We start from the raw sequence: 132,778 nt of genomic DNA, 5'->3' as shown, positions 1-132,778 counted from the left end.
TAAAAATGATATATGCTCATAATAATCTCTAAAACTCGAATAAAAATGATAACATTATCTTTCATATTTCAAAATAAACTTCAAAATATAACGAAATTATTAATATATTGAACTTATATTGCCAAGTAAATTTTTATTTGATTTGACTAATGCCTTCTCAAAAAAAGATATTTTTATAACATATTTTAATTAAATAAACTTCAAAATATAACGTATTTATTGGTTGCCTATCACATGCTTTATACAAGATCCAAAAAATATTTAATGTGACTAGTAACCCGTAAGTCCGCAACAATAATATAAGAGTATGCACTAGGTAAATTATACTCATGTGTAATGGTTAATAAATTAAATATGAAAAATAAATTATACTAAAAAGACTTTGTGTGATGGACTCGACCAATAAAGTGTTGACACGATTTAGTCGTGACTTTCATATATGAAAGTCATACTCTACTCGATCAGTGTTTTTGAGATAAATGCAAAATATGTTGGATTAATGAATTGCAAAGTCTATTTCCCTTTGGGTATGTTAATGCAATTTTAGAAACTAAAGGGTAAAATTTTCAGAATTTTATTTACAAAGCGCCCCCCAAAAAAGTACGGAGTAATATAGAGTCCGGGAGATAGTGTTAAGCGGTTTGATTCGAGCTCTCGGAAAGTTGTTTGGAATGTTCGCACTCCCTGGCTTCCATGGATACAATCGTTCAAGCAGCTCTGGAAGAGATATGTTCACGTGGAGTTGCCGGCCTTCCTCTCCTTGAGCTCTGGTCGCAGCTCCAGCCTGCACTCTCAAGCCACGGTTTCACTCTGAGCCCTAAATTCAAGGAGCTATTATGGACCAACCTCCTTGACATTCCGGACCTCCAATTCAAATCGCATGGCGGCGCATACGGCCCGCGCGACGATTGCATTCGCTCGGTGGTAGATTCCGAACGGCTGAATTTGAGAATCGTTGCGCCCGAGCATCTCCGTGATAGCTTCGTCGGGATATATGATGTTGATGCCTCCGATGCAAAAGTCAGTGCTCAGCAGCGCCGTGTTCTCGAGCTTCTCGCCATTGCCAGGTTCCCCTCTTCTATTTCTTAGTCTCTCTGTAATTCGCCTGCTGTACTAGTTTTGTAGTAAAAGAGCGTAAATTGTATCTGGATCATTCCTTAGTCGGGTGTAAATACTGAAGCTGATTATCTGTCAATGTTTTAATTGACAAAACATGTGAATAGGCATTAATTTCTCTTGGATTTGTGTGTGTACATACTAGTTTGAATTATTTAAATTAACAAGTAAACAGCTAGATTTTTAAAAATTGGTAAGTAAATACAAAATAGTAACTGGAATTGCTAATTAGATACTTCAACTTGATGCATTTGCAGGGGAAACGGAATTACACAAAGTGTTCTTACCAAAGAACTTGGTGTTAGAGGGAATGACATTTTCTACATATTGAAGAAACTAGAAAGCCGTGGAATGATTACAAGGCAGTCGACAGTTGTTAGGACAAAAGAAGCATCCAATGATGGAGAGGAGTCAAAAAATGCTTCTGTTGTTAGCACCAATATGGTCCACTTGTATCGATATGCAAAGCATTTGGGTTGTCACCAAAGGCTTGAAATCACCAAGGGCGACAATACCAATGGAAATGCGGCAAGTGTTGACTGTTTTTCTGAAGAATCCACTAAAGAGGATGTGCACATAAGAGATTTTCTGCCGGCACTAAAAGCTATCTGTGATAAGCTTGAAAAAGCTGAGGGGAAGGTTTGTCGTATTGTTCATCAGCGATTCAGCGTCTTGTTTTATATCTACCACTGTGCTTATTATGGCCTTATGGTTTTTCTGCATTGAAGGTACTGGTTGTCTCAGACATTAAGCGGGATCTTGGTTACAAAGGATCTGCTGGGCATAAATCATGGAGAAATGTAACTTTTGCTCTTATCTTATTAGATTGTGATTTTTGTTTTCTGTTAATTACATGCTTTTCTCTTGGATGATAACTACGGTAACTACCATTTACATTTGGTGTTAGATCTGCCACAGGTTGAAAGAGGCCCGTGTAGTGGAGGAGTTTTTGGCTAAAGTAGATGGTAAAGTAAGTGAGAAGGTATTCATCTTAACAACTTTGGTATTTCTATAATCATTTTATATTTTTGCAAGGGTTTACATCTAAGCATGCCAACTTTAGCGTTTCATGCAAAATTGTAAGGAGTTAAAGGAATTAGATGTTTAGTGCCTTTTTTTTTTTTTTTTGGTGCAAGAGATGGAGAGAATTGTTGATTTCAGAGTAGATAAAATTTTATTTTTTGGGGTGCTTTGCTAACAAGAAAGATGTCTATTTGAAAGAGGTTGGACCATAATTACTAGATCAAGAATGTAGTTCTCATTCCTTGGCAATCTGCCCCATATTAATATCTCATTTTGACAAGTCAGGGGCAAATTTGTAATTTCATAGATATTAAAGAGAGATCTGTATACTTTTTCATAGTAAATATTTTGATTTTATGGGAATGAATTGTATGAAGTTTTGTCTCATGGATACTGTAAATTTTGTGATGAATTGAAAAAGAAAGAAGAAGGCTTAGATTTGGAGGGAATATGTTTTAGTATTTGTTATTGTTAGTTTTCTATATAAAAATTTGCATAGATATGCTTTAGCACTCAATTTATTGCTTACAGCTGGATAAATGTAGAGGCAGGCAGCAGACACTGATTATACAAGATCATTTATTCTTCAATTTCTCATCATGAACAGGAGGTCAATTGCTTGCGCCTGTTGAAGGAGTTTTCACCAAAGCATTTTGAGCCAAAATCTCGTGCACGTGAATGTGACGATTTCGACACAGAACAGCCAACAAAATTGGCAAGGAGAGGTCAAATTACAGACCAGCTTGTAGACCTCCCAATCGAGCATCAGATATATGATATGATTGATGCTGAGGGATCAAGAGGGTTGACAATCACTGAAGTATGTAAAATCTAACATTTGACTTTGATTTATCAGGGTTTATCCATGAAGTGTACTTCAGTTACAATCTATATCCAATGTCTTTCCTGTGGCATGAATTTTCAATGTCCATTACTCTTTTCTCAATACCTGTAATGTTGCAACAGGTATCCCGAAGGCTTGGAATAAACAATAAGCGGTACTATACAAGACTTCTTAATGGATTTTCCAGACTTGGAATGCATCTGCAGGCTGAACGTCCTAATAGAGGAGTGGTCTACCGTGTCTGGACATCTAGATTCTGCCTTAGTGAAGCATCAAATAAAACTCTGATGGATGCAGAAGAAGTCTTGAAGGGAAATGCTGATAGTAATTCACATGTAATGGGCCTGGAGGCTGAAGATCTAAACCCCTCAGTTTCCAATGGTTGTTTTAAAGATGCCAGTAAAATTGACATCACAGAAGTTGAACATGAAGGTCCTAATAATGTGATGCTGGATGGGGATGGTAGCACAACTTTGCTCTCTTTGAGTAAACCCCAAAACTCAGACCCCGATACTAGTTATACAGTTCCTGATGCAGAACTACAGATAGTGAGCACAAAACCACTCGATGTTGTTCCATATGAAACATTGCCTCTTGCTGGGTTGACACCTTCTGGACGCCGACCATGTCGTAAGTATCCTCGCCTTACATTGGTTGCGGGCATTGCGCAGAGGGAACAACGGATTCTTAAGATGTTGCAGGTCTCTTCCTTCATCCACTACTTCTTATATTCTCAATGCATTATGCTATCCATATGTTTACATGAGCACTTGAAAGTTTTTCGTCATTGGGCAGGAGGAGAAGTTCCTTATAAAGCCTGACCTACATAGGCGGCTTGAGAGTCTTCAGAGTGGCATGATGGACAGGAAAACCTTAGAGCGGTGTCTGAACAAGCTTCAGCAAGAAGGACATTGCAAATGCATTCATGTTAGTGTCCCTGTTGTCACAAACTGTGGCCGCAGCCGTACAACAGAGGTGGTCTTGCACCCATCAATTTATAGCATTTCTCCTGAAGTACTCGGTCAGATTCATGAAAAAATGAGATCTTTTGAAACACAAATCCGCAGTCAATCTCGATTGAAAAAGGGGCAATCAATTCCTAAACTTAATGATGTTCAGAGAATCCCAAAAGATGTAAAGTTGGACGGCCAAGCTGAGCAGTTTGAAGTGATGCGTGCTAATGGATATGTGATTGCAAAGATGGTTCGAACAAAGCTTCTTCACATTCACTTGTGGGGTTACATCAGTAGTTCACCTGGTTGTGATGATATTTTGTCATCTTGTAAGCATGGATATGACTTGAAAAATCCACACAGTACTTGTAAATTGATTGATATAAATGCAGCTATCAAGGCAATGCCACTTGAGTTGTTTCTACAAATTGTGGGATCCACTGAGAAATTTGAGGACATGATAGAGAAATGTAGGAATGGTTTGTGCCTGTTTGATCTTCCTCGGCCGGAGTACAGGCGCCTGATGGATATGCGAGCAACAGGACGGTTTTCTTGGCTAATTGACATTTTACGACGTTTAAAGGTATAAGGTCTACACATTCATTATTTGAATTATATACATGCTGCAGGCTATTTTCGAGAATTTCAGTCATGAACAAAGTCATAAAAATGCTGCAAGCTAATTTAAGAGAACCATGAACATAAGATAAAAATTTTATTTCTCTTGATCAAATATAAATCAATGCTATTTCTCGATTGTTCTCTGGACATGGCTTCTATTGCATATTATTGGAAAGTCTGCTTATCTGTTTAAATATTCTTTCTGGAGAACACAAAAACACTTGTGCAAGTGATTAACTTGAAATCCCTTCGACCTACTTATTTATCTTTATGGATATTGATATGTGGTGGCATGGTGCAATTTTGGACCATCCCACTACCTGCCAGTAATTAAAAGGAAAATGAAGAGATCATATTAATAGAGTGATGTATATTCATTTGTGTCCTTCTATCCTTTGAAGAGGAAAAATATCATGTGTAGATGAGGTGACAAAGGAAGCAACTTATGCTTATTAAAAAGGGGGGAGGAAAACAAATTGTTTTTAAAAAATTGTCATTATCCATAAATATTTGTTAGTTTCATGAAACTAGTTTCATGTTCCAATTTTTCATGCATGCCTAATGAGCTCTGAATTCTTTGACAGTTAATTCGCCTCGTTAGTGGTGAGAAAACAGATGTAACTGACACCTCTCAAACTACGCTTATTTATTCATTGGAGCTTAAACCTTACATTGAGGAACCAGTCTCCATCACCCCATCTTCTGGTTTCTTTTCGTATGATCTTCGCCCTCAAATTAGACATGACTTTGTCCTTTCAAGCAGAAGAGCTGTTGATGAATACTGGAAAACCTTAGAGTATTGTTATGCTGCTACCAATCCGAAAGCTGCTTTACATGCATTTCCTGGATCTGCAGTTCATGAGGTCAGTTGAATACCTTCTTTTTTTTTTTTTTTTTTTTTTTTTTTTTCTTCCATTCTATGTTTTTCAAAACCTAGCATTTCATTTGAGTTGCTGTTTTGGTTTCGTCCTGTAGTTGATATTTGCCATGCTTCAATATGATCTCTTTGCACATGCTTCCCCTTGAGATGTTAAAGGAACCTGGAAAAATGTGTATTTGAGACTTTTGTTCTACAGGTATAATGCCTTAGAGGTGTACAAATCTTGTTTTACCCTTCAGGTTTTTTTACCTCTTGTTCTGCTAAACAAACAAAACCTTGAAAATTTAATATGTTCTGAGCTGTTGACATGCACATGTCACCCTCTTTGCCAATCCATGGAACCCAAGAAAAAAGTGACATTGTCAAGATGTCTAGGAGGCTCCTGTCGATTCTCATCACTCTCCATGTTCAGGGGACTGATGTTTTGGCATGTTTTATTGTTCATGTAGTTGCACAAATCTTAACCCTTACCTCCCAACTAAATGCATCTTTTAAAAGGCAAACTACTGGGCCTAATGGCTGAAAGAAGATCATATGCCCAGAGCACACAAGGGAAGCCTCATGCGTACTTCTGAGTATCCTGACTCATTCCTTGGGGGTGGATGTATATTTTTACAACTAGAGAAAAGTGAGCTAGCTTTCTAGCTTGTTAATATTACTAGTTTTCAAAATTTTGTTCTGATATGATTGAAACTCAAAAGTAATTGCATTTAAATACATCTTGCTAAAAAGAAGATAGCTAGCAATTGTGCAATACTCCCTTGCCTGGTTGCAAACGGACCATCTGTTAATTTGGCTTAGATTACTTGACTTTAACTTTTCTATCCCTTACTAAAGGTAAACGGGTCTTAGTTTTCATATTGAAATCCACTGGACTAGATGGTTTATGACCATTTCTTGGCTATTTCTTTCTATTCTCTTGAATGCTTCTATCCTGTTTAAACCCTTTCTGTTTCTTCTGATTGGAAAATATTTTGTCATTCAGGTTTTCCATTCTAGATCATGGGCTTCAGTCAGGGTAATGACAGCTGACCAGCGTGCTAAGCTTCTTAAGCGTGTTTTCAGTGATTACTCAAATAGAAAACTCTCATACAAGGAGTGTGGAAAGATTGCTAAGGATCTGAATTTGACAATCGAGCAGGTTTTCATTCTCTTATTCCCAATTTTTTTTAGTTTCCACTAGTGTTGATCAATGAGCTCCAGATCACCTGATAATTGAATGTATTAGAATGCAGTCTTGTCAATTGATTGAATATATGTGGTTCTTAGGCTTTGCTGCTTATTTAGATTGTTACTGGTGTAGCATAAAGTTGCTCCATTGGATGAGGGTGGTTGTTATTAAGAAAGCTGTTCATCATTTGAATCTTTCATATAATACAAAAAAAAGTTTTGACTTCACTGTAGTTTTATATGATGTGTTGCTTGCTATTTGGCTTACCATAGTTCATACAAAATGGTTCATGGCATGTTAATTCAAATAAAAAATGTCTCAACAAATATATTTGATAATCTGAAGTTGACTAGAAGAGCCTTCCTGTTACTTTTCTTCTTTAATAACCTATTTCTTTCTCTAACAGTATTACACAAACTTGTTAACTCAAAGAAATGAAGGTTGTCTTGCCACATGAACATTTGACTGTCCATGGTTGTTTGGCACATACATGAGATGTAATTTATTAGTTTTTTTCTGCAGCACCTTTAACCCCTTGCTAATAGGTATCTTATGCAATTGACATGACCTGCTTCAGTTCCTGTACAAGTTCAAGGGTAGATTTAAAGTTCACTAAGAAAATCATTCTTTGACATAATTAGACAGAGGCTGACAGGTTATATTCGACAAGGAATCTAGTGTATATCTAGATAACTGAATTGTCAGATCAGCACTGAGTACTGGATGTCAAAATTTGACAGTATTTATATATGGCTTCTTAAAACGCGGCATATGACATGTTTTTTCCTGTAAAAAACCTGTGATATTCTTTACATGGTTTTCCATTTGAATCAACTGTGGCATGCAACTTGCAGGTGCTTCGCGTTTCTTATGAGAAAAGGAAGCGCCATCGTGATAGATCTCAGGGGTTTTTAGAGCAGGGAGAGAGTCAAGCCTTGAAGAGTACACAATCATCATCTTCAAGGAAAAGAAGAAGATCATCAGGAGCAAAATCCTCAAAGTATGGAATTGATGGTGCTGATTTTGGAGAGGATCAGAGACTACTTCCCGGAATGCTTGATCTTGACACAGACCAGTTAAATGACGCTCAAGATTCTTCCCTGGCATCAATGAATAACAGCTGCGATTTGTGGATGGATCAGAATGGTGATTGTATTGGAGCTACTGAAGAGCTAGAATCAAATGAACAGAATGACGATGATGATTCTTTCATTCACAAGTCTGCTTTATCAAAGCTGAAGGCAACAATCAAGAGGAAGTTTTCTTGGACTGAAAGTGCAGATAGGTAATTGTGACTGGGTTATAACTTCATGGATTTCAAGCCCTATCAATTTGCATTAATTTATTACTCCCTTTGACTAATTCTATTTGCCCAACTTTCCTTTTTAGTTCGTCCAAAATAATGTCCACTTTTCCAATTTAAACACTTCTTACTTTTCCCAATTAAACCTTTATGCCTCTTAACTTTTTAGAATGATTCGACAAGGTGAGTAACATTTGATTTATACTTGCAAACAAAAAAAATCACATCTTATTTGTTTTCTTAAAAACCATGCCAAACACAAATAGTTTTTTTTTTTTTTTGGAATGGAGGGAGTATCTCCCCAAGTTGGAACTTGGAAGCCATATGATTGTTGTGATTGTACTCAATTGCTTGATCAGGATAGCCTGATTATTTTTTTTTCCTCAAGTCACTCGACTAGTTGTTTGCATTGGCATACTGGATCCCTAGGCCTCTTATTGTCTAAGTTTCAATTTATGAAATGGTGTTGTGACTGTATTTAACTTGGAAATCCTTGTTTAGGCAATTGGTGATTGAATACGTCAAATGTAGAGCAGCTCTTGGAGCAAACTTTCACCGTGTAGGCTGGGGCTCCCTTCCAAATCTTCCAGCACCACCAGAGGCTTGCAAAAGGAGAATGGCATTATTAAAGAGCAATTCAGAATTTAGAAAAGCTGTAATGAGACTCTCTAATGTGCTTAGTGAGCGTTATGCGAAGTACCTTCAGAAATTTCAGGATCAATCATCAAATCACGCTGGTGGCAAGATGATGTTTCGTGATAGGTCCAAACATACCACAGAATTTGTCTTTGATGAGCAATGGGATAACTTTGATGATGACAGTGTAAAGACAGCTCTTGATGATGCTCTACAGCTCAAAAAGAAGGCTAAATTGGAAGCGTCAAAAGAAGTTGAACCTCTTGATGATAAGTGCACAGATGTGGATATCAATTCTGAAGAACTAGTAAATAACATTCACTTTGTCTATTTAATCCCAACTTTAGATAACATGTTTACCTTTAACTGCTATCCTAGTTTGCATTTATTTGCAGTTCAAGTAATTCATCCGAAAATCTGATCCTGTATAACTCATTTGGATCTTTGTGAACTCTCTCTCTCTCTCTCTCTCTCTCTCCCTTTGCAGCACCAGCATTACTTGATTTTGTTTATTGCATATGTTTCACCATTGACTACTGAATGCATCTAGGATATACTTAAATATTTATGTTTCTGGTTCCTTTTTCACTTGCTTGCAGTTTCCACATGGCCAAGATACTGAGAATCATGCTCGTATGAGTAAAAAAGCTGCTGGCCGGAAATCATGCTCCAATCGAATTGCTCAAAAGTTTGTTAAGCCTTTAAATGGCCGAATCACAGTCAGTAAACGGGTACATGAATCAGTTGCAATTGCTAATGCTCTAGAGCTCTTTAAGCTCATCTTCCTCAACAGTTCAAAATCACCAATGGTGCCAACTCTACTAGCTGAAACTTTAAGGCGTTACTCTGAGCATGATCTATTTTCAGCATTCAACTATCTCAGAGAGAAGAAAATTATGGTGAATATTGTCTCCTTTTGTTACTAACTTTCAACAGTATGCTCTTGGCTGCCAGTGTCTTGTTAAGTTTTCAGCTAAACATAAAGAAATGTTGAACTGAGATATGCAAACTTTGTTCTGAGAGTTCTGTGCCTGAGCTATTAATCTTTCTCAGTCCTTTTCCAGTTATATAATTTCTAAAAATTTACTTCTTCTTTTTGCAGATTGGTGGTAGTGCCAGTAGTCCTTTTGTACTTTCTCAAAACTTCTTGCATTGCATCTCTTCGTCTCCATTTCCAATCAACACTGGAAAAAGAGCTGCTAAATTTGTTAGCTTGCTCTGTGAAAGTAAAAAGGACCTGATGGCAGAGGGGCTCACTCTTCCAGCAGATTTGCAGTGTGGCGATGTTTTCCATATCTGTGCTTTGGTTGCTTCAGGAGAACTGTCAATTACTCCTTGCCTGCCAGATGAAGGTGTTGGAGAGGCCGAGGACTCTAGGGCTTCTAAAAGAAAATCCAATAGTAGTGAGCTTTTTGATGAGGAGAGGTCTAAGAAATTGAGAACTTTATTGGCTGGTGATAGTGAAATTATCTCCCGTAGACCAAAAGGTTTTCCAGGCATCAGCCTATGTTTGAGACAGGCAACAATATCAAAACTTGAAGCTTTGGAATCATTTAAAGAGGTTAATAGTGCTTTCACCCTATTCTCTGAAGAGCACCAAATTGGTATGGCTTCAGGTGTAAAAGTTGATGGTATCTCATCCAAATCTGATGAATGGAACCACAAAGAGGGATTTCTTGATTGCGAGACTCACCATTCTGCAGTTCTTTCCACCGAGTCACCGTGGGAGGCCATGAAAAGTTATGCAGAACATGTTTGGACCTCTGGTTCTGGATTGGTTGAAAATAATGTGTTCCATTCTGACTTGTTTAGGGCTGTTTACGCAGACATTCAGAAGGCTGGTGACCAAGGTTTGAGCATGAAAGAAATCTCCATGACTGCAAATTTGCAAGGTAGGTAATTCTAGCCTTATTTGTTTAACACTCTGTATCTGAATTGGGTGAAATATATGTGAAGTGAATGACATGATGTTGATTGCACTGTGGTCTTCCTTTTTAGGAGAAAAGATGACAGAAACTCTTGTTGGGGTGCTTGAGGCATTTGGAAGAGTTTTGAAGGTATGTCTTTCATGTATTTGTTTGGGGTACTTTAGTTTTGCATAGTTCTGGTAAAGGTTATGCCCCTCCCACCCTAAAAGGAAAAAAAAAAAAAAAAAGCAGATCACAGATTGGAGTAACAACTACTTCTCAGCTACTTTAAAAGTAAAGGTAGATCACCAGATTGTCCTTAAAAAGTTGAAAGTATGCATGTAAATGTACTCCAAAGTCCAAACCCAGCAGATTGTACCAAGCCACCTCGCTTTCTTTCCGCTTCTCATTTCCCACCAGCATGAACATAAAAGGACATTAAAATAGGCCTCACAGCAAAACATCTGTGACCAGGCTGGAATAAAGTCAATTACTTACTAAATAGTTTTATTCTTTCTGTGCTTAATTGCACATGGCGTGCGCATTTGGAGTGGTGGTTTCCATATTTTCTGGTCGAGTGTTGAAACAGAGTATACTAAAAGAAATGTTTGAAAAGGGAGTTTTGAGCTTTTATTTTGTAATTATCTTATTCAGTTTCTTTTTCTTTTTGGCCATTGATTCAGGTGAATGCTTATGATTCAATTCATGTGGTTGATTCTTTATATCGATCCAAGTATTTTCTAACCACACCCATGGCAACTATGCACACTTCTGGCAATTCCAAAGAGGCTATTGATGACAAGCTGTTCATAGATGACATGGACTATCATGAAAATGATGCTGCCTCACTAAAGGAAATGAGAGTAAATTATGAAGAGGTGCACAGAGTCACTATTCTAAATCGTCATGAAGAGGTTGCCGAACCTTTGAATGAAACGGAAACAGTTAATAATGCTGAAGGAGTTTTGCATTTAGAAGTTATTACCCCAACCAAAAATCACAGTGATAAAATATTGGAGGACCATTCTATTGGTTCTCAAACACATAGGATAATATTTCCTTGGATAAATGGTGATGGAACGATCAATGAACCTGTCTACAAGGGACTTGTACGCCGTGTTCTTGGTGTTCTGATGCAAAATCCAGGGATACTTGAGGTATGCTCTTTTACACTGAATGTGTGTATAGTATGATGTGCAGGAATACCTCCAATTTCCTTATCTATAGACAAAAAATAAGAATATAAAATTATGCAGTGCAAAATTTGGAATAAATGATTTGTGGGTTTCAAATATTTGTGTAAAATTGTATATTCAATCCAACTTCTCCTTGCGTAAATGATTTGTGGCAAAGCTGATTTTGAACAATCAATAGTGAGTTTCCGATCACATAAGAAAATCATGATATATATTAATTTTGATGTGGGATTCCTTCTGGTTTCTTTATCTCTGTATATTTGTTTCCAATTGCACTTTAATCTAGTTCTTTTTCATGTCACAGGACGACATTATAAGGCGGATGCATGTTTTGAATCCACAGGTAGGCAACTCTTTTTACAATGCTAAGGCATTAAACCTTCCACATGTTACCCAAGTACTAATGCACTTTCTTGCATTACAGAGCTGCAGAAGTCTGTTGAAGACGATGATTTTGGATAACCACATCATGGTGCGGAAGATGGCTCAGAAAACACCAGCACCCCCAGCCATTCTCAGTGGCCTTCTCGGGAGCCAGTTCAAGAAGTCGAAGCTAATTTTGCGCGAGCATTTCTTTGCAAACCCGACTACTATCACCACCCTCTTGTAAACACAGACAATATGTTATTATCGGTTGCTTGTATATGTTCTCTCGAGCGAGTCTAGTACTGTATGGTAGTCGGAGTTAGTCAGGAGGTTGATACTTATGGGAAGCGCATGTATTCTCTTATTATTTTGTATGTATATATGCCTACTTGGTTTCAATAGAACAATTGGTTTTCTTTGATTGTTACCCAATATCTATAGACAACAACAAAAAATGCATTTAATGGAGAGGATTACCTCTTGATGAATTAGGAGAATGATTTTAGTCCACGAGTAGTTAAGTTTGTTTTTGAGTGGGAGATTATGGATGAAAATACATGATTGAACTTTGATAGTCATAGTGTGACTATGTGAGAATTACACTTAATATGGTAGGTTGTGTGAGAATTACACTTAATATGGTGGGTTGATTTATCCCTCAATTATATTGTCAATTATCTTGTTGTGCATGAAACTTTGCTTTTTGTAAACAAGGAGAACGATTTTACATTTTAGACTCGTTATTAATAGGCAAGGGCATGTAAGTAGTATAACAGTCAATTTTTGGTTAATAATGTAATTGATTGATAATTAAACAAAAAAAATAGTTTAATAAAAATAATTAAACAAAAAATTGATTATTTTTTTTATTTAAAAAAAAAAAAAAATACTCCTAACTGATCATTGCACATTGTAAGGTTAAATACCAAATTTTATAAATAAACAAAAGTAATTGTGAAAAATGGAGATGGAAATGCATATAAAGGGAAGGGGGCATTTTGCGGGTTTACCGTTTGAATCAAGTGGCGGGAGGTGAAAGCAGCCATGAACGCCGTCGTTCCCAAATCCTTACAGGAGATCAAAGCGGCGCTCTTTCAAGGCTTCGAGTCCTTCAACCACCTCAAGCACATCCACGCTCGGCTTCTCCGCTCTGGCTTGCACCAGAACAACTATCTTCTCAACCAACTACTCAAACTTACTCTCAACAGTTTCCACAACCCAAGCTACGCGAAGCTCCTTTTCAGCCAAACCCAACACCCCAACATCTTTCTATGGAACACTGTGATTCGGGGTTTCGTAACCAACGATTGTTTCCATCAGGCTATTGGCGTTTTCAATTCGATGCGTGAAATGAGCTGCTTGCCCAACCAGTTTACTTTCCCCTTTCTTCTGAAATCTTGCGCCAGGCTTTCGGATTATGAACAAGGAGTCAAGTCCCACAGCCTTGTAGTGAAACTGGGGTTTGATTATGATGTGTTTGTGAATACCGGGTTGGTTTGTTTCTACGCGAAATGCGGACTTTTAGAGGACGCCCACAAAGTGTTCGATGATCTTTCTGATAGGAATGTGGTTTCCTGGACTGCGATAATGAGTGCGTATATTGAGCTTGGGAGGTTTAGGGAAGGAGTTGATTTGTTTCATAGGTCGTTGGAGATGGGTTTGGTGCCTGACAGTTTCATCCTTGTTCGGGTATTGTCTGCGTGTGGTCATTTGGGGGATATGGGTGCTGGTGAGTGGATACATAGGTATATGGCTGAAACTGGAGTAGGAAGGAATGTGTTTGTGAGTACATCTTTGGTAGACATGTACTCAAAATGTGGGAACATGGAGAAAGCTCGCCATGTGTTTGATGAGATGCCTGAGAAGGATATTGTTTCATGGAGTGCTATGATTCAGGGATACGCAGCAAATGGGCTTCCCAAGGAGGCATTGGATCTATTTTACAGAATGCAAAGAGATAACCTTTCTCCAGATTGTTATTCAATGGTTGGTGTACTTTCTGCATGTGGGAGATTGGGAGCTTTAAATGTGGGTGAGTGGGCTAGTAGCCTGTTGGACAGGAAAGAATTTCACTTCAATCCTGTTTTAGGCACTGCACTCATTGATATGTATGCAAAATGTGGGCAAATGGCTTTGGCTTGGGAGGCGTTTAAAGAAATGAAGGTGAAAGACCGTGTTGTTTGGAACTCCGTCATGTCCGGCCTCGCTATGCACGGTCACGTTAGATCTGCATTTGCGTGCTTTGGCCAATTAGAGAAACACGGGATTAATCCTGATAGGAACACCTTCATGGCTCTCCTTTGTGCTTGTACTCATGCTGGTCTTGTTAACGATGGGCGCCAATATTTTGACAGCATGACTCGCTTGTATTTCTTGAATCCGGAAATTCAGCATTATGGATGCATGGTTGATCTCCTTGGTCGCGTTGGCAGGTTAGAGGAAGCTCATTCGTTGATAAAAGGTATGGCGATGGAGCCTAATGCCATTATTTGGGGGGCTCTATTAGGTGGATGCCGTTTACATCGTGACACCAAGTTAGCTGAACATGTATTAAAGCAGTTGATTGAGTTAGAACCTTGGAATTCAGGAAACTATGTTCTTCTGTCAAATATTTACTCTGCTGATCATAAATGGGATGATTCAGAGAAGATCAGATCAGCTATGAATGAAAGAAAAATTCAGAAGATACCTGCATATAGTTGGATAGAAGTTGATGGAAAAGTTCATGAGTTTCTTGTGGGAGATAAATATCATCCAATGTCAGATAAGATACATGCTAAACTTGGTGAATTGAACAAAAAGTTAAGGGAAGCAGGGTATGTTCCAAAAACAGAATATGTGCTATTTGACATTGAAGAGGAGGAAAAGGAGCATTTTGTGGGCTGCCATAGTGAGAAGCTAGCAGTTGCATTTGGTTTAATCAGCACTAAACCGAATGATGTGATCCGAGTAATTAAAAATCTTCGCATTTGTGGTGATTGCCATACCGCCATCAAGCTCATCTCAAAGATCACGGGTAGGGAAATTATTGTGCGAGATACTAACCGTTTCCATTGTTTCATTGATGGATCATGTTCATGTAGAGATTATTGGTAAGAGTTCTACACATAACTTATTGAGTTTCAATCACATATTAGAAGAGGCTGGCATCAAAACTAGAACCAATTTTCTCCATATGTGCTCTTGATTAGCATGATGAGAGATCTGTTTTTGGTGCAAATATCTTGAAATGTATGAATGAAGCCGGAGCCATAGTATCAATGGGCTTACTATGGAGAGAATGGAATGATGAAAAAAATATATGGCTTGAATAGGTGAAGAGAGGATTGGTTTGTCTTTTGCAATTTTTTAAGAAGCAAAATTCAGACTTGATCATTATATGCTTTCTGCTCAGTATATTTAGTTTGATAATTATTCAAAGGAAGGCTCTGACTCAGATCTCTTTGACATGGCAAACCAATCAGTCTTTCGACCTTGCAGTTGACAAACAGATGCAATCGTAAGGTAAAAGTGAAGTTCCTTGTGGCATCCTTTATGACATCTCCCCATTACTTGACAACAATTAGCACAAAAAAGTCCGGCGGACTATTCGACCGATTACTTAAAGTCTTGTTCTAGCAACAATGTGGGACTTATGAAGATCCTTTGTGCACAAAGTATACATATAAGGGGGGACTGACGGGCTGACAAGAAACTGCTGAAGAAGAGACTATGCAGAGACAAAGACAATAGTTGTTGGCTGATAGCCAGCTAATTAGGTTAGTGAATTTGATTAGTTGATAGTATTAACTGATTGTAAAAAAATATTGGGTAAATTAGTTGATAGTTGATTATATGTAAAAGTTAATCGAAAAAATTGTTTTGAGTAGTTTTTTGAATTTTAGCCTTTTTAGAACAATAAGCTGTTACAAAAAGTTAATTAATCAAATACTTATGTTGGTTGTTTAACCAAATCAAACAACTAATAGTGATCAAATAAGTCAAAATCGATGGATTTTACCAAACAGGCTAATACCATTCAAAGACATGTTTTTTGGGATATATCTCTTTCATACAATGGAGGAAAAGAAAAGCTATTAATGGCATTTCTGTTTTGGTCATTTTTTTGTAGGATTTGCAGAAAGCAACCAACACCCAGAAAAAGTTCATTGCAGGTAAATTTTAGGTTTTAACATTTGCCAATCAACAAGAAGTTCAACTTTAGAAAGAAAAAAAAAAATCTGAAATTATGAGCCATCAGGTGAAGTACTTCACCATCTGAACTTCTTTCTTCTTGAATCCACATTTCTCATAGAAAGGGATATTGTCTTCAGAGCAGTCAAGAATCACCTTGTAACACCCCATGGAAGAAGCATGATTTGTGAGAAACTCAACGACCTTCTTCCCTAGTTGCGATCCACGAGCCATGGAATCAACCACCACATCCTCAACGTGCCCTACTTTCCCACAATTTCTGATAAATTTCCTCTCTATGAACACGCTTCCAGTTGCGACGATCTTCCCCGACCGGGAATCCTCGATCACGCATATCAGATGGTCGTCGCCCAATCTCGCGAGCTCCTGGAACCGGCCCTGGAAATCTTTGTCGCTCACGGAATCGCACACGGTTAATTGCTTCAACAGTTCGATGAAGCCCTTGTCTTTGTCGGAAAGCTCTAGTTTTCTGATCTGGTAAACTTCACCTCCACCTCCACCTCCGCCGCCGCCATTATTGAGATCTTGCATCTTTCTCCAACTGCAGAAGGTTTGGCTTTACACTCACCTTAAATAATTATGCAAAGAGACTTAGACAATGGCAGCTCCAAATCTACAGAATTCTTAGCTTAGAATAGATGACGACATTAAGAAGCAATTTTTGTGTGTATATATGCTTTGGTGGAGAAACTTTTTTATTTTTTAATAACTCAAATTTTTTAATTTCACCGGCAAATAATATTATGACCCTTATAAATCTATATATATTCCGAGTCCATGAGAAGATAAATCAAGCATCATTATACCATATACAATAATAATGTTAATGTGTTTATTATTACATTTCAGTACTTAAATTTGTCGATCACCTTTTCATTTTTAATATATTGTAAGTGGTTAATAGCATTAGCTGATTGTAAAAAATGTTTGGTAAATTAATTATAATTACTTTCTTAAAAGGTTATTTTGAACAGTATTTTTTTAATTTTTAACATTATAAAGCAATAAATTGTTTCAAAAAAATAATTAATCAAACACTCATGAAGTATTTAACCAAATCAAACAGCTAATAATGATCAAATAAATCAATCAATTAACTTACAAATAAACTAACTATATTACCAAACATGACCAGAGTCTATCTTTCTCGTCAATGTCTCCAGCTTTCTCTAGTTTAAATTTATGTTTATAATTTTCAGAAATTGAGTTTAAAATTCAGTGCACCTTTTCTTAATATAACATTCATAAACTAGTGTCTAAAAGATGTAAATGGTAAATTTTCATAGCCACTAGATCCTTGGTTACACTTGTTGATAAAGATGGTTGATTATAAGTAGGGATAGTGTAGTAAGTTTCAGAATCCTGATAGTGATAGAAGTCTTGCGAATGAAACAGCAAAGAGTAATATCCAATAAAAACCAGTATATAATTCATGTCTTATCTCCAAGTAAAATGTCAGTAAAAACCAAAGCAGTAAAATCCATGATATTGATAAAACAAAAATATTGCTGTTGGAACAAGGTAAGACTCCCATTCTTGGATCACCACCCTACAGAACAAGAGGGACTTAAAAGACGCGAACCGGCTTCCCCATGGTTGTCTTCAAGTACAAGCACCTCACCTGTTTGAGCAAGGACAGAGTATAAGGAAACAAATGAACTTGTAACGGATCTAACAGAACTCAAGTGTGGTGTGGGACTTACGTTTTGCCAGTTCTTTTTGAGGAGTGAAACGAGAAAATTGACGCTCATTTGGACGTTTTGAAAGATCTGCTTCTCCTCCATGGAGACGTTACCAACAGCAACGCCCATACAGAGCACCTTCTTGAGCTGAAATTTTACTGTAGCTTTTGTTTCGTTCACCTTTGTCTCTAAGGACTCCTGATGTGTAACCAATGTCGGAAACTTACCTGTGGTAATAGGGAAAAAGCATTAGCCTGGCCTTGAACATTCAAGAATCCATGGTTTCCATCAACTAAAGGGAACGTCAAAAATACTATGGAGTTTAGATTACCAAAAACTTATCTTTTTTATGCCAAAATTCAAATATATTCACATTCAATCTGACTAATTGTACCAAAGCTATGTAATGGAATGTTATAGGAGATTAAAAGATATACATGCCTGCCTTGTTAAGACCAGGACCCAAAAGACGAGGGATCTGTTTAATAACAGCTTCAGATGCTAAGAAGGCATGATACTTCTTAGCTAGCTTCTTCACAAGTTTCTTGTTTTTGTTGAGTTTCTTCAACCCTTCAACATCCATATATTCCATGCCGATTTTCTCAGCCTGCAGTATAGAAATTGACGGTGATACCAAGTCAGAGTACAGTTTTCCAAACATCTTTCACTCACCAAAGGCACCGATGATTTATAATTAGTCAATTGTCCACGTTACATTTTGTTTTTTAATGTATTCTGTTCTACATAAAAAGTATTGCACCAGATCAATTACATGTGGAAGAAATCTAGTCTAGGAAACAAGAAGCAAACATAATGGTTAGACAGCGTGTCATGTCTTTCAAGTTTATCCAACGTCAAACAAACGCAATTTACATACACAAGTACAGTAATCATCTCCGCTGAATCATAATCCATCTATAAATGTTTTCCAATTAAACTTAGTACAATTCATACAAACCAAAATATTTAGGCTAAAAGGAATGAATTTGTACCTCTTCCACATGCTGAGCATCACCAAGCATGCACACTTTCATCTTAGGGCGGGGAATGTGAGGCAGCTTAACAGAACCACTGAAACGCTTGTCCTTTTGAGGATCATAGTTCTTTAACCCAATTTGGAGCTCAATTGTCTCTGTGAATTTGCGATTCTTCTCAGCGGAATCCCCCTTTATTTGGGTGATTGCTTCCCTCAAGGCATCACTTTGTAACTTACTACACAAAAACAACCACCAACACCAGATCAGTTCAACCAAAGAGAACCCATATCTCTAAATTCTTCCATCAATCAAAATGGGTTGAAGATTAAAGAGTTGCTTAAATTAGTATCCCTCCAACAAAACTAGGTCAACACCTTCAAGAACAAGCACAAGGACTACAAAATCTAAATTCTTAATGCAAAAAATGTGTGCACTGCACACCATGTAAACAATGCCACCAATACCAAAGATCAATCCTTTAGCTTGAGAAGTATTAACAAATCACAAAATATTACGAAAGCAGCTTCCTTTTGAGTAATATCAAGCACAAAACACCTAAAATCTGCACTGTTCTCTCAGTTAATTAGAATGCAAATCCTCGCACTTTAACCAGAAACCTTATACAGACTACTCGAAACTACCTTTCCATTCAGCAAATCAACAGAAACGCAAATCGAAATACATATATCGGTAAAATATAACCAGGATAGTTTGCAGAAATTACCTCATGGCAGAAGATTCCTGTCTTCCTTGCCAATTATCTGTTTCAGCAATTAAAAAGAAAAACAACAGAAAATAAGTATTACAACCTTGTATCTGTGTGCATAAACAAATAGATTAGAAGAATACAATGTATGAAATTGATTGAGAGATTCCGAGAGTTAACCTGAGCTGCCAAGTACCGAAGAATGAGACTGACGGAGATGAAGAGTAGAGATAATAAAGCTAGGGTTTTGGGCTATGAAATGTCAATCTTGCCCCAGCTTTTTTAACTTTTTCTTTTTTCCTTTTCAATTGTTACCTTCAATATTTTATTATTGAGTTAATTCCACCGGAGGTCCTATGTCTTTGGTGACAATTTCAAATTTAATCTCAGACTATCATTTTTTAGACACTTTTAGTGCTTCTCGTAATTTTTTTTTATTTTTAGTAAGAACATTTTTGTCTCTTCATATTTTTATTTTTTTTCGGTTTCAACCAGTTTAATTGATTTAGGACTTTACTAAAAATTTGTTGAAAAATATGATTACTAAAAATCAGAGGTTACCTAAAGTTCTAAACCAATTAAACTGGTTTAAATCGAAAAAAAATAACAAAATAAAAATATGAAGAGACAAAAATGTCCTTATTAAAAATATAAAAAATCATGAGAATGACTAAAAGTGTCCAAAAAACAATAGTATGAGATGTAAAATGGCAAAAACGATAATCTGTAACTAAATTTGGAATTGCTACCAAAGACAAGGGGCCTCTAGTGGAATTAACTCTTTTATTATTTTACAATCAACTAGTGTATTGTGTGTGAAGAAAGAAACTCGCATACGAGTAAAACTCGCTTTTATATATAATATATATGTTGTAAATCATATGTGATATGTAAACCGCATTATAAAGATCTGTGTAATAAGATTAGTCAATAGTGTATTCAATAATCGGAATTTTGATATGATAAACATATTTCACTCCCTCGACTACCATACTCATTTCAATGCACAAAATTGTTAGTTTATGTGTATTTTATTTTTTAACACGACATACGATATTCTCACTACTATAAAACTAATTATGACTCAGTGCAACAAGGTTTTACTATAAACTATATATTTGATATATATATCTTATAAGTTAGCATGAATGCAATTTTTATTTAAGATTTATATATTTTATTAAAAAAATGTTATATTTTATTTATAGTTTAAAATAAGATATAAGCTATATCATTATACGTACATACTACCTCTCATTTAAATAATCATTTCAATCTCATTACTTCATTTTTTTTTTGTTAAAAAATGTTAACTACAAGAATACAATGGACTATCCATGAAAGTATGAAACCTCTAGGTCGAGGAACTAAATTCTTTAGCCACCTTTTTTTTTTTTTTTTTTCCCACACAATTTATGTAAATAATTTACTAAAAGAGTATTTGGAAAATGATTTATCAATCAAATTTCAATTTGTTTGATTAACTTTAGTTTATTTGACGATTGGTCAAACATCTAATATGAGTGTTTGGTAAATAATTTTTTGACTTAACTTATTGATGCCAATAAACTAAAAATGAAAAAAATATTTTGAATAGCTTATTGATACAAGTTTATTGCATTTTGTTTTAAGATTCTAATATACCCTTAATAGTTATTGGTTATTGAGGTGTTTATACTCAGTCAATTTATATTCAAATTTACATTTCTAATATCATTAAAATCGCCTAGAACGCAACATATGAATTAACTCCCTACCTAAAATACACACATATAATTGTGTTAACTGGTATGTTAAATTATTATTAACAACTTATGTTTATTATATTTTAATATTAAATTATTATTAATTACATACTCCGTATTATTTATTTATAATTATAACAATATTAATATTAAAATAAAAAATAAAAAATAATTAATAATAACACAATAATAATACTGATTAATAAATTATAAAACTATTTAAGAGTCAAATAAATAGCACAATATACTTATGTCTTATATAACATTTTATATATAATAAATTAAAAGCAAACAATTAATTTATTAAATACATTTCTATAACCAACTAACAGTATCAATTAGTCAAATTAAAACACAATCAACTATTAACTATCATCTAAATCAATTTATTGGCTATTCAATTATTATGTGCATATTTGGGAAGAATTATTATGTGCATACTTGATACTTGCATGAATTTTTATTTTATTTTTACGGTGTAATATAATTTTTGTCGGGAAATGTTTAAAAGTGGCGTGGCAGTATGTATGTGACCGAGTTTTTGCCGCGTCTTTGTTAATCAATAAAAAGCCGAGCAGCGAGTTTCTCACCATTAATTTTGCAGCCCGAAACTTTCCAGCTCCGATGAAGATACAGAGGCTTCTCCGTCGATTGGAAGCCAGCCGGCCACCGGAGACGGCGGCGTACCGACTACCGACCGTATTCGCATCCTGTAGCGGCGATGAAAAATTGAAAATCCGTATCGGGGAAGGAACGGACCGCATCCTCTTGCTGTTTCCAGTGCAAGGTTTTAACTTTTGGTAAATTTTGAATTTTTTGAGCTTATGTTATTGAATTGAGTCAATGCAGCTTAAAACAAGTGTGCGATCATTTCGATTTTGCTTTGAATTTTCAGTGGAGTTGTTCATGCAAGACGCTGATCGGTAGTGATTGCTTCAGGGTTTAGCAATTACATGCAATGCATATCGCAATGGTAATTCTGGTTTTAGAGAATGAATGTGCTGAAATTGGTATTGGATTGACATCAGTGATGATGTTTGGAGTTTAAAAGAAGGTGAAATCTGATAAAAATTGGAAATTTGAACCATACAGAGAGGATTAGATTAGATCAAGAATGACAGTTCACAATTTGAGATCAGAGATGTTGAAACTATAAATTCTAAGGTGTTCCCACTTATCCTTCTTTCAGTTCTTTGTCTCCCCTCTTTACTGTGAAATTAAAGGTTATAGTTTGGATTTCTAATTGGATATTGGGCTTGCATTAGGGTCATGAAAATGAAGTCAAAATTGCCTTTTGGAATGGATCTAGTTGGCTGCTTGCAATCTGTGGGCAAGATCTAACAGTTTGGGAATGGGAAGCTTTGCCAGGTAAAGTGTTTCAGTACTTGAAGAACACCATGATGTTGTGATGGTGAAATGGCATCCTTTCATGGATATTTTGTTTTCATGTAGCTGTGATGAATTATTGATGATACTGGCAAGGTATACGAAACTTTCAAATGTGCTTTTCTAATCCCGTTATGGTATTACCTATAACTACTTACTTGTTCTCATTGTCCATCTCCCTTACAAGTTACCAAATATTGTGCTTGATGTGCCAAACTTTAGGTCTGGGTATAGGATAGTAATAGTTATTGTGATAATTGACGTTATGCTCAAACCTAGACAAATTGCTCCCACCATGCCACACTTTTAATTTGTTCCATTCTGTAGAATACACGCATAATTCTTGAATTGCCTACCATCCTTTAATTTGTTTAGGAAGTATGGTGATTACACTTGCTCCATGTAAGCCTCAATCAAGTCATATGTTGTTTTGACCATGTGGTTTTGAATTGAACTATTGTTTGTCAAAAAGTTCAAGTATTCTTAATTCACGTGTGAAAGATGAGGAGACTCCACTTCTTGCAGTGGGCACACATAGACAGTGTGGGATCTCTCTTCTGATCCCAGCAGTGACAAGATGGATTACCTGTAGGTATGCAAATCTTTTATATCTTTCTTGATTTTGACACTAGAATATCTGTTGATGTTCATATAGATCTCTAACCGTTAGTTTTTTTGTGTTAATATTTAAACTGATTTTCCAGTGATGATATAACCCTAGGGGGCGTATGGTTCATGGAATGTTATATTACCTTAGGGAATGTTAGATTGCTGGGGTTGTTAGATTCCTGTGTTTGGTTTAAAACTGAGGTATGTAATATAAATCTGTTTGGTTGAAGAGTTATATGGTAAAATATAGAAGTAAATAATTTAAAATTAATTAACTAAGAGCTAGAACAATAATTAACTAAGGCAATGTATTAAAATGACAAAATTAGCAATAAGACAATGGAATGTGAGAATACTTAAGAAAGGGGAGGGTATCTCACATTCCCTTGCAATAGCTAAAAACCTTTTGTGGAGGTTATGTTACATTCCTTGGGGAAATTGCATAACTTGAACGAAACATGGGAGTCTTATATTCCCATGCAAATATAACCTTAGTTATCTTATATAACTTGAACCAAAGGCCCAAAGGTATTGATTCTGACATTACGAAAATGCTGTCTGGCGAATTGGGAATGGAAATACACCTCGGTGAGCACTGCTAATGACTTTTATTTTGTATTCTATAAATGCGCAATCCTAATATATGTGTTTGATTCTCATAACTTAATTTCATTGATAAGCTTTTAGCCCATAGTTAATACTTAATACAACTTGAATATCAAAGTTAATTTAAGAACATGTGTGTCTGGACTTTTCTGGATAATCAGATATTCAGCTGCTGATTGTTTATGATTGATCAGTATATTGCAATTAATTAGGCTAATCATTAATTGTTGTACTCCAGATCCAGGATTTGACAAGTGAATACGATCAGATCTTACATTGATCACTTAAGAGCTAGAGTGCATAAGCACATTTGTGGTTCAATTCACCGTACAAATAGCTTACATCCCAATATTCTGCTTATTTTATTTGTTTTTCACATTTCCGAGCAGTTTTGTTTTAATTCTCAAGGAAACATATTTGCGCTCTCTTTGGTTTAATCGTCAAGGGCTCAAGGTGGCAAGTTTTCTTTTATGTCCTAATCCACATTGATATGTGGCTCTTTAGGTTGGTGTCACTCATCATTTACCTATGGAATATGTTTAGGGAAGGGATATTTGCTAGTGGAGCAGCTGATGATGCCATACATTAGAAGATGATATCATGTTAAAGAATTCTAGGTTAAGCCTTCCCCCAAGTAAGAGTCAAACCGACCCGACTTGGGTTGAATCTGGATTAGTCTCACAATGATAGAGATATTGGATGTTATATGCAAAAAATAAATAAATGAAGATGATGTTGTAGTTACGTACAACAAACCCCTTTCCCCCTTGGTGCCATGATTTTTTGCTCATTGGCTAATACACCCACTCTTTTATAACTATTTAGCCTTTGTCAAATGTTTTATAGCTAGCTAAGTTCACCCTCCTGTTCCAAATTAAAACATGAATGAGTTAAAAATTATGATGTAGAGTATCATTTCTTCTCAGAAACTTACTAACCTCGGCTAAACATTGAAAGATGGGTGCTTATGTTAAATGATGAGTTTAAGCTATAATCTAGTGAGTTTGAGTACAGTAGCAGTGTAGTACAGAAGTCTATAAATTTTACTCGATTGGCATCTTTGGAGTAATTAAGAGTTGGTTTCTGCATTGTTAATCAGAGCTTTTACTGGGTTGATCTCTTTGAAGTAACAGTTTGATACGACTTTGTATCAAAATAGGCACTACTTTGAGTGAGAGCTGACTCTAGAAAAAGACGAAAGGGAGAGGGAAGGAGAAGTGATGATGACGTAGCGGAGAGAAAGAAGATATTGATGAAAAAGAGGGAAGAGAATTTTCTTGGGTGAGATATATGTTTTTATTTATTGCTTAGCCACACAATAAAAGAGAGGTTATTATAGTATAGACTCCGTCAAGTCTGGTTTTCCATCATTCACTTGTGAAATAACTTCATTGAGACTCTCCGAGTTATCTTTTGTGTGTGTGTGTGTGTGTGTGTGTGAGGAGGAGGATAACAAGTGCAACGAAAGCATATGCAACCTTATATCAAAATAGGCACTATTTCGAGTGACTCTAGACTCCAGGAATAGACAATAGGGAGAGGAAAGAAGTGACAAAGAGAGAAAGAAGATACTGATGAAAAAGAGGGAATAGAAATATTCTAGGAGAGATAAATGTGTTTATTCCTTCCTTATCTACACAATACAAGGCCACAAGGGAGGTTATTATATAGACTTGTCCAAAATAAGTTGAGAGGCTTTGCTTTACTAATAGGTGCATGGTGCAAGGTTCGAATCCTACTAATTACCAAAAAAGGGAGGTATGAATTTGGCTTTATTGTAGCACTATTGTACATTAGTTCATGTATTTAGGGACCTATAGGCCAGTTGAGATACATTCCGCATTTGGAGGCTTGTAGGCCAGTTGAGACACATCATGCAATTTACTTCATCCAGAGCAGGATTAGTGTAAATCATGTAGCTAGCTAGCACTAATAATAGCAGCCAATTATTCAATGCTAATTATGATAGCAAATTATTCCAATCAATTATAAACACAATCATTGTTCATCCAATATAATGCACATAGCCATCCAACCTTTAGTTCTTCAAGTCAGGAACCCATGGTGTGTATCACACTTAAAGTTTGTGCATCGTTTAATCTGATGAAATTTTGCTTGCTTGGCCTCTTTGAAGTAACAGTTAGTTTCTTCAAGTCTTAATCAGGTCAATGGCCCAGAATACAATTAAATTGCTTCTGGAGAAGGAAAAGACTCATGAAATGGATGTGAACATGTGTATTGTGTGGGATGGAACACTACAGTAAGATTGTTCGCGGATGCAGAAATGCATACCCAATGCTCTCATTAATGTTCTATTTATTACGTTTTGAATCCAAAACTTGACTTAGAATGAATCAAATAAACTCGTTTAATTTTGTTTGAATCACAGGTCATTAATCTTCCACGTACCCGATCTCAGGAGTTGGCTTAGCTTCTCTATCCAAACAACAACAAACTCTCATTCCGATCTTGTTCTATACCTTGATGTAAGAGTTACTTAGTTCTCAAAACTTTTACTTCAATTTGTTTGTCTCAATCATATACTCGTTCCCTTTTCTTCTTTCGATCTTTTGTATACAAGGAATTGAAGAAAATAAAGTTAAAACGAGCCAACAGACTATGGACCTTAAACAAGCCAAGGAGTTAAAAATTATGGTGAGTTGCCAACTGTTACATATCATTTTAAATTCAACAATTTGGGACAGTCGGTAAACAAACTGTTAATGCAACTATAAGATCGAAACTTGAAATTTGGTCCGGTTTTAATTTCCTCAGACTGTGGGGAAAAAAAATTGAAAAATATTTCTTTGTTTGAGACTTTAGTGTCAAATCAAAGCAATATAGACAGCTCGGTGTATCGGTAACTTAATAAATTCCCTGTTGGCGACGCAAATCATTACCAATGATGATTGAATAGATTTGAAGTGATTTACATACAGGTCGAAAATTACTTTTTTTTTTTTTTTTTGAGAGTGTAATGTAAATCTTGGCTCGAAACACTCACCGACTTAAACAAACAAACAAACAAAAAAAAACACAATTAATAGGATGTTATAGAGCTAGCTAAGAATTGAACATGTAATTTTGTGAATACCAAAGTAATAGGCAGCTCATTTGATTACCAAAAGTGAAGTTTAGAAACAATGATCCGGGATCGAGCCTTTCAGATGCTCTGTTGAGAGGTGAGACTCTTGCGATTGAAGATTAACATTTTGGGAATAATACATTTTATTTATTGGCTGCGTGGACATGGTTGTCAGTACTTTTAAAGTTAGCTGCACATGCTATTTCGTGAACTCCGAGGTGACACGTTAACGGAGGGTTATAATCACACAAAGATCGATCTTGTCAGAAGCATAATTATCTTGTAAGTTGCAACCCTTGCTACGAGTAAAAGTGCTTAAAAATGTACAACTAATTCCCAGAATATATATAGATAGATGTATATATTTTGATCTGATCTCTTGAATTGGTATCTGACATGGAAGTACACTGCAGATTATTGTGATCAAACAATTGAGGAAAAAATATCCAGAAACTAACGATGGATCGCATAAGCTATAAGGGTACATACGTAGTGGGGAACTCGATCGATCATGTGATGACTTAGGTTTTCGAGGAATTTAAGGAAATTAAAGGATGGATCAGCATTCAGCAACTGTTCTCGATCCTTAATCTGCTGGAAGTAGCCCTTCTTCCTTCCGCCATTAAAGCTTCACGAGCTGACATTATATTGCTATTCATCAAAGAAGCATCGAAACCGCGGCAATCGGTCCATTCCTTGAGGAGATCCTCTTGGCCCCAGATATCCGGGATCCAAACACGCCCTGCAACTTCCACCCGGTGCCTCTTTAGCCTCTCCCGCCCCGTGATCTCCGCCGCCGCCGCCGCGGCGTCGCCCGGGCTGCACCCTTGAACCCCAGTTTCTCCTCCGCCGTTGGGTTCACCATGACGACCTTTCTCCTCTGATGAACAGCTTTTCTGCGGTTTCTTCTGCTCTGGGGCTTCGCTTTTTTTACCCCCCAAACACGCCCGCCGTCTGGAACCCATATCCGACTCTTCCGCGTTGCTGTCGGACTCGCCGGCGTTCTTGAATTCCCGGCGGCGGGATGTTGTGTTGGCGGTGGGATGATGATGCTGCATGGATGAGAGATGTGTGTTCGTTGTATAGAGAGAGAGAGAGAGAGAGAGGGTTTGGGTTTGGGTTTGAGAGAAGATTTTCAATTTTTCATGTGTAGAAGATTGCATGAAGGGTTAGTGATTTTATATATTGTGTGGGAGTGAAGAAAAGTAAACGGGTGGGGTGATGGTTGACACGTCACCACAAAGTGTGTTTTGTACGGTTAGTGAGAGTTTTACGTGTCTCTCATTCTAGATTTCTTTTTTTGCAATTGTGTGGTTTGGTTCACTCTTGATGAACCACACAATAGGACTGTACATACAAAAGATTGCCCTTATTTATTAATTGATTAGCTTGTAAGAAAGCCGGTCATGTGTTGCACACAATACGTGTTAGAAGAAGTTGCGATTGGCATGGGGTGTGTTGTGGAATAGGTATGATATATGAGTCATGAGTGGGTTTGTGGGTTTTAATAATAATATCGAGGGAAAATCGCCATGAATATATTTAGTTGCGGAGTTGTGAGTCATTTACCATAGATTTACGTTGAGTTGGTCTAATAGCTATATATGGAGATCAGAGTAATACTTAGTTGTTATCGAAAAGCTGACGTAAGAAGTGAACGATAATTAGGTGTATGGTCGTCATATTCATCGACAAGTAAATGATTGTGTGGATTAGATGACTATTCGTGTGTATTTGATACAACCCTGAGGTTGTATGAATTGCTCTTTTTCAAGTCAAGAGCTAAACTCCAAAAATGGGAGAGAAGAGACATGACTGTGCTTCGAGTGGTAGCTCAACTCCAGACTATCATTCGAGTTATAGTCTAACTCCAGCAAAGAAAGATAAAAAAAGAATGTAACCAGACAATTCAATAATATATTCTTCACTGTGTCTAACTTTAGAAAAGAAAGATAAAGAAGAGAATGTAACCAGACAATTCAATAATATATTCTTCACTGTCTTTCTTCAGATACATATGTAGGTATATATACAGAATCATAAAATCACTCACTAACCTACCACTGTATTATAACTACCCATGATTCCACTATAAACTAACAACAACAACAACATTGCCTCATGGTCGTGGTTGTATCAATATTCTTCACAATTGGGTATCACGTCACCTCTTCTAGTCTATTACAACGTATCGTATTGGAGTGACATAATCACACTACTTTTTTTTTATTATTGTAATTGTAATATTGTTAAGCTGATTTTGTTTGCGCATATATTGTAATAAAAACAGAAAACAAAACAAAAGATTTTAGTACCAATAACATAACATAACATATCTTAATATTTAGATTTACGTACGATAACAAATGGTTATTAATGCATGTTGTATTACGCGGTAGGGGGATTTAACCAAACAAGCCCTAAGGGATTGTTTGTTTCAAAACTATTAAGAGGTTGTAAGAACAAACAAGATTAGACTTAGAATCCGATGATTGCTGGTAGACATGACTTGGAAGGTCGGCTGCAGAACTTCCTTGTCTCTCCAGCCAAACGAGACCGTGGAAGGTGGGGTGGGGGGTGTCAAGGATATTTGGAAGATTGTGAGGTAGATGTCGATTTGAACAAGCTGTGTGATTTGAATTTGGCTCTAGCCAATGGGAGCAAATGATTTGATTCATCGAGGGTATTCTAGACTTTTCGATTAAAAAAAAAAAATCATTTTGCGAATCAAATTCAATAATGCGGCTCAAATCACAGAAGGTAAACCATTTAGATTGCTTATAACTGATAAACTGAATGACTCAGACCAAAAAAAGTTCATAGCTAACCAAAAATGTCCGTTCTTGCTGGGAGTCAAACATGTAATCTTGTTATCATGATTCTTTTATTTTTATTTTTTCATACTGCACTGATATTCGTATCCAACAATACGACACTCATTTAATTATATTTCAATTAGATTTCATTCAAACGGTCTCTCTCAAAAACATTGTTGCATACAACGAATTTGGTTTTTTATTTTTATTTTTATTTTTTAAGCAACAAAGAATTTGTGGCAGTTGTGCCTGTCATTTAATGACAGATAGAGACATGTTTGGATGGGGCCATGCAGATATTTCTTCAAAGTTTTATACCCAAGTAGCTGACATCATTTATAAGTATATTCCTGGCCATCCTTTTCTCTAATTTTATATCTTTTAAATTACAATTGTTTTATATACATGATTAGGAAACTAATTTATATCAAGGGAGCATCAAATCAAATAATGTCACTTGAGCAAAACTCGGCAAATGAGATTTTTTCACTGGAGTCATCGGGAGACTTTGACCTATTATTCTATTAGTGGTGATGAAGACCTCTTATGTTGCTTAGAATTGTACAAAATCAATGGGTTAGCGGCGGGTGAGATTTTAATGACGATGAAAGAATTACAAAATTGGGTAAAATATTATGACGATGGAATCTAAAAGTATTAATCCAAACTTATAAATTAGATTACCAATAAGATGGAATGATACTCATTTTTAATTAAGTAATGAAATTTTTAATTGATGGAATAATCAAATACCATAGCTGTGTTCTAAAAAGTTGTCAACTAAACACTAACTATGATTTTGATTTCAATTCCTGGTGTGTAAAAGAAAGGAGAACAAGAATTGCATTGAAAACCTAGAAATGAACATCAAATGTAGTAAACTGTACAACCATAAATCTTACCTAATTGTGGTTTTCTATGGACTTACCTCCTAAAACTTCAACTTATTCTACTGCTCTGCATCAGACACATACTTTGTATTGACATCATCAACCAAGAACATTTTATTAGGAAAAAGGTGGACTGCACTTTCTTAGAGTCAAGCTCAAGCTTTAATGGATTATCAACATCCTGTGAACATGCGGTAAACTCAGTATCAAGCGAAACTGCCATTGTGTTCTTGTTTTTTTTGGGTGACAAAGGAAACCCGCAATCACTACCCGAGAATGTACACTGACCGCTGGATAAACCCCGTCTTGTGACCCTAGCTGGCAAAACCGCAAAGGACCACAAAGAGGTAAACCAGCATAGGGCTCAAACCAAGAAGGTCAGTATGCCACTCCCGTTGGAGTCAGACTTGTAACCTTGTAGTTACCAAGTTAACAGTCTGACCAATTTGGCTGGAGTTGCCTCCCATTGTGTTGTGGTTTTCGTTTGGGGAACTGGAGAGGAGGGGGAGGGTAGGGAGATTATGCAGGAGATAAATATTAGATGCGAGGAAAAAGACTTTACTTAAGCTCTTGGATAGCGTGAACGTCCTTTCTTCCTTAAGAACTCGGGGATCTCTACCGAGCTGCCCTCCATGAAGGATGTTGTAGGTCGTCGGTTGATGCCAATGGATGCATCTCCCGTGGGGGGTTGACTTGACTGTGTTTCAAACGCAAGTCAAGAAACATAATGAGAACGAACACTCGATCTTGGCATATATGCACAACACATATACATACATGAGAAATACGAATATACCTGTAGGTTCCTGCCCTCGTTTTCTTCTTGGCGTTTGAATCCAGTGGCGATTAAAGTTATACTAACCTGAGTGACAAAGCATCTTAAGCAAAAGTAAGACAAATGCAGCACGAGAATGGAGAGAGTCAAAGATAAACGAGCTTCCAAAGTAACACTTAGTCCATGTTGCTTCCACTAATAGATCCCGATTGATGAACAAATTTCTATGATTTTTAAGTATAAAATTTGTAGTATTTTGTGACATTATCGGAAGATGAGTTACCTGACCACTTAGAGACGGATCTATAACAGCTCCAAAAATTAAGTTGGCACGTGGATCAACAAGGTCATATATAACTTCTGCTGCAGCATTCACCTAATAAAATTTTAAAAGAAAATCATATCAAAGTGGCGTCGAGATTCAGATAACACGTAAACTATAGCCCCAGTTTCTGCTGTCAAAGCTGCAATATGCTCGTTTTTTTTCTTCATCAATACATATACAGCTATTTAGGTGCCCCGTTTTTTTTTTTTTTTTTTTGGAGGGGTGGGGGGAAGAGGAGGAGAAGGGAGAGAGAGACCTCAAAAAGCGTTAAGTCAGTACCACCGGTTATGTTCCATACAATTCCAGTGGCCCTCTCAATACCGATATCTAGTAATGGAGATTGAATGGCATTTAGTGCAGCATCTCGGGCTCTGGTCTTTCCTGCATGATATCAGCGTGTTGAGCATATAGCCATTAATGTGCAATCCAACTATCAGCTTAGGCTTTTAGTTGAGATGGAGCACATGCTTCAATTCAGCAGAACAATGTCATGTTTTTCTACAAATACACTATCGATAACAAATCAACTTCCCGAAATTCTTGAATTTACCTGTAGCAGTTCCTATCCCCATTAACGAGGACCCAGCATTTGCCATAATCGCACGCACATCAGCAAAGTCAACATTCACTAGTCCCGGAATCTGCAGTTCATCCATCATGAATTATAAACCATGAAATATTACCCCTCCAAACGTTGAATGCATCAGAAAAGCAAGAAATTCCAGCAATATATCTAGCGTTATCAAGCAATACTTAGGGTTATGTACTTCAACAAATGTAGAAATAGAAATGTGCACATTGACTTATTCTAAGAAAGATTCCATTTTGATATTCACATCCAAAATTCAAAGTTTTTATGGATTTAAAAAACACAATTAGAATCATACATCGAAAAGTTATGTTGATGCAATAAACCTTGAAGAAGAAACGACAATTAAGAGAATAAACTTGAGGTGATAAGAATCTAAACGGGGCAGGGGATATCATAAGAACTTAGTTCAGCATCCATACAGTGATTATATCAGAGATGCCACGAACTCCTTGTCGTAGGATATCATCAGCCAGGTTAAACGCTTCTGTTACCGGGGTAGATGGGGAAACGGCAGTCAAAAGTTTGTCGTTTGGAATGACAATTAGGGTATCGACATTTTCTCTTAAAGCTGCAATCCCTTCCTGGGCTTGAACAGTTCTCCTCCTTCCCTCAAACGAAAACGGGGTTGTGACAATACCAACAGTCAAGATTCCCAATGACTTTGCAATTCCCGCTATTATAGGTGCTCCACCAGTCCCAGTTCCCCCACCCATTCCAGCCTGCAAGTAATAGTGTCAGCCCTAATATACTTAACACATCGTATCCCAAAGAAAAGCACACACCACCCCAAATTTGTTAAGAGTTACAGCACATGTCAGCAGCCATAACAGTGATCATTCTTTCTAAGTTGTTGAGTTTATCTTATATAGGGATTAAGAATATGAGTTTGTAGACAATGGCCGCAAATTCAAAATGGCATTCAGATAGTGTAATATTAAGCGGTTCAATTATTCTCTTAGACACCATACACATTATATGCAATTACCTGCAATATGCATTGTACTTAAAGTCTCTTCTAGTTAACACGGGCCAATTGTATTGAAAAATAAAGAGTTAGGTTTATCTATAGGGTTGTGTCTGTTTATGAATACGTGTTAGTTATGGGTAGTTACTTATAGTTATGTGTTTGAATATATATATGTACTATGTTTCTTTTTCTTTGTTAGAAATACAGATAATACTAATATATTTCAGTCTTATATACATTTTCTATTCCTTGATTCTTCATCCTTGCTTCTGCCTAACTGACGGGTGGTGTTATTCTCCACCCGCCAGGCCATTCCATCTTCCCAACATCAACAAAGTAGCACATGTCACAACATTGCAGCATATAGTTAGTCGAATTATATAATACATTTGGCTAGACAGAAGCTTAACTTACAGTCACAAACACCATATCTGCACCATGAATAGCATCCACAATGGATTCCCGGCTTTCTTTAGCAGCATTCATCCCAATATCCGGGTTCCCACCAGCACCGAGTCCTCTCGTGAGCTCGTGGCCAATTTGCAACCGATGCTCAGAGACGACGGGTGACATCCTCATAGCTTGAATATCAGTATTAACAATCCAAAACTCCACACCCTTCATCGAGCTCTCGATCATCCTATTAACAGCATTCGACCCTCCCCCTCCAACTCCAACAACCTTAATCTTAGCCTCATTGTAATTGTTCAAACGGGACGAATCCTTAGAGCTCTCAGTAACGATCCCACTGGAACTCTCCTGCCTGGGAGTCATCACTGTGTTGCTCCCTTCACCTCTCAGCATCGAAATCTCAGGATGCAGGTTTAGAAATTGGTCTTTGCTATGATGCTGGTTAACACTGTGGGAATTTTGTGCGCACTTAATCATCGGAAAATTGGAACCGCCCTTTAAAGATCCATTCTTTTCGTCGGACATTTTCAAGGGGTTATTAGCTCTCCCTCCAAGAACAGTCAGCACCCCTCTCGGCCCCCGAGAATCGAGAGGCATAAAGTAAGCTGAAGCGCAAGTAGCCATAGCTGGGAAACAATTAATTCCACCTAATTACTCTGAAGAAACCAGAAAGAACGTAACCCTTCGATGATATCTCCAAAACCCAAAAGCTTCCCAAGATTTTCTTTCAGAGTTTCAGCTCCTGCATAATGAGAAGACAAAATAGGAGGCCCAGAAAGGAAAGTTCCTAGCTTTATGATACTTTCCAAGAAATATAAACAGAACAACACATAATTGCCCAGAAATGCAGAAGAACAATAAGAAAGAGGTGGAAAATGCAAACCTAGAGCGTGCGAGAAGAGGAGAAGAAGGAGATAGAAAATGGCACCTGAAATTTAGAGAGAGAAAGGGTGAGCGGTTTGAGTGTTGTGAGGAAGTAGGGAACAACGGCAGCAATCGTCGGAGCATTTACAGCACAGGAAAATTACAGGTGCTGAGGGAGAGAGAGAGAGTGGCGTTACTACTTTTATTTCTCTCATTTTTTTTAGACCGTACAATTTTAGCAAGTAATTTATTTATTTTTTTCAACTGCTTAGAAACAAACATTTTTAAGAGGAAAAATGGTGGTTTTTGGCATGTGGCACTAAAAAGTTTTTGTATAGAGAATTACCATCTTAATATAAGAATCATATTTTATTTATTTGATCAATCTTTTCAAAGTAGAAAATGACGTCTAAAAAACGATTCAATAGAAAATTATATATAATTAAAAATAACAATATTCATATTCGGGTAACATTTGTAGTATTTTTTGAAAATTAAAAAAATAACAATGCTAGTTTAGTCCAAATGGGTTGGCATGGGTCCAGTCGACATGGTTAAGTGGGTTGTGTCGTGCCATATAGTAAAATTAATCATCTAATTGTAGGTGTTGTAATTTTAGCTATCTAATTATTAACGTAGTAATTTATTAGAGATAGTTAATTATCGTAATCTTGTCTCATAACTTAAATTTTTAAAATTAAATTTATAAATTCAACTCACTTTTCTCCTTTCTTCCCATATTCCCCACCAATAAACAAGCTATTACGATAAAACACCTAAATTTCATCAAACCTATGACCTCACCCCAAATAACTTGAATGCATAATTTCTCCTCAATGTTTGAAGAGAATGAAAAGATTGATGTAAAATTAAAAAAAACTTAGCAAATGGATATTAGACTCATAATGAGTCAATGTCTCCACTGAGAGTTAAATTTATGACATTTTATTTATAAGAGTTACAATTATGTCATTCGACCACAAACTCATTGATAAAAGTTAAGAGTAAATATTCAAAATTGTCCATCGACTATAGCTAAATTCACAAATTGGTCCTCGACTTTTAATTTCAACCAATTAAGTCTTTAACTTTGCAATTTTAACACAATTTGGTCATTTGTCTATTTGACCGTTTGTTGACTCGCCTTTTTAGGATATATATGTAATTTCATTGTCCATCGTCGGTTTTTTAAGGTTCCGGTTGCATTTCTAGACCGCACTGTTACATTTGAATCCACTCTCAGCGCTGCACCCCATGCCGGCGAGATTATAGCTTTTGATAGATAGATCGGCGAAGTCCCTGGAGTGGCTCTTCGAGAAAGCCGTGACTCCAAGCGATGTAGGCAAGCTGAACCGGCTCGGGATTCCCAAGCAGCAAGCGGAGAAGCACTTCCCCCCTCCGAAACAGCGTTGTCACCTCCAAGAGCGTTCTCTAAGCTGAACCGGCTCGTGATCCCCAAGCAGCAAGCGGAGAAGCACTTCCCCCTCCGAAATAACGATCCCACCTCCAACAGCGTTCTCTTGAGCTTTGCACGTGAACTACATATATATCCTCAAAGGTCGCGGTCAACAAACGGTCAAATAGATGGAGGACCAAATCGTGTCGAAATTACAAAGTTAAGGACTTAATTGGTTAGAATTGAAAGTTGAGGATTAATTTGTGAATTTAACTATAGTTGAGGGATCATTTTGGTAAGTTAATAAGTTATTGATATTCTAAATGAGAATCCTCATTTGTCTGATTCATTGTCGTGTTATGAGACGAGACATTGGTGGGCGGTTTCACTTTTCGATGGGCATATACTCCATACACGTTGCTTTCAATTTGGTTCCCCAATTTGTTTCATTATCAATAGGCCCAAGAAGGATCCATGAACTCCCTATAACATCTCGACACTTCATAACACCATCTCTAATAAAGGATTTCATTTTGGTTTCAAGAATAGATGATTTTCTAGCTAGCTACATAATTAGAGTGTGTGTATATATATATATATATATGGCCTGGTTTATATACGACGGATTTTTTCGGTGCGGTTATGCGGCTTGATGCATTTATATATATTTAGTCGTGCATTCACTCAAAGAAAATTACAAAAATGTCATTTGATTATAAAGTGTTTGGTTAATTCTTGTATCATTATTAACCAAGTAGCAGAGCATATTGATATCCCAAAAAAGAATCCTCATTTGTCTGATTCATCATTGTCGTGTTTGGGACAAGACATTATTGGTGGGCGATTTCATTTTCGGATGGACATATATAGTCCATAAACGTTGCTTTAGGGAGGGCTGTCCTTTCAATTTGGTTCTCCCATTTTGTTTAACTATTAATAGGCCCAACAAATTAAAGATCCATGAACTCCCTATATTAACATTTTGACACTTCACAACACCATGGATAATGAAGGATTTCATTTTGGTTTCAAGAATATATGATTCTTCTAATGCCTAGCTAGCTAGCTAAAATCAAATATTATTGTAAATTTAATTTGACCTCGCGAATAGTTATCAACTAAATTGTGAGATTTAAAAGAAGTCTTCAAACTTAGATGACGAGCTAAGAAAAATCGGCATCTACTATTTGAGAGTGTGTAATGGGTAAATCTCACATTGTGGTCATAGTCGGCAAATTACCAATAGGAAGTTAATCAGTCTAGGTTACTCATATCTGATCATCTCAAACTAAGATGACCAATGTGCCGCTCCAGCTGAGAATCAAACTTGTAACCTTGTGGTTATCAAATCAATAGTTCGAGTAACTCGACACAATTTTGTGTTTCTTACCTTTAATTTGCCTGGTGGCATTAGCATTGAGTTTATCGAAGAAACTTATTAGGGCGCGACATATAATAAATAGTAGTCATGTGAGAAAGTGTGAACTAATCGCATTTGTCTAGTTATTTGAGATAATTAAGGGCCGAATGCATGATAAACAATAATGATGTTATTTTCTTTTTAAAATAACGACGAAAACGTGTAATTATTATTTAAAAATGTGCACTGAATAAATTCTGTCTGAGTGACAAAGATACAATTTGACAACGCATTTACCTTTCCAAACACAGAAGTAATCTTAATGATTACTATTATTTGGCTTGGTTTATCAAACAAGTTAAAAACTTTATTTTCCCTAGCTTATAATGTAATTAAAAAGAATGGGCCGACCATGCATGTTTGTCATCAATAATCATAATTCTCAACAACATGTGCGCCGGTCTATTATACCAAATAAATCATAACTTATAATTATTCGATCTTGTGGTCTGTTTAGTGACCTTCACCATCCACAATTTGGGAAAAGTAGTGTCTCAACCACTTGCCTAAAGGCTAAAGCTCACAAAGCTTTGGATATGAAGGTTTTGTAGCCTAGGCACATACTCGATCTTGGGGTTGGGGATCGGACTTGGGGAGGTGAAGATTTTGTAGCCTAGGCACATACAAGTGAATAATGAATACCACAATTCACACTCACACTTATCTTTTTTACTTTCTACTAATGCGACATATTTTAATTAATTCAGAAAATTAGGCCAATTTTTATTTATTTCTTTAAAATAAATCGATTCTTGTTAAGATCTTATTGGTCAAATTCGTCACACATTTTTTCTTAATGTGGTTTACCTCTGATTTCCTGCATAATTTCTAAGTTATTACACAAGATGAGGGTTTACCCAATGCATACTTTCGAGGAATATCACCCTAAAAAAACGTCATTTTTTCATCATCTAATAAAATCAGGATATGCCAGACTGGCCCGTACGGGCTTAGGGTTCAGTAAACAGTATTTGAGGGAAGAGACGAAAGCTCGAATCTTGACAACGGCAGTGTGGAGATTAAGCCCAAAGTAGGCCAGATCTCTTGAGTCGAACTTGGAAATTACAAAGGTTGGACATAAAATTTAATAGTGGTTTAATGTGATATGATGCCTAATAATCATTATCCATTAATAGTGATTGTTTAATGTATACAAAATTGCAACAAATGAGTTGTACCCCAACAAAAATCCTCAAGTAAAAAGACAAAAAAAGGTCATAATGAATCATCCTGCAATTTCGAAATCATGGTCCCATAGGGCAATTGAGTAATCTCATCTCCATTTCTCCTCTATAAAGACCCTTCCCTGCCATGTCGTGGTTGCATGCTCCGACAGAACCAAAAAAAAAAAAAATGTATCCAAAACATATTATTATTTTCTTCATTTTTAGCTTCTTCCTATGTTACTTTCAAGCTGCAGTGGCTTCCGATCCCGACACCCTCCAAGATTATTGCGTGCCCGACACCAAACATTATGGGACCTTACAAACGTCTAGGATCGACACCTTGCCATGCAAGAAACCGAAGGAAGTGACGCCGGAGGATTTCGTGTTTTCCGGCGCGGCGAAGTGCTCGGAGAATTTCTCCGACACAGGGCTCGCGGCCGTTTATGGGAACCCGACGGTGTTCCCGGGGCTGAACACGCTGGGGATGTCGTTGGTGCGCGCGGACTTGAAGGCCGGCGGCATAAACCCGCCGCACTACCACGGCAGGGCGACAGAAATAGCGTACGTGGTACGAGGGAGAGTGTATTCCGGGTTCGTGGACGGCGCGAATCGCGTGTTCGCGAAGGTGATCGAGGAAGGAGAGGTTATGGTGTTCCCGAGAGGGCTGGTGCATTTCCAGATGAACGTGGGGAAGACGACCGCCACGGTGTTTGGGTGTTTCAACAGCCAGAATCCCGGGGTTCAGAAGATTCCGGCGACGATGTTTGGTTCTGGGGTTAACGATGAGCTTCTGGAGAAGGCGTTTGGGTTGAGCATTGCCCAGATTTCCAAGATTAGGAAGAGGTTTTTCCCTAAGAAGCATGGTTAATTAAGTATGTAGATGGCTAGCTTTAATATCTTGAATTGGTTATATTTTTCAGCAACTTAATTTCTACTTATGTATCATGCATTCTGCTCCTTGCCAAGGACCTTCCTTGAATTGGTTTAGAGAATAATTTATCAAAGCATTTTTAAATTTGTTCTTCCATACCCACATTTTTTATTTCTTTCAAGCTCAATTTAAAAAGCTAGTGACATTCATATACAAAAATTATAATTCACCTACTTAATTATTCTTTTTGGATTGAGTTGATGGAGATTATTCCCGACCTTATCCCCTGACATACTTGATCGGTACCGGGTCCCTCTACCAAGTCAAGCCGGATCCACGGCTGACCTCTTTGCACAGTGACTCGACCCCGAGCTTAACTCGGGCATAGCATCGCTTCGACAAACCTTGATTTTCAGTACATCATCACGGGTCACACGAGACCGGGCCCAATCATCTAACCTGGAATACTTGCACCCCAAACCTAGCTCTTTCGGCCCGTGCCATGACCGCAGGTCCGAAGAAGTCAGGAACCACATGGCACATGGAGGGATTAGCCACGCCGCGGAGCCGTCCCTATGCATACGCTTCATGTGCCATCTATGTCGAAAGCCTGACATGTGTCCCTCGCGTTCCCTATAAATACCACATGCGGAAGGAACTTTTGACAATTTCTAAGTCTATACTTAAGCCGGGAACCTACTATCATGTAACCCGAACTTAAAGACTTAAACTAACAAGTAGATAATTAAGCACGTGATTTCTATACGATCCAACCTCCGTACCTTTATGGATCCGTAGTAATTAATCGCCGTATTTACTAGGGGTAATAATTAAGGAAGTGTTCTTGAACCATGCATAAGGTGTTAATTTAATACAATGACAAATTAAAGAATAAGGAAGGAGTGAGAAGCTAGTAATATAAAGTGTAGGATTTGGCCATCACATGGGACACCATATGAAAGTAAGGCCTGCAATTTCATCAATGTTATCTTGATTTGATTGAGACAGGCACCCATTTATTACTGAATGAAAGGCAAAACCATGAACTGGGTTCACTGAGTAATAACAATATATGTCTTCAAACTCCAACTGGGTTCATTGAGTGGGTCGGGGTTGCATGGGTACGAAGGTAATTTTGTAAAGAGTTAATTATCGAAATGGTCCATTGATTATAGCGAAATTATCAATTTGATCATTCACTGTTTTTTTTTTTGTATACAATTAAATCCTCAACTTTAAAAATCTTAACGATTTTGGTCATCTTTGTTTAGCCATCGGGCATATGATTGTTTAGCGGCTAAGTTGGAAAATTTAGTTTTTTTTTTTTTTTAAAAAGGCAAAATGGATTAAAGTTCATAACAAAACTTTAGTAGAATCTTTCTGCTACTATACATAAGAAGGATATATAAGTTGCCTAGAAAAACCTATGGCGACAATGGCCAATGGTTTGATGAGACCATCATAATTAAGAACAGTAAGAAGTTTGTTGTGTCGTGAGAAAACCTGAGTTGAGGTGTCAACAAGAAAGGAGAGGCATTCCTCTTCCTCTTTTAGGTTGGATGTTTCCACTAATATCGTAACATCTTGTCTAATGGTAATGGAATGGTACATGATGGGGTTATGGGTCCATTCTAATCATGGTTGAAAAAATCGTTACGCGCTCCTCGGCGCCTAGTAACTCAAAACGATGTCATTTTGAATGAAATAACTCATTTAAAAAAGAAGAGAAAAATAGCGAATCGGCCTACTAGGCGACCTAATCGATACCTAGGAGACCTAGGCAGTCAGCCGCCCAGACCACTGATTATGGTGATACGTTAGGTGGCTGACCAGCGCCTAGGCAGGATTTTTGCAACACTGATTCTAACTCGAGCCAAGAGTATACATTAATTGTTAAAAATTAATTGGGAGAAGAAAAAGGAAAAGTTAAAAATACCAAAAGAATAGTGTTGGTGTGGTGTGTTTGGAACAACTACTCATTTGTCATAATGAAAGGCAAGCAGAAGATTAAAGGAAACCCCCAAACATCAAATCCTCTGCATACACGCTGAAAGGAAATCATAATCCCATAACAAAATAATTTTCTTATAAGAATCTAATAATTCCTAGTTAGCTTTCTTTGGAAGAAATAAGGTTATGGTCCAACCTCAGACCTTAGCCGTGTTCGAGAAAACAGAGTTAATAGCGTTGCTTTGCTGATATATTCTGCAACTTTATCCACCGAGGCTCTAAGGTAGAGACAGGAGGAATGAATAAGGTTATGGTCCACCTCAGACCTTAACAGTGTTCGGGACAAAAGAGTTAATAGTCCTGCTTTACTGGTATATCCCGCAACCTTATCCACCATGGCTCTTGGACAGACCCACAGAGGCAGGTGGAGACTCTCGGGATTGGGATGTAATCCGTTTTTATATATATGAAATAAGAAACAAATATAAACCAGACAAGATTCTAAGATAGCAGGAATAAAAGATGAAAGAAACATATAAATGTCTATATCTCATTTCTGACTATATTATCATAACAAATCGAATTAATGTCTACAACACAGATCTATGCAAGAAAAGAACCGAATTTTCGAAGAAAGTAATAGGACAAAGTGGAACGGGCAATGCAAACCTAATGATCGCTTTCTCCAACGAAAAGCGCCTTCAGTATTTTGCCCGCCATTCCATCAGCGAAAGGAAACATGTGACCAGCGCCTGGGAGCTCGTGGTAATGAATCCATGGAAGCTGCTGAGCGATGTATCTTTGCAGAGTAATGGGCACAAGTCCATCCTCGTCTCCTTGCCACAGGTGAACCGAGCCTTCGTTGTTAGGGAATGGGTTCTTCAACTCCATCGGATCAAACTCCCAGCTCCCAAACCCAACCATCAAGTCCCGGTGGAGAGACTCAAATTCACCTTGTTGCCTTATCTGCGCCTAAATTTGCCAATGAAATAGACCATGGTTATATGCAATGTTGAAAAAATCACTAGGCGCCCTCTAGGCGCCTGGGGACCGCCTAGGGCGCCTAGGAGGCCGACCGCCTAGCGCCTAGGCGCGATTTTTGCAATACTGGTTATATGCTAAAACATAATCTGGGACGGGGACAATTTTAGTTGTCAAAAAGTGTGACAAGTTCTTACCATGTGCCCCTTTCCGAAGGAAACAACTTTAGGCAAAAGTTCTCTATCGTGTGAATTAAAAATGTCGAGCTTGTGAGCTGCAACGCTAGAAGCGGGAAAGTATTTTTGGGTATTCCACCAGTAAGCAAGCCACGGAGCATAGTGAACAACCCGAAGAGTCCATTGATCTTGGGGAAGTTGCTCGTAGTATGCTGCTTTCGACAAGTTTGCAGGAAAACTACGCCACCAGTAGTTGACAACTGGCGCTATAAGAGTTGCACCGGCCAACCTATGAGGGATATACTTGAGACAGGTCCAGACAACCTGCCCTCCCATCGAAAATCCAACAACATAGAATTTCGAACCTAGTCCCAACTGATCAGCAAGCTCCTCGATATCAAAGGCTATGCTCTTCTCAGTGCGTTTCGGGTTAGGATCACTCTCTCCATACCCAGGTCTATCAAAAGAAACAATGTAGATTCCCAAACTCTCGATAACATCCTGCAAAAAACAATTCATTGCAGCTATTAATGTAAAATATACTATGTTCTATTTGAAGAATCAAATCCCCTTTCCTCTCAAAACCATAAAAACGATATTAACCAAAACAAATAATGAATCATTACAGGAGCCAGTTTGCTGCCAATCACAACACTGTGCCTGCAAGAATCGAATCCATGGACAAACACTATCTTATACTTGGCTTTATCTTTGGGCACACCCTGCTCTTTGTAAGCCAAGTATCTTCCATCGCTAAGTTTGATTCTTGGTGCAGTTATAGGAGGCCCATCGGGCGATCCACAAATCTTGGGAGGAGGAGGCCTAGTTGCCTGGTAAGCCCATGCCAAAACTCCTATGAAGGATACAAGCAATATTTTCCCAAATAACCCTGAAATAATAATGAGATTCTGAGTGTAAGCTACACACTTGAAGCTAAGAGAACAATTCAAGAAGCAATCTGAAACCATGCTATGTGTGGGTGGGTGTGTGTGTATCTAAACAACAAATTCATAATTTGAATTATCAGAGGCCATTATATGAAGCTAAGCAAACGCCATTGATCAACTAAACCAAACATTTATAAATCTACTTAATTTCACCCTATTTCACCATTACATTTTCATGTTTCATGAAAATACCATCAACCCATTTCTTCAATTCTTCACCAGTGACAAAATTTTAGATCAAGATCGCAACTTTCCACCATTGCCTGATCAATCACCAAATCCCCACACCAACATATTTCAATCACACAGTCTCCCCACATAACATATTTGGAAAACAGTTGCAAAATTTTGACTTCAAACTCAAATAAAAAAAAAAAAAAAAAAAAAAAAAAAAAAAAAAACTAAAGCAAATGCAGGCCAATCAAGAACATCTTCGACAGAAACAAGAGCCAACAAATCGAAGCAAAACATTTAAAAAAACAAACAAACCTGAAAGAAGGGAACCCTTCTGCTTGGATTTTCGAGTGTGAGACCTGGCTGCAGCAGCTGAAACTTTCCTGGGCGCTCCTGCTGCCATTTTCCAAGTTCAAGAATTCACTCGAAAAACTCCTCAGAGATTCTACTTTCTAGTGCATACGTGTATGCCTGTGGAGAGAAACCGATCCGGGTCTCCCCCTCTGGACCCTATGAGGCTGTAAAAAGATGGAAAGGTGGGACCTTTCCGATGTGTCATGAAATTGGTACTAATTTGACCACTCTCATGTAAATTGCGACAGAGTGTTGCATATGCAATGATGCCCATGCGGAGAAATTTATGCAAAAAAAAAATGTCTTTATTAGTTTAATCACATGCTTTCTAATTAATTATTGTTTCTTGAAATCTTCAAACCTAAATAACTAATCTATCAATGATATAAGATAAATTTGTACTGACTCAGTAGACAGTATTTAGGAAAAGATATTAAGGTTTGAACTTCGGCAGCGATCGTGTAATATTATATTCAATGTGAACAGATCCCTTAATTATGTACAACATTTAGCCATGTTTGCTGAGTTATTGAGTCATTGTAATTTACCTCTTCCCAAATGCTCTACTGTCTTGAGATGTGAAGGCATTAGTCTTGGGATTGAGAATTTAACCTTTTGGGAGAAGACAGTTATGGTCGATTACCCAAAGTAATTGGACTTGACTTAGTGAGATAAGCCACAAAATAAATCCGTCTTTTAATTTATGGAATTAAAACATTTGTAGTGAATGTGCGTTATGAGAAAAACCTGTCTTTATGACCCTAGCCGACAAAGAACGGTAAGGATAGATGTATACTAGTCTAGATTGACTACAACTGACGAACTCAAACCAAGCAAGCTTATATATAGATAGCTCCTATAGGGAATCAAACTTGAAATTTTATAGTTACTAAGTCAATTGTCGACCAACTTCGTTGAAGTTTTTCCAAAAGAGTAATCGGTCTCATATGAGAGGTTGTCCGCCTGAACTCAACTTAAACTCATCTTAAAAGACGTGTATGTAAGGTGAACAAATAGTCAGTCGATTAAATAACCAACCAAAAAATTGAATAACTGATCAAAGTAAATAATCTAACCGATTAAAAAACTAAACATCGATTTTGATCAATTATGCTGGTTAAAAATAAATACAGAGTAAATAAATAAATAAACAATAACACACTACTCCAATAGAAAAATGCTCTTTTTTCTTTTAAACTTGTCCCTCATGATGTGACTTTCATTCATTATTGGGTGCCAATGAATTGACTGACCCCACAACTAATTAAAAAATAGATTTAGCTACATATAAAATGATGCCATATTAAAAGGGAAAGTTTGAGAAATATAACATTGCTCATTTCTATCAATTATCATACAATATTACAATTAACCAAAAATTTGCTCACCCTTAACCTAACTCATCTTGAGAATATTCAAATAGTGACTCATTTGGGAAGACTTAGTCCCTTGCGATTGTTACAAATATCTTTGGAGTAGGTGGTGGGTGTAGACGGTAGACCAAGATGATAATAAATATGATTAAATTAGAAATAAATAAATAAATATGATAGTTCTAACCATACAAATGGAGCAATCACACCTACCACCTTAAAGATGGGATTAAAAAGAATACAAATTTTAAAATAAATAAATGAAGTACCAAAGTCTGAGAAGCAGACGTTAAACGACATTTCTAACCAAAGTGGAAAAATTCATACCTACCAGGCTACCACCTTAAAATTGGGACAAATATAAATATATAATGCTTTTACGTTCTTCAACCCTACTGGAGTTGAATAAAATAAATAGAAATATTTACATAATATAATGTGAAAATGACTTATAAGTAGTTATAACTATCTTGAAATGGGTGGCTAAGTGGATAAACAAAATTCTCATACTTAAAAGTTAAAAATTATATTATTCACGTATTTGAATGTCATCCTCCTGGTCAAGACCGTCGTACATGATCTTCTTAATGCGATTTACTTCTCTTGTTATACATGAGCGCGCAGATGAACAATGAGATAATGAGTAGGTCTTGTGTGACACCGTCTCACTTGAGTTGTGTAAATTACATGTGTAATGCTTTTTATATAATTAAGTATAATACATTTTTATAAACATATAAAAAATATTATATTTTAATTGAAAAATATTACATGTGAACCGTCTTACACAAAACTTAATATAAGATAAATTAATAACTTGCTTAACTTAAGCAAAGTCATCATTTTCACACAACTTTGAAGAGTAAAACAATTGTAATTTTGACTTTCAAACTTGGTGTGCTATACACTTTTAGAACACAAAGGGGGGAAAATAAAATAAAAAGAAACTCAATCGAATAGAATTGGAACAGAACATTAATATTGGCAAATTATTCTATGGATCCGGGTCTAAATGTTCACAATTTACCTTTTAAAAATTCAAAATTTGTATACTACGAACACACAATGTTAGCATATATGTAATTAATTACCTTGTTTTGTATTCAGAAGTTCCTTTCAAATAATGCAATCACACACAATTTAACATATTAGGATTTGATAACTCTGTATTATATTCACAAATTCCCTTATACAGTTGTTATGTGTTTTGACTTAGAAACACAATTTATATTCTAGAAGTTCACAATTCCAATACTAAAAATACACAATTTATACGTCGTTTGGACCAGAGTCCATCTTGCAAGGTGGACCTGGTCCATGGTATAACAACTCGGGTTATCCCAACCATTATTACATGGACCATAAATAAAAAGTACATTTTAATATACTAAGGGTACATTATTTATGTACGTAAGGTACATTTTTTAAAAGTACATCTTTAATATACTAACTACATTTTTAAAAGTACATTTTTAATATTCAGTACAAAAATAATAATATATTAAAAATATACTTGATATTCATGGTCCACACAATAATTTGTTGGGTTATCCGGCTTGGGCCATTTCATATAATGGGCTTTAAATGTTCTGCTCAATGCTTGGCCTAATAAGAAGTTTTGCTTCATTTTTTTTTCTTTAAAAGGGAAAACTGAAAAGGCTTACTAAGGAGTACTGTGCAAATTTTGAAGCTTTTTCCTCTCCCCCCCCCCCCCCCCTCCCACCCCCAAAATTTTTCAAAATGATATTAGCTTTTATTTTTATAGATATAGAACAAGGAAGCAAAGGGGTACAAGTTACAAGACTGTACAGACTACACTACAGCTTTATATAATTAACTGAAATATTGTTTTCACAAATTAATTAAAAGAAAAAATAATTCTTTAATGTGGAGCAATGAGAATATAATATCCGGCCTTTTCGAAATGCTAGCTGGTGTTTTGATATAGTTCAATATAAAAATGGGTACATAATTAATAGTCTTATTAGGCAAATTATGAAGTTCGAGTCAGCATCGTGCTTACATTATATCACATTTCACGATATAATGTATCAAAACATAAACTCTCTCATAAATTTACAACTAATAGTACGTTATGATATTAAAACAAAAAAAAAAAAAAACAAAAACAAAAACAAAAACAAAAACAAAGACGACTGATATTGTACTTAACTTGTACAACCAGTATTCTCCAATTTCATAACTATATGTGGTATTATATTTTCTTAATTATGAAATTGTCATTTTTTTTTTTGTTATATCACACATCTTGATGGATAATGGAGGCAACCTGCATCTTTCTAAAGTACTTAAATTAAAAATAATAATAATATATACATATTTTTGAAAAGCAAACAATGTGTGTTGTGATCTGGCTCATCAGATCATCAGTAGTGGGATATGCAACACAGCAACAGTACTTTGGTTTCTACTTATGGTAATCCCACATTCTCAGCCTTGCCAAAAACAGGATTTATGGGAAAACCTAAGATTCTTGCTTTTCTTGAAATTTGAGATGACTTCTCAACACAAAGTATAATATTGTTTTAAACAAAAGATTATTGCACAAAATTCATTAATTTTCTTGCCCACAAACGTGAAATCTCTCGCCTCAAAGATCCTCACATATGCCTTAGCCCCGCAGGATAGAGTGAAGGGTAAATTATGGTGACTCAGTGGCCTGTTAGGTATAAGGATCAGTACAGGCCTAATACCCACAATGAATCCACCACATACTTTGAGTGTAACTCTCACACTGCGACTGCCAGGTATTGATAATTCATTAATTTTCTATGTGAATGTGTGGTGGAGTTGCCTTTATACTCTGACCACTGTGTTGTGTGTCCTGGGAATCTATGATTTCAAACAAAGGCTCCTAATTGTATATCTTAGAATTGCCATTAATGTTAAAAAGCATGAGATTCTCTTGTCTATCTTAGGATGATTATCCTTAATGACAAAGCATGAGATTCTCCTCAGCAGTAATGCAAATATGGAATGTTCAAGCAGAAACCCTAACACTGCAGCCACCTTGTATATTTCGATATATACAATACATACACACATACAACTTGCTTAGCTGGACCCACATGCCCAAAAAAGATATTAATTTGTTACTTGACAGCTTGCTGGACGAAGTATTGAATCCAAAATGCTACCATCTGATGATTGCTATATAAGTATAAAGAAATAAAGTTAAGTCTTCGCTACCAGTTATGTATAACTTTTGGCGTAGTGATAAACATTTGATCATGAAAAAATTCAAGAAATCCATATAGCATGCCTTAGGTTATAGAGAAAGAGGCAAACCCTTGGTACTCTTGCCCTTCACTTGGAAGTAATGATTTTAAGTATGTAGTTGATAGGGGAATGGTACGTATAAGATATCGACACGTCACATGAAATTTTAATCCTTTGGTACAGCAAAAAGAAACTTCACCTGATTTTTTTAGTACAAACGATCATATCATGATAATTGTACGATCTTGATAAAAAGATTAAAACATGCACCTTAAAACATGCACCTTGTCCACATTCTACATACTATATTGTCTTTTCACACACAAACATGCCCATGCCAGAATATGATGGTTACTATATATATGAGAACAAGAAGCCCCTCAAAATCCTAAGTTGTCTTAGAAGCTCATCATCATATAGCTCTCTCACATATACATACATTCTCTCTCTCTCTCTCTCTCTCTCTCTCTCTCTCTCTCTCTCTCTCTCTCTCTCTCTCTTTCTCTCTCTCTGGTAACATTAGACATGGCAGGAAGAAGCTTGGAGCCTCTGATACTGGGTAGGGTTATAGGGGATGTTGTGGATGCCTTCACTCCCACAGTGACAATGGAAGTAACATACAACACCAACACCAACAAGAGAGTCTGCAATGGACATGAGTTTTTCCCCTCTGCTGTCAACTCTAGACCTAGGGTTGCCATAAATGGTGCTGATTTGAGAACTTTCTTCACTTTGGTAATCACAATCTTCAATTTAATTCACTCTTTTTCTTTCTTTCTTCTAAAAAAATTTCCAAGAATTAATGTTTATATTGTTGCAGGTGATGACTGACCCTGATGTTCCTGGCCCTAGTGATCCTTACCTGAGAGAGCATCTCCATTGGTATGCCTTTAACTAGTGTTGCAAAAATTGCGCTTAGGCGCAGATTAGGTGCTAGGCGGTCGGCCTCCTAGGCGCCCTAGGCGGTCCCCAGGAGCCTAGAGGACGCCTAGCGATTTTTTCAACATTTCCTTTAACAACCATTCATTTAGGGATCCTGGTGATCGAGGTTGTTGGCTTTGTAACCACAGGGTTATAAGTTCGACGACTTCCAATAAAAGTAATCAATTGACTTTCTTGGTTTGAGTAATTGAGTCAGTTAGCTATGGTAAGCCTAGGTTGGTTTACTTTTTTGTGGTCTTTTGTGGGCTAGGGTTACGTTAATTACAAGATGGGATGACTTAAATCATAAGATGAGATTTACCCAGTGCACACCCTCGGGTAGTGGTTGCGGGTTTCCCCGGTCACTCAAAAACAATTAAAAACAAAAAATATAAATAGAACATAATATGGTAGCACCCAACATTTTCTTTAAAGAAAAAAAAATGTTTTTATGAATTTAACATAGAATTGAATTTACAGGCTAGTAACTGATATTCCAGGCACCACAGATGCTACTTTTGGTAAGTTGTGATGAACCATTATAGTCTTCATTTGACAAGATTTTATAATGATCTGAAATTAATTTCTGACCATAACATACTAATTTAATTATTTTCTTGAATAATGCAAGGCCGAGAAGTGGTTACCTACGAAATTCCGAAGCCAAACATAGGAATCCATAGGTTTGTGTTTGTTCTGTTCCGACAAACACGGAGGCTGTCTGTCAGCTCCCCGTCCGCCGCCGCTTCCAGGGATCACTTCAACACCCGCCTCTTCGCCGCCGAGAACGGCCTCGGGTCGCCGGTGGCCTGCGTCTTCTTCAACGCCCAACGGGAAACCGCCGCAAGACGTCGCTAACCAGCTACCCTACCCCCCTCCACCCCCCCCCCCCCCCCAAAAAAAAAAAAAGAAAGAGAATCTTTCACATATTGCAAGTGTACTGTTTCCATTAAAAGCTAATGAAGCTCTTTGAATGCGATTGCTGCATAATTAGAATCTTTGGTCTGAGTTTCTGAACTGTGCAAGCTAGGAGGGTTGATAGATCAGATTTAAGTTGCTTTTGTGGGTGGGTAGTCAAGAAGGGAATGATGAAGTACACGTGGCGGGAACCCATTGCTGGATGGGGGGCTGTTAGGGTTTATTGTTTATTTTTGGGGTCTTCAATTATGCATATATGGGTGATTGAGTTGATAAACATCATGCCCATAACAACCTAGATTGCCATGCTACTTTTGATGAGTTGTCTGTGTTTTTTCTGCAAAATAATTGCAGCACAAATATTCCTAGCTATCTAGCTAGTTTGTGTGACAATATATAACTAAAGAATGAACAACATACTATGTATCTACCTGCCTTTAGCTTAGGCTCGTTAGAAACTGGTAGGTATGGTACTTTCACTTCCATGTTTCCTATTTGTGGATTGCTTGAGGAAACACTATTTTGCTCACATGTCATGTTTATCAATTAATGTTATATGACTTATATCCAATACCACAAGACATTGAACCGCGGATCCGTTGAGCCCACCATCTTTAATTAAACTTTGATATACTGGAAATTAAGCTAGCAGTCGTTACTCGAATGTGGACTTTAGGTGAAGTTCATTTTGTATGTGATCCTAGTCAGCAAAGGATCTGTGGTAAACCAACCTAGGTTGCTCAAACTGAAATGATCTATACGTAACGTAACTCTTACAAGGAGTCAAACTTAATTGGAACCTTGTGGTTATCAAGTCAATTGTATGTCTGACCAACATAAACTAAACATATATAAAACAAAACAAGATGAGTAATAGGAAAGTTTATGGTGCATACTGAATTACTGATGATCAACACCGTACCAGTGTTTCTTGTATTAGGTACAGTAAAAAATGCATGCATATTTGTATCGGACACTATAAAAATAAATGCACCTAAAGTACATTAAACAAGCTAAGCCCAAATTCTTTTTGCGTTATACTTGGTGCACGAGACACCTTAGAATTTCTCGGTGAATACTAGATATATTCTAAGTTATTAATACTTCATTCTTCTCATTATTTATACCCAAAAAAAAAAAAAGGAAAATAAATTAAAGAAGAAATATTGTGTGATGTGAGCCCCAAAAAAGGGAAATATGAGCCTAAATAAATAACACACAAGAAGAATAATAAAGCTCACATGTTATGTTTATGAACTTTATTCAATAACACACAAATATAGACCTGTGGACCAGTTGAGTCAACAATCTTTAATTGAACTAGGCATTTATGAAATTGAATCTATGAAATGATCAGTAGTAGACTTAGTAGGTATGAAAGACTCCATTTCTATATTCTAAGTTTTTTTTTTTTTTTTTTTTGAAAACTTCTATATTATATTCTATATTCTAAGTTAAATCCCCATTCTTCTCATTATTAGTACCAAAATATAATAATAATAATAATAATAATAATAATAATAATAATAATAATGGTAGTAGTAATTAATAATAATAATAAAGAAAATAAATGTAACTAGCAATCACTATCAAGGACATGCACAATCTGCAAGCCACACAGAAGAAGTAAATCACACCAAGAAGACTTTGGAGGTGTTTGACAAATGGTTGATAGCTGATAACTGATTGGATTAGCTGGTTTGACCGGTTGATAGCATTAACTAGTTGTAAAAAAAATGTTTGATAAATAAGATGTTTACTTTTAGCTGATTGGATGTAAAATGACCTATAAGGACATAAACATATTGTGCTAATTTATTACGGAGTAACTCTTAAATTACTTTTACAATTTTTATTTATTTATTTATTTATTTATTATTATTATTATTATTATTATTATTATAGATTACAAGGATGAGTGAAATCAAAAACAAAGAAAAACATTATTATAATAGAAAGAAAAAAGGGCAAAACAGATTAACAACAACAAGAGAAATATAAATTTTAGGGATGACAAAAATAAAATGGTCATTTCACAATTAAGGCTAATCAGCTAACTAAAAACTCTATTCTTCATAGCTTTTTAAATTTTAGCTTATTGCTCCAATAAGCTAATGCAATAAACCATTTTACCAAACACTTAAATAGCCAATTGACCAATCAAACCATCCAAAATTAGCTTATCAGCTATGGTACCGTACCAAACAAACACCCCCTTTATGTGACAAGTTTGATCGGAATGATGCTAGCAAGAATCGGACTCATAACCTTATGGTCCGAAAATAATACTCCAAGCACTCAACCACTCATTTCGTGTTAGAGCTTGGTCTCCTAAAAGGAACCTGAGAACCAGAAAACAATATAATGGAATGCTTGATCACAAACTTCAGGTGTGTGAAGGCACACTATCCTAAGAGTTTCTAGGTAAACAAATTAGAACTTTTAAGATACAAGAAAAATGTCAAACTTTTTAAGTTGCTTTTCTAAAAAGTTCACTAAAATAATAACTTGAAATTTTTGTCTAGGAAAAAACACTATCTCTAAGTAATGCAGTTACTTAGTCCAGAGAAAAATATACTTACAGCTATGTAACGTATCTTGACAAATGATGGAAGAATATTTTATATCCATCGTTAGACATCCTTCTTCAATTCTCTTAAATACCAATTAAGAAAGTTATTAGAAGTTTTTGTAACTTCCATAAAAACTATTGTGTAACTATTCAAGAATTTATTATATTAATAAATATAATAATATTTACAACTTTTTGAACATATTACGATGTCCCATTACTGATCAAGAAAATTTTCAATAAATCTTCTACAGTAAACTCACGAGTAGTAAACTTAGGAAGATTAAACTCAAGAGAAGTAAACTCAAGGGAAGTAAACTTTCAAAGAGTAAACTCAAGAGAAGTAAACTCACGAAGAGTAAATTCTCGAAGAGTAAACTCAAGAGGAGTAACTCTCGAAAAGTAAAACCCAAGAGAAGTAACCCCAACTTCTCTAAATAATTTCTCTTTAACTTCTCTAAACAATCCAACTTCTCTAAAACAACATGAAAAGTTTTCAACATTCTTGATCAATCAAATCATAAATTTCCTATCAAACATAAATAATATTTTCAACTCCATACCGTCAAAATATTATTTATATATATTTTCAGTAGACATGTCTGAATAAATATATTCAACTATTTACTATATAAATAGTTAATATTTCAGAGTTATAACTTATTAGTTTGGACTATGGAGTAATGGTGAAGCAAATTACTATTAAAAATTTGTAAGGTTAATTAAGGATTCGAATATGAATTAACCTCACAAAAATGAAAATATAGAATGCCTTAAGAAAAATAACTGCCAAAATGAATTGATTTTCCATTTTGAAAAGAAATTAGAGTATGTCAATCAAATCCTGTTGCAATATGGACAAAATTTGAAAAGAAACAAAACCATTCTTGGCTTTTTTGAAAATGGAATTATGCCAAATATGACTAATGTTTTTTTAATTATATCAATTGCCAGAGATTGCAAAACTTGCTTAGCTGCCCAGGCGGCCTACCTCGTCACCTATTGAGGTAGGATGGGATCATGCATCATAGGATGAGAATCATTATTGTATGGAACATATATTATCAAATAATGTACCTTCAGTACATAAATAATATATTTTTAGTATATTAAAATTAATATTATATTCAGAAAAAGTATATTATTTAAGTACTGAAAATATAATATTTTATATAATATGCATTTAGCAAGCAAATGATATATTTTTAGTATTAAAATTTATTTTTTGTACATTAATTTTGTACTGAATGTACATTATATTATATTGTATAATGTACATTCAGTACAAAAATAATATATATTTAGTATATTAAAAATGTACTTTTTATTATATATGATGCACATAACATCATGTAGACAATAATTTGCCTCCATTAAATCATTGGGCCAAAAGAAGCTTAATCTATCCACTGAATTTGGGCAAATTTTTTCTGCGGACCCATGATCCATGCATGTAACATCATGGATCATAAAACAAAATGATGTTGTATCATTTCATCATTTTACTTACATTTCAAATCAGTTTTATTTGACAGTATTACTCTATTTTTTAGTTTCGCTTTCTACGCTCACTAGTTTGATTATAGCAATACTAAAGCATTATTTTAATTTCACTACATTTTCATTTAACAATATACGTTATTGCATGAGCTTTATTATTATTTTTTTTCATTTTCCACACACTAGTTTAATTATAGTAACGTTTAAGTATAATTTTAAATACACTTCATTTTATTTGAAAATATATGTTATTATATGAGTTCTGGTTCTTTGTTTCATTTTCTACACACACAAGTATCATTATAGCAACACTAAAGTATCATTTTAATTCTATTACAGTTTTATTTGACATTATACGTTATTGTATAAGCTTTGTTTTTTAGTTTTATTTTCACACACACTAGTTTCATTTTAGCAACACTTAAAGTATTACTTTAACACCAGGACTATGTGGTCTAATGGTATTCGGGTTGGACTTCCATTTGGAAGGTTGTAAGTTCGAGCCTCAGTGGAGGCGTTATTAGCTCTCTGTGTTTCAGTAGGTTGAGAAAGTATATGAACAGATACTACAATGTAATAGAGCTAGTAGCATTCAAAAAAAAAAAAAAAGTATTACTTTAACTCTACTACAGTTTTATTTGACAATCATATTGAATCATGGTTCACATAGCATTGTGTGGACCATGATCGACTGTATAGATGAATTTGGTGAACCATCCTTAATTGGGTTTGGTTAAGGTTGATGTTGAGTTAAGGTATGTGGTTATTTTGTAATGAAGCACAGCTTCCAATTTCTAACTAATAAAACCATTGAGGTAATTAATCTCGGACAAAATCCTTAGGTGGCCATCTAATGAAAATATGTAACAATGTTTACTTAGTTAAAAGGATTTGAGTGCTTTGCCATCGAATATATGTATACGACTTGATAAAAACTCAATAATAATTATTATTATTATTATTATTATTATTATTATTATTATTATTATTATTATTATTATTATTTTTAAAGTTCTTTATGCAATTTTACTTCTTTGTTCTTTGTTTTTTGTTTTTTTGTTTTTGTTTTGTTTTGTTTTGTTTTGTTTTTTTTTTGTTTTTTTGTTTTTTTGTTTTTTTTTTTTTTTTTTGGTTTTATTAGGGATATCCTAACATGAAATTTAAAATAAAATATAAATATAATATGGAAAATAACATACATAAGCCCATTTTATGGGGAAATGGTAAGTATGATAGTCACGATTATTTTTTGTTAGTACAAAGTCAAATTGTACGATATTGTTAGGGTGTTTAATTTGTACATGTATATAGTAAAAAACTCTAGTTGATAGCGCATTCGAGAGATTGTCTTTAAATCCTTGGATGAAGATGTCTAATGTTGCGTCCTTGATCATGAAGCTTTTATAGGAGAAGATAGCTAGGGTGTCTTTATAGTAAAATAATGACCCTTAATTGTAGGGTAATGGTCCTTATATGGTGAATAATGGAGATTCATGTCATCATTTAGCCTCTAGGAGGAGGATTGTTGGGCGTCGGTCGAGTACAGCCCTTACTCGATTTGAGATATGGTTAGTTTTAAGAAGAATTTAGCAATCAGATAATTAAAAGAACTCCATTGTTAAGTGTACTTAACTTATTACTTAATGAAAAGTAAGCATAGTGCGATACTAAGATACAATATAGTGTCATTGGGCTAATACCATCAACGTTAGCACTTAGCATACACATTTCCCTCTCCAATCACCAATTTAATGCCCATGGCCCCTCTTATTATTATTTTTTTAAAAATATTGTATGAACTCTTTATTAACTTGTGATAGATGAGTCTATCAATGCTTGGCCTCATGCATGGTACCAAATGAAAATACAAAATTTCCCTTTTTAAAAAAAACTACTTATAAATAATGCAGTATCATGAATAAATATAGGATAGTGAATAGTGATTATAATAAAGAAAAATAGTATCAATATCGACTCAATTCATAAATTATTATATGTATTAAATTTTCTCTTTTAATAATGTTGAAAGTTACATTTTAGTCTATTACTTGTAGATTTTGTTATCACTAATAATTTATTTTGAATTTCTAAATTAATAAAGAATATATTTATCATTTCGCAAAATTTTCTTAAATTCCCTTCATAAAATAATCTTCATATATAAACCACTATATCCTTAATGCTTTTTCTTTGCATTTAAGATACATTTGTAAACTTGAAAAATGATGACTTCCAAAAATTACTTTATAAAATTTTTTCATGTTTGATTATCTAAGAAAATGTAGTTATAAGTTAATGAAAGATGTCATTCTGGTCAAAGAAAAAAGACACATGAAAACCAAAATATCTTTTAAAATTTACACAAAACATATTTTTTTTACCCCTGTTTACACAATTCTTTCTTATCCCAAACTAGGGAATGTTAGATTACTGGGAATGTTAGATTTATATGTTTGGTTAAAATTGAGGTATGTAATATAATCATGTTTGGTTTAGGATTTTATATATATATATATATATATATATATATATATATATATATATATATATATATATATATATATATATAAAAGCTAAAATAATAATAATAAGCTAACATAAAATATATATATTAAATAATTAGAATTAAAATGACAAAATTTATAAATATCTTACATTGCCTAATAAAATGAAGAAAATCACATTCCCTTCAAAATTCTATGTGGAGAAATGTTGCATTCTCTGAGAATGTTATATTCCCTCGGAGAATATGAACCAAACATAGAAATGTAAGCTCGAAAATGTCACATTTCTTTGATTATATAATATAACTTGAACCAAATGCCTCCTCAATTCTTTCTATCTTTATGGATAGTGTTAAATGACAGGCTTCGGCCAAATTACCATTTACCCAGTTATTATATATTTATATATACTGAACTGGGTTAGGCCAATTAAAATTCAATAATTAATATTGAAATTAAGCAAGAAAGAAGCTAATCCCTCTATCCTCATAATTTCACGACTGCAATATGCATGAAAGGACAACATAAATTTTGAAGTGAGAAATGATGTTTGACAGTGTGAGATACAGTTTCTGAAGTCCAAGATTCTCTCGTCAACCAATGCAGACCAACTTCTGAACCAAAATCGAAAAATTATAGAATTACTCAAATTAATGACCATTTTTTATCTCTCGACTAAATCATAATTATTAAATTAGTTATCGAATATTAATTTTGACAAATTAAATCACCAACTATTAGTTTTGTAATTGATTTGGTCATCTGTAATCACCAAAACAAATTCGTTATGCCGCCATTTCAGAGAACTGCAAAATTGAAGCGATTATAAAAGTAGTGTGATTGGAAAAATTGAATCACTCATTCAGAATCCTTAAAACTTTTACAATTGGAGTAGTGAATAACTAAGAAATTCGTATCCTCTAGTTTTTTCAGGTAACGAGAGACATCAGCAATCAATATTTGATGATGTATTTATATAAATTTCGTAATTATATAATACTCTCTATCTTACATACGACAGACTTAACCAAGAAAATGTTAGTCCATAACTTTAAATTTTACTATTTTAATCATGTCTATATCCAAATTCTTTTAATTGTCTCACTTTACAACTTTTTTTTTCTTAAATAAGAAATGCTTAGGGCCTATGGCCCTATACTATCCACAAAACCAACAATTTTAGGTTTAAATTATATGGGCCTGATTAAGACCACGGGCCTAAACACCCCCAAATCCCTATTGTTTTCTTCGATGACGCCTTGATGATTTCATCCACCCGTCACGGCCCCTCTGTTTCCGTTGACCGTAACGTTTCCTCGTACTCTGTTTTCTTGTCGGACAACGTTTTAGCGCAACGATACATAAAAACGGTTTTTGGGTTAGTGAAAACTCGCCGCCAATACTTGAGGTGTGAACCCATTTATGGATAATTCAAGAAAACTTAAAAGATTGTTCAATCTTGAGAGATGAAGGATAATATAGTACAGTGATATATATTTCTTTCTAGCTGAGAGATTGACAGAATTGAAGAGCATGAGACTCCAAAAACAGGGAACAAGAACAGAAGAACATCATAAACTACATATATATATATATTGTCCTAACATGGATCAAAAAACTGCCAGACCAATAATAATAATAACCATAAAAACTACCTTTTTGTTTTGGTTGGTTTGATTCCTTCCTATACCTCCTAAAGAACTTCCCCAGAAGATCAGAATCAGAAAATAAAAAGCCAATTGATGATGATCCTAAACAGCTAGTTGGTTTCTGGGGAAATTTGGTGTTTTTTCACTTTCACTTCTTGCTGGATTTGGACTTGGAAGAAGCTGCAGAATTACTGGAGTTTTTCCCTCTGGGATTGCTGCTGTTTCCACCTCCATTGTTGCCCTGTGAAAGCCTGTGCTTCAGCTCATTCAACAGTTCTTGATTTTCTTGGTTCAGAAGCTCAGCTTTCTTCCTCAGCCTCTCATTTTCTGCCATGATATAGCAGTTCTCCAGGTACAGCTTCGAGTTTAGCCTGTCCATTTTCCCTGCAAATGCAATGGCTCTGGTCATTCAAAATGAATTCTTGAAAATGGAAGAAGAAGAAGAAAAGAACTCTGCAATTATATTGAGATGGGGAAAGAAAGCAATTAGGGTTGCAAAAATATCCGTATAGACAGCTCAGTTGGTTCGTGATTTTTAAGTGGCAGATTGCGGACAACTCAGTTAGTTCGTGGTTTTTGAGTGGCAGATTGTGGGCCCAAATAGCTAGAATGCCCAGATCTGCAATCATTTAAAATTGGCTCTTTTTCCTTGTCCTTGACAGGAAGACAAGAATCAAGTGTATAGCAAGACAAACAGCTCATTAATATAAAAGACAATGAACAATCTAGGATTAAGATTTGTTGTTTGTGTTGCTGCTAAGAATGAGATCCATTATCCCAATATTCTTCAGTATGTTGTGGGAGGATCCCAAAAGTGAAAGACACACACTGAGTTACAAAGCCATGAAAAAAAGATAAAGTTCTCATCTTTATTGATTTTCAAGGAAAAAAAAAAACAAACAGAAAACAATGGTGCAGTGCAGAAGAAGGGAGAAGGGACAGAGAGACAGGAAGTGAAGTTTGGTATGGGCAACAAACAACAGGAATAACAGCAAGATGAACAAATGACTTTTTTTTTTTTTTTTATCTCTCAGGTTTACACAAAAACATATAGCCCATGAAGAAGTCCACTGTCTGGGCTTGTTGGTGAAGCAAAACAGAAAATTAAAAAAACCAGAAAAGACAGAAACAAAATAGGGTGGGGGTGGGGCCACTTGCTTCTCCCCTTTAGCTTTTCAAAAAAGATCACCTTTAGAAGAAGAAGGAGAATCTTCACCTTTGGAAGCTTTGGAATATGTAAGTATGGAAGGATTTCTTCTTCTTCTCCTTCTTTCTGCTTCTTCTTTTTCTGTTGACAGTAAAAAGGGAGAAGTTGGAGGGTTCAGAGGTGAAGTGAGGAAAATCAATGGGAAGGTCAATATATATATATAGCTGCAAAAGTAGGGGAGAGTGAATCTTTGGAAAGGTAGTATAGTAGTAGACAAATGGGTTGTTAATTGGGGTTTGGGGTGGGGGGGGGGGGGGGGGGGGGGGGGGGTAGGGGAGATGGAACAATGTAAAATGGGGTTCTCTTTCATTGTATTTCACTGCCACAACAATCATGCATGTGTAAGCATGGAAGGCGGCTCGTATAGGCAAGGATTTAATGTTCCATTCTATACACTTCCCCTTCTATACGTACCATCATGATTGTAAGGATAGGTGGCACAACAACTAGTTGGAAGTTGTGGCATAGATAAAGAGAGATTTAAATGTCAATTCAATCATGTCCCGGTGAATAAAATATTTAGAATACAGCGTGCGACAGATCATTCAGTCCTTGAAAGATTGTCATACGACATATGCAACTTATTTCGGGTATCAAGAGAAATCTGCCTCCACTACTGAAGGGCGTGAATTGCGTAAATCATGCTCTCATGTAATAACATGTAAACCACACAAGATAAGGTGAATTGAACTAAAGAAAATCATGTACAATGAATTTAACCAAGAAATTGTTTGCAATAAACAGCCCATCTTTATTCTAAAAGGGTTTATACCCGAACCTTGAGTCTTTACCTGCCCTTATTTCATACCATTGAAAGAGAATTGAAGTATCAATATGACAATTCTGTATTACTATATACAAAATTGATCTTTCATTAAACAAAAGAGGCTCACAAGGATGAGTTGGTCAGGAGAAAATGTGGTAAAAGTGAGACCTTAATTACTAAGTTTTAGGGTGGCAATGTGGCATGATGCATGTGAATGAGTATGATGGGGGTGAATGATGGTGGGGGGTGTGGGGGGTATGAGGGGCATTCTTGGGATTTCAAGTGAGGGGGATATGATGGCGGAGCTCGGCCGTCCGAAGATTCGCAATGATGGTTTGGATTGGTTCGAACCGACGGAGGCCATCATCACCACCACAGAGCGACGCCACCCCCACCATCGATTCTCTTTTGTTTGGTTTTGAGTTTACATCCAAAAAAAACAAAAATCTTTCCATTCCCACTCACTTCAATTTGGCTTTCTTCTATGCAATGCCATTTTTTTTTTTTTTCCCAATCTTGATTCAATCAGTCCAATCTTGTTTGATGCAAATTGTTTCGTACTTATGTACCCACTACTCTTGTGATGACTAAAAGGGCATAATTGGAATCCTAATACCTTGATTAAGGCGAACAGTTTCCTCACGCCAACAGTAAAACTTTCAATGTCGCCTACATTCATATAACACATAAAACATGACTTCAACTTATTGTAACTTAATTACAGAAAAAAATATAAAATAAATGTCAACTCGAGAATTGTTGTCGAGTATCTATTATTATCATGCATTTAGCATTACAAATGGAATCAAATAATGAGGGTTAGTACAAACCCATTATTTTTAACCTATAGTTATTATACAATCTATGATGGGCATTAGTTTTACCTTATATTAATAATATAAAAATAATCATAATTATTTTGCCTGGTATCATAAGATGAGCATTTATTTTTCTACCATATAAAATTTATGAAATAATGAGGCATAAGGTAAGGATGAGTTGGGGCAAGCGCATGGGATATGAGTACATTAACGTGAAACATATATGATTTCATAGCTTTTGCCAGATGCGTTTTTATGGGTAGAAACACAACCTATGCAAATTAAACATTAATCTTAACTAGGCCTAGGTTAATTAATTAAGCTACCCTCGTGTATTTCGTTCATGTACATACTACTCCATATCTCATTACTTATGACTTCATTTTCAGCTACCATAAATACCTTTGCAATCTATACAACTTCCAATATATATATTAAGTTCATGTACCCATTTTGCCTTGGTTCTCTCTGTCACCGATAAAAAATGATTTTGCGTTGATTTTTTATAAATGTCAAATTTTTAACTAATAGCTAATGACAATTACTACTGTTGCTAGTAGCACATCGTTGTAGAATTTCAACCAAGTTAGTCGAACAGTTAACTTGGTAACAACATGTTTCCGAAATTCCAAGAATACACTACAAGAAAAATGCACATAGACAACACTAGAAAGACAACAGTTTTTAAGAAAAGTGTTGTCTTTTGTATCAAAGACAACAGTTTGGTCCAAAACCGTTGTCTTTTATGCAACACTTTTGTCAAAGACAACAGTTTTTACTTAACCGTTGTTATAAGTGTGTAGTCTTTGTGCATTTTGTGATAAGACAACACCACAACGACAACGGTTTTTTAAAACCGTTGTCTATGTGCGTTTTTTTTTTTAAAAGACAACGGTTTTTTTAACCGTTGTCGTTGGTGTGTTGTCTTTAAGCGCACTAGAATACACAACACTAGAAAGACAACGGTTGTTTAAAACCGTTGTCTTTGTGCGCTCTTTTTTATAAAAAGACAACGGTTTTATTTAACCGTTGTCGTTGATGTGTTGTCTTTAAGCGCACTAGAATACACAACACTACAAAGACAACGGTTTTTTAAAACCGTTGTCTTTGTGCATTATTATTTTATAAAAGACAACGGTTTTATTTAACCGTTGTCATTTATGTGTTGTCTTTAATAGCACTTGAATACACAACACTACAACGACAACGGTTTTATATAACCGTTGTCATTGCGCGTTCTTTATTTGTTTAAGACAACGGTTTTATTTAACCGTTGTCTTTGGTATGTTGTCTTTAAGCGTATTTGAATACACAACACTACAAAGACAACGTTTTTTTAACAACCGTTGTCTTTGCGCATCATCATTATTCTATAAAAGACAACAGTTGTATAAAATATAAACAAGGATTTTAACAACAAGAATCAAACCTCTAACCTCAAATATAGCAATTAAGGTTTAACCAACTTAGCAACACAAACTTTTATGTATCAAAGTGCAACATCTTGTATATAACTGGGTTGTTTTTGTGTTGTCTGTGAAAACCAAAACAACGATTTTATAAAATAGGTTAAAAATGCCTGTAAGAAGAATAGAACTTAAGATTTCTAACATAATCTAACATCACAAACTAAGATAAACCCACCAAGCCACACCAACACTTATATACTTAAGCGCAACATCTAAGATATAACGAGTTTGGTTCTGTGTTGTCTATGAGAACCAAGACAATGATTGTATAAAATATAGGTTAAGGATAGAACCCATGACCTCTAACATAACAAATAAAGCTAAACCCACCAAGCCACACCAACTCTTGTTTACTAAAGTGTTACACCTTATCTTTTATCTATAATTTGGACCTTCATTGTTTTTGTTACGAGATGAAAATAGATGTTTAGAAGATCTAGAACAAAAAATAAAATGTAAATAATTTTTTTTGTCCAAATATAGTGCATAAAATTTTAACAAAGAAATAATACAATTCAAAAGTTAATTTAATAGTTCTATTTTCATTCATATTTAAATATAAAATTATTCACCAAAGATTTTATAAATCTATAGTATGGAATTTATGAATCTACAGTATAAAAATCTATGAATCTCGCATTTTGTACCTATATACCCAGTACTATTTTGGGTCTAGTGACCCGGGTAATAAAGCTAATATTTTCTTACCATGTTCTATATCTATATCGCCCGGTTTATGGTGGACCCGGTCCCTATAAAACCATGAATATACCCGGCCTACCGGCACACTAGTCTAGTGGTCTCTAGTCTCTACAGGCACCCTAGTCTAGTGGTTCGATTCCTATGTATTCACACATCACAGAACTATATGTTCATAATTTGATAACTATACAATTTAGAAATGATGAATCAACAATACAGAAATTATGAATCTACAGTTCATATATTATGAATCTGCATACGTGTAGAAATTATGAATCTACTGTATAGACACTATGAATTTAATGTATTTAAATTATGAATCTACAGTTTAGAAATTATGAATCTACAGTAAAAATTTTATGAATCTACAGTATAGAAATTATGAATCTATGCCTATATAAATTCAGAGTTTGTAGTATATAAATTATGAACTATTTTGGACCTAGCACCCCAGGTAATAAAGCTACTATTTTCTTACTTCCCGTTCTGTACCTATATACGCGGTACATCCCGAGCAATAAAACTACTATTTTTTTTACCTCGCGTTCTGTACCTATATACCCGGTACTATTTTGGGTCTAGCGTCCCTGATAATAACGTTAATATATTCTTACCCCGTTCTATACCTATATACTCGGTTTATGGTGGACCTGATCCCTATAAAATCATTGAATATATATAATATACTTATTTAATTTGAAAAAAATGAAAGCTTATTATAAATTAAAATAAAATTTCGTTATTTTTCTAATTATATTAATACATAGTATATAATATGCTATTTCCCTCTTTGCAAAATCAAAATAATTCCTTCAATTATATTATTTTCCTTTGCAAATTTTTAGGCGCGAAATTTCCCTCTTTGCTAAAGTTTCCCGTCAGAACACTTAGGTCTTCTTTGCAAATTTGCCCTCTAAACACCGCCATCTCCACATACATTGCTCGCCTCTAAACACCGCCATCTCCTCAGACATTGTTCGCCGCCAAGTGCTCTCCGCCGACCGTGCTCTCGCCGCCTCCAACCTCCGACGCCGTCGCCGCCTCCATCCTCTGCCGCCATCGCCGCCTCCCTCCTCTGCCGCCGTCGCTCTACTTGAAGATGAAGGGCGATTACCATCGCTATTTGGCTGAGTTTAAGATTGGCAATGAGCGCAAAGAGGCTGTCGAGGACACTATGCTAGCCTATAAAGCTACTCAGGTAAAAAAAACACAAAAACCATATTTATGTTTCTATGCATCTGGATTTAAATTCTCTATATTTTCACTACTTTTCTTGTGTTGTTGAGATCATTAAGATAACGAGAGCTTTGAACTGTAAATTTGCTTCCATCAGTAGTACAATTTTTGGATTAGAAGAAGACAAAGGTTAAGGTTTGAGACTTGGAGTCACTCAGCTCTTTGAAAGCTATTGATTTTCTTGGACTCGAAATTTTTTCCAAGTAAAGGTGAATTCCATATTAGGATGAGCTGGAATGGCCTTTTTGGTGACATTACTGGGGTTATTAAATATTATGTTTGCTTCTGTGTCATGACTCTTATATCCATGCCCTTGAATTGATGTTTTCTGGGATTAAAAGGCTGATAAGAAATACATTGGTATTCATTTACGCAAATCAAAATATATGCTTCTATAATGTATCGGTCACTTGGTATTTCTCATGAGTGCTCCATTTTCTCTCCACCAACAGCTATAAGAACAATTTTGAACATTTGGAACTCCTTAAGCTTTTGGCAGATTGTTTTACTTCTAGAAAAGCAGAAAAAATGTTCCCCCAAGTTAGGATCTATGGAGAATAATGAGTTAAAAGATTCATCATTCATGTCAAAGCATTTATTATTTGGCTAATCATCCTTTTTCTGCTTGTTAAAATTATTGGAAGGAATGGATTTCAAATTGTTCAATTATCAGTGGCTCCTTTCTGTCACTTTTTTCTTCTTTTTCTTGTTTTTTTTTTTTTTTTTTTTTTTGGCATTATCTCTGAAATGCTTCCATTTAGTATTTATGCTGCAGTCTTTATTAAAGTGAGGGTCACCTAATTTGTCATGGAAAAGTACTTTGTACGTTGTGTTTACTTTTGGTAACTTTTGTTTAGGGGATTTATAGAAAACAATTGCAGATTTGGTAGAGTGACAATTCTGAAAGCAGAGAAAGATGTTTCAAGCATCTTCACCATGAAAGGATAGAAATATTGAAGCATTTGTCTAACTTGCAGCAGGCAGGTTAACTAGAGAAATATTTTGATTTCCTTTTTTATGAGAGTTGATGTTCATCTCTGAGAGTGCCTTGTTACTTTGTTCAGTAATGGCTTTAATTGGATATTTGCTTTACAGAACCTAGGATGGTTTACCTCCTTGTAAACAAAATTCATATGTTTTGATTATATTATTATTTATTTTATGGATCTAGTAAAATGTCATTGTTTTCTGCACTATTAATATAACATGGTATCTGTTCTGTGCTTGGATGTAATTATTTAGCTATATGTGTTTATTGTGGAAAATGCTCATTATTTGTGCTCTGAATGTTTTATTAATATCCTCACTACACTTTTGGGCACTTGTAGTTTTGGGGATGCAGTTTGATATCATCTTGCTAGATGGCACTTAATCTATCTCAAGTTTTGATAAGATTTCTGATGTATTTTCTTGCTGATTAAAGTTTGTTGGGACAGAGGAGGCAGTACTTTTAGATTACTTGATTCATGAAATGCGGAAAGTTCTGTCTGCTGAATCACATTCTTTCCCCGTCTCCTTTATCTAATTTCTGATTTTCTATCAGGATTGATCCCTGCAGAGTCATCCCATGAATTGAAGATGGAAGTTAAAAACCTGAGGCACACTCTAAATGAACTCCATATGAAGCACATAACATTGACAGGTGAATTGCAGAGCCATAGAGATGCTGACGTGAAGAATAAGGCCAGAGAATTTCTTGCTGTCTAATAAAGCTGAAAATGCTGCCTTGAAGGCAACTGATTTTGGCCTCTCTGTGTTCATATTTTCTTTTCAATTTGTGACTGGTACTTCCATAGCTTATTTCAATCTCATCTTTTTTAGTTCTTGTCACACTTCTTCAGTTTACAACTGCTGGCCGCTGGATAATCAATCTGGTCACTCTGGGTTGGAAGCTGAAAAGGTACCGCATTTCTATCTTTGCTTTATTTTCATGTATATAAACTGTTTGATATATTGTGCCACTAGAGCAAAAAAAGAATATTTGGGTGATAATGTTCTGCAGTTTTCATAAGGTTGTACTGATTTTCCCTATTTAATTTTCCGCCTCTCCCTCTTTAATTTTCCCTTCATATGGACATTTAACCATTCAACTTGCGCATTTTAGAAACATGTCTTTGAAATTGAGAGAATTATCGGTGGTTGAAATCTTTTCAATTTTGAGCACACCTTACCAGATTCCCATTTCAATTTTGTCATATTCTGGATGGAATCTTCTGTCTTGTTTCTCTTCATCTTCCTTGTTCTTAAGTTTGTATAGTAATCATAATTAGGATGAATTATCTGTGGATTAATTATTTAATTAGGTGGCATTATCTTATCTCTAATACCACTGTCCTTGTCTTCAGTTCTAACTACTCTTCTTCTTCTTCATAGCCACAACTTTTAAAAGCTCACCAAAAAGGAAGGGGAAAAAAGACTGTACTGATACCTAGTTAAAGCTCAAACAGGTAATTTTCTCCTCTTTCCTCTTCCCCCTCCCATGGGATTTATGGGTATGTGAAAAATCTTCAGTTCTAAATCTCGATCATGAATACCAAGTCATTTTCATAAGGCTGTACTGATTTTATTTGTGGGCTCTTCATCATTAGCTTGCAAATGAGAGTTATCTGGATATAGAAAAGCTGCAAGTTGGGTGATAATGTTCTGCAGATAGCTTTTTAGATTCTTGTATTCTTGGTACTATCATACTTTCTTGTTGTTGGTTTTATTGTTGTTAGTTTTATGTGGTGATGGGTGGATTGATTTTTAATTCCTTAGGTACATAAAGGAACATCAAACCAGTTAATTAAATGCAAATTTTCATCAGAATATTCTTTTTTTTTTTTGGATATGAGGGAAACCTCACAACCCTTTTGGTTAAATATAGAATTCAAAAATGTAAGAAAAATTATAAGTTGGTATGAGTGGCATTTGGAATAAAAAAAAAAAAGTCCAGTATTATACATCCAAAAATCCAAAGCTACAGATTTTTTATTTGACAAATTTGGGTTTAAATTAATTAACTTTGTAATTTAATTGGATGATGGACTGACTTAATAAGAGTATAAAGAGTAAAAATGAATTTAGGTGGAAGTGTGAGGTGTTATTATATGTGAGTTAAGGGATTTTGGACAGAATGTAGTCAATATTTGAATGCTTCTTTGTTGCTTTTTTTGTTGCATAATCATTATTTTGAAAGTTATGATAATATATGTGAATATAAATATATTGGCATCGCGACCACCCGACAATAATTATTTCTTTAATTTAGTTTAGAACAGTTTCATATGGACACATATTACAGCTCTATACAGTGGTTAAATTTTGTCTCAACTCATAAGTATCTTAATTTGTAAGTTTAGTTTACCAGTTGCTTTGTCTTAATGAGTATTTGGTACAATGATAAGTTAATCCTATAATTGCAGTAGAAGGCTTATGCATTAACTTAAAACTATTTATTCTATTAGCTTCTTTTGAGTGCAGCAAATAGGTAGAGTTTCTCCTTGAAAACTATAAGTTGGATCACTGGATTGTTTTTATATTGTTTTATATGATACCCAACTATAACTCTACTTTTATGCTTTCTGAATTACTCCTAACTTATTTCGCATTTCATTGCAAATTTATTATATCTATACTAATTTATTTACTCACTTTTTACATGTAGTTCCAACAAGTTGATTATGATAAAGCGGTTATTGATCTGGTGCGTTCAGAATGAGCCGATATTCTATCAAGTTATATAGAGTAGGTATGATTTGACGTTGTAATCATTTAGACTTTGTTCGTAGAATTGTTTTTTGTAGTATTATGACTTGGATGATGATTCGATTAGAATTGGTAATGAAAGTATTTTGACTTGTTATTTTGAACCTTGCTTAGCTTCTTCAAAATTATGTAACTATACTTGGCCATGGTGAATGGATAAATTGATTTTTTTTATATGATTAAAATTTAAGCAGGTTAAAAATGGGTTGAGACAACGGTTAAAAACCGTTGTCTATTTTACAATAGACAACAGTTTGAAACTGTTGTCTTTTCTACAAAAGACAACAGTTTATGAGCGTGATTTTTAACAACAGCGATTTCAACAACACACAATAGACAACAGTTTATAACTGTTGTCTTTTAAAGAAAAGACAACAGTTAAAAATCGTTGTCTATGTGCATCACTTTTAACAACACCGGTTTCAACAACATTGAATAGACAACGGGTCAAAAACTGTTGTCTTTTCTAGAAAAGACAACGGTTAAAAACCGTTGTCTATGTTCGTGACTTTTAACAACACCGATTTCAACAACACTTAATAGACAACGGTTAAAACACCGTTGTCGTTTATAGAAAAGACAACGGTTAAAAACCGTTGTCTATGTGCGTGACTTTTAACAACACCGGTTTCAACAACACTTAATAGACAACGGTTAAAAAACCGTTGTCGTTTCTAGAAAAGACAACGGTTATTAACCGTTGTCTATGTGCGTGACTTTTAACAACACCGGTTTCAACAACACTTAATAGACAACGGTTAAAAAACCGTTGTCGTTTCTAGAAAAGACAACGGTTATTAACCGTTGTCTATGTGCGTGACTTACAACAACACCAGCTTCAACAACACTTAATAGACAACGGTTAAAAAACCGTTGTCGTTTCTAGAAAAGACAACGGTTATTAACCGTTGTCTATGTGCGTGACTTACAACAACATCGGCTTCAACAACACTTAATAGACAACAGTTAAAAAATCGTTGTTGTTTCTAGAAAAGACAACAGTTAAAAAACCGTTGTCTATGCGCGGGACTTACAACAACACCGGCTTCAACAACAGAAATTATACCCCTACGACAACGGTTATTAACCGTTGTCTATGTGCATTTTTCTTGTAGTGATAACTCAGTACAAAAGTTATTTATTGCCTTTTTTTCTGGTCAATATAGGTACAACTTTAATTTAATTTGTTTTTGAGATTGAAGAGTTGAGAATGGGAAGATGGGCAATAGAGTAATTACAAGAAGGGATGGGGGCTATAAATTGGTTCTGAAAATAACAATGATGGCAAAGCCAAACTAATAATGGTCTTTAGTAATGGTTTTTTCAATTCAACTCTGGCCTTAAATAAACCTGTGGTTTTTGCTGCAGCAAAATTAGTAGAAAGAGAGAAAGGGGGGTTTGGGTTTAGAGGTGTGATGATTGTATGGGGGAGGGGAAGTAGTTTTCATAAATGAAAGGAAAAAGAAGATGGATAGATAGATGGGTATGGAATGCAGCAGTGATCAAAAGATTTGCATGGCCATAGATATCCAGCATTCATTCCACCCCCATTGAGTGCCCATCATAACCTTCTACAATTGCCTATCAAATACCATTATTTACTTAGCCACCTAAATCTTTCTCTCTCTCTCTCATTTACCTCTCCATTTTTCTTTTACAAGGGTAGTACAAGCTAGCTTATGTATATAGCTAGGGACAACCTTTGGGTCTTAATTTTTTTTTTTTTTTTTTTTTTTTTTTTTTTTTTTTTTAATGATGTTATGACGTTTGGCTGGGAGGAGGAGAATATGAAAGAAATAAATTGTAATTCCGTGAGAAAAGAATAAAATGGAATTTAAATTACATTGTTTGGTGGAAATGAATAGAATAACTGAGCATTGAAAGGAAAGAATTGAATAAAGATTAAAATATTTCTATATAATATAATATTAATAATAATAATCATAAAAGGATAAAATAGTAATTTATCATGGAATTGCAATTTCTAAGGGGGCCCTAAGAATTGCAATTCCCTCCCATCATACTATAGAATTGCAATTTCATGAAATTTGGTAGAAATAAAATTACAATTCGGTCCTACCAAACACACCATTAGTGGTGGGACATCAAAAGAGTTGACTGCTAATCTGTATAGTATGAGCCATGAGGTAGGGAACTCTCAATTAAGGTTTTTCAATTCATTGTAATGTATTGAAAGGGACGCAATAGATTTTTTTATTTTTTTATTTTTTTTAAAGATGAAAACCTAAATTGATAAATGTTCGAAGACAACACATTACAAAGATGGGGTGGAGAGTTTGAAAATCACTCTAAACAATCAGACATTAAAACGGACTGCTTAGCTACCAAATGAGCTGTCCGATTCGCTGATGGTTTTGAATAAGTCACCCCAAATTGAAAATATTTTTTAAAAATAATTATTTAAAATTAAAATTAAAAAAAAAAAAAAAAAAAAAAAAAAAACCCGTCTCCGGCAATGGAGACTAAGATACCTTCTTTGTCTTTGGTCGAAGACAAAGAAGATTTCTTCATCTCCGGCCAAAGACGAAGAATGTTTTTGTTCGTCTCCATGACCAGAGACAGTCTATTTTTTTTTTAAATAATTATTTTAAAAAAATATTTTAAATTTAGGGTGACCTGTTTGAAACTTGAAAAACCTGTAAATTGGACTAATTACATGAAATTGATTAGTTTAGAGATTCAATTGTAATTTTTTTAAGTTCAGTGACCTAATTACATTATTGTGTGTAGTTTGATGACCTATTTGACCCTTATTCTTATAATATTTTATTGACACATTCAAAAAGAATATTTATTTAGTGTGCAGCAATTATCAGTTGTGGTTTGGGACCACGGACCACAAGTATCATTAAACTTGAGTTCACTAATTAATTAGCCCACACAATCAACTCACCAAATGTCAAAATCAAGTACTTAAGTTCAAAGTAATTCTTGCTAATCATCTCTTATTTTAATGACTAGTCTTTTTTATGCGCGATGCGCAAAAATATATGCCAATATTTATATTTTTTAAAAATAATTAACAAATTTTTACTAATTAAAATCTAAATGAAATAAAATTTATTTATTATATTAATTCAATATATAATGAATATATAATGTCTTACAAATATTGTTATCATTAAAGAATACAAAGAAAAGATATGGTGGATGTATGTGCATAGTACAAGTAATGGAAAAGATAACGGAAGTTATAACGGTAAGCGTATTTTTGTCCAAAAAATTGTATAGTACAACTCTAAAAGCACAATGTACAAAATGATAAGCATGAAAAACATGGACATAAATGAGGGATATAACTTTGATTGAGACTTATTATGTTTTTAGATAAAAGAGATTAGTATCAATTCAATTCAACCCGATTCGCAATGTATGATAAACACATTTACAAAGAAGTTAACATTGCTGCTAATTAGATAGTGAATTGTTATAATATATTATACATGTTGTGGTCTCTATATATTTAAAATTCTTCCCGATGAAATTTGACTTTTACTCTTTTGTTCGTCTTATAAAGTGATTTAATCCCTTTTTTAATTTTTTTTTAAGGCTTTCTTTAGTTTTTTTCCATCTATTATATCAAAAAAAAAATATTATTTAATATAATTGATGAATTAAAATTACACTTTTTAAGTACCGGGAGAAATTCCTAACTACAATCCAAAAATTGTACATTGGGATCGGATTTGGGTCGGGTAAGTTTGGGCATAATGGGAAGAGTCCTCTCAATCTCTCATATTGCAATTTTCAAAGTGGACATTTATAGCCTCATGCATGACATCATCAACAATTGCAGCCATTTAAGTCTCTCTCCTTTTTCTGAGGTAAATTTTAATCATTTCGCATAATTCCAATCCCTGCAGGGCTAATGATGGAATTTGCATTATTCATAGCCGTGTGCATTGAACCCTACACGTGAGTCTAAATTTTGTGATTTTTTCCAAATAAAAAAAAAAACATTATTTTATAGGGTCAATGTTGTAAATTCTTCTATTTAAAACGTTTATTCAATTAAAAATTATTGAATTAATTAATCATAAGATCGAAAATTCAAGTGACAGATTAGTTTTATCACTATCGATAAGTAAAATATATCAAAAAATTGATGTAGAGATTTCCACATTTCTCCCGTTATTTTGTCGATTCGGATCCACCTTATAAGGTGGTAATTGGTAAAGTAGACCCGAGTCAAAAAATATACAATTTATATATTATAAATATTTAATATGCAAATTGTGTATTTTAAATCCGAGTCAATTTTGCTAGGTGGACCTGGGTCCAAAGTATAACTGCTGGTGCTGGTCATCCATAGGCTCATAGTGGATGATGAAGTTAATTATCCTTTTTTTAATTTTATTTTAATTTTTGTTTTTATTTGAGAAAAAGGATAATTTAGGGGTCATAATGAGAGAAGAATCTCGAAGACAACAAAAGTTACCAAAGCAATGGAAGACAGAAGAAAATGTTTGTAATTATGTGAGTACTTGATTTGAGACCATTTGCACAGGATTAACCTTCTTTGTTGGCATGAACAGTTTCTTATCATGAGAGTTTTTGTTTTGTTTTGTTTTGTTTTTTTAATTAAAAATAAAATGATTTTCTCATAGTAATAACGATTTCTTACTCTCGATAGAGACTTCTCAATATCTAATAATTATTGTAATTTTATATATACACAAAACAAATAATTAGGTATATGCTCTTATTAATTTTATAATTTTCTCATAGTAATTAATGTAATATTTCATAGTTATTATCATAGTAATAAAGTTAAAATTATGGGAAAAGCATATAAGCATAGGTTGTCATTTATTATCACTGTAATAATTTTTATTTTTATTTTTTAAATAAGAGAACCCCATAATCGCTATTTGAAAATGTAAATTAGGTAAGCATCGTTCTTATGTAATAACTCGTAAATTATATTAGAAAGTTCTTGTGCGACAAATTTGATTGAGAGACTGTTAGTAATAGTTAAAATTCATAGTCGCTACTCGATGTGGTTGGTAGTTGGAATAACTTGGGTAATTATTAGCCATGTTATTTTGTTGATAGATGATGGTGATTAGAGCACGAAATAGAATCAGATAATTACACCACTATGAATGCTTGTTTAAGTGGATTACAACTTTACTAATCGAAACTATAAATTCCCATATTACACCACATTATTGAAAAGATAAATTTTGTAATTTTTTTTAGTGTAATTGTATGATTTAAAGAAATTATTTATTCCACAAATGTCTTTGTGATTGAGTGGCATGACTGTGGCTAAAAAAAAAGGTTATTTATTTATTATTAGTTTTTTTGGTTCATAATTAATTTGTTAAGTTTATCATTAATACTAAGGTTTACTTTTCTCCCAGTACTAAGGTTCACTTGATTACAAGAATGTTTGTCAATATATATCCAATTTAATAATTGGGACATATTTTTTCTTTTTCACTTAAAGAGAGGGAATAACTTTTTTACTTGATCCTGTTCCTAAAATCGTGTAATTAGTCCAGCGATCAGATTTTAGTCTTTATATGCGTGTAAGGGATCCAATCTAGACCTTGTCTCCAGTCATGGCCTTTTAAGTCAAATGACCAACCAACTACGTTAAGTCTCGGGAAAACTTTTTTACTTTTATTAGGAATATATGGTATAAACACTAGAATTATTTCTAATATTTATTTTAAGTAGATATATAAAATTAAAAGGTGAAGAGCTTTTACAACACAATGGGAGCATTTGTACATATATACATATGTATGTATGTATGAATATATGTAATACATAGTATATGTCGCACTAATGATCTATGTCATTGAGTTTGAAAGTGTAGGTTGCATATTTATTGAATAAAGTTTCGACTATGAATGTGTATGGAGTAAATTCTGTTATTATGTAACAATAATCTGCAAATCACACTAGATTAAAGATTCGATCCGTCACACATTTTACGGATTGAGACCGGTTAGACTATTTAATACAAGTTTTTGTCAAACTTAACATGTTAGATAATATTGCCCATTGGTGTATAAGCCTGATTTTATTCGACAGTGATGAACTTTTTGTCTGTGGTATGTCTTCCTTTTCTATGGCACTTTTATTATCTTTAATTATTGTTATGATTATTATTATTTTCACAACGTCGACACGTCGTCGTTGGATAATTCTACAGGACACACAGCCATGTCTAATATGAATCAATTAAAGCAAAATATATACAATATTGGACTTCAACTTTAGTTTCTGTTGCAGAAGTGACATGTCCAAGAAGTCATGAGTTGACACATTATATTTCTATGGCTCATGCATATATGTTTTCTTTTCAAGTTAAAATTGAGTTTATCTCCTTATAAAGCTATTCGGGTCTTATTCGTCATGATTAATTGATACTATATATATATATTTAGACATTTCACATACAAATTAATTAATGAAAAGTACTATTTGTACTCTCAACTTTTACTCTCTCTCACAAATCTTAAGTGTATATAACTACTTTTTCTAGACCCACAAGAAGAATTTTGGAGTCTCGTCCACACGAGCTTATTTATTCAATTGTTCAGTATGCAGTATTTAGCAGATGAGATCGTGGTTCAAACTTAGGACGACAGTGTGAGGATTATGCCCAAAGTGAACAAGCTCAACGTTGTTTTTTTCTTTCGATTTGATACTTTCAAATAATTACATTTTTGCTCCAAAAGATGACAGAGCGGATGAAATGTGATTCTTTAATTATCAGAAGTTTACAAATTAACTCCTGTCAACATGCACCCTCTAAATCAAATCAGTGACACATAATCTTCCTAATACAATTAACCTCTTTAGTGTGATTTACATACTATTACAAACATCAAAATTTACTTACTAATGCACACCCTAGACATATTTCTCTTTTCACCCAAAATAATTACATTTTTTAACTTTTAGTCATCAATTTTCAACTTTGAAATATCTTAACTTGATCCTTACCGGGCCATCAAACTAGAGTGGGTCAATCCACTAAACCCAAATTTACAGTATGGGCTCCCTAAAAGGCTGGCATGCACAGACAATCAGACATCATTTTCACGTTGATAAAATTAAAACAACTGTCTATAAACATGGAAGTAATACTAGGATGAAAAAAATGCAGTACTTTTACTAAGTGAAATCTATTAATGCACACAATTATATTAAGATTAATGTTATTGAGAAGACAAGCTCCTTATCCATACACTATCAGCTACAACTCCTTCATCATCATCATTTCTGTGCCATGTCCACCTTGCATGGCTTCCATTTACCACCTCTAGCTCTCCATGCCCAAAACTTGCTTCCCTAAACAATGATATCTTTGGTTGTGGATCTATATACCTGCAACAATATCATCCAAATATAACTTACCCTAATGATGTTACCTAATGAACCAGCTTTGATTGATGTGAGTGGCCGTGCACTCTTGTCCATTAAGAGAGGTCGAGAGTTCGAACCATCTCATATGGAAAAATCAATCTGTCAGCACTTTGCCCTTTAATTGGATCAGCCTGGTGCAAACGGGAATTAGTTCGTGCCCCTTAATTGGGTCAGCCCCTTAATTGGATCAGCCTGGTGCAAACGGGAATTAGTCTGTGCCCCTTAATTGGGTTAGCTTGGTGCAAACGGAAATTAGTAGGTACAGGCTTAAAGGTGTTAGATCTACTCAGAACACCTCGTGGTCGGAAACAAAAAATTGATGTTACCTAATGTAATTGAAAATTATTATAAACAAAACTTACTTGGTGGCAAGGCCTTCAAGATTACCCCCATCCCCAATTGTGATATACAATGGGCCACTATCGTTAGCTTCTTCTTTGTAAACTCGAGTGAAGCGCTCGTATGCATGAACATGGCCGGCGAACACGATATCCGTTTTAGCTTTAAAGATCCAATCTTCCATGACCGCCTTCATGTGGTCGGCATGGTACTCTCCTTGATGAGCAGTATTGGAGTTGTACCAAGGCGCATGCACAACCACAATCACCCATGGAGTCTTCGTTCTGTCAACTTTCCCCAGGTCCGATCGGAGCCACCTGTGCTGCGCCGTTCCGGGCCAGAAATCGGCGTAGGTTCCCAGCATCACGACATGAACGCCGGCGACGTCGAAGGAGTAGAACAGGTTGGAGCCGGAGCTGCTTTCCTCGTACGGCATGTGCCATCTTGCGTTGTAGGCGGTGAATGGGGTTGTGTGGACGTCTGGGACGATTTCGTACTCGTGGTTGCCCTCCGTCACCATCCACGGCCGCCGGCTCGCTTGCGCCTCCACCAGCCGCCCGTACGAGTCCCACAGTGATTGGTTCGTCTCGGCGTAGGACAGGTCCCCCGGCAGCAGCAACATATCGTAGTTCGACTTTCCGATGCGTTCTAGGGTTGTTTTGGTCCACTCCGTTTGTCCTAGGTCACCTATTCACCAACAAAACAACCTCAAAATAAAGCTCCATGTAACACGTGAAAGAGTGTTGGCAAAAATAAAGCTCATCACTTTTAGGTACAACAGTTATACTTTATTTACTTGATCACTCGTTTCAAATATTTCAATGGTTTGAAGAGTAATAATCATGGTCTATTTGAAGTCCGTCTTGTGACAAAATTAAACAAAATATCACAAGAAAGTGAATCAACCAATCTAGATTTAATTGTGCATAATTGATAAGTTTAAATTGAGAATAACAATAGTCACACTTAGAATTTTGTGGAGCCAACTGTAGTTCAATCAATTTGACTGATATTACTCCAACCTGGTCCATTTGCTAACATATAGAAGTCACGTGTTTGGAACTAGGGTTTATAAGCCAAGTTTCAAACATTTTCTATCAATCTCGTTATTAGAGATACTAAATTTACAGGTTTTTTTAATTTTTTTTTTTTAACAATAATTAGAAATTATATCCTATAATAGATAAAATTGAGGTACTAAAAGTTGAAATTTTCTTATATAAAAATAGATTTATGTACCTATGACGGCGAATTTGATAGGGAACCAAGGTGGTGGAGTTTTGAAGCTATACTCGGTGGCTCCGCCGCCGCAACGGTAGTAGTAGACGGTGCTTGGATTCAGCGGGCCGACAACGACCTCGTGGATTTCGCCGGACTTGTATTGCACGTAGGTATAGTTTGTAGTACCGCCGTTCACAGAAAACCGGTAATTTCCCGGAGACGTGCCGTATTCTACTGTTGCCGGCGTGCCTGAGTCTTCCGTAATCCATGAAATCCTCATTCTATCCTTGCCGACCACCGATATGTGCACCTGTAAGAACACAACTCATTTCAACATCGTTTTGTTTTACGAGGTCGCTTTATCCCATGTTTCAGAGATGATCTTGTCCGACCAATAGTTACCTGTTGTGGAGATGAAGAGGAGTCGCGATCTTCAGACAGCGATACGAAAACGGTCTCCTTTGCCGGCCGGCGTTGGCAACAGAACACGAAATGGAAGACGGCGATGACGACGGCGTTGGCTAAGACAATAAACACTGCCCGGCGGTACAAACCCGCCGCCGCCGCCATTGAGAATCGCAGAGAGCTAGATTCGCGTGCCTTGTCGGGATCGATCCGAGGTTAAGCTTGCGGAATAATTTTAATTTATGGAAAAAACTTGAAACCACTACTCTGGAATTGAAAAAAGTTTTTAGATTTAAGATTATAGATTATTGATTTGATATTAGAATAAAATTATATATATAGTAAAGTTGTTAGTTATTGATTCGTTGACAATTTGAAATTATATTGTTATTATAATAAAAAAATATATTTATATTTATTTACGAAATACATTAGAAACATTTATTTTAAATTGATAAAATCTAAAGGACGTTATTAGGTCTAACCCTTCAATTAAAGAAAGAAAGGAGCGGTCAAGTCCTTAGTCCATACCCAAGTTGGTTAATAGAAAGACATTTAAGGCTCTAATCATATACAATTATTTACCGGTATGGGTATGAGAGATTTGGTATAAAAAGATCTAGATACCTATAAATCTTACTCTTTTATAACTAGTGATAAAATCCACTCTACTAATATTCAGGTAGAGTGAACGATAGACCCCTTGATTGAATACATATAATATTTCGTGTTCAGTTGAGTTACCATGACGGCTCTATTGGGTCGGGGTGACCGGCTCGAACTCACAACCTTCCAAATGAAAGTTCAACCCGAGTACCATTAGACCACATAGTCTTGGTACAAAATCTTCTTAATATGATTTGTCTCTCTTATATAATTATTATTATTATTATTAGTGCTGCTGCTGCTTTACAATTGTTATTAGTTATTAGTTAATTGTACTAGCTACTACTACTTTACAATTGTTATTAGTTAATTGTATTATCCCACCCAAAAGCATTGTCTATAAAGGTATATATATGGAAAGAAAAGTAGGATTAGTAATGCAGAACAATTACTAAGTAAAATCTGTATACAAGATTAATGTTGAGAGGAGAAGCTCCTTATCCATATACTATCAGCTACAACTCCTACATCATCCTCATTTCTGTTCCATGTCCACCTTGCATGGCTTCCATTCACCACCTCTAGCTCTCCATGCCCAAAACTTGCTTCCCTAAACAATGATATCTTTGGCTGTGGATCTATATACCTGCAACAATAATACCATCCAAATATCAATAATCAATTTACCTCCTCCATCTTGTTGTGGTCGAAATTTTCTGTCTCCCTTCTTCAAAGAATTGCATCTCAACTCCGAGAATCCTATCCTAAAGTAAATGATAACAGATATACCTGGATAGATATTTTTAGTGGCACCAAGTGACTTTATCAAGTGGGAGGTCATGGATTCGAGCCCTAATATGGGCGATATTGACATTTTGTGCTTAAGACAGAGTTTTACCGATCAGTTATTAGTAACTTAGGCTGGACTTTCCTCTGAATCTAAAAAAAATGAAAGAAACTTACTTGGTGGCAAGGCCTTCACGATTGCCGCCATCCCCAATTGTGATATACAATGGGCCACTATCGTTAGCTTCTTCTTTGTAAACTCGAGTGAATCGCTCGTAGGCATGAACATGGCCGGCGAAGACGATATCGGTTTTAGCTCGAAAGAGCAACTCTTCCATGGCGGCCTTCATGCCGTCGGCTTCGTACTCTCCTTGATGAGCGGTGTTGGAGTTGTACCAAGGCGCATGCACAAGCACAATCAGCCATGGAGTCTTCGCTCTGTCAACTTTCCCCAGGTCCGCCTGGAGCCACCGGAACTGCGCCGTTCCGGCCTCGAAATCGGTGTAGGATCCCAACATCACGACATGAACTCCGGCGACATCGAAGGAGTAGAAGAGGTTGGAGTCCGATCCGCTCTCCTCGTACGGCATGCGCCATCTTGCGTTGTAGGCTGTGAAGCGCTTAGGGTGGAGCACCGGGATAGATTCGGTCTCGTGGTTGCCCTGCGTCACCATCCACGGCCGCCGCCGCGCTTCCCCCTCCACTAGCCGGCCGTACGAGTCCCACAGTGGCTGGTAAGTGTCGGCGTACGACAAGTCCCCCGGGAGCAGCAACATATCGTAGTTCGATTTTCCGATGTGCTCCAGGGTTGTTTTGGTCCAGTCCGTCTGTCCTAGATCACCTTTTCACCAACCAACACAACCTTTAAAATTCTCTCATTATTGCTAGGATTGAAATCAAATGAGAACAATTGTTTATTTACCCCTTACATGCGGAAATATGTAATTATTAAGGGTATTTTCGTCATTTTCAAATTATGACCCAAATTTAAATATGGGATTCAAACCCTAAGATTGATCCGAATCAGCAGTTTTCTTCTTCAATTTAAGGTAGGGTGAGGAGGAGAACTGTGAATTGCAATAGATTTTAGGATTTAAATCCTTTTATTCATGCTAAAATTAGGATCTTAAGTTGAAAATGACGAAAATACCTTTCAAATTTTAGAGTTAAGCATGTTTTAAACGAAGAGATGACCAACTTAATGAATTTTGGTAACTAAACAATAGTTGAGCATGAAAATTGATACTAAAATAATAGTTATGGATGAAAATTAGTATAAATTAAACATGTGAACCAAAACTGTTATTTTGTTAATACTCGTAGAACCAAAACTGGTATTTACTTTATTTTTGTAATTGCAATCAGATATTAGTATTTTTGTAATTGACAATTTCACTATATATATATAAGTGGTTCTCATGTGATCATACCCAGGATAATATATATAAATATTGTTGTGTACCTACGATGGCGAATTTGATAGGGAACCCAGGTGGAGGTGTTTTGAAGCTATATTCGGGGGCTGAACCACCGGAGCCGCCGCAACGGTAGTAGTAGACGGTGTTTGAATTCAGCGGGCCGATGACGACGTCGTGAATTTCGCCGGACTTGTATAGCAAGTAGGTATAGCTTGTGGTTTCCCCATCTGCTGAAAACTGGTAGTTTCCCGGAGATGTGCCGTATTCTACCGTTGCCGGCGTGCCTGAATCTTCCGTAATCCACGATATCCTCATTTTGTCATTGCCCACCATTGATATATGCACCTGTAAGTGCACAACACATTTCATCATTTTTTCCTTAAGTATGGATAACAATTGTAATTCGAATCCTACCAGTAAAAGATCGCAACGAGATTGATGGATTTAATTAACCCGGGGTGGACCCGAATCAATAAACCCGGATAAAAATATATAATAAGAATAATAAACGAATAATATAGAACGATGTCGTAAAGGTCGCGGTGGACCGTATATTATATTAATTGCCATAGTATTTGGCTATTACAAAGATTCGGTAGGACAAAAGTGTGTAATAATCGTATAATGTGGAATGAATTGCCCTTTGTTAGGACAAGGAGGAGGATTTTTATACAGGCAAACCCCTCCAACTGCCTCCCCCTAAATCGGGGGTGGTTAGATCTCAGCTTTGACCGGGCCCGAGTGGACCGGGTCGGGTCGGGTCCCGAGCCCGGGTGGTGCCGAGCTCGGGTAGGACCGAGCTCCCTGACCCGAGCTCCCCGTAGGTCGGCTCGGGTCGGGGCACCTCCATAGTGCTCCGGGTCCGCGTTGCGCTTGGGCACCTCCGTAGTCCCCGGGTCCGTGTTGCTCCTGGGCACCTCCGTGGTCCTCCGGGTCCGTGTTATTCTTGGGGACCTCCGTGGTCCCCCGGGTCCATGTTGCTACCCCGGGTCGGGTCGGCAAATTATGCTATGCGCACGTGCGCACCTTGCAAGGTGCGCACAACGCTAAAACGGCGTCGTTTTCCGTGAAAACGACGCTATTTTAACTAAAAAAAAAAATTTGTTCGAAACGCCGTTAACGGCATATTCGTTATGAAATTATGAATATACAGTTATGACATTATGAATGTACAGTTATAGAATTATGAATGTATAGTTATGGAATTATGAACTTACAATTATGAACATAGAGCTTCGAAAATTATGAATGTTCGGTATGGAATTATGAATATACAGTATGGAATTATGAATGTACAGTTATGGAATTATGAATGTACAGTTATGGAATTATGAACATAAAACTCTGACATAATGAACTTACAATTATGAACATAGAGCTTCGAAAATTATGAATTTACAGTTATTGAATTATGAATGTACAGTTATGAAATTATGAACACAAAGCTGTGAATATATGCTCCTATAACGAAGCGGTATGAAATTAAATTTTTTTTTTAAAAAAAAAAAAAAAAGAGGGAAGATAACGGTGCTGACGGCACCGTTATCCGTGCCCATGAAGCACGCTGGGCACGAGCCCACAGCATAACTATCCGGTCGGGTCGTGGGTATAATATATCCATCAGAGATAAAAACAGTCTTCAAATAAAAAAGAGTAATAAATTATTTCTTGTTAGGATCAAACGTTACCACTACACCAACAACTATAACTAATAGAGAAAATATAATTTTATTTCCTTATATTACCACACATTTTTGAGATTGGTTTTCAATTCATAAATCATACTCATCTTAAAGTACTATTGTCAATACTAGAAATTAGATTAATTATCAAACACTTTGTGTTCAGATGGCATGTAGTGACTCTTCTATATGGGAAGTGATGAAATCGAGTCTCAGTGAAGATAATATTGACTTTTTATACTACAACAGATTAAAATAGTATATGAACTGATACTACAATGTAATAGAGTTTTAAAAAAAATTAGATTAATTATAAAAATATTAGACTAGAACACAATCTTCTAGGTCAACGTCAGTAGGTGTTCAGGCATGGACTATAAATGCATATATACGTGTGAATACACGGCAAAACATTGCATGTGGATGCCAACTCGCCTACCGTCTAACAAAGTTACGTTACAAGAAATTTGTCGATGAAATCAATGTAGTTTTAACACTTTGTAATAATTATATATATTTGCCAACTAACAGTGTTACGACGTCGGTTTATCCGACAAAGAAATTAACGTAAGCTCGCTTTTACATTAAACGACGCCGATAAACTGCAACCCGTGATTGATTGGAAATAATCATTAATTACCATAATTAACGTTAATAATCATATTACCATATTACAGATTACGGGTCTGCACTCTGAACTCTCAAGTATGAAACACTTACCTGTTGTGGAGACGAAGAGTCTTGATCTTCCGACGGCGGTACGAAAATGGACGCCTTCGCCGGCGGCCGCTGGTAAGCAACCGCGAAATGGAAGCCGCCGAGGATGACGGCGGTGGCTAAGGCAAGCACCGACCGCCGGTCGTTCAAACCTGCGGCCATGGAGACGGGTCTGAGAGAGCGAGATTCGCGTGCCTTGTCGGGATCGATCTGAGGTTTTAGCTTGAAATGCGGAAGGATTGTGTTCGCCAGTGTATTTATAAGAGCAAGGATGGAGTATAGTACAACTTGAAGGGAATATTCTTGTAAAAAAAAATTAAAAAAATACAGTGTACAAAACGGAATATACTTTGTTAATTAGTATCGTTTAATTAATTGGGGAATTATTATACGAGAGATAAAAACTTGTGTGTGAACGTATTAAGAATTTTGGTTTTTGAAACTGGTCTGAGTCTAGAAAAATGGGTGTGTAAAGGTTACAATTTCATATATAAGTATTACAATATTCGGAGTATATCATTAGTAACAATCGTTTTGTCATAAATAATATCATAAAATACTTGGTGTACTTCTATTTTATACTCCTTACTTTTACTCCCTCTCACATATTTTTGATGTAGATATTTTTCTGTGGACCCATATGATGAAAATGACCAATCATAGTTTGCCACCTTAGGGAGTAGAATTTGGGAGAACGCATAGTAGAACTCAGTAATATCACAATCTCACAAATAAATATTACAATATTTATTATAAGCAACAATTTATTTATTTCAACCTGGGGGTGTGGTTGAGTGAAAGCGATTCATCCATCATTAACTAAACGTTAAGGGTTTGATAATTGACTTTATGTATGTAACATTTTTAAATCTTCAGGCCAGTTGTCATACCCAATAGAAGTGCCTACAATTCAGCGATAGAATTAGTCAATGTGTCCGACAGTAGAAATTATGTGCCACACTAAAAAACAATTTATTTATTTCAAATTAGTACGGAGTATTAAATTTTCTATAATAAGGATTATAATTTCTATATATTATCAGTAACAAACAATTATTTCTTATTCAACTTATATCTCGTAAATTAAGATCTGTGAGACAATCTTATAAAAGTGTGAGACTGTGAGTAATACGAAAATATATTTTTATCTAACGTATATTACCTATAATGACTTGCAATTTCCTTATCAGCCAAAAGTGTAATATATTGCAGGTGTTAATAATTGTTCTTTAATCTTTATCGGCAAATTATGCCTACGGATGCAAAAACGACGTAGTTTTGCATCAAAATGTCCTGTCTCACTTTTTAAAAAATCAATTTCGATTCTCAGTAACAACATTATGTTATTCATTTTTTAGTTCATTCATTCTGAATTTTTAGTTATGAAATTCTGGATGCGTAGTTATGAAGTTATGGATGTGTAGTTATGTAATTCTGGATTTATAGTTATGAAGTTATGGATGTGTAGTTATGCAATTCTGGATGTATAGTTATGAAGTTATGGATGTGTAGTTATGCAATTTTGGATTTATAGTTATGAAATTATGGATGTATAGTTATGTAATTCTGGATGTATAGTTATGAAATTATAGATGTGATGAAATTATGGATGTGTAGTTATACAATTCTGATTTTTTTTTTTTTAAGTTAGACGTCAAAACGACGTCGTTTTTGCATCCGGATACATCATGCATGGTGCATACGGATGCACAGCATAACGCTCCATCTTTATCCATATAAGCTAATAAGCTAATTATTTTATTACTTGCAATTTCCTTATCAGGCCAAAAGTGTAATATATTGCAGGTGTTAATAATTGTTCTTTAATCTTTATCCATATAAGCTAATTATTTTACCCAAAAATGTAATATATTGCAGGTGTTAATAATTGTTCTTTAATCTTTATCTATATCTGCTAATTTTAAAGATTTACCTAGTTTAATTTCTATATTTAAAATTCTTCATTATAAACTTAAACTTTAGTTATATCTTATATATTTTTATGAAAGCTACTGACTAGAACAAATAGTCAATACTACCTCCAATGAGGCTTGACTTCATGACCTCTCATATGAGAGAGTCACTATATGACATCTAAGCACAAGGTGCTTGATAAATTTTAGTTATATTATATAGTAAATCTCATTCTTAGTAATGGTTTTATTGTGATGGGGTCCACCATAAACCGGTTATAGAGGTACAGAATGAGAGTAGGAAAATAGTAGCTTTATTACCCAAGGCGTTAGACCTAAAATAGTACATACAAAGCCCAAGGTACCCAAAAGGATGTGCTATAGCTAACTATGCCACTGATAAGTGAAAAGAATAAAACTCAGGCGACTAGACTAAGAATACAAGACTTAGACCGCTAGACTATAATGTTTGTCGTGTTCATACCTCCCCTGATTAGGAAACCAAGTCGTCTATTTATAGTGAAACCACCCCTATCTTGCACCCTCCACGTGAACGTCCCCTTATCAACTCTATGCACATCTTCCACGTGTCCCACGTCTCAAACCCCACACCACCACTACACACGCATTACCCTACCACCCCGTCATCCCCCCCCCCCCCCCATGCCACACCTCACGAAGAGGGGGCACGAGGCCATGCAACCGGCGCGATTGCCCGCCCAGCGGGGGCCGGCCACCCGGCGACAACTAGCCCCAGGAGGGGGCACAATCGCCGTGCGAGGAAGCGTCTAGGCCAACTGACTCGCCTCGACTGGTCTTCCCCTCCGTCATCGTCAAAGGTTGCTGTCGGCGATGTCCTTCCGACGGCCCACCTTCCTCCCCACAGCTTACTCCCCACGTATTTTGACCCAATAACACAAGTTCACTAAATCTCTAGCTCATACCCAATATCCCCATTATTTTGAAATTTGTCAATTTTTTTGATTAATTTAAAATTTTCCTCCATCTTAAAATTTAAAAGTAGATAGAGATTTAGGATAAGTGTGATCAAGATTATTGGACAGTTTTCATTAGTTATTAGCAGTAACGACAACGATTTATTATTTTATTAATAGGATATTATAACATAGTTTTGGCATTGCGGGTACGGTTTCTTAAGAATCATATTCAACATTTGTACGTAAATTTGTGCATTTATGTTTTTGGACTGACTACCTTTTACCATTACTTGAAATCGATGTAGAAAAAATATTCTATAATATTATACAACAACATACTAATTTCAAATTACAAAGTTCACAAACTTCATTATATTGAATAGTCAATAAATAAAATGATAATTTGTCTAAAGGAGTGGTCAAGATGAATCTTAAATTATTCACTTAGTTCAATTTTGGATGGGATGCAATATATATATATATATATATATATATATATATATATATATATATATATATATATATATATATATATATATATATATAGTTTGCAGTCACGATCAAAAAGTACAAGTTTTAATCTTGAATTCGGCTCAATTACTTAATGGTCTGATTCGATATTTAATCATACTCTTTTAAGTTGATCACATTAAATCATTTACTTAATTTCTTGTCACAATTATATTAGTCATCAATTTATATACTAATTAATATTGATATGATAAAAGTTAGAACTCAATTATAAACAATATCAAAATAGTTTTAATGCAAAAGATAATGCTAGTATTATGTAGGAAAACAAAAAGCAATTCATTAACAAATCACAACTTGTTTTATAGTTAATCCATATAATATACATTTTACTCAACATGATGAGACTCAATTCACTAAAATGTAAAAATAAATATGGTTCCAATACAATAAATATAAATGGGGACCAATTGTAATAAGAAAATAAAAATCATAGATATGATGTAGAAAAATTAAAAGATTGTAGCTAAATATAGTAATAGCACAATAGTTAAGGACTTAAAAGTGAAATTAACTAAAATAAATTACAAAGAATCTAACGCTCTTTTAAATAATACTGTAAAATTAATTGTATGGTCCATTATATATGGGCTTGAGTCAAGTTCATGACAGTAAGTAGGGGTGAGAATTTGGGCCAAAGCATTTTGGTTAGGTGGTTGGAGTCATTAATCAATGGTTAGGTGGTTGGAGTCATCCCTATCTTAGTCAAGGATGTAGTTGGCCGCTACGAGTAGCTGGCGAGCGACAATGACGATTTCAAGGAGTGAATTTTGTAGACTCTGGGTGTCACCCCTGCCCACCCCCCCCCCTCCCCCCAACCTCGACGTCTGATCGGCATCTCTACCTTAGTCAAGGGTGCAGTTGGCCGGTACTAGTAGCTGGCGAGCGACAATGACGATTTCAAGCAGTGAATTCGTAGACTATGGGTGTACCCCCCCCCCCCACCCAACCTCGACGTCTGGTCGGCAACCCTACCTTAGTCAAGGATGCAGTTGGCTGCTACAGGTAGCTGGGGAGCGATAATGACTAACGTCACAGACTGAGATGAAGTAGTAATTGGGACACATGTATGATCCATAACATTTCAAGCTTCGATTCCACATATTTTCCCATTATTCTCCATTCTTGGAGTACTATAAATAAGGAGTCTTAGACTCTCAATTCATTTTAAACATCATCATCAACATCCCTCATACCAACTTTCCCCTCTTGTTCTCTATAATTACTTGTTGTCCTAAGACAATCAGTGTAATTAGCCAGTTGAGCTCATACCTTGGGCCAAATAATTTGCCTGTTCATTTATATGTTTGTATAGCCAAAAACCGATCTTTCATTGCCTGTGGCATTAAACTATTTATTAACATTAATATGTTATTATCATTCATTACTATTTTTTTCCAAATTACCTATTTTTTATGATAGGCCTAGTCTAATACGTACAACCAACAATATTCATTTATCTTTGACCACCATTTTGGAACTTGTTTGACATTTACATGAGAAAAATCCAACAAAATTAAATCATGTGGCATCATACTTTTATAAATTAAAATAAGTGAATAAAACAAGTAAACAATATTTAAATAAAAAATGAAAATTTTAACCTAATCATACTATAACTTACATTGTGAAAGAAATAATAAATTCAATATATATATATATATATATATATATATATATATATATATAAAAGGCCGGTGTTTCCGTGGGTCCACCCTTTCCCACGAGCCCGTGTGGATAAATTTAGACCATTGAATACTTAAGATTAATGGTTTAGATTTCGCCAAGTATGCAATTGTGCACTTCACTTGCACTTCACTTGCACAATTCATGCACAGTTGGTGAAATCTAGATAATTGATCTCTAACATCCAATGGTCTAAATCTGTCCACAGAGGCTCATATAACATGGACTCATTTGATCACTATATATATATATATATATATATATATATATATATATATATATATATATATATATATATATATATATATATATATATATATAATCCAACTAAAATACATAGAAGACAGCAAATCAAGACCGTCGCTTTCGTCCTCCTACCGCCGTTGTTTGTCATCTTTCACCAAATGGATTGAACTTATCCTTTCCTTGATTCCCATTTAGAGAATTTTCGTCCATTAGTTGTTAGTCCTTCATTAGAGTACATTATTTATTCATTGAAATTTTTATTTTAATTCATCAAATGCAAAATTAAATCATTTTAATACAATTAACATAAAGAAATAAAAGTACAAAATGATTATAAAAAGAGCGATCATGTTCTACTGATGATATAACTGATAGTCAATAATGGTTAAATGTTTTTCAAGAACATACAACTCCTACTGAAAGTGACCGTAATGCACAATTATCAAACTAGCATAAAATTAGTTCCTTTATTATAATAGTAATGTCCTAAAATTAACTCTAAATGAACAAATTTTTAAATAATTTACTATGTCGATCAACATCTTATATCCTTCATTAGGTGTAATTCCTAAGCTTTTGTTGGTTGTACCTGGTAGAATCGGCAAGTTAAAATTTTTTATTTTCATATTAATTGTTTATACAATTACAACTAATTGATTAAAATTTATCACAAACATCACCAATCAAGTAGTAATTGCACAACAATTATTAACGAGAAAAGAAAAATAGAAAATGAAAAAGATGAATATACATGTCGACAATCACGTATGGCTGACGTGATATCCCACGATTCTCTTTTTTGTTTTTTTGATTTTTTTTTTTTAGCTCTCTCTCTCTCTCTCTCCTTAGACAATTATCAAATATTATCATCGTCAACCCATTTTCCGGCGGAAAGGCGGCCGGAATCGACCGACGGGCGAGATCATATCTTCTCCAGCTTCTCCGCCTTGATTAGAGGATTGGCCTTGGCGATGGCTTCTCTGCCCAAGGCCTTAAAATCGAACGAGCATCCGTGATTCTCGGGGTACCGGTGGACCCCACAGAAGGTGACCCCGCACCGGCACCGGAATCCCGTCAACCCAACCTTCTTCCGGCAAGCCGAGCACCGGTTCGTCGCCTGCTGCGGCAGCACCACCGCCGCCGCCGCCTCCTCCACCTTATCTGCCGCGGCCGCCCTTCCCTTCAAATTCTCCGGCGACGAAGCAGACGCCGGCGGCGCGGCGAACACGGAATCCACCGGAGCCTTGGGTTTGGATTGGGCGGCCTTGAGGCAGATGTCCCGGTAGCATTTGGAGCAGTAATTCTGCGTCGCCGGGCTGCCGAAAAAGCCGCAGTTGTTGGCGCAGAGGCGGTGGCCTTCGGGCGATTGGTAGCCGTGCTCCTCCGCCATGCTCAGACCTCGAGAAATCGAGTAAAGAAAAATAGGAAATGGATGATGAAAAGGGAAAAGAAAGCTGGGGAAGAAAGGGAAATGGGAGAATTTAAGAAGAGAGAGACATGGAGGGGAGTGGGTTAAACAAAAGAATCTCAAAAGGACTTGAAATGAGGAAGAAGACAAAATAAACCAACACCATTTTAATATTCAGAAATGATATCAATTTAATCACACAAATTTATTTTAATTTCTTGATAATAATTCAAACAAATATCACAGTCTGGATTTGCCAAAGATATAGTGATTAGCCATTTCCCATTAAAAAATTTGTGAATGGGAAGCCAAGAATTAAAAATAAAATTCAATAATAGAGTATGTAGACGAGATTTATGGAATTGGTATTATTATTCGCACTCATATATAAACACTTTGAAACTTGTGGCCATTGGCACCAATATACAAGCACATTGGGAAATACGTAGACCATGCATGTATATTTAGCGATTTATCTCTTTCACTGAATCTCTAAAGGCAAGAGTGGTGGAGCCCTAGTGATTGAATTACAATCATTTATTAGAATTTTGGGAAATCTATGGGTTGTGGCTACAAGTATATACAAATACTTTGGGGAATAGGTAGACTGTTTAAACATATTTTGCGATTTATTTCTTTAACTAGATATCTGAGACAAGAGTGGTTGAGTTATAACCTATAGAGATTGATGTACAATCTTTTAAATAATCAATGTATGTCGAGTTAATGAGAAATACAAAAAAAAAAAAAAAAAAAAAAAAAAAAGAAGTGAAACTATATGAAATATAATTCATCAAATATTAATTGTGATGAGGTGTCGAGATAGGATTATATACCCAATATAGAGGGGAATTATTGATCCGACCCGATTACATAGAAGTTAAATTGCTGCATATACCTTAATTAGAGAAAACACTAATTGTGATTATTGTCCTTTGTGTGGGTCAGATTTACAATTACATGTATGATGAGCTGTATATAATCTTGAATTTATGACACCATATATTTTGGGAAAAAACAATTTACTAAAATGGGGAAATAATTGCTAATCTACAATTAAGGAAATATTCACGAATTAATTTTGCATCATTTGACATGATTTGTTATTTATGGCATCATAGATCATTAAAAAACAAAACAATTGAACCCCAAACCGCTCACCTCTATTGCCATCTGTAATTTTAATTTTGACTTTTCATAAATATGTTTATTTTGAGAATTAATTTTTCATCCACTTATTACTCATTTTCTTCTCCCAAAATTTATTACTCATTTTGAGTATACAATATATTTATTTATTCGTCTCACTACACAGAGTGCATATTCAATTTGACCCGATCCAAATCAAAAGTGTACCCCACATATATTTATATTACAAAATAGCTACTTGCAATATTATTTATGTTAAAATTTCAACATCCACAAAAAGATCAAATCCATGATATATATTCCCCAAATGTTTTGGTATTGATAAAAATTGAACTTTACACATTGCGTGTTTGCTAGCCATAGACATATTTTGAATTTGTGGAACTAATTGACCTATGCTCTAGAACAACAAAATAAATTAGGAGAAAGTTATGTAGATGTACAAACGTAGTCTAATAAGAAATCATTTTAAAAAATATTATTTGTATAATGTTTTTAAAATAAAATGATGTTGACTTATAACAAGTGTGGCATTGTTACAAATTTTCATATTTGTTTTCTATGCATAAATTGACCTAACTTAACACATATTACCGCAAGAAACTACTTTATTTGGAATACTACACAAGATTTGGTATATATAGTATTAACGTATATTTATAGTCATTAAATATTAAAGATTCTGTCTCAATTCGGGATAAATTAATCATATTAAGTTATTATTATTAATATATATATATATATATATATATATATATATATATATATATATATATAGTATAATAAAAGAATATTTTTTGAATCCCCAATCCTAAGGATCCCTATACATCTCGATTCGACAGAACATATGGGATGACGTGAATTATGATAACTTAGTGATCTCAGGTCATTGTTCTCAAACTCCATTCCTGGGGCCAATTGAGCTGTCTATGCAGGTAAATAAATTTCTCTCATACATAATAGCTTCACGTAAGAGTTAAATCTTATTTTTGAAATTTATTTGAAGTGATTAAATGGATGCGGACACTTCTCTAATGCCAAATGATTAACTAATAGATTATTATATATAATGCAAAGGAATGGATATGAAATTATAATATGAAGGATTCCTAACCTCGAATAACACCAATTTGACTAACATTCGAGACATAGTTAGGTGTCAAAACCCAACACTAAGGTTGGTGAAACAAGTACTTTGTACTAATAATCATAATAATGGAAAAATGAAAAGATTCCTTTTGAATTTTAATAATACGAAAAAAACTTATAAAATATTAATTCCAATTTAGAATAAGATTTATTGGAAAAAGTTTTCAATTCGAAAGGGGCAACAAACACAAGTAAATCAACCTTGGCGGTGCAGTACAGCTATGATTTTAGCAACAATTCGTGCTTTTCTTTGGACAATTGGACCGACCATTTGGTCATTCATGTCCTTGCAATGATATGGTTATCAATCACAATACGCCAAGTCATAAAATAGTTTTACTCCCAAATATTATATAGGACTAAAAGAATGAGAACTTCTTTCAAAAAAAAAAAAAAAAAAAAAAGAGTGAGAATTGATAAGTCAGTGATTTTTGTATTTTATCATGAGTTTGATTCTTACTAATATCTTTTTAGTTGAATTCGTCACAAAAAATGTTCTTAATATAATTTATCACTTATATCAGTTATATGTGATTCATTAAAAATAAAAAATTTACTCAAAAAATGTTAAGATTGTGACTTGTGAGATTAAGCTTAGCATGAATTTGGATTTGTTGGGACTTGGGACAGGACAAATTTTACTGTGGACCATGTTCCAAAACAATGTTGTTTCTTTTAATTAAGAAACGACACTCGTTCCGTCTAATTACTCATGTTTGTTTTTTTGGGTAGGGATTACTCATGTTTGTATGACGTATTCAATTTTATTTTATATACATTGTAGTTTCATTTCGTTACAACGAAAATATAATTTTGTTTCAACTACAGTTTCATTTGACATTATACATTCAATATGTGAGACCTGTTATTAAATTTTATTTTATATACACTGCAGCCTTATTAGTTATTACGACAACACTAAAGTATAATTCTAATTCAACTACGATTTCATTGAACAATAAACACTCAAATATGTGAAAGTGTTATTCAATTTCATTTTAAATACACTTTAATTTTATTTTGTTTTGAACACACAAGAAATTCGGGATTATTAAAAGTACACGATTATTATCAAACCCCATACATAAATTTATGATTTTTTAAATTAATTATAATTATAAATTTATAATAATGCATTTTTTTATTTTGCAAAAATAGACTTTTTTATTTTTTATTTTTATTTATTTTTTGGTTAATTATCTAAGTACCTGTGGTACACTTTATTCCCGCAAAAAATATGTGTTCCATTGACAGTTAGAGCTCCGAGTCTGTTTTTCGATGGAGCAACCACCACCGCCGCCACAGGCGCCGCCAAATGAGCAACAACTTCCGCCGCAACAGCAACTACCGCCGCTACCATCAGCTGCGTTGCCGCCGCCGCCTCTTACATCCTCCTCCGCTGCACCGTCCTCGCTTTCCTTACCCGCCTCTTCACTCCCTCCTCCTGCGGCGACGGAGACCGTGCGTTCTCCCAACCCAAACCTAAACCCCGCCACCACATCCCCCGCTCTCAATATCCCTCAATCAAGGCCGGCATCGCAGCCATCGTCGTCCTTTTCCCGGCCATGGCAGCAGCCATCGCCATTCCAGCACTTCTCATTGCCTCCTCCTCCGCCTCCTCCGGGGCCGCACTCTGCCTCCGCCTCCGCCACTCCTTCGTCTTCTTCGCTATCAATGCCGCCGCCGCCTAGGGGCGGAATGGCGCTTGGTGTCCCTGCCCATCACCCCGGGCCTCCTCCCCCTCCCGCCTCGTTTTCGTCCTTGGCTCCGCCTTCCTTTGGCCAACAATTCGGTGGATTGGGCCGCAATGTGCCTGATTCTGTGCCTACTTCAAACTCATCCCAGGTCTTATTCATTATATCCTCTAATGTGATAAAAAGATTTGATTTTTCATACAAAGAACCAAATTTCATCCTCCCTTGGCTATATAATTGCTAGTTTCTATTCCATTTAATTTGTGTTTTTGTGAAGTTTGACATAAATTCTTTGGAGACCCACAGTCACTATCCGAGCTGTGCACGGGTAAATTCACCTTGTCACAATGTCACCTTAGTCCGTAAAGGAACATAAGGAGGTAAACCAGATTGCCTATAGCTGATTGGTAAGGCCGTCCATAACGGACTGACTCAAACCAAGAAGGAGGCCACTAGGTTACTCGTTGGGAGTCGAACTTGTAACTTGCCGTTACCAAGTCTAAAGCCTAACCAGCTTGGCTAAGATTGACTTAAAATGTTTAGGATTGCAAGTGTGAGAGAGGGGGAGAGAGAGAGAGAGAGAGAGAGAGAGAGAGAGAGAGAGTTGCTTCTTGTGATGCATTGCATGAATGTTGTTTCAAATGTACAGGTGAGACAGCCAATACAAGGAATGCAAGGAGTGGGAATTATGGGTGCCATTGGTTCCAGTTCAGCAATAAGAGCAGCTGGGGTTCCTCAACATCCATTGAGATCAATTACCTCATCTCTTAGAGCACAGGCTGTCCCTCAGTCTCCTGGTTCACAAGTGAGCATTTTCTGTTGTTATTTGCCCTTGTAGTCTATTGCTCTGGTGATTCGGCTTCTGATTTTGGTTTAAATATGACTGCTTAGCTTACCTTTAGTGGTTGTTTGATGCATACAATACTCTTAATCTTTCATTGGTAATGCCTTAGTGGTTCAAGGAACTTGGTGATGATAAACTTGATTTAATGTATGCATGGTGTTACTGATCATGAAGTTGAAGCTTTTGCTCTCAAGGAGGATGATGATATGAAACACCATCTCTCCAGTGTAGGAGGCAATGAAGAATAAGCAAGGTTACAAGTTCGACTCCCAGCAAAGAACGGTCTATTGACCTTCTTAGTTTGAGCCAGTCAGCTATAGACAATCTAAACTTGTCTGCCTCCTTGTGATCTTTTGCTGGCTAGGGTCATAAAGCGGAGTTTACCCAGTTTGCACCCTTGATAGTGGTTGCGGGTTTCCTTTGTCAGTCCAAAAAAAAGGATAGTTTTCAAACTTGTTAAAGCTATACATTTTCTTCGTCTTTCTCCTTTCAGAATTTTCAAGGACATGGCATGCTGAGAGTTCAATCAGTGGGATCTCCAATTTCTCCTGGTGCTTCTCAGAATCCACAGTCCCAGAATCAGCCTTGGTTATCTTCGGCTGCACAAGGGAAGCCTCCGTTGCCACCCCCCTCGTTGAGGCCTCAGATGAGCCCACAGTTATTGCAGCAACGATCTCATATTCCTCCACAGCATCACCATACCATGCCTACTGCCTCTCCGCAGCAACAGCATACATCTTCTGCCCAACAGTCACAGCCTTCAAGTTCAGTTCCGGTTCCTGAGAATTTGGCACAGCAAGTTCAACCATCAAGGAATCAACCGTCTTTCCCCAATCAACCACCAATTGCAAGGGGTCAAGGGTTGGGAATTCAAAGGCCCCCGTCTCTTGCAACGCTGCAACCTGGTTCTGTTCAGGCTGGATCGCTTCATAGACCTGCTGCTGTGGAGACCGAGGAGCCTTGTAATAGGATTCTGAGCAAACGAAGCATCCAGGAGCTCGTGACTCAGGTGAGTAATTCATTGCGTATTTCTTTACCCACTTTTCAAATTACTCGTGTATTTGAGGCCTTGAGGGCATATATGACGATATGGTACTCCTCCATCAGTTTATGTCCATCTATTTGACTAAAGATTCCACTGACAGATTGATCCCTCGGAGAAATTGGATCCTGACGTTGAGGACATCCTTGTAGATATTGCTGAGGACTTCGTGGAATCTGTAAGTTATTCTGATAGAAGTTTTTTTTTCCAAGAATTATAATAGCCCATATTTTGAGCTACTGACTAGTTTATGCGTTTTCCTTCCGATCACATTTGTTGGAACAGATTACAACCTTTGGTTGCTCATTGGCAAAACACCGAAAATCCTCTGTGCTAGAATCGAAGGACATCCTTATAAATGTTGGTCAGTAATTGGAACTCGGAAGTTGTATAAGTGGTTCTATGTACATTGGCAGTGCTTAATGTTTAGTGGATGCTTTGGTTCAGAAAGGAACTGGAACATATCTCTTCCGGGGTTTAGCGGGGATGAAATTAGGACCTACAAGAAACCAGTACGAACATCTCTTCCTATCAACTGTACACATAATTTCGATTCATAGGCAAAAAACAGTGTCTCGTACTCTCGTGTCTTTTTCTAACACTTCTCCTCATGTTTCCCAGTTCACAACTGACATTCACCGAGAGCGGCTTGCTGTTGTAAGTTTGAAAACTAAACTCCGATGACTAAACCTAGTATGAACACCTGTTAACTTGATCACACGTTCGTTCTGTGGCAGATCAAGAAATCAGTCGCCACTGCAGAGGCATCGAATTCAAAGAGCGGGGCTGGGCAAGGTGGAAACTTGAAGAGCCATACGGGAAAAGCACCTGCCAATATTATGAGTCCCCCTAACACAAAAACCTAAAGCTCTAACACCCATTGTTCTGGAACACTGGTTTTTGCGAAGCTTACCATTACACCAGTCACCGGGTATGCTCTTTCCTTGTATTGTTTATCGTTTCTTGATCTTCCATCTTATACGTGTATGTATGTATTCTCTCATCCAGCATAGCGTGAGGGTGTCGAAAATTTTTATGTCCACAACTTTAGCGTAACAACATCATCATCATCCCCAAGCTGAGGTGAATAACAAAGTGACCCGGAGGCGCAATTACCAGAAAATGGGCAGGAAAAAGCACTGAACTTTCCTCTTGCCAAACTCCTCCCAGTTGAGGCAAGTACATAGAAATAGTCAAAAACCAATACTCTGAATGTACTTGCTGTTTTTACATACAATTGATGGGTGTAGGCATTTTCTATGCCTTTAATTTAGATCTTGTTTTCAATCACATCTCGACCGGATCTGCCATGGATGATGGGCACTATCTGTTTTTGAGTTTTGACAGCTAAAAATTGCTAATAAAAGCAATCAACATATGTTTCTGAGTTGTCAGTGGCATATTCTAATCTTCACCTCACTTTTCATGGCTTTTTTAAGCTAATGTTTGTCTGACATGACATGCAAGTTGAACTAAAACGTTAGTTTATGTTTGTCTCACATGCAACAAGTTGATCAAACGACCAAAAAGATATACTGATATCTTGTATGTTTGCTGATTATTATTATTTTTGCCTTACAACCTTTCTCGCCGACGTTTATTATTATTATTTTTTAAAGTATTTACGTTACAAGACGAGAATTATTAACATCAATATAATTTTTTTTGGAATAACGAGTAAAATATGTAGTCACTATCCGAAAGTATAAACTAAGTAATTAAATTTAACATTGTGACTCTATCAGCAAAGAACTACAAGTCCGACAATTGACTTAATAACAACAAAATTCTAAATCGCCAACTATAAATACAAAATCGAATTCACTCAAACTCACAGACTTTCTAGTAAATCAAAATTTTTACAGTAAAAGGTAAAAATTATAAAAACATATTTTTACTTCATTGTAAATTTTACTGTAATAGTTTAAAGGATGAAAAGATAAAGTAATATTATATCTGTGACCTATAAAAATGATGATATGTGGTTAGAGTTTTACTTCTTACATCATTTTCCCCTTGGAATATAGCATTCTTTGAAGTCTGACAAGTAGAATTGAATATCTCACCATATTCAATAAATATACGCAAACATGGAGGCGTTGCAGACGTATACTCAACTATAGCAGAAAAGTTCTTTCCAATAGCAGAAAAGTTCTTGGGTGGCTGGGTGGAGTGGGTGGCGATAAAAGCACTTCATTATATATATTAAAAACTCTATCTTTTCCAATTGGCTTCCGGTATCGTTCATATCCTCCACCCGCACTTGGATTTGCTGCAAAAATCTGTCTTTTTCAGGCACCAAGATTCTACCTTTTCCCCATTGTATCAGATTTTGCTCTCTATAATCAGTTAAGCTTCAAGAAACAGTGATGCCGATTTCCGACGGAAATTCTTCGGCTGGAGTGGTCGAGGTTTATTCGTCTGCTGGGGAGAATCGTGAGAAGATCATCATCGACACTGACCCTGGAATCGGTGAATCCTTTTGCCCTTTTTGTTAATGGGTCATGATAGCAGTCATTTATACTAAGGAAGAATCTCCTGCTACTTTGCAGTGTTCAGTTTTGGGGTGGGTGGGTTTAGTTTTTTTTTTTTTTTTTGAAAAGAAAAACAACTTCCATTAACGAACTTCAAGATACAGAGAGTTTTTTATAAAACTACTAGAAAGATGGAAACTTTATGATATATGATGTATTGATATTCCTTTGGTTCTTCTCTGTATTGTTTTATGCTGTATTTGAGCCTATGATATTCTTGCCAGACTTAGTCAAAGGTGGAATTTTTCCCAGAATCTTGGCATTTTTACGAGGAAAATGGGTAAAAAAGGGGAAAAGTATAGACATAAGTACTCAATTTTACTGATGAAAATCTTTGTGAATTACTGAGGTTTACATATACTGACAGATTTATGTCATTTCTAGTTGTATGCATTTGGAAGAGTTATTGAGTATTTACAATCCACTAATCAGGATAAATCATGAAATATCTACCTGATTCTCAGTGGAAACTGGGTAAAGAGTATGTTTATAAGTTAATGAACAGATCAGAAAGTTTCGAGTTTTAGGTGGTTTTCAATTCATTTGTCAAATGTGGGATGCAATTGAGCCTTTTGTTTTCTTGGTTGGTATCTAGATGATACTGTGGCAATACTGATGGCGTTCCAGACACCGCATTTGGAGATACTAGGATTGACAACGATATTTGGCAATGTTACTACAGAAAATGCAACGAGGAATGCATTACTTCTGGTAACCATAAGTTGTTATTGTTACTCCGTTTTAAATTTCGTTTGAATCATGTTGGTGATCAAAAACCGTTTAATTGTGCAAAAAGGATAGTGTGAGGTTGCTGGACGTCCAGATGTTCCAGTAGCAGAGGGTAGCCCCGAGGCACTAAAGGTAATAATACTTTGATCGTTATGATGCATTGTACCGGATAAGATGAAGTTAACATAATAAATCGTTGTTCAACAGAGGGGAAAGCCACGTATTGCAGATTTTGTTCACGGGGCAGATGGGTTGGGTAACTTAAACGTACCGCCTCCAAAATCCAAAAAAATCGAGAAATCAGCGTCTGATTTTTTGGTTGATAAAGTTTCGGAGTTTCCCGGTGAAGTATCTATACTTGCACTTGGACCGCTTACGAATTTGGCTCTGGTTAGTAGGATATATCTAATTACAGTCGAACTATATGTTCTACACTAGTTCGTTTTGTCACATTTGAACCCGAATAAATCATTGCTCGTGTCGTTGTTTAGGCTGTTAAGAAGGACTCGTCCTTTGCAAGCAAGGTGAAGAGGATAGTAATCCTTGGCGGTGCATTTTTTGCCTTGGGAAATGTTAATCCTGCTGCTGAAGCCAATGTGCGTAATCCTATTACTTTATAAGGTTTCGAATTGTTTGTTTTGTGTTCATTGCGGTGATTCTTGTTTATAATAATATGCATTTTTTTTTTGGCAATACAGATCTATGGGGACCCGGAAGCTGCAGATATCGTGTTCACCTCGGGCGCGAATATTGACGTCGTTGGCATTGACATTACAACACAACTTAAAATGACAGGTGCTTGCTCGAATGCTCGTTTTAAGGTTTCTATAATCTTTGTAGTTTATACATATACACTTCCTTTGCTCATTTTAAGCGCCCCGAGGTTTCAGATGCTGATCTTGATGGATTAAGGCAATCCAATGGTAGGCACGCCCGGTTCATATGCGACGCCTTCAAATTTTACCGCGATTGGCACGTGAAGTCTGATGGCGTCTATGGTAATTAATCTTTTTTTTCCAGACAATATGCGTCTATTGTCGAGTTGTTAATTGTCGTCTCTGTCACTGTCCCCAGGGATTTTCCTGCACGACCCTGTCAGTTTCGTGGCATTAGTCCGACCTGATCTCTTCACGTTCAGGAAAGGGGTCGTGCGTGTTGAAACACAGGGCATCTGCACGGGGCATACGCTAATGGATCAAGGGCTTAAAAGGTACGTATTCATTCATCATATTCAACGCATTATATATAAAGCATAAACGTGTATGTAGTCTTACTATCAGCTTAGCCTTTTAGTTGAAACGGAACCTGTCCTCCATGTCCTCCAATTCACACAACCGTAACCATTTCTTGCAAAATAATGCAGATGGAACACGAGCAACCCGTGGACAGGCTACTCTCCAGTTTCGGTTGCGTGGACAGTTAATGTGGATGAAATTCTGAGTTACATCAAGAACTTGTTAATGAAACCATAATTTGAGTTTAACACTATAAAGTGTTGTCAATTGTGTAAAATTATTGTACTTTTTATAGTCCTAAGTGTCTGTATTTCTGCAATTGTGAACAAAAATGTTGTATGTGTTGTTGTACTGGCCAAGTAATTACGTTGCTTGTTCACACATCTTATTTGTGAAAAAACTGAAAATACAATAAAACCCGTGTCTACATAAGATACAATTTCACAAAATAATTATGGAGTATTTATTTTATTTTCATCATCTCTTTCAAATTCTATATATTTTAGTTGATGTGTCAAAATCTTTCAATCTTTTTATTGGATGATAAGGAAAACCAGCGGTCATTATTTGAGGATATGTATTGAAAAATTTCACTTTTGTATAATATCTCACAAACTACTACTGATGGAATAATCACGGAGCGGGGTTGGGGCGAAGCAATACGGAGCGGGTCGGATCCGGCATCAACAACTCGCGAAGCATGGCGAACTACTTGGGGTCGGCCAACCACCCCAAGGTGCCTTGGGCCAACGCGGGGCTGGCTCGCGTCGCGCCGGCCTCCGTGGGCTTGGCCTCGTGAGCCCATGACCGGCCCTTTGGCCGAGCTCCATGCTCGCTCAAGGGCCGGGTCCTCGCGTGGGGCGAGTCTCGCGGCGTGGACCATGGCTCCTCCCGCGTACCCTGGGTCAGTAGCGGTCGGGGAGTATAAAAGCACTTCTCGGTGTCCTATTTAAGTATCTTTTACCTTCTTACTACAACTGTCTTGTTATTATACGTCCCGAACCTCTGTAATAGCGTTATACATCCAATTAATATAATATTTCTATCCCTATTGTCATTTTATTATTCGTTCCTTATATTCAATCATACACTCGAGTTGTATAATTCAGAATTCAAACCCCCGAGTTCATATAATCTATCAACTACAGTACCACATATGAGAGAAGTAAGCCGATGAATTCAATTGAGAGGGGGTTGGCATATTCTAATTTTCACCTCACTTTTCATGGCTTTTAAGTTAATGTTTGTCTGACATGACATCCAAGTTGAACTAAAACGTTAGTTTATGTTTGTCCCACGTGCAACAAGTTGATCATATATATATATATATATATATATATAGGGACGGAGCCAGAAATTCGGTTGAGGGGGGCGAAACAGTACAGACAGATTCAAAAAAAAATTTCAGTAAAGGCGAAACATTAAAATAAAAGAGATAATTTAAAAATAAATAAATAAATTACCTAAGAAATATAGTTGTAAATATTGTTGGATATGAATGAAAAATAAAACACATCCAAACTCGACTGTGTTGAAGTCATAGGGGAACGAGTAAAAAGAATAAGAATTGTAAAATCATGTTAACGCCAAAATTTGAACCCTTAACCTCCCTTTTATTATCAAATATGTGCTTTACCACCTAATCTAACTTACTTCTTTTTTACATTTATAATTTCTTTATACTAATACTAAAACATGTACTATATATACATATATACATACAAAGTCTATATATGGGGTGGGGTTGGGGGTGGGGTGAGGGGGGCAGCTGCCCCCCTGCCCCCACTTTGGCTCCGTCCATATATATATATATATATATATATATATATATATATATATATATATATATATATATATATATATATATATATATATATATATATATATATATATATATATATATATATATAGGGAAGAGTTCATGTGCGGATATAGTTTCCCGTGCGGTTGTGCGGTTAGATCTGAGCTGTTGATCAAATCTAAATCAACGGCTCAAATCAATGAAAAAAAAAACGCATGTTCGGAAGAAAGACACGCACCTTAAGTGTTAGATCTTAAGCACAAACTCACGCACATTAAGTACAAAATCCACGCACAATAAGTACAATCTCACGCACATTAAACACAAAACCACGCATATTGTTGGATTGTGCTTATTCGTGGGTTTTGGTAGACGCTTTTGGTCAGTAGACGCTTTTGGTCATTTAGACGTGATGCATGCTTCTTCAATCAACACATATTAAGCACAATCTCACGCACATTAAGCACAAACTCCACTCACATTAAGAACAAATCTCACGCACCTTAAACACAAAAGCCCCCACTTTAAGTTGTACCAACTACTCACATTAAGCACAACCTCACGCACATTAAGCACAAAACTCACACAACTTATGCACAAGACTCACGCATATTATATACAAAATTCACACACATTAATCACAGAACCCGCTCACATTAATTTTGACCTAAATACAAAAATTACAAAATTACCACCGCTTTTTTTTTTTTAAAAAAATTTGATAATACTACGACATTGATTTAAGCAAGATAAATGGCCCAAATTAAACCGCACAAATGCACCTGAGCAATCTAAACCCACCAGAACCTATATATATAACTCTTTTTCAATATGCTTCCGGTATCGTACATATACTCCACCCGTCGCACTTGGATTTGCTGCAAAAATATAGCGTGGTTTTGACTTTTTAGGCACCACGATTCTACCTTTTCCCCATTGTATTAGATTCTGCTCTCTGTAATCAGTTAAGCTTCGAGAAACAGTGATGTCGATTTCCGAGGGAAATTCTTCGGTTGGAGTGGCCGAGGTTTGTTCGTCTGCCGGGAAGAATCGTGAGAAGATCATCATCGACACTGACCCTGGAATCGGTGAATCCTTTTGCCCTTTCTGTTAAGGAAGAATCTCCTGTACTTTGCAGTCTTCTGTGGGTTTAGTTTTAGTTTTATTTTTTTCTTTTTGAAAAGAAAAACAACTTCCATTAATAAACTTCAAGATACAAGAGAGTTTAAGATAAACGATACTTAGTTTTATAAAACTACTAGAAAGATGGAAACTTTATGATATATGATATATTGATATTCCTTTGGTTCTTCTCTGTATTGTTTTATGCTGTATTTGATCCTATGATATTATTGCCAGACTTAGTCAAATGTGGAATTTGGTTTAGTGACACTATTAGGATTGATCGCGGCTTTCAAAAATTATAATCTCAGTCCACAATTATTGTTTTTGTTGAAAAATGGTCATTCCGGTCAATTTTCCGTCAAAATCTCACCGGAAAAAAATTCTCCATTTCAATTAGAGATAAAATAGATAATCTCATACTGCTATTGACTTCTTATTTTGACCAAAGTGCGAAAAAAATCAAACCAATTGCCATGCATGAACTCTAATCTGCTCTCATCTCATCAACCCATCTACTAGACAAACATAAATCACATTCTGATCAAATTCAAAGTCATCAATATTGATGAGATGAGAGCAGATTAGAGTTCGTGCATGGCAATTGGTTTGATTTTTTTCACACTTTGGTCAAAATAAGAGGTCAACAGCGGTCTGAGATTGCATGGTCAATATAAATGTCTCTATTTGAAATGAGGAATTTTTCCCCGAACGGAAAATTGGCCGGAATGACCATTTTGAAACAAAAACAATAGTCGTGGACTGAAATTACAAGGTTTGGAAGTTGCGGATCAATTCTGATAGTGTCACTATAGTCGTGGATCAAAAGTGCAAAAAACTCACACCGAAGAACATGGGTAAAAAAGGGGAAAAGGATATGATAGACATAAGTACTCAATTTTACTGATGAAAATCTTTGTGAATCACTGAGGTTTACATATACTGACAGATTTAAGTCATTTCTAGTTGTATGCATTTGGAGGAGTATTTACAATCCACTAATCAGGATAAATCATGAAATATCTACCTGATTCTCAGTGGTAATTGGGTAAAGAGAATGTTTATAAGTGAATGAACAGATCAGAGAGTTTCGAGTTTTATGTGGTTTTCAATTCATTTGTCAAATGTGGGATGCAATTGCTAGATGATACTGTGGCAATACTGATGGCGTTCCAGACACAACATTTGGAGATACTAGGATTGACAACGATATTTGGCAATGTTACTACAGAGGATGCAACGAGGAATGCATTACTTCTGGTAAACATTCCTGTACCTGTCAATAGCAGTAACGATAAGTTGTTAATGTTACTCCGTATTAAATTTCGTTCGAATCATGTTGGTGATCAAAAACCGTTTAATTGTGCAAAAGGATAGTGTGAGGTTGCTGGACGCCCAGATGTTCCGGTAGCAGAGGGTAGCCCCGAGGCACTAAAGGTAATACTTTGATCATTATGATGCATTGTACCGAATAGGATGAAGTTAAACATAATAATTCATTGTTCAACAGAGGGGAAAGCCATGTATTGCAGATTTTATTCACGGTGCAGATGGGTTGGGTAACTTAAACTTACCGCCTCCAAACTCCAAAAAAATCGAGAAATCAGCATCTGATTTTTGGTTGATAAGGTTTCGGAGTTTCCTGGTGAAGTATCTATACTTGCACTGGGACTGCTTACGAATTTGGCTCTGGTTAGTCGGATCTAATTACAATCAAACTATATGTTATTCACTAGTTCGTTTGTCACATTTGAACCCGAATAAATCATTGCTCGTATCGTTGTTTAGGCTGTTAACAAGGACTCGTCCTTTGCAAGCAAGGTGAAGAGGATAGTAATCCTTGGCGGTGCGTTTTTTGCCTTAGGAAATGTTAATCCTGCTGCTGAAGCCAATGTGCGTAATCCTAGTACTTCATAAGGTTCCGAATTGTTTGTTTTGTGTTCTTGTTGATAATATGCATTTTGTTTGGCAATACAGATCTATGGGGACCCGGAAGCTGCAGATATCGTGTTCACCTCAGGTGCAAATATTGATGTTGTTGGCATTGACATTACAACACAACTTAAAATGACAGGTGCTTGCTCGAATGCTCGTTTTAAGGTTTCTATAATCTTTGTAGTTTATACATACACACTTCCTTAGCTCATTTTAAGGTTTCAGATGCTGATCTTGATGAACTGAGGCAATCCAATGGCAGGCACGCCCAGTTCATATGCGACACCATCAAATTTTACCGCGATTGGCACGTGATGTCTGAAGGCGTCTATGGTAATTAATCTCTTTTCCAGACAATATATATGCGTCTATTGTCGAGTTGTTAATTGTCGTGTCTCTGTCACTGTCCCCAGGAATTTTCCTGCACGACCCTGTCAGTTTCGTGGCATTAGTCCGACCTGATCTCTTCACGTTCAGGAAAGGGGTCGTGCGTGTTGTAACACAGGGCATCTGCACGGGGCTTACGCTAATGGATCAAGGGCTTAAAACGTACGTATTCATTCATCATATTCAACGCATTACATAGTTTCACACTGTTAGTTGACCGTATAATATATAAAACATAAACGCGCATGTATACTAGTCTTACTATCATCTTAGCCTTTTAGTTGAAATGAAACTCGTCCTCCAATAATGCAGATGGAGCACGAGCAACCCGTGGACAGGCTACTCTCCGGTTTCGGTTGCGTGGACAGTTAATGTGGATGAAGTTCTGAGTTACATCAAGAACTTGTTAATGAAACCATAATTTGAGTTTAACACTGTAAAGTGTTGTCAATTGTGTAAAATTATTGTACTCTTTATAGTCCTAAGTGTCTGTATTTCTGCAATTGTGAACAAAAATGTTGTATATGTTGATGTAGTGGGCAAGTAATTACGTTGCTTGTTCACACATCTTATGTGTGAAAAGCTGAAAAATACAATAACACCGTGTCTACATAAGATACAACTTTACAAAATAATTATGGATCGAAGTATTTATTTTCATCATCGCTTTCAAATTCTATCTATTTTAGTTGATGTGTCAAAATTTTCATCTTTTTTATTGAATGACGAAGAAAATCTGCGGTCACTATTTGTGGGTATGTACTAAAAAAAATTCACTTTTGTGTAATATTTTACAAACTACTACAATACCACACATGAGAGGTAAGCCGATAGATTCTATTGAGAGGGTGTGGGTGTTGGCAAGAATTTTAAAAGATTTTTTGTGTTATACATCATCTTGAGAAAGACCAAGCTCCTATGTACTGTACTCTTTTTGAGACTCGAAAGGGGGTCCTCTTTGTGATGCTACGGATGGTTGTCCGAAGTGCAAGGGGTAAACTCAGACTCATATAGAATAGGATTGTACGTGTTGAAAGGTCATATCATATTTTGGTTGAGTTTTTTTTTTTTTTTTTTTTTTTTTTTTTGCCTTCTCTCCCCGCGACTATAATATTTTGTTATGTTTTACCATTGTTACACCAAAATAAAAAGTTTCACATGAGCTCTCGTTTTACTGTGTGTTGGTAGGATTGCTAGGGGAGTGGCTCCAAGTGTAGATAGCAGTGTTGCAAAAATCGCGCCTAGGAGGCCGCCGAGCGTAATGGCCTCGGCGGCCTCCTCTACGGCCGGCCAGCTAGGCGGCCGCCTAGACTGCCTAACCGGCCGGTTCGGCGATTTTTTTTTTTTTTTTTGAAAATGTCGGAAAAGTTTCGGAAGGCATAACTTTTGACTCGGTTGTCTGATTTGGAATTTTTTTTTTCAAATCGCGTATGTTTTTGAGATCTATACACCGTATGTTTTCAAAGGCAGTTTGGTCCACTAATTTCTCAAAAAAAATGCTTCTTTAGCTCTTAATTTTAGTTTTTTATGTATTTAGATGGTTTAAACAATCTTCTGAACAATTTTACAACCACTTTTGTAAATAGTTTCTAAGAAATAACTATGGAAACCTTATGTTTTAGTACTAAATTTTGAAAATTTTTAATTTTAAAAATTTTTTTAATTAAAAAAATTAAAAAATTAAAAAAATTAAAAATAAAAAATCGGCGCCCTAGGCGCTAGGCGCCCCCTTGGCGCCTAGGGGGCGACTAACGTGTTTTGCAACATTGGTAGATAGGGTTAAATTTGTAGGGGTCATGCAAATACATAAGCTCCTTCCCTTCTCTTTTGAATGAACGGGGTGGTTTAGAAGGCGATTTTTAATCAACAACCTCAGAGCGAAATGTTAGGTAGATAGTGACCCTGTTTGGTAAATGACTGTTAGCTGTTAGCTAATTGTGTTAATTAAAGGGTATAACTACTTGATAACATTAGCTGTTGTAGAAAAGTGTTTGGTAAATTAGTTGTTAGCTGTTTGGTATAATTTTTTTTTTTGAAAAAGCTAATTGAAAAAGTTGCTTGGAGTAGCTTTTGAATTTTATCATTTTGAAGTTGCAAAAAGCTAATTAACCAAACACTTATATTAATATTTTAACTAAATTAAACAATTAATAGTGATCAAATAAGTCAAAATTGATCTATAAATTAATTTTCTACCAAACAGGGCCACTATAAGCACTCTTAACTTCCAACTATGTGTTGTGTGGTTCCTAGCGAATGAAGAGAAGCTCAAAGAGCTTACGGGTGAATTAAGTTGCCTATTTAATATGAAAAATCATATTCCATTGCTTTTTGGGTAGACAAATTTTTTCCTCTTATTTGATATGAACGAGGAAAGGCATTGACCATTTCAAATGCCACTTGTCGATGGAGTAGGAAGTCTGGGGTGGCCAAACTTGTCAAATTTAATATGTGAACTTAACTCATTTGAAAATTAAAGTTGGTACAACGTTGAAAATTTTGTAAGTTATTAGGTTTCCTTATCACAAATTCAGCACAACCTTTTATTTTTCACGCAACTCTACAGACATCCTTAGCAAGGAAAGTACTAAAGTAACCATTATATCGTGCTTAGGAATTATCACCATCTTTTTAATGAGGAAACCAGCAATCCTTATGTGAGGGTGTACATGGGATAAACCCCATCATTATAAACTATATAAATTAAAGAGAGATAAATCGCATTAGAAAGACCACATGTCATAAGTTCGATCGAGAAGGTATTGTCAAGAATTGAACTTATAATCTTTTTGTACGAGAATCATGCTTCACTCACTCAATCACTATATTCGGGGGCAATTATCACCTTCTTTTACAGCAATTAATAGTTGAGGACATTGAGCTGAGATATGTAGCTTAATTAGGTAAATCATGGTTAAAGAATGTATATTGGTAGCTAGATACTAACTTGTTAATCACTTTTAGTTGCATGTCAAACCTCATGACCTAATCATAACCAACATGCCAACATTTGCTCAATTAAGATCGTTTGAGATAAAAATTTTCAATATAATGTATTTATATATTGAGTGATGCTACAAACTCCTCTTAAAATATTCCTTCTTATTCATTGAATGATGGTAAAAAAACTCATTTTTGTTTCAAGTCAAACAAATCCATCATTTGTTCACATTAGTCTCTCAAGAAATCAACAAATCGTGTGGCTTATGAGTTGGCTCGGGCAATCGGTTCTTTGTCTGTCTCAAGATCGTGGGCTGTTATCCCATTTGCTTGTATTGATGGTTTATTAAATCATTAATGAAGTTGTTTCTTGCTTTCAAAAAAAAAAAAATGAAGAATAAATGCAACCTAAACCAATAGGAGAAAAAAAAAAAAAAAAAAAAAGAGAAAAAAGGTCAAACCTAAAGTGTATGGTTTCTTGATTGCTCATGAAATCAAAGGCCCAGATTCATTATGTTGAACAGAAGTCATGTACGCAGTCATGGCGGAATAAAGCGGTTGAACCAGCTCTCCAGTCTCCCCTCTCATGGTGGTTCAACTTCATTTTCTTGTCTCTATCGACAGATGACAGTTACCAACTACTCCCTCCCCACTCCAACATCATACGTTGAAAACCAACTTCTCCTAATCCTCAACTACAAATTAAAACATAACCTCAAAAAACCCAAACTTCAATTCAATTCTCCGCACCCTATAAATCATCAATCTTAAACTAACTGGCTTCTTCAATTCATCGTCGATCAGCCATAATATAATGTCGTCTCGGGTTGGTTCAACATCGTCCATGAATGTTCTGGCGGAGAAGTTGTCGTGGTACTGCGCCTTGTTCATGGCGCTGATGCTGGTTCTGAGCTGCTGCGAGTCGACGGAGAACGAGTTCGCGGCGAAGATGATGGTGGAACGGCCGCCGCACGCGGCGGCGGCGGGGGTGTGCGACGAGATTTACGTGGTGCGGGAAGGGGAGACGCTGCATACCATAAGCGACAAGTGTGGAGACCCTTTCATCGTGGAAGAGAATCCTCATATTCATGATCCCGATGATGTCTTTCCTGGCTTAGTTATCAAGATTACTCCATTCAACCACCGTCTCTAGACTCTACTTTATATATCATCCTATAATATTATGCTTTTTTTTTTTTTTTTTTTTTTTTAAATTAATCACCATGTAGTATCGGCTATAAAAAAAAAAAATTTGCCCTCAATCTACCATTTAGGGATCAACTGAACTACTCGATCGCTATCTTGTCTCCATGAGTGGAGAGGGAGATGGTGGTAGTCTGTAAAGAAATGAATTACTCTTTTTACTAGCTAGGCATAGCCTATATATGTGGTACAGTATTCAAGTTTATATAGCAAGGTTTTAATATTTTATATACTCTGATCTCATTTTTTACTCACAGTTTACATGTCATATTCTGATTCATCAAGAAAAGTTGATGGCCACATCTCTTTGTCTTCTATAAATCAAATCATAATATATGACGGAATTTTACTCTATAGGAATACATGTATCATTTAGCATTTTATATATAAAGTTGTATTGTGTGACCATTGAGTTGAGCATATGTATATGAGGTTATAGCTAAGTGTCCTATATGTAATAGGAGTTGGGTCAAGGCAAGTAATTCACATGGGATGGGTTAGTTTGTCTAATGCATGCCCACATGTTATTGTATTTAGCTAGGGTGCTATATATATATAGCACGGCCCGTATATAGGGTTGTGTCAGCCCATCACGAAGTCAAGAATTGTAATTTCACAGCAATCAACTTCACCATTCATGCATCTTGGTTGAATTTTTATAAGTTGCCTAATTTTAAGTTTGACTGAAATGATAATTGAAGCTGTTATGGGTTGTCCGTTCATCTTGATGAACAAGGAAACTACAAATCTTATCTTCTTTTTTTTTTTCTTTTTTCTTCTATAATATAGTATTGTTTAAAAAAAATAATTTGGGAGGGGTTTACTGAATATACAACTTTAAACAATGACTGCAAAATTCCTTCATCATTCAGAAAACGTTATAATTCAAATTTATTTGAGATGTATTTTTGTTCACTCAGACCTGTATCCAAATTTTTAGTAACAAGAAAATATAAAAACTTACAAGTTGTTTAGTAAACATGAAATGCAATTACAACACAATTATATTCTTTGCATTGTACCAAGAGTATTAGTGTTATATGTATAAAAATTGTGAAATCAAATGTTGAAAAAAATTCCTTTATTATTATTAATGAACTAGTATTTATCTCGTGCGATGCACAGAAAATATGTTATAAAAATATACTCTATATGAGATTTATTCATATATAAAATTTTTGTTATTTAATAATTATTATGTGTGAATTCCTATGATAAAATTATGAACATAAATATATTTAGAATTAAAATAATATTTAAGGTGGGTGATTACTACAAATCTTAAACTATATTAAAAATTAAGTACATAGTATTTGATATTACAAATTTTTAAGAACTTAGTAAACTACAATAGTAATTGAATTACAATTTTAGAGTCATCACGAATCAGAATTTTTAGACCTTTGAGATTTCTAACTCTAGATGTAGCAACATACAATTGACCTTTAAAGACCAAAATTACAATCTTAGTTCGAACATTGATTTTTTCTTCCAAATACTATCGAATTAAGTGTGTAATCACTAAAAGATGAGAACTAATAATTCGAGAATATAATTTTAATGTTACTAAGCCTACTTCACGTCAATTAAGTTGGAGAGTGTTGTTGGATAGTATCCGATGAATCCACGAATAACGCATTTTTATCTCTGTAGTCCTCAATATGCACATCAACAATCTTAAATATTAGGCCGCCTAGCTATGCCATATATTAATTTCAAACTTATGAACTTTGGGGTTGCATGCAATAAAAAGTATATTTTAAATATACTAAGGGTATAGTACATTATATATGTATGTAAGGTACTTTCAATATAAAAATAATGTATTTTGAATATATTAAAAATGTATTTGATATTTATGATCCATACAATTATGTGGACCATAGTTCACACAATAATTTGCCAATAGAAATTGAAATAAATAAATAAATAAATAAATAAATAAATATATATATATATATATATATATATATATATATATATATATATATATATATATATATATATATTATAAAATATCAGTGGAAATTATTATCATTATTATTATTGCAATTATTATTATTATTATTATTATTATTATTATTATTATTGTTATTATAATTATCAATATTATTATGGTCTTGTGAAAATTAAATGTAGATTATCACCATTTAATTTTCACAAGACCATATGGCTTTATTGTATATAGGATAAGGTCCAAATAAGTCTTCTTTGATCACCTTTAATTTCATCACAAATGTAATTAGATTCTGATACATCATCATTGCATATATATAATGACAATAACATTTGCGCATTTATTTGGGCAACATGCATCAAGATTTGGTTAAGTAACTCTTGAATCACATGTTCTTCCTAATAATTGTTGACTTATTTTTCTCTGTTGATGATTAATTGTATTAAAGTGAGATTTTTACACTCATATAATTATTTTGTCCTGTGCCCTTACACATTTTTCATGGTGGATCTATGGAATAAAAGTTTATTATCAACATTTAAAAAAAAAAAAAGAGTTTATTACCAGCTATAATTGGAATGGACAAAAAAGCCCCTTGATACCCATATATACGAAACTTAAGCCCAGCAAGAATCAGAATCCGATACCGCCAATTCCTTCTGCTTCTTTATCCCCACCTTCAAAGCTCACATGAAGCTCTCTAAACCTCTCTTCTTCTTCTCCTTCATCTTTCTCCTCACTACCGGTGCATATATATTTCTCCGTCATTCTTCTCTTTCCTTCTTCCAATTCATCCCACAATATAAAATGATTCATCTCTTTTTGTTTCTGTTTTCTGGTTTCAGGGAATCCCGCCGGCGTTCATGCTTCTGCAGGCTATAATGGCAGCAAGAAGAACGGAATAAATGGGCTCCGACCGACCAAACTGTTTGTGTTCGGAGATTCGTACGCTGATACCGGGAACAACGGGAGATCGGTGGCGTTTTCTTGGAAGCAGCCTTATGGCATCACCTTCCCCGGCAAACCTTCCGGCCGCTTCTCCGACGGCCGTGTCCTCACTGATTTTATTGGTATGTGTTTATGGTCTCTCCTGTCATGGCATTAAGCAAAACTTGAAAATCATTAAAGAAAGATTTGATTTTTATATGATTATTTACGAACATATATATATGATATTGTAATGTCTAATGTGAAATGGTTTTTACGTTAAATTAAAGAAGCAGTAATTACCTGTTTTGAAGTTACTAGCTAGTATGATGTTTAATTATTGGACCGTTCTGATTGCATAACGCCGCATGAGGTGGGGCCGTGATGGTGGTCATCATGTTCATATACTTTATCTTTTTGCACCTTTCACTTTTTCGTTTTTGGCTAATATAAACGTCCTTTTCCTGCATGGTGGATTGGTGGTTAGTATGTCTAGTATTATCATTAAAGTGACATGTTGTCCGCATAAACAGCTCAGTTGATCAGAGAGGTGATGTAGTGTGGGAGTAATCTTTCAAAGTGCATAGTTCTATTGAGTTATCATGATTTACATCCTCTCAGATGTTCTGTTCGGTTGAGGATTTAATTTTTTCACAACAATAATTAAAGTGATAAGTGTTACTGTTTTCTTTAATATGTGGCTGTAAAACACTAAAATGTACTTGCATTATTGAGGCTTAAACCAACCTTTTGCTTTTTCCCATGCCATATCAGTAAAGGGTAACAATTGCTTTTCTCATAGCTAGATCGGTTCTTCTTTATCCTAAAGTAAACTTAGTATCAGTCAGCACTTATCTTTTACGCCCAAATTAAAGCACTGTTACATACGTTGTCTGTCGGTCGATCTGTGTCATTTTATATATGGTAGCTCTGCTTGAAAGTGGAACTAAAGATGAATATATGGTAAAGACATATATAGGATAAGAATTAAGAAATGAAAAGACATCAAAATTCGTGACATGGTGAGTGTTGACGAACTCACTTTCTTTACCTTTAAAACCTTTCTTTTTTGGGCAAGTAAACAATCCAGTCAAATTGATCAAGCTTGTTAGCTTAGTAACCGCAACAAGATTTCAAATTTGATTTTCAATAGGAATAATTTATTGATCTTCTTGATTTGAGCGGATCAACTATGAGCAGTCTAGGTTGGCCTCAATGTGGTCTCCTTGCATGTTGACTAGGGTCACAATGCAGAGTTAATTTACCTTAGCTCATTGTGATCATTTACTGATTAGGGTTACCAGACTCCTAAGACGACATTTACTGATCACACACCATTAAATAGTAATTTTATGATCCCAAAAAACATAGTCGAGTGAGTGAAACGTGATCTTTATAAGTTTAATTATGTTCATAACACACATTTCTTTGTATCTAATTTTTGGATGTGGTTTGTTGCATGTATGAACTAGTAGCTAGGTTCTTGGGAGTGAAGTCTCCTATACCGTACAAATGGATGAAGTATGCTCCGCGACGGCTGCAATATGGTGTGAACTTTGCATTTGGCGGCACCGGCGTGTTTGATACACCATTTCCGGCGCCGAACATGAACACACAGATCGATTTTCTCCACAAACTGATTAATGATTCTGTCTATACAAACACCGACCTGCAGTCTTCCATGGCCTTAGTTACCCTCGCCGGCAATGACTACGCTACCTATCTAATCAAAAATGGCACCAATGAGGTATATATGCTAACTAAACCCATCCCTTCAATTCATCTAAACCCTAAATTGAACTGTGAATATATATATAGGGTTTGTCAGCATATATAAGCACCGTGGTAAACAAGCTAGCTGCAAACATGAAGCGCCTACATGACTTGGGAGTGAAGAAAGTGAGCGTCACCTCTCTGGAGCCCTTAGGTTGTCTTCCCAGAACCACCGTCCGTTCATCTTTCCGGCAATGCAACGACACCGAGAACATGGGCGTCGCGCTACACAACTCGCTATTGCAGGAAACGGTGGCGCGGCTGAACAGCCAGACCGCCGACTCGCCTTACTTCATTCTTGATCTCTTTAGCCCCTTCATCACCGTCATCAAGCAGCAGAAGAAACTCAAATCTGTAGGTAATTCATTGCATTGCATTCAATAGCTCCTTCATCACCGTAAGTTGTAGTTATTTGTTTCAACAAAAACAATAGTAGTCTCCAGTATCACTACTGGAAATTCTGATATTTCCGACCACCTGAAAGTAATCTTAAATCAAGTGGAAAACCTTCTTCCGACCACTTTTGGTGTCCAGAAAAACCTTTGTGGCTATTTCTGAACACTTTTAGCTTTCAATTTGATTTAAGATCATTTTCAGGTGGTCGGAAATTTTATAATTTCCAGCCGTGTATTTCAGAGAAGAATATAATGTTAGCAAACTTCGTAACCTTAATATTTCCGAATGGTGTGAATTCATGAGCAGAAGGTGGGAGGAGGTTCGAGACGCCATTGAAGCCGTGCTGCATGGGAGTAAGCGAGGAATACAAGTGCTCTGATGTGGACAAGAAAGGGATGAAGATGTACACGATTTGCAGCGATCCAAACGCGGCCTTCTTCTGGGATCACGTTCACCCCACTCAGGCAGGGTGGCGGGCTGTTTATGATGCTTTGAAGGCCACTCTCCATGAACAAGTAGTGTTCTAGCTTTCTGCATGCATGGTTTTCATCAACTTCTCGTATTTTCACTTGCACCCCTAGATTCTTGTTTAGTTTATATTGGCCCCTTTTTGTTCTTATATGAATTCAATATATATGCATGATAGCTAGTTTCGTGGCTCTAGCTTGTTGTCTTAGTATTTATCACTTATCAGGCTTTATTTTCATATTTTGTCCTCTGCATGAAAAAAAAAAAAAAAAAAACCAGAAATAATAAGAGAGATAATTTAGTATTTATCACTTATCAGGATTTATTATGAACATCTCTTGTCAATATTGGCATATTGCACTAGTACTATTTGTATTCTGCAAGATAAAGTTAGTTTAGTCGAATTTGACTTGGTTCTATCGTCATTAAGGAAAAGTTAATTAAAATTTGAAAAAAAATCACATTTTTCTCGTCATTTCCTCTATGCATTGTATAAAGAATAAGGCAAATTCAGCCTAAAAAGGCTGTTCGAGTGGATTGACCAATGTTGCAAAACACGCTAGGTGCCCCCTAGGCGCCAAGGGGGCGCCTAGCGCCTAGGGCGCTTAGGTGCCGATTTTTTATTTTTTATTTTTTATTTTTTATTTATTTTTTATTTTTTATTTTTTTAATTAAAAAGTAAAAATTTTTAAAATTTAGTAATAAAACATAAGGTTTCTATAGTTATTTCTTAGAAATTATTTACGAAAGTGGTTGTAAAAGTGTTCAAAAGATTGTTTAAACCATCTAAATACATAAAAAAAACTAAAATTAAGAGCTAAAGAAGCATTTTTTTGAGAAATTAGTGGACCAAACCGCCTTCGGCGTTTGCGGTGGATAGATCTCGAAAAAATACGCGATTTGAAAAAAAAAATTGTCCAAATCGGACAACCGATTCAAAAGTTATGCCTTCCGAAACTTTTCCGACATTTTCAAAAAAAAAAAAAAAAACCGCCGAACCGCCGAACCGGCCGGTTAGGCGGTCTAGGCGGCCGCGGAGGCCGTTCCTCGCGGCGGCGCAATGGCACCTAGGCGCGATTTTTGCAACATTGGGATTGACCATAACTATCTATCACACCCGAGGTTCATAGGTTTGATTTTAGCTAACACCCTTTTGATCAAGCCTGTCATACAGTGTCTTCATAATGCGCTTTACCTCTTTTATATGGTTTGTTGGATGTATCCTGTGCACACCCAGCACTTTCACATAGTGACTACAGATTTCCGGCTATCATTATCCAAAAAAAAAAAGAAAAAAGAAAAAAGAGAGGAGTCACTCAAATCATCTCAGATGGCTATATTTTTTATGTACTTCGCCGACTTTTTACCAAATTCATGGTTGGAAGGATTATAAGTATACAAAAACAATAAAAGCGTTGTAGTATAAAAATTGTGAAACCAATTAGTGAATAAGGTCCAAATAAGCATTTGTTGATCGCCTCCCTTTCACCATAGATATAATTAGACTATGATATATACCTATTTGCAATATAATGTTGATAACACATGCGCTAATTAGGTGACAACAAGGTTCAATCAAGTAACCCTTGGATTGCATGTTTTGAGCATTTTCCTAATATTCCTCAACTCAGTGCACTCTTCTTATGACTAATTATATTGGACTGAAAGTCTCCCAGACTAGCACAAGTGATTGATCACTTGACCTCATGTTATGGTTGGAGATAGGAGGGAGGGCCTCAAACATCATTGGAGCTGGACTTACTTGAAGTGGGGCTCCTTAGGTAGGAGTTGGGCTCTCCAGGTTGGAGAAGGATGTGGGTTGAGTTTCTTGTGTGCACAGTAAACAAGATTGGAGATTAATTGAAAGTCTGCTTGTGTGACTTGTGATTTACCACATTTAGATATTCTAAGTGCAGGGTCCAACGATTTAGGAATGGTTTAAGGTAAGTTGGAAAAACTATGTATCAAAAGCAAAGTTATATTGGAGTGAGATTTGTGTAGTTATTTTGTCATGCCCTTAACACATTTTTCAGTGTGAATGGAATGGGCCACTGATAGTTGATAGTTGATACCCTTATATACTAAACTTAAGGCCCAACGCTATACTGCGAATTCCTACTGCTTCTTCATCCCCGGCCAGTTCCCCAGGCCACCTTCAAAGCTCTCCGGCCAGTCTCCATCCCTCACATGAAGCTCTCTAAACCTCTCTTCTTCTCCTTCATCTTTCTCCTCACTATCGGTGCGTATTTCTCCATGGTTCTTTTCTTTCCTTCTTCCAATTCATCCCAGAATATATAAAGATTCATCTGTTTGTGGTTTCAGGCAATCCCGCCGGTGTTCATGCTTCCGATAATGACAGCAAGAAGAACGGAATAAATGGGTTCCGACCGACCAAGCTGTTTGTGTTCGGAGATTCGTATTCTGACACCGGGAACTTCCGGAAATCGGAGATATTTTCTTGGAGGCAGCCTTATGGCATCACCTTCCCCGGAAAGCCATTCGGCCGCTTCTCCGACGGCCGTGTCCTCCCTGATTATATTGGTATGTATTATTAATTTTTTTAACTCAAAATGCTAAAGTTTAAAAATTTATTTTTTTCATTTAACTTTTTGGAAAAATGAATTATACCCAATAGCTATCAACTAATTTACCAAACAACTTTCTAACTAATGTCATCAACTAGCTATAACCTTTAATTAATCAAATCAATTAACATCTGTTATTTACCAAACATGGTCATTCTAATGTCAAATGTGAAATGATATTGGTATATATGACATATATTGGTGTCTAACCCCGCGTTGTCCTTAGTGTGTACACATGGGGAAGCTAGCATGATTTTTCTTCATTCTCCATTTGTGTTCACACTCGGAACTAATTTAGTCACGTCTCGGTAGAGTCACATTTGATATAACTTTTATAAAAATATTATTTTATATGTTTATATTTGAAGTTATGAAAGAGACTAATCTAGTTCAGTCTCGATAGAGTTTCACTAGTATCATGTTTATTTGGACCATTCTTATTGCATAACGCGTGAGGTGGATGGGACCGTGATGGGGTCTACATATGCTCATCATCATGTTCGTGTAATTTTATCTTTTTGCATCTTTCAAATTTTTGGTTTTGGGTGGGCTGCCTGCACGACATCCACTCTCAGATCTTTAGTGTCTGGATCGAGAGGTGGACCATACAAATTATTGTTTGGACTAAGGTTCACATAATTGTATGAATCATGCAATATACATTTTTAATATATTAAAAGTATATTATTTATGTATTGAATGTATTTTTAAATAATATACTTTATGTATATAAATAATGTACTTTTAATATATTAAAAATATACTTTTTATTTATAGTTTATATAAATGTGCGGACCATGGTTTATAGAATAATGATTGATCTCATCTCTTGTCATGTTTTATGCTTTTATTGATAGAAAATATAGTAATAAAAATTGTGATTTGATAAAATTTTATTTTTTAATGAATCAGAATATGTTAAAGTGGAAAATAAAAAGTAGAGTATAAATTAAGATATGTGTAGTATTTTAAAATAACGTGACAAGATTGTTTTCTTTAAAACTTGCATTATATGGGAAAATGTAATACTTAAAAAAAAAAAAAAAAAAAAAAAAAAAAAAAAAACTCGATCTATCTCACGGATGAGGATATGTGAGACGATTTCGTAGGAGAATTTGTCAAGGTTATAAGTTTAACTCTCAATGAAAACGGTTTATTGGACTTCTTGACTTGAACTAGTTAACTATGGGATGTCTAGACTGATTTGCTTTCTTGTCAATCTTTATTGGTTAATGTTAGAAAGCTAGATTTATCCCGTGTACATCACTTGATACTGAATATGGTTTGACTATGTGCATAAGACCCATTTAGGGCCAGTTTTTGAAATTTTGTTGCCCCATTCTTATAAATAAATGAGGCCCTATCAAAAGTATAAGTGCAATCTTTAAAACTAATATAGAATGATTTTGCCATGCTCAATTAATTAGATTCTAATTATTAAGAGAGATGAGTAATTTGAGAAAAAACTAATGAGTTTTATGATTAATTAAAGATTTTTTTTTTTTTAATTTCTTAAGTAGCTTGGTCAAAAATAAATATTGAGCCCTATAAAAATTTGAGGCGCTGTACCATTGCCCATCTTGCACGCCTTAAAATCTAGTCCTGTAGACATTTTCTTTGTATTTACATTTTAGATAGATGTGATTTGTTGCATTTGTGAACACAGCTAGCTTCTTGGGAGTGAAGTCTCCGACACCGTTCAGATGGATGAAGTATGCTTATAAGCGTCGGCTGCAATATGGTATGAACTTTGCATTTGGCGCCTCCGGCGTGTTCGATACTACATTTCTTCCGGGGGGGCTGAACATGACAACACAGATTGAGTTTTTCCAGAGTGTGATTGATGCTTCTGTGTATACAAAGACCGACCTGCAATCTTCCATGGCCTCACTTACCGTTTGTGGCAATGACTATATGACCTATCTATTCTTTGGTGGCACTAAAGAGGTATGCTAACTAAATGAAATGCTAAAAAATGCACCACACAGAACAAATATACCACACATAATGATGTATTTTCGAACACTGTGTGATGCATTTATGCATACCTAATGGTGTATGCCGCACGAGAAGACCTGTTTTCGCAGGAACCTGACCCTGTATATATATATTGAATTGTGGATAGGGTTTGCCGGCATATACCAGAAGAGTGATAAACCAGGTAGCTACAGACATGAAGCGCCTCCACAACATGGGAGTCAAGAAAGTGAGCATTGCGTCTATGCAACCCTTAGGTTGTCTTCCTAGAGCCATTGTCCAATCATCTTACCGACAGTGCAACGACAGCCTGAACGAGGTTGCCATGTTGCACAACTCGATGTTGCAGAAAATGGTGGCGCGGTTGAACAGCCAGACCCCCGGCTCCCCATACTTTATCCTCGACCTCTATAGCCCCTTCATCACCATCATCAAGCAAAAGAAACTCCGACAAGGTACGTAATTCATTACATTGCATGCAATGTTTATATGTGATCAAGGTGTCAAACGAGTAGACTTGGTACATTTCATTATGTTGAACATATAGTCATTAATGGGCAATCCAACTATTAGCTTAAACTTTTAAGTTGAAATGGAGCACATGCTTCAATTCATTAAAACGGGCTAGCACTACTAGAAGTTATGGAATTTCTGACCACCTAAAAATGATCTTAAATCAAGTCGAAAGCTTTGTTCCGACCACTTTTGGTATCCGGAAAAACCTTTGTTGTTATTTTCGACCACTTTTTGGTATCAACTTGATTTAAAATCACTTGGTCGAAATTTCATAATTTCTAGTAGTGTAGTCATAGTCTGCTCATTATAGCAAATGACACTAGGAAATTATGGAATTTCCGACCACCTAAAAGTGATCTTAAATTAAGTTGATACCAAAAAGTGATCGGAATAGCAACAAAGGTTTTTCCAGATACCAAAAGTGGTCGGAACAAGGCTTTCGACTTGATTTAAGATCACTTTCAGATGGTCGGAAATTTCATAATTTCCAGTAGTGTGGTCCGTCCCAATCTGGCCCAAATGAGTCTACATTGGACTGGACTTTGGGCTAATCCATCCATTTGACACCTCTAGTAAGTGCTTAAAATGTCACAAACTTCCTAACCTTAATATTTCCGAATGGTGTGAATAAGCAGGAGGTAGTAGGAGATTCGAGACGCCAATGAAGCCGTGCTGCGCGGGAGTAAGCGAGGGATACGACTGCTCGAGTGTGGACAAGAATGGGGTGAAGATGTACACAATGTGCAGTGATCCAAACGCGGCCTTCTTTTGGGACGGCGCTCACCCGACCCAGGTAGGGTGGTCAGCTATTTATGATGCTTTGAAGCCTACTCTCCATGAACACTTGTTCTAGCTTTCACCATGGTTTTCATGAACTCCTAGACTTCGGTTTAGTCTATATTGGCCCCTTTTGTTGTATGAATTCAAGTTGTGTGTAATTCAGACTTTTGTATCCTATTATGCGATTTGATACTCATTATCGATCATGTTTGTTTGTGAACTTTTATTATCTTATTACCAATGTACCATTGAATTCAAATCCTTAAGTAATTATATAACATATTACCAGTTTCATCTCTTACTTTTGAATAATGAAATTAAAAATGAGGAAGAAAAAAAAAATGACATTATCCATGAATTAAATATGGAACTTTATAATGCTGTTCCAATCGAAATATGGGTCATTTTCAATATCTTAATTTGGGTCTATATAATGCACGGCTGCATTTCTTAACACTATTGGTGCATTTTTGCATATCTAAGGGTGCATACAGTGCAACTGCACGTTAAAACGTACCATTAAGTACGCATCACTACAAAACACAATATTACTATGTATAAACGCACCACACAGTATTCGGAAATGCACAATTAGATGTGGGAGATATGGTGTATTTATTGGGGATGTGTGGTGCGTTTTGTGGTGCACTTTATTATAGTGCATTTTTTAACACTATTAATGCGTTTGCATATTAAGGTCTTGTTGCATTTGAGCTCACATATATATATATATACATATACTAATTCTTGACATATACACACAGTAGGAGATTATGCGTAATAATAACAAATCATTTTCATATCACATTTTTATAAATCAAAGATATGAGAGTTTCCTCCTGCACGTTTTATAACTATCTTCCAAATCAATGAAATTCATCCAATATATGGAATTTAATGCTATCCCCTCTATTTATTGAGAGACAATCCCGACATAAGTATGACAAAAATGATTAACCAGAATAACTCCGTCTTCTTCTTCTTCAATTTGTGCCTAGTTTTTGCACTGCACAATGCCTCAAGCCACAATGAGAGAAAGGTATTACATATATATATTCTTTTTTTTAATCCCACTTAATCAATATCATTCTTTCACTATATACATTTATACAGAATTGGTTAATTAACCATTTAGTTTTGATTTTTGACCGTCTGTGTTAGCCATACGTTGTGTATATGGGAGCATTGCCGGCGGGAGGATCCAAGGTTTCTTTGTCGGCTGTGCATGACAACATTCTGTTCCAGGCAATTGGAGAGTAATATTATATTCCGAATCTACAACATAATAATTATCCATTTCCATTATATAAAATAAAGAAGTTAAAAATATAATTTTATTAATTCTTCTTTGGTTTTGAATTGTATTCCAGTGAGAGAATAGCAGCGCAGTCCAAGATTCATAGCTATGGAAGAAGCTTTAATGCTTTGGCAGCATGGCTGCTGCCCCATGAAGCCAAAACATTATCCGGTACGAGGATATATATGTCCTCAAAAGCAAACATTTTTATGATATTACAACAATTTTTTGTTTCATTTTGGTTGATCTGATCATATTAATCATTACCTCTCACTAAATATTGCAGAAAGAAGAGGAGTTGTGTCGGTGTTTCAGAGCATTAAACGAAAGCTTCATACCACGCATTCATGGGATTTCTTAGGAATGCCAACAACTGTAAAGAGAAACCTCCAAGTAGAAAGTGATATTATTGTAGGCCTCATCGATTCTGGTAAGAAACAAATTAAAATTGAATAATATAAGCTCGATTGGAAATTAAAACTCATGATTTTTTACCATCAAATAATGGTCAAAAATTACGTTTGTGGTTAGAAATGAACTTTTTTGATCAACTTTCTGACCATTTGATGTTGAATTCCTTTGCTTTTTTATTTTATGTTGGTAGGAATATATGTTGACTTACCAAGCTTCAATGATAAGGGAATTGGTCGTCCTCCTGCAAAATGGAAGGGTAGATGTCAAACCGGGTTAAATTTTACACGGTGCAATAAGTATGTGTTTTGTTTTAACTAAAAATTTAAATTAACATAAAATTACACATTTAATTTAGGACATGAATTTCTATGTGGTTGCAGTAAAGTTATTGGTGCCCAAGCCTTCAACCTACTTGACAACGATAACCAGTCGAGTTCTCCGGCGGACTTCGAAGGCCACGGCACGCACACCGCTTCCACCGTCGCCGGCTCACTGCACAGAGGCGCAAGCCTTTACGGGCTGCTCAATGGTACAGCCCGCGGCGGAGTGCCGGCGGCGCGGATAGCTATGTACAAGGCATGCAACGAGGTCGGGTGTGCGGACGTGGACATCCTCGCGGCGTTTGACGCCGCCATTGCCGACGGCGTGGACATATTGTCGGTCTCCCTAGGCGGCTACCCGGCGTCCTACAACGAGGATCCGGTCGCAATCGGCTCCTTCCATGCCATGCAGAAGGGCATATTGACTTCTTGCTCGGCCGGAAACGAGGGAGATCGAGGGGTTGGAGGGACGGTAACAAATGTCGCGCCGTGGATCTTCACGGTGGCTGCCGCTTCCACTGATCGACACTTGGTGACTGAAGTTGAATTGGGTGATGGACGAAAATTCCCTGTAAGTCCCTCAATACATAAACTAGCGATTTAGTCGGTGCCTAGGCGGCCTAATCGGTGCCAAGGAGGCCTAGTCAGCGCCTAAGAAGTCTAGACTGTCATCGCCTAGGCGGCCTACACCACCAATTATTCTTCCAAAGGCTAAACCCCAACTCTAAGGGCCCCCCACACCCCGGCCTGACAGAGCATTTGGGTACACCACCAATTATGGTGATACGCTAAGCGGCCGACTAGTGTCTAAATTGGATTTTTGCAACACTCTCTATTGTGGATAAAAATGAAATCAGGAAAGTGTGATCAAGTGAGTGAAGCATAATTTTAGTATTAACAATTTTTTTTATCCATTTTTAATTTTTTAAGGGAATTTCTCTCAGCTTATTTAAAAGCAGTTCATTTCCACTCACAAGTGGAACACTAGCAAGCTTATTACATGACGGTTCAGGCAGGTATGAAATTCTAAATCTCAATTTATTTCATACACGATAATATTTTGTTAATATTATACTCCGTAAATGTTTTATTCTTTTTGACCAAATTAATGCATGGGGAAACATTATGTTACAGAAATTGTGACGAGGGTACACTTGAAGAGAGTAAGGTGAAAGCAAAAGTTTTGTATTGCGTAACTCAAAACCGACAAGATGATATTATAGAGGACATGGGTGCAAAAGGAATTATCATGTCTGATGAAGGTCCTGTGCAAAACGCATTTCCCTTTAGAATACCAGCTAGTGTTGTCAAATTCCCAGAAATTGGTGATAAAATTGAAGCATATATCAACTCTACTAGGTAAGTTTCATGAGATTTTTTTACTGCTTGAAATTCTACTCAGAAATGATATATCAAATTATAAATTACAGACAACCAACGGCAGTGATTCACCGAACAAAAATTGTCAAGGTCAATGGGTCATTCATGGCTTCTTTTTCATCAAGAGGACCCCAGTATATAGCCCCCAATCTCCTAAAGGTCAGAACTTTGACATAAGCAAAATAGCTTCGTTTTGAGTTCAAAATTTCTTATTTTATTTTGATCTTTTATGTCATGTACGTGTGTGTATGTATAGCCTGATATCTCAGCTCCGGGGTTGAACATATTGGCTGGATTTTCACCATTGACTTCTATAAGTGGCGACATAGATGATACAAGAACCTCCGTCTACAACGTTTTTCCGGGAACATCTATGTCTTGTCCGCATGTTTCAGCTGCAGCTGCCTATGTTAAGTCTTTCCATTCTGATTGGTCACCTGCTGCAATCAAGTCAGCCTTGATGACTACAGGTAAGAGTGTCAAAGTAGGTCAAAACTTACAAGAACAGTACTAAACTGCCTTGTTGTAATGTGAGTTAGGGCCTACAATTTTTTACCCGCACGAGTTGACGGGTTATACGAATTAATTTTGATATCATCTTGAAAGGTCTAGCTAGCTATCATTAACTATTCCCTATTTTTTAAGAATAACATTTTCAGGTTGACGTTATAACAACATTTTACATTGTATCGATTTCAGCAAAACCGCTAGGGGTAAAGGACGTAGATGTGGAGCTAGCATATGGAGCGGGAATGATTAACCCGACAACAGCCACAAATCCCGGCCTGGTTTTCGACATTGATGAAGCTGCCTACATAAACTTCCTCTGCAAAATTGGATACAATAGTTCCAACTTACGACAAATCACTGGTAACGCAACCAAAGACTGCTCGAGAATTCTAGACACAAATGGAGAAGACGGACTAAACTATCCCACTATCAATTTGAACTTGAATACCGTTTCTAACAATCCCAAGATTGATGGAGTGTTTCATCGTACTGTCACCAACGTTGGGAAAGCGTCGGCAGTTTACAAGGCGACAGTCAAAGCACTAAAGGGTCTCTCCATTGAGGTTTCTCCCAATGTCTTGTCATTCGATAGCAAGAAGGAGAAGAAATCTTTTCAAGTTTCTTTGAAAGGAAACTACCCAGATAAAGAGACAATGTATTTGTCTGGGTCTATAATTTGGAGCGATTCTATACACAACGTGAGAATCCCCGTACTTGTATCAAGGCCTGCGGGGAGTACGGGACAATGACTCTTAGTTTCATTAATTTTATATAGTAATGTTGGATTCTTAATGTAATCAATAAAAAAGTTTATTATACAATTCTTAATATAGATGCTTTGTAAATGAGATAATTGACAAATTATGCCGTGCAACCGTGTGCACCATGTATAGTGTATATGGTTGCACAGCATAACGATTGAAGATAATTAAAGTGGGTTTCTTTCGGTCTAGTTAGAGGTTTTAATTTGCCCTATACAGACTTGTTCACTGGTGTAGTAAACAGTATTTGAGAGAAGAGATTAAGGCACATATAAAAATTGTGAAACCAATTAAGAGTGAAGGTCCAAATAAGCATTTCTTGATCGCCGCCTCTCACCATAAATATAATTAGACTATGATACCTAATTGCAATATAATATATGTTGATAACATATGCGCTAATTAGGTGACAACAAGGTTCAATCAAGTAACTCTCGGGGACCCCCGCCCCATTGCCATTTCTATTGGAGAGAGATTTGTGTATTTATTTTGTCATGCCCTTAACACATTTTTCAGTGTGAATGGAAAGAGATTTGTGTATTTATTTTGTCATGCCCTTAACACATTTTTCAGTGTGAATGGAATGGGCCACTGATAGTTGATAGTTGATACCCATATATATCAAACTTAAGGCCCGACCCTATACTGCGATTCCTAGTTCCTACTGCTTCTTCATCCCCAGTTCCCCAGGCCACCTTCAAAGCTCTCCGGCCAGTCACCATCCCTCACATGAAGCTCTCTAAACCTCCCTTCTTCTCCTTCATCTTTCTCCTCACTATCGGTGCGTATTTCTCCATGGTTCTTTTCTTTCCTTCTTCCAATTCATCCCAGAATATATAAAGATTCATCTGTTTTTGTTTCTGTTTGTGGTTTCAGGCAATCCCGCCGGTGTTCATGCTTCTGATGCAGGCTATAATGACAGCAAGAAGAACGGAATAAATGGGTTCCGACCGACCAAGCTGTTTGTGTTCGGAGATTCGTATTCTGACACCGGGAACTACCGGAAATTGGAGGCATTTTCTTGGAAGCAGCCTTATGGCATCACTTTCCCCGGAAAGCCTTTCGGCCGCTTCTCCGACGGCCGTGTCCTCCCTGATTATATTGGTATGTATTATTAATTTATGCTCTCTCCTGTTATGGCATCCACTGCAGTGATGATTGATTGTCAAAACTTGAAAATCATTAAAAAGATTTGATTTTTATATGATAATTACGAAATTATGATATTTTAATGTCTAATGTGAAATGATTTGGTATTATATTAGATTATGTGTAATTTATTATACAATTTTTTTTTAGCAGTCGAGGCTGAATCTGATGACCTTTCATATAGGAGAGTCCCTATATGCATAAAGTGCTTGGGAGACAAATAATGTATTTTTAATATATTTAAAAAAAATTATTTTTAGTTCACACAAATGTGGACCATGTCTATGGAATAATGATTGATGTCTTGTCATATTTCATGCTTTTATTGATAGAATATATTATTCGTTAATTTTTTTTTATCAATCAGAATATGTAACTTAAACAAAAAAATGAAAAATAGAGTAGAAATTGAGATATGTGCAGTATTTTAAAATGCCGTGACAAGTTTGTTTTCTTTAATATGTGGCTGTAAAACTTGCATTATTTAGTTATGAAAAATATTATGTATATTCTTATTTTTTATTTTTATTTTTATTAATATAAATATTTATATTGGAATTCATATAAAAAAAGTAGTTTATCAAAGTACTTTACATTAAGGAATAAAATTTAGAGTAGTTTATCAAAGTACTTTACATTAAGGAATAAAATTTAGAGACTAAAATTTGAGAATAAATATCGGTCAGCACTTATCTTTTATGGTCAAACAAACACTATTACATAAGTTGTCTGTCGGTTGGTCTGTGTCATTTTGTAAGTGGAACTAAAAGATGAATATTTTTTTTTTTTGGTAGGGACTAAAAGATGAATATATGATAAAGATATTGATAGGATAATATATGATAAAGATATCAAATTCGTGACATGACGAGTGTTGACCCACTTTCTTTAGCATGAAAATCTTTTTTTTTTTTTTTCTTTCCGATATTCCAATTATTGATATTTGATTTGATAATCATAAAATTTTAGAGTGAGTCTTGTGTGAGATCACCTCACGAATTTTTATCAATAAGATAAATTAGTTTAGTTCGCATATAGTTTTTTTTTTTTTTTTTTTTTTTTTTTTTTTTTTTAAAGTAAGGGAATAGGTTTTCTAATTAAGGGATAATCAATCTTATAGTAATGTTCTATACTCCTGTCAATCAAACAACAACAATGATTTTGATTTTCATTCCTAATAGCTAAACCTATGAACCAAACAGAACTTAAGTGATTGTGGGCATAACACACATTTTCTTTGTATTTACATTTTAGATGTGATTTGTTGCATGTGTGAACACAGCTAGATTCTTGGGAGTGGAGTCTCCGGCACCGTTCAGATGGATGAAGTATGCTCAGCGTCGTCGGCTGCAATATGGTATGAACTTTGCATTTGGCGGCACCGGCGTGTTTGATACACTCATTCCGGGACTGAACATGACAACACAGATTGGGTTTTTACAGAAACTGATTGATGATTCTGTATATACAAACACCGACCTGCACTCTTCCATGGCCTTTTTTACCGTTTGTGGCAATGACTATACGGCCTATCGATTCATGGGTGGCACTAAAGAGGTATGCTAACTAAAACCATCCTTTTAATTCATCTCATGATAAAACTCATGAGTTCAAACCCCTTCTCGTATGAAAAAATCAATCTGACTAGCACTTTGCCCAGCAATCAATGAGTAGTCTGAGTATGATACGAACTTAAAGGTGCCTCATAGTCCATCTTGCATTATGTACCAAAGAAACTAGACTGCATCCCATTGTAACCAGCCATCCACACATGGTTGTTATCTCTTGGGCCCGCATGGGTAGCTCAACTGGTCATAGAGGTGAAACTTTGGAAGAATGACCAGGGATCGAGTCTCGCCAGCGACAGTATGGGAGCAACCTCTCAAAGTGAGGGGGTTCCTTGTGCGCAGTGAGCACCCGTCTAGCCTCTGTGGTTCATGTTCAGTTGAGTCACTATGATTTACATCCTCCCAGGGTTGGGGTTCAGCCTTTATTGCTTGGTGATCCTTTGTCGACTAAACTAATTAAGATCACCAGGCGGAATTATCCGTGCATACTCTTAAGTAGTGCTTACGAGTTTCTTGGTCACGTATTTCTTTTGAAGTTAATTTGTATATAAAACTTATATATTGAATTGTGAATAGGGTCTACCGGCATACACCAAAAGAGTGGTAAACCAAATAGCTACAAACATGAAGCGCCTCCACAACATGGGAGTCAAGAAAGTGAGTGTCTCGTCTATGCAACCCTTTGGTTGTCTTCCCACTATCACTGCCCATTCATCTTTCCAACAGTGCAACGACAGCCTGAACGAGGGTGCCATGCTGCACAACTCGATGTTGCAGAAAATGGTGGCGCGGCTGAACAGCCAGACCCCCGGCTCCCCATACTTCATCCTCGACCTCTATAGTCCCTTCATCACCATCATCAAGCAAAAGAAACTCCGGCAAGGTAATTCAATTCATTACATTGCATATATGCTTCTTCCTAACCTTAATATATAGCTCTAGTAATTGTTAGAATGTTAGCAAACTTCTTTCCTAATTAACCTTAATATTTCCGAATGGTGTGAGAATATGCAGAAGGTAGTAGGAGATTCGAGACGCCAATGAAGCCATGCTGCGTGGGAGTAAGCAAGGGATACGAATGCTCCAGTGTGGACAAGAATGGGGTGAAGATGTACACGATGTGCAGTGATCCAAACGCGGCCTTCTTTTGGGACGGCAGTCACCCGACCCAGGCAGGGTGGTCAGCTGTTTATGATTATTTGAAGCCTACTCTCCATGAACACTTGTTCTAGCTTTCTGTATGGTTTTCATGAACTCCTCGTATTTTCACTTGAACCCCTAGACGGCTAGACTTCCGTTTAGTCTATATTGGACCCTTATGTTGTATGAATTCAACTTGTGTTTAATTGAGACTTTTGTATCCTACAATGAGATTTGATACTCATTATCATGTTTATTTGTCAACTTTTATTATTTTTTGTACCATTGAATTCAAATACTTAAGTAATTATAAAACAGAATTGCACTCTGGTGCGAATGGAGCGCGCGCCCAGGTGCGAATATGTGAATGTCTGATATTCGTCCACGTATCCAGATCTAATGGATGAGAAACACTGATTTAAAAAAAAATGGTAACATTTTTGTAAATAATTGAACATCGAAGTACAAGTAAAATGTATTACACGTGCATGTAAAATGTATTATAGGTGCAAGTAAAATTTGCATTGCGCATCAATACTAAGTGACCTATAGTTATAAGTAGTTGCACCTAGGTGCATGAATGTTTGTGGGTGGTTTTCACGGGTACTACTACCCGCTGAACTCGAACTTAGATAAATAAATGTTAACAAGGCAAAATTACATGCACTTGCGGGCGAAAGTAGGTGCACCTGATCAATAAATGCAAGTAAAAACTACATGCACTTGCAGGCGAAAGTAAGTGCACTTGTAGGTGAAAGTAGGTGCACCCTATCAATGAATGCTGACATATGGCGTGCACTGATTGGTTCACATTTTTCTCCTGGACACCGATTTGCACCTGAATGCGACCCTTATAGAACATATTATCATTTTCATTCCTTACTTTTAAATAATGGAATAAAAAATGAGGAAGAAAAAAAAATGTCATTATCCATGAATTAAATATGGAACTTGCAGTTCCATTCAAAATAGGCATCCTTTCAATATCTTAATTTGGCTCATATTCTTAAGTAATCCCAATATATATATATAAGAGATCGCATGTGGATACTGTGCTCAGGTGAAAGATGGAGTTGAATGATAGTCGTTAATCTAGCTAAAAAGGACCGTCCAGATTGAACACAGATGTAAAAAAAAATTATAGTGGCAATTTGGTCTTTTTGCATTTAGTTCGATCAAACTTAAAGTGTGTGGTTGGGCTTCTTAAGGTGCATGGTTTTCCTTCTTAAGGTGCATGATTTATGTATTTAAGATGCATCAGTTCTTCAGTTGAGAACTTAAGGTGCGTTTTTGTTAAAACTTAAGGTGCATCGGTCTAAAGTTTTAGGTGCGTGGCTTTACTTCGATCTTAAGGTGCGTGGTTTGTGTGTTTAAGGTGTGTCAGTGGTTGAAACTTAAGGTGCATGGTTTATATACTTAAAAGTGCGTCATTTTAATTTTTAAGGTTAAGGTGCATGGTTTCCTTTCATATAATGTCTTCTTTTTTTTTAAAAATTTTTTTTTTATTGATTTGAGCGTTTGAACTAGATTTGATCAACGACTCAGATTAAATCGTATGTTCGCACTTTGAACAAATTTCCACACAGATCTCATCCATGTGTATTTGTTATTATTACGCATTATGTATGACTATGTGTATATGTCAAGAATTAGTTTGTGTGTGTGTGTGTGTGTGTGTATATATATATATATAGAGAGAGAGAGAGAGAGAGAGAGAGTTGCACTCGGGTGCGAACGGCTCGCCCAGGCGCGAAATGGATGAGAAACACTGATTTTTTTAAAAAACGCGGTGGCATTTTCGTAAATAATTGAACATTGAAGTGCAAGTAAAATGTATTACAAGTGCATGTAAAATGTATTATAGGTGCAAGTAAAATTTACACTGAGCATCAATACTTAGTTGCACTTATAGTTCTAACTAGTTGCACCTATAGTTCTAAGTAGTTGCACACATAGGTATAAGTAGTTGCATCTAGGTGTATGAATGTTTGCGAGTGGTTTTCAGGAGTATTACTACCCGCTGAACTCAGATCAATGAATGTTAACAAGACAAAATTACATGCACTTATATGTGAAAGTAGGTGCACATATAGTTATAAGTAGTTGCACCTATAGTTATAAATAGTTGCACATATAGTTATAAGCACACCCAGGTGCATGAATGGTTGCGGAAAGTGAATGCTAACAAGGCAAAATTACATGCACTTATAGGTGAAAATAGGTGCACTTATAAGAGATTTTACTTGCACTTCGATGTTCAATTATTTACGAAAATGCCACCGCATTTTTTTTTAAGTTATTAGATCTGGACACGTGTCACGCGCTGATTCATTCGCATTTCCTTCCTGGGCACTTATTCGCACCTGAGTGCGTCCCTATATATATATATATATATATATATATATATATATATATATATATATATATATATATATATATATATATATATATATATATATATATATCGGTCTAGGTGTTAGGCGCCTCTAGACCGTGGCGATTTCCTCTCTAGGCGCCCGCCTAGGTTACCGGCCGCCTAGGCGTCCGCCTAGCGCCTAACTTGGCCGATTTGGCCGCCTAGCGTCTAAGTTAGTCGAGTTAACTCGTCCATTTCGGTCGAGTTAACCCGATTGGCTCGGCCTATTTTTTTTTATTATATATATACTAGTATTTGCACCCGTGCGATGCACGGAATGGATTTGTTGTAATATATTAAGAATATATGAATCGATATATAATTATTTAAATTAGAACATCAAATATTATATAGTGCAATTAAATATATGGTTTGGATCGTTTATATATTTTGATGTTATCATTGCTTGAATTTGTGCAAATAATTGCTCAAACTAATAGCTAATGTCTAGATGTACGCATACAATGCTATAACTTTGAAGATTTTATTTATCATTGTTTAGAATTTTCATAAATTAGGAAAATGTGCTCGTTCTCTAACAACTCAGTTATAGAAATGAATTGGTATCCTTATTCATTTGTATGGAAGATATATTTTTTTGTCTAGATATATAACAATTTATTCATTAAAAAAAACTTAATATCATCGATTATATTTACACATTATTGAAA

The 132,778-nt window shown here is 35.8% G+C and overlaps 19 protein-coding genes, 1 long non-coding RNA gene and 1 pseudogene across 26 annotated transcripts; 13 read left to right on the top strand and 8 right to left on the bottom strand.

Annotated features, from left to right (window-relative positions):
- The first annotated feature begins 626 nt into the window (after positions 1 to 626).
- On the top strand, positions 627 to 12,448 carry LOC109181966. Its single transcript, XM_019331952.1, has 17 exons — positions 627 to 1,067; positions 1,374 to 1,755; positions 1,845 to 1,916; positions 2,024 to 2,098; positions 2,747 to 2,959; positions 3,106 to 3,684; positions 3,779 to 4,519; positions 5,142 to 5,420; positions 6,423 to 6,578; positions 7,463 to 7,893; positions 8,413 to 8,854; positions 9,147 to 9,446; positions 9,650 to 10,439; positions 10,546 to 10,604; positions 11,138 to 11,611; positions 11,955 to 11,993; positions 12,075 to 12,448. The coding sequence occupies exons 1-17, from the start codon at positions 694 to 696 to the stop codon at positions 12,258 to 12,260; spliced, it is 5,592 nt and encodes a 1,863-aa protein (XP_019187497.1). The 5' UTR covers positions 627 to 693; the 3' UTR covers positions 12,261 to 12,448.
- A 588-nt stretch (positions 12,449 to 13,036) lies between these two features.
- LOC109180916 (putative pentatricopeptide repeat-containing protein At3g08820) lies at positions 13,037 to 15,220 on the top strand. The gene has a single exon (XM_019330635.1). It carries the CDS (start codon positions 13,061 to 13,063, stop codon positions 15,110 to 15,112), a length of 2,052 nt encoding a protein of 683 aa, XP_019186180.1. The 5' UTR covers positions 13,037 to 13,060; the 3' UTR covers positions 15,113 to 15,220.
- Positions 15,221 to 16,028: 808 nt separating this feature from the next.
- Positions 16,029 to 16,914, bottom strand: LOC109180917 (glucosamine 6-phosphate N-acetyltransferase-like). The gene has a single exon (XM_019330636.1). The coding sequence runs from the start codon at positions 16,739 to 16,741 to the stop codon at positions 16,253 to 16,255; it is 489 nt and encodes a 162-aa protein (XP_019186181.1). The 5' UTR covers positions 16,742 to 16,914; the 3' UTR covers positions 16,029 to 16,252.
- A 683-nt stretch (positions 16,915 to 17,597) lies between these two features.
- Positions 17,598 to 19,836, bottom strand: LOC109181739 (60S ribosomal protein L10a-like). The gene is made up of 6 exons (XM_019331641.1): positions 19,756 to 19,836; positions 19,594 to 19,630; positions 18,885 to 19,104; positions 18,334 to 18,499; positions 17,914 to 18,119; positions 17,598 to 17,831 (listed from the first exon to the last, which is right to left on the bottom strand). Exons 2-6 carry the CDS (start codon positions 19,596 to 19,598, stop codon positions 17,778 to 17,780), a joined length of 651 nt encoding a protein of 216 aa, XP_019187186.1. The 5' UTR covers positions 19,599 to 19,630; positions 19,756 to 19,836; the 3' UTR covers positions 17,598 to 17,777.
- A 2,061-nt stretch (positions 19,837 to 21,897) lies between these two features.
- Positions 21,898 to 26,561, top strand: LOC109181740. The gene is made up of 6 exons (XR_002054253.1): positions 21,898 to 22,120; positions 22,216 to 22,484; positions 22,586 to 23,298; positions 26,086 to 26,181; positions 26,311 to 26,407; positions 26,503 to 26,561. It is a non-coding gene; the product is annotated as an uncharacterized LOC109181740 (long non-coding RNA).
- A 4,070-nt stretch (positions 26,562 to 30,631) lies between these two features.
- Positions 30,632 to 34,824, bottom strand: LOC109181736 (cell division protein FtsZ homolog 2-1, chloroplastic-like). Of its 3 annotated transcripts, none has more exons than XM_019331638.1 (9): positions 34,711 to 34,824; positions 33,786 to 34,524; positions 32,824 to 33,123; positions 32,363 to 32,453; positions 32,069 to 32,193; positions 31,771 to 31,863; positions 31,509 to 31,574; positions 31,275 to 31,409; positions 30,632 to 30,893 (listed from the first exon to the last, which is right to left on the bottom strand). In XM_019331638.1, the coding sequence occupies exons 2-8, from the start codon at positions 34,404 to 34,406 to the stop codon at positions 31,275 to 31,277; spliced, it is 1,431 nt and encodes a 476-aa protein (XP_019187183.1). In that variant the 5' UTR covers positions 34,407 to 34,524; positions 34,711 to 34,824; the 3' UTR covers positions 30,632 to 30,893. The 3 variants fall into 3 exon arrangements, with proteins under 3 accessions (XP_019187183.1, XP_019187182.1, XP_019187181.1); XM_019331637.1 differs by having other exon boundaries at positions 34,666 to 34,823; XM_019331636.1 differs by having other exon boundaries at positions 33,786 to 34,823.
- Positions 34,825 to 38,800: 3,976 nt separating this feature from the next.
- On the top strand, positions 38,801 to 39,655 carry LOC109181738 (germin-like protein subfamily 3 member 2). The gene has a single exon (XM_019331640.1). It carries the CDS (start codon positions 38,816 to 38,818, stop codon positions 39,494 to 39,496), a length of 681 nt encoding a protein of 226 aa, XP_019187185.1. The 5' UTR covers positions 38,801 to 38,815; the 3' UTR covers positions 39,497 to 39,655.
- A 2,334-nt stretch (positions 39,656 to 41,989) lies between these two features.
- LOC109181737 lies at positions 41,990 to 44,355 on the bottom strand. Its single transcript, XM_019331639.1, has 4 exons — positions 44,043 to 44,355; positions 43,233 to 43,495; positions 42,628 to 43,107; positions 41,990 to 42,421 (listed from the first exon to the last, which is right to left on the bottom strand). The coding sequence occupies exons 1-4, from the start codon at positions 44,128 to 44,130 to the stop codon at positions 42,119 to 42,121; spliced, it is 1,134 nt and encodes a 377-aa protein (XP_019187184.1). The 5' UTR covers positions 44,131 to 44,355; the 3' UTR covers positions 41,990 to 42,118.
- A 4,680-nt stretch (positions 44,356 to 49,035) lies between these two features.
- Positions 49,036 to 50,950, top strand: LOC109181336 (protein SELF-PRUNING-like). Its single transcript, XM_019331087.1, has 5 exons — positions 49,036 to 49,134; positions 49,180 to 49,429; positions 49,515 to 49,576; positions 50,096 to 50,136; positions 50,247 to 50,950. The coding sequence occupies exons 2-5, from the start codon at positions 49,220 to 49,222 to the stop codon at positions 50,471 to 50,473; spliced, it is 540 nt and encodes a 179-aa protein (XP_019186632.1). The 5' UTR covers positions 49,036 to 49,134; positions 49,180 to 49,219; the 3' UTR covers positions 50,474 to 50,950.
- Positions 50,951 to 58,576: 7,626 nt separating this feature from the next.
- LOC109180904 (protein LITTLE ZIPPER 3) lies at positions 58,577 to 60,079 on the bottom strand. 2 transcript variants are annotated; one of them, XM_019330618.1, is made up of 2 exons: positions 59,948 to 60,079; positions 58,577 to 59,142 (listed from the first exon to the last, which is right to left on the bottom strand). In XM_019330618.1, exon 2 carries the CDS (start codon positions 59,135 to 59,137, stop codon positions 58,907 to 58,909), a length of 231 nt encoding a protein of 76 aa, XP_019186163.1. In that variant the 5' UTR covers positions 59,138 to 59,142; positions 59,948 to 60,079; the 3' UTR covers positions 58,577 to 58,906. The 2 variants fall into 2 exon arrangements, with proteins under 2 accessions (XP_019186163.1, XP_019186164.1); XM_019330619.1 differs by having other exon boundaries at positions 59,975 to 60,079.
- A 15,826-nt stretch (positions 60,080 to 75,905) lies between these two features.
- On the bottom strand, positions 75,906 to 78,277 carry LOC109181109 (probable purple acid phosphatase 20). The gene is made up of 4 exons (XM_019330862.1): positions 78,076 to 78,277; positions 77,692 to 77,983; positions 76,476 to 77,139; positions 75,906 to 76,074 (listed from the first exon to the last, which is right to left on the bottom strand). The coding sequence occupies exons 1-4, from the start codon at positions 78,241 to 78,243 to the stop codon at positions 75,906 to 75,908; spliced, it is 1,293 nt and encodes a 430-aa protein (XP_019186407.1). The 5' UTR covers positions 78,244 to 78,277.
- A 772-nt stretch (positions 78,278 to 79,049) lies between these two features.
- Positions 79,050 to 83,529, bottom strand: LOC109180903 (probable purple acid phosphatase 20). The gene is made up of 4 exons (XM_019330617.1): positions 83,291 to 83,529; positions 80,933 to 81,233; positions 79,648 to 80,311; positions 79,050 to 79,330 (listed from the first exon to the last, which is right to left on the bottom strand). The coding sequence occupies exons 1-4, from the start codon at positions 83,447 to 83,449 to the stop codon at positions 79,159 to 79,161; spliced, it is 1,296 nt and encodes a 431-aa protein (XP_019186162.1). The 5' UTR covers positions 83,450 to 83,529; the 3' UTR covers positions 79,050 to 79,158.
- A 5,745-nt stretch (positions 83,530 to 89,274) lies between these two features.
- On the bottom strand, positions 89,275 to 90,202 carry LOC109181723 (zinc finger A20 and AN1 domain-containing stress-associated protein 6-like). The gene has a single exon (XM_019331619.1). The coding sequence runs from the start codon at positions 89,989 to 89,991 to the stop codon at positions 89,524 to 89,526; it is 468 nt and encodes a 155-aa protein (XP_019187164.1). The 5' UTR covers positions 89,992 to 90,202; the 3' UTR covers positions 89,275 to 89,523.
- A 3,324-nt stretch (positions 90,203 to 93,526) lies between these two features.
- LOC109181716 (transcription initiation factor TFIID subunit 12) lies at positions 93,527 to 97,265 on the top strand. 2 transcript variants are annotated; one of them, XR_002054251.1, is made up of 9 exons: positions 93,527 to 94,152; positions 94,651 to 94,806; positions 95,339 to 95,854; positions 95,991 to 96,065; positions 96,173 to 96,251; positions 96,335 to 96,399; positions 96,509 to 96,544; positions 96,625 to 96,818; positions 96,896 to 97,265. XR_002054251.1 is itself a non-coding variant. In XM_019331611.1 (8 exons), exons 1-8 carry the CDS (start codon positions 93,586 to 93,588, stop codon positions 96,751 to 96,753), a joined length of 1,623 nt encoding a protein of 540 aa, XP_019187156.1. In that variant the 5' UTR covers positions 93,527 to 93,585; the 3' UTR covers positions 96,754 to 97,265. The 2 variants fall into 2 exon arrangements, 1 of the variants encoding a protein (XP_019187156.1); XM_019331611.1 differs by having other exon boundaries at positions 96,625 to 97,265.
- Positions 97,266 to 97,996: 731 nt separating this feature from the next.
- LOC109181721 (probable uridine nucleosidase 1) lies at positions 97,997 to 104,286 on the top strand. 2 transcript variants are annotated; one of them, XM_019331618.1, is made up of 10 exons: positions 97,997 to 98,359; positions 99,017 to 99,132; positions 99,223 to 99,282; positions 99,358 to 99,540; positions 99,642 to 99,746; positions 99,849 to 99,945; positions 100,041 to 100,148; positions 100,225 to 100,360; positions 100,514 to 100,627; positions 104,275 to 104,286. In XM_019331618.1, exons 1-9 carry the CDS (start codon positions 98,257 to 98,259, stop codon positions 100,620 to 100,622), a joined length of 1,017 nt encoding a protein of 338 aa, XP_019187163.1. In that variant the 5' UTR covers positions 97,997 to 98,256; the 3' UTR covers positions 100,623 to 100,627; positions 104,275 to 104,286. The 2 variants fall into 2 exon arrangements, with proteins under 2 accessions (XP_019187163.1, XP_019187162.1); XM_019331617.1 differs by lacking the exon at positions 104,275 to 104,286 and having other exon boundaries at positions 100,514 to 100,855.
- Positions 103,096 to 106,191, top strand: LOC109181722 (annotated as a pseudogene).
- Positions 106,192 to 109,384: 3,193 nt separating this feature from the next.
- Positions 109,385 to 109,723, top strand: LOC109181107. Its single transcript, XM_019330861.1, has one exon. It carries the CDS (start codon positions 109,385 to 109,387, stop codon positions 109,721 to 109,723), a length of 339 nt encoding a protein of 112 aa, XP_019186406.1.
- A 2,623-nt stretch (positions 109,724 to 112,346) lies between these two features.
- LOC109181717 (GDSL esterase/lipase At5g03610-like) lies at positions 112,347 to 115,451 on the top strand. Of its 2 annotated transcripts, none has more exons than XM_019331613.1 (5): positions 112,347 to 112,475; positions 112,576 to 112,800; positions 114,133 to 114,404; positions 114,476 to 114,788; positions 115,133 to 115,451. In XM_019331613.1, the coding sequence occupies exons 1-5, from the start codon at positions 112,421 to 112,423 to the stop codon at positions 115,351 to 115,353; spliced, it is 1,086 nt and encodes a 361-aa protein (XP_019187158.1). In that variant the 5' UTR covers positions 112,347 to 112,420; the 3' UTR covers positions 115,354 to 115,451. The 2 variants fall into 2 exon arrangements, with proteins under 2 accessions (XP_019187158.1, XP_019187157.1); XM_019331612.1 differs by having other exon boundaries at positions 114,130 to 114,404.
- Positions 115,452 to 117,345: 1,894 nt separating this feature from the next.
- On the top strand, positions 117,346 to 121,229 carry LOC109181720 (GDSL esterase/lipase At5g03610-like). Its single transcript, XM_019331615.1, has 5 exons — positions 117,346 to 117,533; positions 117,617 to 117,835; positions 119,546 to 119,826; positions 120,005 to 120,311; positions 121,008 to 121,229. Exons 1-5 carry the CDS (start codon positions 117,482 to 117,484, stop codon positions 121,223 to 121,225), a joined length of 1,077 nt encoding a protein of 358 aa, XP_019187160.1. The 5' UTR covers positions 117,346 to 117,481; the 3' UTR covers positions 121,226 to 121,229.
- Positions 121,230 to 122,101: 872 nt separating this feature from the next.
- LOC109181106 (subtilisin-like protease SBT4.15) lies at positions 122,102 to 125,822 on the top strand. The gene is made up of 11 exons (XM_019330860.1): positions 122,102 to 122,191; positions 122,314 to 122,408; positions 122,523 to 122,620; positions 122,736 to 122,879; positions 123,054 to 123,159; positions 123,244 to 123,754; positions 124,114 to 124,199; positions 124,318 to 124,542; positions 124,614 to 124,722; positions 124,820 to 125,033; positions 125,263 to 125,822. The coding sequence occupies exons 1-11, from the start codon at positions 122,102 to 122,104 to the stop codon at positions 125,820 to 125,822; spliced, it is 2,238 nt and encodes a 745-aa protein (XP_019186405.1).
- Positions 125,823 to 126,473: 651 nt separating this feature from the next.
- Positions 126,474 to 129,916, top strand: LOC109181719 (GDSL esterase/lipase At5g03610-like). The gene is made up of 5 exons (XM_019331614.1): positions 126,474 to 126,615; positions 126,711 to 126,938; positions 128,266 to 128,540; positions 129,128 to 129,434; positions 129,566 to 129,916. The coding sequence occupies exons 1-5, from the start codon at positions 126,564 to 126,566 to the stop codon at positions 129,781 to 129,783; spliced, it is 1,080 nt and encodes a 359-aa protein (XP_019187159.1). The 5' UTR covers positions 126,474 to 126,563; the 3' UTR covers positions 129,784 to 129,916.
- The last annotated feature ends 2,862 nt before the right edge of the window (positions 129,917 to 132,778 follow it).

This window comes from Ipomoea nil, unplaced genomic scaffold, assembly GCF_001879475.1.
Source record: "Ipomoea nil cultivar Tokyo-kokei standard unplaced genomic scaffold, Asagao_1.1 scaffold1043, whole genome shotgun sequence".
In the NCBI taxonomy this organism is placed as follows: domain Eukaryota; kingdom Viridiplantae; phylum Streptophyta; class Magnoliopsida; order Solanales; family Convolvulaceae; genus Ipomoea; species Ipomoea nil.
The sequence above is the reverse complement of the archived record's forward strand: the minus strand, read 5'-3'. Positions and strand labels throughout refer to the sequence as shown.

Coding starts and splice junctions, on each gene's coding strand:
- LOC109181966 (XM_019331952.1), top strand. CDS start 694: ATGGATACAATCGTTCAAGCAGCTCTGGAAGAGATATGTTCACGTGGA. Junction 2,960..3,105: donor GAGGGTTGACAATCACTGAA/GTATGTAAAATC, acceptor ATGTTGCAACAG/GTATCCCGAAGGCTTGGAAT. Junction 9,447..9,649: donor TCAGAGAGAAGAAAATTATG/GTGAATATTGTC, acceptor TTCTTTTTGCAG/ATTGGTGGTAGTGCCAGTAG.
- LOC109180916 (XM_019330635.1), top strand. CDS start 13,061: ATGAACGCCGTCGTTCCCAAATCCTTACAGGAGATCAAAGCGGCGCTC.
- LOC109180917 (XM_019330636.1), bottom strand. CDS start 16,741: ATGCAAGATCTCAATAATGGCGGCGGCGGAGGTGGAGGTGGAGGTGAA.
- LOC109181739 (XM_019331641.1), bottom strand. Junction 18,500..18,884: donor ATGCTCAGCATGTGGAAGAG/GTACAAATTCAT, acceptor TCTATACTGCAG/GCTGAGAAAATCGGCATGGA. Junction 17,832..17,913: donor TCAAAAAGAACTGGCAAAAC/GTAAGTCCCACA, acceptor TTGCTCAAACAG/GTGAGGTGCTTGTACTTGAA.
- LOC109181736 (XM_019331638.1), bottom strand. CDS start 34,406: ATGGCTACTTGCGCTTCAGCTTACTTTATGCCTCTCGATTCTCGGGGG. Junction 31,575..31,770: donor ATCCGTCTCTAAGTGGTCAG/GTAACTCATCTT, acceptor TTTGTCACTCAG/GTTAGTATAACTTTAATCGC. Junction 31,410..31,508: donor ACGAGGGCAGGAACCTACAG/GTATATTCGTAT, acceptor TTTGAAACACAG/TCAAGTCAACCCCCCACGGG.
- LOC109181738 (XM_019331640.1), top strand. CDS start 38,816: ATGTATCCAAAACATATTATTATTTTCTTCATTTTTAGCTTCTTCCTA.
- LOC109181737 (XM_019331639.1), bottom strand. CDS start 44,130: ATGGCAGCAGGAGCGCCCAGGAAAGTTTCAGCTGCTGCAGCCAGGTCT. Junction 43,108..43,232: donor TTGGCAGCAAACTGGCTCCT/GTAATGATTCAT, acceptor TGTTTTTTGCAG/GATGTTATCGAGAGTTTGGG. Junction 42,422..42,627: donor CCTTCGGAAAGGGGCACATG/GTAAGAACTTGT, acceptor TGGCAAATTTAG/GCGCAGATAAGGCAACAAGG.
- LOC109181336 (XM_019331087.1), top strand. CDS start 49,220: ATGGCAGGAAGAAGCTTGGAGCCTCTGATACTGGGTAGGGTTATAGGG. Junction 49,577..50,095: donor CTGAGAGAGCATCTCCATTG/GTATGCCTTTAA, acceptor TTGAATTTACAG/GCTAGTAACTGATATTCCAG. Junction 50,137..50,246: donor CACCACAGATGCTACTTTTG/GTAAGTTGTGAT, acceptor GAATAATGCAAG/GCCGAGAAGTGGTTACCTAC.
- LOC109180904 (XM_019330618.1), bottom strand. CDS start 59,137: ATGGACAGGCTAAACTCGAAGCTGTACCTGGAGAACTGCTATATCATG.
- LOC109181109 (XM_019330862.1), bottom strand. CDS start 78,243: ATGGCGGCGGCGGCGGGTTTGTACCGCCGGGCAGTGTTTATTGTCTTA. Junction 77,140..77,691: donor TATCAAATTCGCCGTCATAG/GTACATAAATCT, acceptor GTTGGTGAATAG/GTGACCTAGGACAAACGGAG. Junction 76,075..76,475: donor CTTGAAGGCCTTGCCACCAA/GTAAGTTTTGTT, acceptor ATATTGTTGCAG/GTATATAGATCCACAACCAA.
- LOC109180903 (XM_019330617.1), bottom strand. CDS start 83,449: ATGGCCGCAGGTTTGAACGACCGGCGGTCGGTGCTTGCCTTAGCCACC. Junction 81,234..83,290: donor ACTCTTCGTCTCCACAACAG/GTAAGTGTTTCA, acceptor GTGCACTTACAG/GTGCATATATCAATGGTGGG. Junction 79,331..79,647: donor CGTGAAGGCCTTGCCACCAA/GTAAGTTTCTTT, acceptor TTATTGTTGCAG/GTATATAGATCCACAGCCAA.
- LOC109181723 (XM_019331619.1), bottom strand. CDS start 89,991: ATGGCGGAGGAGCACGGCTACCAATCGCCCGAAGGCCACCGCCTCTGC.
- LOC109181716 (XM_019331611.1), top strand. CDS start 93,586: ATGGAGCAACCACCACCGCCGCCACAGGCGCCGCCAAATGAGCAACAA. Junction 95,855..95,990: donor TCCAGGAGCTCGTGACTCAG/GTGAGTAATTCA, acceptor TTCCACTGACAG/ATTGATCCCTCGGAGAAATT. Junction 96,400..96,508: donor TTAGGACCTACAAGAAACCA/GTACGAACATCT, acceptor CATGTTTCCCAG/TTCACAACTGACATTCACCG.
- LOC109181721 (XM_019331618.1), top strand. CDS start 98,257: ATGCCGATTTCCGACGGAAATTCTTCGGCTGGAGTGGTCGAGGTTTAT. Junction 99,133..99,222: donor CGAGGAATGCATTACTTCTG/GTAACCATAAGT, acceptor CAAAAAGGATAG/TGTGAGGTTGCTGGACGTCC. Junction 100,361..100,513: donor ATGGATCAAGGGCTTAAAAG/GTACGTATTCAT, acceptor AAAATAATGCAG/ATGGAACACGAGCAACCCGT.
- LOC109181107 (XM_019330861.1), top strand. CDS start 109,385: ATGTCGTCTCGGGTTGGTTCAACATCGTCCATGAATGTTCTGGCGGAG.
- LOC109181717 (XM_019331612.1), top strand. CDS start 112,421: ATGAAGCTCTCTAAACCTCTCTTCTTCTTCTCCTTCATCTTTCTCCTC. Junction 112,801..114,129: donor TGTCCTCACTGATTTTATTG/GTATGTGTTTAT, acceptor TGTATGAACTAG/TAGCTAGGTTCTTGGGAGTG. Junction 114,405..114,475: donor TCAAAAATGGCACCAATGAG/GTATATATGCTA, acceptor ATATATATATAG/GGTTTGTCAGCATATATAAG.
- LOC109181720 (XM_019331615.1), top strand. CDS start 117,482: ATGAAGCTCTCTAAACCTCTCTTCTTCTCCTTCATCTTTCTCCTCACT. Junction 117,836..119,545: donor TGTCCTCCCTGATTATATTG/GTATGTATTATT, acceptor TTGTGAACACAG/CTAGCTTCTTGGGAGTGAAG. Junction 119,827..120,004: donor TCTTTGGTGGCACTAAAGAG/GTATGCTAACTA, acceptor AATTGTGGATAG/GGTTTGCCGGCATATACCAG.
- LOC109181106 (XM_019330860.1), top strand. CDS start 122,102: ATGATTAACCAGAATAACTCCGTCTTCTTCTTCTTCAATTTGTGCCTA. Junction 122,192..122,313: donor CAAGCCACAATGAGAGAAAG/GTATTACATATA, acceptor CGTCTGTGTTAG/CCATACGTTGTGTATATGGG. Junction 122,409..122,522: donor CTGTTCCAGGCAATTGGAGA/GTAATATTATAT, acceptor ATTGTATTCCAG/TGAGAGAATAGCAGCGCAGT.
- LOC109181719 (XM_019331614.1), top strand. CDS start 126,564: ATGAAGCTCTCTAAACCTCCCTTCTTCTCCTTCATCTTTCTCCTCACT. Junction 126,616..126,710: donor CATCTTTCTCCTCACTATCG/GTGCGTATTTCT, acceptor TTGTGGTTTCAG/GCAATCCCGCCGGTGTTCAT. Junction 126,939..128,265: donor TGTCCTCCCTGATTATATTG/GTATGTATTATT, acceptor GTGTGAACACAG/CTAGATTCTTGGGAGTGGAG.